Consider the following 144,179-nt stretch of genomic DNA (forward strand, 5'->3'; position numbering starts at 1 on the left):
ACCTAAAAAAAAAAAAAAAAAAAAAAAAAAAACCTATAGGAAACAATTTCCATGCAGAAATTACTAGTAAATTTAACAGATCATATTTTCAAGTTCACTCTTAAACTAACTTATTCAGTGTAAAAAGTACTTAATTTTTTTTATTATTTACATTTTTCTTTTTTCTTTTTTTGCTGTATTTACAGTACCACAAAATATTTTTTTCAGTGCAGATCAAGTGTATATGTTAGACAAGCTCAGACAGTCCTCTAGGAACACATGAACATATAAATATGATTTTGAAATGCCGTTGTCGACCTTCTAACATTCTAAATCAAATTAAAAGCATGAATACAATCTGAGGTTATACCAGCTACTGTTGGTATGAAAAATAGATCAGCAGGTTCTAGGGTAAAATATTCTTCAGACACTGCAGGAGAGACAGAGCAAACAAAAACTATTTTTCATTGATTTTCATTGCAAACAGGACACAAATGTCCTCTTGGTTTCAGATTGTGAGTTCCTACTCATATCTGCAGCTTGAGAACAAATACTTGTACTTTACTGTTTCACTCTTTGAATCATTCTTTAGTTTCTGATTAGTTTATATTGCCTTTCTGCTTAATACACAACTTAAAAGTTAATAAAAAAAACTATACACACTATTCTGGAATGACAGGTTTGGCCTAATTTTTCTGACACTAATTGAAAAAGGGAGGAAAGCTGGCACAAAATTGAACACTCATGCACACACACCTGTATACACTTCGTGTGTGTCATAAGCCAAGTAGCCTTATTGCACTCCCTCCATTGAAATCTTAAGGGTGAGGAGATTGCAGGAGTGCATATGAACACACAGAATGACATTCCTTTGCCGTTTCCTCACTAGGGTGGAAAACTGAATCCTAGCTCTGCTAGTGGTTGCAGCAGGGTCTGACACACTCATACACACACCCTCCCTCTCCCATCCACAATGTGCAGAAACCGCCTTCAAGATCCAACTACATAAGAAGACAGAGTTGGGCTCAAAGTTACCATCCTCTTCCTTGTATTTATTTCATCTCTGCATCTGCCATCCTCCCAAGGTCCCAAGACAATGCCGTCAAAGTCCATAGTCTTTCGGAGTCTAAGTGGTATGAGAGCCTCTCCACAAAAAGCCCACAGTGTGTATGGTGGTGGTTTTGGAGGAAGCACTCGCATCTCTTCCTCCTCTATGCATTCCAGAATTGGAGGAGGTGGGGGATACGGTGGTTATGGTGGAGGATATGGTGGAGGATTCGGTGCAGGCATTATGCCAGGAGGCTGCTATGGAGGGGATGGTGACTACATCCAGCTGAATGAGAAGGCCACCATGCAGAACCTGAATGACCGTCTGGCTGCTTTCCTACAGAAAGTGCGCTCTCTGGAGGCTGCCAATGCCAATCTAGAAAAGCTGATTCGCGAGTACTATGAGAAGAAGGGGCCGGCTGCACCGAGGGACTATAGTGCCTACTGGAACAACATCAAGGACTTGAAGGAAAAGGTAAATTATGATTCAAAAATACTGTCTGATGTCTGAGATTCTAATGAATATGACACATAAAGGAAAGACCAAATGTAGTGCAAGTTGAAATTATTTTAGGTACTCTAAGTAGATTGTAGACATTCACTTCAAGGAATATTCCGTGTTCAATATAAGGTAGGCTCAATCAACAGCATTTATGGAATAATGTTGATTAGCACAAAAAAATAGCTTCTACTAATCGAGGTCAAAGTGAGGCACTTACAATGAAAGTGAATGGGGCCAATCCTTAAAATACTCACCATTTCAAAATTATAGCTAAAAGACCAAAACAATATGCATGTTAACATGATTTTAGTGTGATAAAATAACTTACTAACCTTTTCTGTGTAAAGTAATATCAAATTCTACAACTTTGTTGCCATTATGACGTAATGCCATAAACCTAAAACCCCAAAATGACTGCAAAAATGACGATTTAAACAACTACAGCTCAAATAATACACACGTTTTAACAGAAGAATTTAAGTAACTGCTTCACATTTCTGCATTTAAACTCTCAAAAAATTGTATTTGTGTTACTCTCATTTACTCTGTAACCTCGAATGGACAAGTTGAAATACATTTTGTGGCAATCAACATTATGCCAAAAATGCTGTCGATTCAGCTTAACTTGTATTAATAAGAAAATATCTCTTTAAGTACTCTCAATGATGACCAAATAAAGAGGAAGGACAATAAAAAGTATAGTTGAGAATACTTGCAATAAATTTCAAACTGTTCCCATATTAAAGATAACTTAAGAAATCAGAAACATTTTGAAAGGGTTTGCAACACTGTGGCAAACTTATATTCTCAGACAGAATTTTGTTTTGATAATGGTGGATTCCCAAAAGGTCAGTTTTTCTCAGAATCTGACGATCTATGTATTACTGGAATCTTTATACTGTATATGTCCTGATTTATTACATTTATTAATTAATGTTCTACTTTACAGATTAAAACTGCTACCATCAACAATGCCAACATCCTCCTGCAGATCGACAACTCTAGGTTGGCCGCTGATGACTTCAGGATAAAGTGAGTTCTCTCAAACAATGTAGAGAACATTCCACTGCATTTAGATACAACCACAGTTTGAAGGATACAGTGCAATAGCTTTAGCTTGGTTTTACATAGATGATGGTTCATGTTTAAAATAATGATAGATGATTTCATTCCCATCCTACCTCTCCATCAATCAGATATGAGCATGAGTTAGCTATGCGGCAGTGTGTGGAGGCTGACATTGCTAACATGCATCGCTTGCTGGACCAGACGAAAATGACAAAGAGTGACCTAGAGATGCAGATCAAAGGCCTGAAGGATGAACTGGAATTTATGAAAAAGAACCACAAGGAGGTTTGTAGTAGTTTTCCAGTAGCAAAATCAGCTGTGTGATTGATCTTAAAGGATACTGCTATAAAGTGCAAAGGCTCATTATGAGGAGAATCTCATTACACATGATAGACAAGATCTAGTGAAGACCTGACTATGGAACTGAGTTAATATTGAAAAATGCTTTGTAAACAAATCCAAGTAAGGAAAGCCAAATCATTGTCATGCAACAGCTTAAAAACTCTCGTAATTCAGTTGCAGACTTTCATGGTGTAATATACATAAATTATTTTAACAAAAATTCATTGGTTACAGGAGTTGGCAGCACTGAGGTCTCAGCTGACAGGCACAGTGAATGTGGAGGTGGACGCTGCTCCTCAGCAAGACCTCAACAAGGTTTTGGAGGAAATACGTGCTCATTATGAGGCCATCATAGAGAAACACCGCAAAGAACAGGGAGCCTGGTTTAATGAAAAGGTCAGACTTGCTCTGTCTCTGTCTCTTTCTATTTGATTAATGACATAAAGTTCTGTAAATAACATTTTGTTAGTTTCTTTCTCTCTCTCTTATAGACAGCACAATTAAGCAAAGAGGTGGCCATCAGGACAGAGACCATACAAACCTCCAAGTCACAGATTACAGATCTGCGAAAGACTTTGCAAAGGCTGGAGATTGAGCTACAGTCTCAATTTAGCATGGTGAGATGACATAAGTCATATATGGGTCAATTTTTAAACAGTAAAATTATTTGACAAGATTTGATTTAAAAATGGATGAACAGATTTTACAATGTCTATGAATAAATGCGTTCTCATCACCCATACAGAAAGCGTCACTGGAGAGCTCACTGGCAGACACAAAGGCTAGACACAGTGCTATGCTAGCAGGCTTCCAGAAGCACATCAACATGCTGGAAGCAGAGCTGCGTCAGTTGCGGGCTAGCATTGAACAACAGGGTCTAGACTATGCAGCACTGCTGGACATCAAGAGCCGTCTGGAGCAGGAGATCGCCACCTACAGAAGCCTCCTGGAAAATCAGGACATTAAGTCAGTTTACCTTTTTATTCATAAGAGTTGTTGAGTGTCACAAGACATGGATCATGGGTCTTATGTTACATAATCATCTGAAATGACTTCACTAATGTATATTTTCTTCTTTGTCTTCTAGGACTCAAGTGCAAGGTAATTTTAATCTCTCTTTGGGGGAATGGTCAGTTTCAGGTACTCAATCTATGTTGTACATTATGCATTAACTCTTTCTCTTTTCTCTTTCACTCTTCAGGTGGATCTCAAAATGTCCCCTCAGGTGGATCTTCAAGTGTCTCCTCAGGTGGATCTAAAAATGTCCCTGCTGGTGGACCAGCAATCCCGATAAAGCAGACCACCAACACCATCACCACACATCGTACCTACTATTAACTAAAGCCAGAGCAGCCTGCTTTTCTGAGACAACATCCAAACACACACACATTTTATCACGTTTTAAGTGACACGTATTAACACGTCACTTGTGGTATTGCGAACAAGGAAACCATTTTTTCAAAAAGAAAACTTGATTAAACTTTGTGTTTTGAGAAAAGCCTGCCTCTGAAAATAAAACTGTAAAAAAAAAAAAGTACAACTCTTGTGTTTCTTTTTTGTCTGAACACTATGATCTTTGTCGTGGGAGCAGAATATATTATCTTTAGAATAACCATCTTCTAATCATATAAAAACACTTTAATTAAATGAATGAATTAAAATGAATTCTCAGTCTAAACCATCAACAGTCAATCAACCTTATGGTAGAAGTCCATATTTAATTTCTGCGATTGAAAACAAGGCTTGGACAAATAAGGATGTCAGAGATTTTGAAAATGAGAAATCTTTTACAAATCTACAGGTAGTTTAAAACACATGTGTAAAGTTTGTAGAAATGTAATATTTCTATGTTGGTTTCATAAATTTGTAAAAACATTCATAACATTTTCTACAAAGAAATTTATTTAATATCTTTAATGACTTTAAATCTCAACTGGTGTAATTATCAAGTAAAAGGTATTAAAATACTTTCCTTGCACATTGAATACACACGAGTGTACAGAACTTCATGATTAGTTTCAGAAAAGTTTTCAAACATATTTTTCAAGGTAAAGATTTTTTTTTTTCTTTCTACAAATATACATTTTTGAGTCACAGATATCAAAATGGTTTCTTAGGGTTACTCCATTTTACGTTTTTGTCATAAAAAAATTCAAAATATCAGATATTAAAAAACAGTCACATGAGTCTAAGGGGGTCTTCTCTGTTTTATGGTTTATTTCTCACATGACAACAATGTAGCTACACTCTAAAAAATGTTGGGTTATTTTTTGGACCCAAACTCTGGGTTGGGCCTGTTGGGTCATTTTATTGGGTTATTTTCTCAATGACTGGTAGTTTTTGTGTAACCCAGCCGCTGGGTAAGTGGCTGGGTCATTTTCACTACTGGGTCATTCACCCCTCTCCCCACCCCCATGACAAAACCCAGCTGACAAATTGGGAATTTATTCCGTTTGTGTCCGTGTTTTGACCAATTATATCATTAATGTACACCAGAAAATGCAAAGATACAGTTCCATAATCAGAACTGGACAGCTCATATGACATCAACTGTTATTAGATGTCACACTAGTTTGAGTAACTTCATGAGTTTTGGCTTTGCTAGACTGCAATGCCCACTGGACACTGAATAGGTTTATTTACTTTTTCTGATTTTTTAAAAAAATTTTAGCAATGCAAACGTCTCCTTTCAGCGAAATTTGCCATTCTGAATCCAAAATAAATCACCAACATGATTAATTTGTTCATACCTTTTATCACCCTGTCTGCACCGTTACTTTAAACCCATCACCAGTGATTCAAACACTTGTGTGAAAAATCACAAACTGGTGCAAACTTCGATCTGTCATGGCACAGACACGTTTACATTTATTAATCATGCTCCCAGTATTCTGATGACTGTTAGATTGTTAGCATTATGGGTTGATATCTTTCTTTAACCTTTTTGATTTTCTTTCTTAATGTCTTTTTGTAGGTTGGAACAAATATGGTGGAGTACTTCCGGCTGGCTGAGATGTCAAGAGCTTATTCCCCCACATCCTACACTCAGCAAAACAGGCCTGCACATAAATCATTTTGAATTATTGCTTTAATTTAATTAATTTATGGATTTTATTAATTACTTGCATAAATAGTTCTCTAGTAATAGACACTAGAATTTTAAGTAACATTTAAAAGGATAGTACATCCAAAAATACAAATTCTCTCATCATTTACTCACTCTCATGGCATCCCAGATGTGTACAACTTACTTTCTTCTGCAGAACACAAATGAAGATTTTTAGAAGAATATTTCAGCTCTGTAAGTCCATAAAATGCAGCATAAAAGTAATCCATATGGTTCCAGTGGTTAAATGACTGTGAAAGTGAGAAAAAGTCAGAAACACATCAGTAATTAAGTTCTTTTTTTTTCAATACATCTTCACTCTTTACATCTAAAAGTGCTTGTGTATTTAACATTAATTATAAATGTTACTTTATTGTTCTACATGCTGTTTATTAAAACGTTTGTAAAATAGTTAAAATGTACTTATTGCATGTATTTATATTCATCAAAAAAATGTAAGGAGCTACCATGTTTACACATTTGTTTATGGTGTGGTTTATTTTAAAATATTTTTTAAGGAGAAAACAATCTGAAAATATTAACCCACTTATGAGATCTTAACCCAGCATTCCTGTGAAAATGAATCAGCATTTGGGTTGAATAAATAACCCATTTGCTGGGTTAAAATGAACAACCCAACTTGCTGGGTTAGTTTAGCCCAACGGGTGTTCTGTCCCATATTTAAACAGCGGCTGGGCTAAAAACAACGCAGTTTGGGTTATTTTTAACCCAGTATTATTTAGAGTGTACCTGCATGTTGGTTACACCATCTGACTTGAAAAGTTTTAATGAATAATTCAACAAAAAAAAAAAAAAAAAAGAAGAAGAAGAATTTAATACTCTACAACAAAATTGTTTTACTGTTTAATTTTTAAGAAATAATACCACAAGATTATTACAAACCACTTATACAATTTTAAGAATTAAAATGTAATTAGAATATAGGATCAAAAACATGTGCTGTATAATTTAAAGATTTAGCCTACAGAATTAGCAAGATACAACAAGTCAAGTAAAGTCAATATTTTACCATTATAGTAAGATAATTTCTCACAGAATATATGAGGCCTAAACTCAAAAGTCTGAGTCTCGTTGTATTGCTCAGGCTGCACTGCAGTGTCTATTCACAGGTGCAATCCCACTACTGATCGACACGGGGGCTTTAACCTGCTCCGTTTCCGACCTGGGCCGGTTCACCCCTCCTTAGACGACCTGGCGATCCCGGGCTCCCACAGGATCACCATATCGATACCGAACTTAGTGCGGACACCCGATTGGCATAGTCCACTGCAGCCCAGAACCCCTGAACTCAAGCGATCCGTCAGACTCAGCCTCCCAGGAACTTGGATTACAGATGCACGCCACTGCGCCCGGCGAAAACACCGACGATCTGCACCGGTATTAAATAGTGCATTCAGCACGCCCTCTAGTGGTAAAAGTACATACCACCCTCCAATGTATGAAATCAGAATATTACATTATGTCATTGACAGGGTGTGCTGCTTGCTTAAAATACATGTCTCCTGATCATTCACCTGTAATGATAGTCCTATACAGTTCGCTTTATATATTTCCGATTCATTTCTTTATGAATTAGATAAGCACCAATTCCTGGCCTTAAATATTTCATACCTGTGATGAAACTGTATTTTGCATTATTTTGTATTAAATATTATAATAATATATTATTATGTAGATCATATAAAATATTTTATTACTAGATAATATAATAAATAACATATATTACATAAAATGTAAAGTGATTTCCTAAGAGAAAAGCTCATTGTTGGCACAGAAACCTGCATGTGCATGAACAGAGAATAATTCATATCAGTCTCATCTTATATATCTTACATGTGATCTATGTGCACATCAAACACTCAACACATCACTGAGACAGAGTGATGGAAAGAGATTTGTTTGTGGGACTATAGGACAGGAGACTATTGAACGGTGCTCTGAGTCTGAAGTAGTTCAAAATGTGTTTACTGTAATTAAAACAATTACAGATGCTGGAAAAACAAGCAAACACAGTTCAAAATTAGTCAATGAAGGACTATACTAAATGTAAAACAACAACAATAAAATCAACTTCTGATGCATTTGAAGTGTAACAATTTCAGATTCAGGATATAGGATTCAGTTTGGTGTCTTCCAGAGGCTTAAGTTAATTTGTTTAGAAGAAAATTGTAAACAGGTTGTGCATCACAGTTACTTAAATGATAATATGTATTTAACATGTGAATTTTTTTTATTTCATTTTTTTTATTATTTATTTTTTTTTTTTTGCTTTTAATACTTAAATTTGTTTAAATGTGGAAACTTTTTTTTCTTTTTCTGTTATTAGTATTTATTTATTTAACTATTTTCTTCTAATTTTTTGCACAATGAGTAACCTACAACTTTAATCAGTATAATTTTGCTGTGCTTTTTAAAACCCTGCATATACAGTATACATGTAATTTTAAAACAGTTTAATAATATAATTGTTTTTTATTAATAATAACAAATTATATCAAATAAAATAAAACCCACTACTGTTGAGTGATCTTCGCAAGTTGATGCGTGTGACCTGATAAAGGGTGGTGAAACTGTCAGAGATCATCTCACATCACTCCCAGGGAGTTACCTGTCAGACAAATCCTCTATAATCATCCACTAGCACCAAATGACATAAAATACATGCTAACACACATACATAAAGTTTCCCAAAGATCATCACCTGTACTGCCTTAAAACACTGAAAGGGATATGATTTTTAAGCCCTATCAAATTGCAAAACCTAAACACATTCAGAAAATGTAATATTGCACACTAATCTTCACTCAAATAAAAGGATGTCTCAGACACCGATTCCAAAAGGAACGCATTCTATAGAAATTTGAAATACCATTGCTGAGATTAGAACGTTTTAAAGCAAATCAAGTGCTGGAAAACAACCCAAGGTTGTGCGTGGGTCCCCCGGACATTTAGGGGGCCCCTAGTCGGATGGCAAAACATTCAAGGGGAATCTCAAGTCCAGATAAGAATGCTCCCCATTTACAGTATACATGTTATGATTTATTAAGTTAATATTTCAATGTTCTACAATATAGATTAAAACTGCCAACGTCATCCTGCAGATCGACAATTCTAGGTTGGCTGCTGGTGACTTCAGGACAACCAATTTGATGGATACAGAGCAATATCTTTAGTTTGTTTATACAAAGATCATTGGTCATGTTTAAACAATAATTGATTAATTAATTGCACATCCTATCTCCCCACCAATCAGATATGAGCATGAGTTGCTGATGCGGCAGGGTGTGGAGGCTGACATAGCTAACCTATGTCGCTTGCTGGACCAGACAAAACTGACAAAGGCCAACCTGGAGATCCAGATCAAAAGTCTGCAGGAAGAACTGGAATTCATAAAAAAGAACCACATGTAAATTTATAGTAGTTATCTAATAGCAGAATCAGCTTTCTTTGATTGATCCTGAAAGTTTGGGCCATAATTATATGTAAATAATACATGATAAACAGGATAAGTATCCTAATAATCATATTATAATAATTTTTATTTATCTACCACCTAAAACATAAAATCAAAAACACACACAGTAAAACACAACATATTCAAATAGTTATAAAAGCAAGTCTATACAAATCAGTTTTTAAACAAGACTTAAAAACAGACACAGAATCATGTGATCCAGGGCAGGCTTTTCCATAATCGTGGGGCCTTCACTACAAACACTCTATCACCTTTAGTTTTGCATTTGGATCTTGGAACAGCCAACATTTCACAACAAGAAGATCTAAGAGGTCCAACTATTTCATAAGGTCTTAAAAGTTCTGCAAAATATTCTGGTGCTGACGCATGTAATGCCTTATGTGTAATTAATAAAATCTTAAAATCAACCCTGAAATGAATTGGTACCCTATGCAAAGAGGCTAAAACTGGAATAATATGATATAAAGACCTAGTTTGAGTCAAAAGTCCAGCTGCAGCATTTTGCACTGATTGTAGCCGTGCTAAAGTGAAATCAAGGTGGGACAAAATGAAAGCACGAATAAGCTTCTATGTATCCCTAAAACTCAAAACATGTCTAACCTTGGGGAGTCACGTGAAGCCATGCAAGGTTCGGACGTGTGAATGGCAAGCTCTGTGCACTTGGCTAGTTTTAATACTTTTTATGTCATAAACCGGTGAGATTCGATACACCCTGTTCCAAAACTGTTCTAGGAAGACAATATGTCAAAGAATTCAAAATCCTCAGGCTCTGGAGACATTAAAAGACACTTACGTGCTCAACCTGATGCCCCTGAGGCCCCGAGCCAGGGAGCCGATTTGTCTGGAGAAGTGAGGGAATTTTGGCGAGAATTGTTGAACATGTCGGCAATGCTGACGAAAGTCATTGCTGACTTGGAGAATCTTGCTGTAATACGTTGATCAATCACTGCCATGGAGATGAAATTCACTGAGGTGGTCACAAGAGTGGGGGATGTCAAGAAACGGATCGGTTACCTGGAGTCATCGGAGAGGGAACTAGCTGCTAATCTGCTAGCAACCAAGGTGGATTTGGAGTGCATCTGGGAGAAATTGGAGGACATGGAGAACCGCAACCAGCGGAATAACGTCCGATTCGTCAAAATTCCTGAAGACGAAGAGGGTCAGGATATGGTGAAATTCATGGATGGGCTTTTTCCGAATCTGCTTGGCATAACAGGCCATAAGCTGGAAATCGAGCGAGCTCACAGGGTTCCGGCTTGGCGATCCGCTGAGTTAGACAGGTCCTGATCAATTCTGGCCAAATTTCTGAGATCATCCGTTAAAGATCTCATATTGCGTGAGCAAAGGAAAGCTTTTTTGGAAGAACCACAGCATTTTCTCGTTCCCAGACTTTGCAAATTCGACAAGAAAGAAACGTGATCGATTCAAGGAATGCTAGAAACTCTTACATCAACGGAAGGTCACTTTTGCACTGATGTTCTCGGCCAAATTGAGAATAGATGCTAAGGATGGCCGCAAAACATTTACATGCCCACAGCAAGCGATGTCCTTCATAAAGTCAATGGAGTGAGTAAGTTATTTTGTGGTACTCACGTTGTAGCCGAATGGACGACTCACTGAACTTTCACTTTACTGTTCGAGGAACTGAGTGCCCTTTTTTTTTCTTTTTGTGCTGGTTCCGCCTAGTGGCTGGAGTTTGTTTTGTTGAGTAACATCCTTCGGGACTGTTGAGTGGATGAATCTGCATGTTCTTTGTGCTTATGCCTCCTATTGGCTGGAGATTGTTTTGTGGAGTATTTCTTGCAAGACAATGGAGTGATTAGGTCATTTGTTGCACTCATGTAGCAGCCGAATGGGCCAGCTCACTGAACATTTGTTTGACTGTCCGAGGAAACTGACAGTGTAGTTTTCCACTACAGTTACAGTTTAAATAATTGGTAATTAGAATACAGTTACATTCAAAAAGTATTTTGATTACTGAAGAGATTACTTTGCATTTTATTGTCATTTGTTTCATTTAATATTTAGTCCTTTCAGATGGAAAACATTTATACATATAAATGATGCAATCCAAAGTGCATTTGAACAGCAGTGAAACACTTTCTTATGATGTGTTACATTCATACGAGCAGACAGAGAAGTACGTTTGAAGTAAGTTTGGAGCAGAAGAAATAGAAATAAACCTTGTATAAATTGTCAGCTTTATGCTAAACTAAAATGCTATTTCTAGCCATTTTACTTGCACATATTACCAGGCACAATCATATTTTTTTTATCAAGAAAGTTCACGTTGGAACATAATTTCTTTTTTTCTAGTAAGACCTTTGATATTAGGGCAAAAATCGTATTCTTAATAATAAATTTTGTATTGTTTTCCTGTAAAAATATAGAAAAATCCTTAAAACAAGATCAATTTGATTTATCTTGTTTTAGAAATAACACTGCATAATAATGCAAGATATTTAGGTTTTTCAGAGAATGTATTTTTAACATGTGTATTTTGTTTTACTGTACTTGCAGATTTGTTGTAGTCAAAACAAGTGAAAAAATCTACCAGTGCTGAAGAAGTAATCCAAAGTATTTAGAATACATTACTGACCTTGAGTAATCTAATGGAATACATTACAAATGACATTTTACAGCATGTATTCTGTAATCTGTAGTGGAATACATTTCAAAAGTAACCCTCCCAACCCTGGGAATAGCACACCTTCGGGACAGTTATGTGGCTGAATCTACATGATCTTTGTGTTTATTCTACCTATTGACTGGAATTTGTATTAAATATTATCTGTTGTTGTGTAACTCTCTCTCACAAAATTTGTATTGAAACACCGAACTTGAGCAATCCGACGGCAAAGTTGATGCAGGGGCTCTTGTAGGCGTACATGGACTGTTTGAGTTTAGAGGGATGGATGCCAGTTGGCACTGTCGTGCGTGGGGTTAATGCGCATTTCTTTTTTCTGTTTGTTTGATTCTGGGGGAAGTTCAGGGTTTGATTGTTGCACTAATGTTGGAATGTGGTCTTTATAATTTTGTTTTTGACATACAATCTATTTTTTCTCATATGTCAAAATGTCAAATGTTAATATGAGCGGATTGTCTCTCTCCACGTGGAATGTGAATGGGTTGGGGCTTCCCATGTAAAGAAGGAAGGTTATTTCTCTTCTTAAGCGTAAGAAATATGATCTATTGTTTCTTCAGGCAACGCATCTTTCCCCGCAGGAAGCTGGAAAATTTGGGAAGATATGGTGTGGACATGTTTTCTTTAGTGCTGGCTCAAGTTAGAGCAGGGGAGTCAATACACTGATAAGTAAGCATCTACAATTCAAATGTCTCAAACAGATCAAAGATAAATTAAGAGTCATTATTGTTTTAGCAGAAATTCAGGGGCAAAGTCTTATTATGGCTAATATTTACGCACCTAACGCTGATGATCAGGACATTTTTATAGATCTGGAAGGGATGTTGCAAACCGCTGGCACCCCTCATGATATATAATATTAGGAGGAGACTTTAATCTTTTGATGGACTCAGTCCTTGATCATAGTGAAGCAAAAGTGTGCAAGCCCCCTAGAGCAAAACTGACGCTTCACAGAATGTGTAAAAATCTTGGTCTTACAGATATTTGGAGACTTTTGAACCCATCTGGTAGGGACTATACATTTTTTTCATCAGTCCATAAGATTTATTCTAGAATAGATTTAATATATAAGTCTAAGTCCCTCATTTTGTCTGTTGTTGATTGCTCAACTGTAAAAATTTGAGTCTCAGATCATGCCCTGGTGAGTTTAGAGGTGCTGACACATATGGGGAAAAAAAAGGAAATCATATAGTTGGCACTTTAATGTATCCCTTTTGCAAAATCTTGAATTCCAACAAATGTTAAAGGCTGAAATCAATGTTTATATGGAGACCAACTGGTCATCAGTATCCTCTGTGGGCGTGGCTTGGGAGGCACTTAAGGCAGATCTTAGGGGCCAGATCATACAGTATGCCTCATTCACCAAAAAATCCAAAGCACGAGAACTTGTGGAGTTTAAAGGGAATATTAAAAGTGCTGAGGCAGAGCTGAAGCACCGAATGTCGTCTGATGGCCTCAGAGAATTGACCCGATTGAAATACAGATATAACACTATTTTGTCATAGAGGGTGGAGTTTTGGCTATTCAGGGCAAGACAGTCATACTTTGAATCAGGGGATAAGGCAGGAAAACTTCTGGCTAGATATATAAAACAGAGAGAGTCTTTTCTACCATTCCCTCAGTGAAATCTGCTGGTGGTGAATTTTTTTTTACCTCAGTAGGAATATTTACCTCAGTCATTGATATTAATAATGCTTTTAAAGAATTCTATCTTGATCTCTATAGTTCCACGTCTTTGTCTACTGATGAGGATATTAGAATCTTTGTGGAACCATTAGAACTTTCTAAACTGACGGCTGAGCAAAAAAAATTCTCTTGATTCTTAGATAAACTTGGAGGAGCTTGACGAGGTAATTAAGGCCTTGCCTACAGGCAAGGCTCCAGGACCAGTTGACTTTGCCGCTGAGTTTTTTAGATCTTATGCTACAGAATTGGCTCCACTTTTGCTAGAAGTTTATACGGAATCATTAAAGAATGGAAAGCTTCCACCAACCATGACACAAGCCTGGATCAGTCTGATTCTTAAAAAGGACAAAGATCCAAGCAAGTTTAAGAGTTACCATCCAATTTCCCTGATCCAGCTAGATGTTAAAATATTGTCAAATGTTTTGGCTAGCCGATTAAGTAAGGTTATGACATCTCTTATACACGTAGATCAGGTGGGGGATATTCTGGCCCTAGCTCTTCTGATAACATTAGGTGTTTCAACATTATCATATGGTTAGTGGCGAATGATCAGACTCTGGTCGCTGCCATCTCACTTGATGCCGAAAAGGCATTTGATAAAGTAGAATGGGATTATCTTTTTAAGATTTTGGAAATGTACGGGTTTGGGAATATTTTATTGGTTGGATTAAGTTACTTTATAGACACCCGGTAGCGGGGGTACAAACGAATGGATTAATTTCAGAATACTTTACTCTGGATAGGGGCAACTGGCAGGGTTGCCCTCTTTCCCCATTATTGTTTTGTCTTGCCCTGGAACCATTAGCAGCTTCGATAAGTAAGGAGGATGATTTTCCAGGGGTGGTGGCAGGAGGTGTGGCGCATAAGCTTTTGCTTTACGCAGATGATATTTTATTATTCGTCTCCGACCCTACTAGATCTATGCCTTGCCTCCATAGAATTATTAACTCTTTTTCCAAATTCTCAGGATACAGAGTTAATTGGTCTAAATCCAAATCTTTGGCTCTAACAGCGTACTTTTCAGCCGCGCCACCAGCTCTGTATTGTTTTTGGGAGTAGCACACACCCCCTTAAAGCGGCAGATACTTTGGGAGAGGTGATTACTGCTTTTGGAAAAGGTCATGAGGCATCAGTGTATTTCTCCCTGCTAATTCAGAGTCTGGGGGACAGAGCTTTAACTTCTATCAAGAGATTATGGGAGAAAAATTTTAACTTGATATTGGAGGAAAGAGTGTGGACTAGGATTAAAAAAAATGTCAAGTGTGCATCTTCAAATCCGAAGTTGGAGACAAAACTCATGTCTTTTGGGGGTGTGTTAAGATTCAAGATTTTTGGTTGAAGGTTCAGAGTTATTTGTGTGACGTTTTGGGCACTCAAATTTGACTTTGCCCCAGACTTTGTATTTTGGGCTATGGGGCGGCCATAAATTTAGGGGACAAATATATACAAATTTGGGTTCTGACTAGTGTTATGATTGGCAGACATGTTATTTTAAGGGGTTGGAAGTCGGATGGAGCGCCATCATAGTAAGGTGGTTAAGTATTGATTCTGTTTGTACAGTATATGTTTTGCTTTTATTTGTTTAATATATGAATCAATAAATAATATTAATAGAAATAAATAAATCTTGTTATCATTCACAACCTTCAATAGTTGATAAATGAATCCAGCTGTGTGGTTGTTGTTGTCGTCATCAATGGCGGCAATGCAGCACAGATGCACATTCCATTTCTCTATAAATAGCCTTATATAATTGAAGCCTCATATTTTTATTTAACAAAAGTTAACTTGTAAAGCCATGAGTGACTATTTTAACCTGACTCATAAGTGTTGTTACAGGAGCTGGCAGCACTGAGGTCATATAAAACACATTAATATCAAACACTTTGATTAATTCATTGAAATAAATCCTCAGTCTGAAAAATTATGGTTGTTGTTACATATAAAACCAAATCATCCACATCTCAATGAATGTTTTTAATATGGATTTCAATGGAATTGAATTGTCAGCATTAATTGTCCATGCTGATAATGCAGTTACTAAAGAAGAAAACAATAGCTACCAGCATACAGTGCTTAAGCAGCAGATGGGAATTTAAACTTATTGTGTGATTGGCTAAACGGATGAGTCCTCCATCCAGACTGAGTCCCTGGAGTCATTACATCCTGTCTACTGAGATACCTACATCTGATCAATTTTTAAAGGCAGCATAGATGTATCCTTAGCTGCTTATCAAATCCCACAATCCTTCGGGTGCAGATCCACAGCGGTTAAGCTGAAAAAAGAAAATGGTGGCAGAAGAGACAGCTGATAGCCAGTAAGTGTATAAATGTACGTTTTTTTCCAACTTTTCATTTCATTTCTAGCGAGAAAGAAGCATTGTAATTATTAAATAAATCCGTGGTTATCACCAAAACTCTCTTTATTTTGTTCTAGATTAATAGTCCCTTGTGGTTCGGTTAGACAGAATGAATGCTAGAATCCTAGCAACGATGTGACGAAGTGCTACCTCTGAAGCCTTCCTTGTTGGAAGTTTCCGGAAGTACCTTCGTACGCAAATACTGTCTGTTAAATCATTAAATGATAGGTCAGCGAAGCAACAAGGTCCTTTGGATTCGACGCAGCCTTAGATACGAAGAGACCGCCTGACTGACACGTAAAGTCATCAGTCACAGCTCGTACTGTTCAGGGCAATTGGGAAAGCCTAAATAAGATTACACCACAATAATAGACTGGCACGAAAATATTTGACAGATAATTTTTTTAATTATCTGACAGTGTTGACACATTTTAAGGTATAGGCTAGGCAAAAACCATTTTGTGAGAAAATGGAAGAAAATGGGAGATTTCACCCAAACATAGGTTGAAGAGATTCATCCAAAACAATTCCTAATACATATTCTTAATATACTGGATTGTATAAGGTAAAAGGGAGGTGGAAAAATCAGAGATTAACCTGTCAGCCAAATCCTCTACAAGTATCCACTAGCACCAAGAGACACAAAACACATGCTAGCACACATCCACACTAAAAGTTTCCCAAAGATCACCACCTGTACCACAATGAAAGAGAAAAACTGACAAAAGTGATGTGTTAAAAAGTCTTAATTGTAAACTTTAAAAACATGCACACATGCAAAATTATTTATGCAACTTGTAATACTGCACACTAATCTTCATTCATTTAAAAGGCAATTAAAACATGGAAGCTGTACAAACACTTGAAATGTAACATCATACAAATATCAAAGTGTGGTTACTTAAAAACTCAACAGTGTGGTTAGGCTATATCTTCCCTCTTCAACAGACATTCTCAGTGCCTGAATTACTATTTTAAGTGTAGTAAGTATTGTGTTTGGAGGTCTCAGAAAGTAATTCTATAGGAACACACAGACACACGGAGCCGTGGGAGGCTCGAAGGGCAGAGCTGTGGAAGGCGGAACCGTGGGAGGCTCAAGGGGCAGAGCCGTAGAGGGCAGAACCGTGGGAGGGTCGAGGGGCGGAGCTGTAGAAGGCAGAGCCGTGGGAGGCTTGAGGGGCGAAGCCGTAGAAGTCCTGGATGACTGGGAAACGACCTCCGTGGTTTGCGAACATGGAAAGACACTTGGGAATGACCTCTGTGGTTGTGAACACTGACAGAGACTCAGGAACGACCTCTGTGGTCGTGGGCATGGGCAGAGATTCGGGAATGACCTCTGTGGTTGTGAACACTGGCAGAGACACGGGAACGACCTCTGTGGTCGTGGGCATGGGCAGAGACTCGGGAATGACCGCTGTGGTCATGAGCATGGGCAGAAACTTGATAGCAGAAGCCCTACTTTTCCTCCTGAACACTGACTCCGAGACAGGCGAGGCTGGCAACACTGGCTCAGGGACGGACGAGGCTGGCAACTCTGGCTCTGGGACGGACGAGGCTTCAAGCTCGTTGGCTGTGGCAGGCATGGGCATTGGCTCGTTGACCATGGCAGGCATGGGTGTTGGCTCGTTGGCCATGGCAGGCATGGGCTTTGGCTCGTTGGCCATGGCAGGCATTGGTTCTGGAACGGTCTAGGCTACAGGCATAGGCTCTGGGACGGTCAAGGCTGGCAATGCTGGCTCTGGGATGGATGAGGCTGGCAACACTGTCTCTGGGACGGATGAGGCTGGCAACGCTGGCTCTGGGACAGACGAGGCTTCAAGCTCGTTGGTCGTGGCAGGCGTGGGCATTGGCTCGATGGCCGTGGGAGGCTTGGAGCAAGGAACCGCTGAAGGCTTGTCTATGACATGATGTGGAGCAGACTCAGGCATGGTTGTGACCTGGCATGAAGCAGACTCAGGCATGGCTGTGACCTGGTGTGGAGCAGACTCAGGTATGGCTGCGACCTGGCATGGAGCAGACTCAGGTGTGGCTGTGACATGGCGTGGAGCAGACTCAGACTTGGCTGTGACATGGCGTGGAGCAGACTCAGGCGTGGCTGTGACATGGCGTGAAGCAGACTCAGACTTGGCTGTGACATGGCGTGGAGCAGACTCAGACTTGGCTGTGACATGGCGTGGAGAAGACTTTCATGTATTCCTCCCACATATAGTCTCCCGTCTCCAGCAATTCCCTCCACCGGTGAGCTGTTAGTCCGATCCGATAAATTGACTTAAGGTGGGAATCAGCAAATCCAGTGAAGCTGGCAATGGTGCTGAAATGACACAACAGTGAATCATGACAGGAACGCTCTCGGGCAGCTATTTTTCTGTGTAAACAAGCGCCATACGAGAGTAGCTCGTATCTACTTAAAGTAGTTTAAGTAATTTAACGTGCTAAATAGTTTCTGGTATTATCTAAGGTTCTACAAATTATTGTTAGTATAACACAATAGATCAGCAGGTTCTAGAGTCTAATGTTCTCCAAAATTGGGGGAGAGGCAGGACAACTAAAACATACATTGCATAGATTTTCTGTGCAAAAAGGACACAACACAAGCATCCTTTTGGTTTCAGATTGTGATTTTCCTTCTCACAACTGCAACCTGAAAACAAACATTTGTAGTTTTCTCTAGCATTGAATCTCTGATGTTTAGTTTCTGGTACATTTCTGGTAGTATATTCACTTACTGCTTCATCCAAAATAACTGATATATTAAAAAAAAAATCATTCTATCTGGCATGACCGGCTCAGCCTCCCTTTCTCACCTTTAACTGAAAAAGGGAGGACAGCTGGCACATCACACCTGCATACACACAAAATAAACTTCTGTACTTGTACACTCAGTGTGTTTCAAAAGACTTGTCTCTTTGCACTCCCTCCATTGAAATCTCGAGGATGATGAAATTCCTTTGCAGTTTCCTCACTTGGGTGGAAAAAGAATGCTGGTCCTCGAGTCTCAACACTACTGGTGGTTGCTGGCACAGGGGTTTGGCACACACACACACACACACCCTCTCTCTCCCATCCCCAAAGGGCAAGACTCACCCTTGAGATTACTGTATAAGACGACAGTGTTGGGCTTAAAGGCACGATCATCTTCAGGACAACTCTTGGTTTCCTGCAGTGTCCTCTCTGGGTTCATCTCATCTCTGCATCTATCCACCATATTTCGTCCTCTGAAGCTCCCGGGATCATGCCTGAAAAGTCTCCACAAAAAGCCTACAGCATGTATGGCAGTGGTTTTGGAGGAAGCACTCGCATATCTTCCACTTCTGTTCGGCAGAGTGGCTGCTACCCAGATATGCAATCCAGAATTGGAGGGGGATATGGTTATGGTGGAATGAACAGTGGAGGATACGGTGGAGGATTTGGTGCTGGAATCATGGCTGGAGGCAGCTATGGAGGGGATGTTGACTACGTCCAGCTGAACGAGAAGGCCACCATGCAGAACCTGAATGACCGTCTGGCTGCTTACCTGCAGAAGGTGCACTCTCTGGAGGCTGCTAATGCCAATCTGGAGAAGCAGATCCGCGACTTCTATGAGAAGAAGGGGCCGGCTGCACCGAGGGACTACAGTGCCTACTGGAACACCATCAAGGAATTGAAGGAAAAGGTACAGTAAAATGTAATGCTGAGATTATGATGAATATGACATAAATGCAAAGAGTCCTTTGAATATAGCAGTTGAAAGAGTTTGCAGGGGTGCTGAAAATGATGTAGGTACCATCCATTAGCAAATACTGTACATAGAGGAAGGAGAAAGATAAGCTTGATCGAGAATCTTTGCAAAAGGAAAATAAGTTGAGAAATCAGAAACATTTGGAAAAGGCTTGCAAAATTTTGGAACAATCTGGAATCCCCTCATCACATTATCCCAATCTGTTTTGAAAAATAGAGGATTTCCTAGTTTGCTTTTTTTTAGAGTCTGATGGTATCTGGAGATTCAAGTCCATATTGAAATGCTCCATTTTTAAATATGTTTTGATATTAAATGTATATATCAATGTTGTACATTATAGATTAAAACTGTTACTGTCAACAACGGCAGCATTCTACTGCAGATCGACAACTCTAAGCTAGCTGGTGATGACTTCAAGTCAAAGTGAGTAGTCGTGTAAACCGTAAAGTTAGTTTAACAATGTTGATAGCGTTTATCTGAACTTGGATGCAACCAGTTTGATGGATACAGTGTAATAGCTTTAGTTTGTTTATTATATTGATAATGTTTAAACAAAACTGTTGAATTCATATCCCATTCTACCTCCCCGTCAATCAGATATGAGCATGAGTTAGCTATGAGGCAGTGTGTGGAGGCTGACATTGCTAATCTGCGTCAATTGTTGGATCAGATGAAACTGACAAAGGTCGACCTGGAGAGTCAGATCAAAAGTCTGCAGGAAGAACTGGACTTCATGAAAAAGAACCACGAAGAGGTTTGTAGTAGTTTGTCTTTAGCCGAATAAGCTATGGGTGATTGATCCTATAAGTTTGGAACATAATTAAAAGTGCAAAGGCTTATAATCAGGAGTATCTCATAATGCGTTCTGGTGAAGTATATTATCTAGCTTTATGTAAAAAAATTTAACTAAAATGAAGCCTTGAGTAACTGTCAATCAGAAACCTGACACATGAGCATTGTGTGGTTACAGGACATGGTAGCACTGAGGTCTCAGCTGACAGGCTCGGTGAATGTGGAGGTTGATGTTGCACCTCAGCAAGACCTCAACAAGGTTTTGGAGGAAATACGTTCTCATTACGAGGCCATCATAGAGAAACACCACAAGGAACAGGAAGTCTGGTTTAATGAAAAGGTCAAACTTGTTCTGTCTCTGTCTCTTTTATTTTGAATCATGATTAACATTTAATTAAATAGTTGTCTGTTGTTTCTCTGTAAGACGGCACAATTGGGCAAAGAAGTGGCCATCAGCACAGAGACCATACAAACCACTAAGTCAGAGATCTCAAATCTGCAAAAGACCTTGCAAAGCCTGGAGATCGAGCTACAGTCTCAACTCAGCATGGTGAGACACAGGTGGAATGGGAGGGGCAAGGGGTGTGGTCTGGGCTTAAGGGCAAAGCAGACAATGAAATTGCTGCCTTGATTTTATTTGAGTGATGCATGAATACATTTTTAAACAGTAAAATGAAATTTTACACGGCCCGTAAATGAATGTAATGATTAAATGTTTATGTCCGCCCGTTCTCATCATCCGTACAGAAAGCATCAATGGAGAGCTCGCTGGCAGACACAAAGGCTAGATACAGTGCTATGCTAGCAGGCTTCCAGAAACACATTAACATGTTGGAAAGTGAGCTGCATCAGTTGCGGGCAAGCATTGAGCAACAGGGTCTAGACTATGCAGCACTGCTGGACATCAAGAGCCGCCTGGAGCAGGAGATCGCCACCTACAGAAGCCTCCTGGAAAATCTAGACTTTAAGTCAGTTTATTTTTTTATTCATAAGAGTTGTTGACTGTCACAAGACATGGTTCATGGGTCTTATGTTACATAATCATCTGAAATGACTATTTTCTTCTTTGTCTTCTAGGACTCAAGTGCAAGGTAAGTCAAATTTCTCTTTGGGGGAATGGTCAGTTTCAGGTACTCAATCTATGTTGTACATTTATGCATTAACTCTTTTTCCTCACTCTTCAGGTGGACCTCCGAATGTCTCCTCAGGCAGACCTGCAAATGTCTCCTCAGGCGGACCTCCAAATGTCTCCTCAGGTGGATCTCGAAATGTCCCCTCAGGTGGACCTCAAAATGTCCCCTCAGGTGGATCTTCAAGTGTCTCCTCAGGTGGATCTCAAAATGTCCCCGCTGGTGGATCAGCAGTCCCGATAAAGCAGACCACCACCACCACCACCACAAATCGTACTTACTAAAAATTGAAGACAAAGCAGACTGCTTTGTGAGACAATATCCAAACAGACACACACATAGTTTTTAACGTGTGTCCAACATGTCAGTCATTATAGAGCTGTTCAGCCGTGACTTCAATTTGTAGGTGAACCCGGAAGTCTAATTTGCCATGGGTTCCCTCTGGATTTTCCTATGGGTTTCTATAATGGGTTTTTGGACTTATGAGTAAAGTAAGGTCTGTGGTAAACATAACTTGATGAAATGGATGTTTTGTTCAACAACACAAATTACACACTGTCATACCTCAAATGTGAATTTTGAAAAAGTATATAATTTAATACAGCTTCAAAATTCATGTTTGAGGTATGACTGTGTGTCATTTATGTTGTAGAACAAAACATCTACGTTTCATCAAGTAACGTTTACCACAGACCTTAATTTTCTCATAAGTTCAAAAACCCCATTCTAAAAACCCATTGGAAAATCCCTTACGGTTTTTGGACTACAAGCTGAACAGCTCTATTAAAAGAAATCTAGTTGACACTCACTTTTTTGTGAAGAAACCCCTTTCTCTGAAAATAAAATTGCTACAAAAAATACCTCTTATATTACCTGTGTTTGTTTGCTTTTTCTCTCAGAACACGATCACATTCCTAAGACCAGAAAATATAACCTTTATACTGTTTCATACAATGTGGTACCACAGAATTAAAAGTAATTACACTGTCTGCTGTAGTTGCGGTTCTAGACCATTTTAAATGGGGACCAGACTGGGGCAATTGTGTATATACTTAATAATGTTCTGTGTTAAGGTATAAATGTGTAATGCCACACACAATGTATAGAAGTACAGGTAAAGAACACAAAGGAGTACAGTATTCCAGATAAATTATATTAAATCTGGCTAAAGTTTAATAGCATATATGGGAATGTATACTCAAATATAGATGTGTGTGTGTGTGTGATTTCTAGAAATAAACAATTAAATGTAAATACGTTAATTCATTTACAGTGATAGTAAAATACAGTTGTGCTCAAAAGTTTGCATACCCTGGCAGAAATTGTGAAATTTTGGCATTGATATTACTGATCATGCAAAAAAATCTTTTATTTAAGGATAGTGATCATATGAAGCCATTTATTATCACATAGTTGTTTGGCTCCTTTTTAAATCATCATGAGAAATCACCCAAATGGCCCTGATCAAAAGTTTACATACCCTTGAATGTTTGGCCTTGTTACAGACACACAAGGTGACACACACAGGTTTAAATGGCAATTAATGGTTAATTTCCCACACCTGTGGCTTTTTAAATTGCAATTAGTGTCTGTGTATAAATAGTCAATGAGTTTGTTAGCTCTCACATGGATGCACTAAGCAGGCTAGATACTGAGCCATGGGGAGCAGAAAAGAACTGTCAAAAGACCTGTGTAACAAGGTAATGGAACTTTATAAAGATGGAAAAGGATATAAAAAGATATCCAAAGCGTTGAAAATGCCAGTCAGTACTGTTCAATCACTTATTAAGAAGTGGAAAATTCGGGGATCTCTTGATACCAAGCTAAGGTCAGGTAGACCAAGAAAGATTTCAGCCACAACTGCCAGAAAAATTGTTCGGGATACAAAGAAAAACTCGCAGGTAACCTCAGGAGAAATACAGGCTGCTCTGGAAAAAGACGGTGTGGTTGTTTCAAAGAGAACAAGACGACGATATTTGAACAAAAATGAGCTGCACGGTCGAGTTGCCAGAAAGAACCCTTTACTGCACCAATGCCACAAAAAAGCCCGGTTACAATATGCCCGACAACACCTTGACATGCCTCACGGCTTCTGGCACACTGTAATTTGGAGTGACGAGACCAAAATAGAGCTTTATGGTCACAACCATAAGCGCTATGTTTGGAGAGGGGTCAACAAGGCCTATAGTGAAAAGAATACCATCCCCACTGTGAAGCATGGTGGTGGCTCACTGATGTTTTGGGGGTGTGTGAGCTCAAAAGGCACAGGGGATCTTGATGGCAAGATGAATGTAGCATGTTATCAGAAAATACTGGCAGACAATTTGCATTCTTCTGCATGAAAGCTGCGCATGGAACGCTCTTGGACTTTCCAGCACAACAATGACCCTAAGCACAAGGCCAAGCTGACCCTCCAGTAGTTACAGCAGAAAAAGGTGAAGGTTCAGGAGTGGCCATCACAGTCTCCTGACCATAATATCATCGAGCCACTCTGGGGAGACCTCAAACGTGCGGTTCATGCAAGACGACCAAAGATTTTGCCAAGACGAATGGGCAGCTATACCACCTGCAAGAATTTGGGGCCTCATAGACAACTATTACAAAAGACTGCACACTGTCATTGATACTAAAGGGGGCAATACACGGTATTAAGAACTAAGGGTATGCAAACTTTTGAACAGGGGTCATTTAATTTTTTTCTTTGTTGCCATGTTTTGTTTAATGATTGTGCCATTCTGTTATAACCTACAGTTGAATATGAATCCCATAAGAAATAAAAGAAATGTGTTTTGCCTGCTCACTCATGTTTTCTTTAAAAATGGTACATATATTACCAATTCTCCAAGGGTATGCAAACTTTTGCGCACAACTGTACATTATAACTGTTAAACATATATGAAAATAATTTATTTATGACACTAGTCTATGAGCAATTACAGAAATGCTGGTCTGAAAAGAAGAAGAATAGCAGATTTACATAAAAATATACTTTTGCATGTATGTGTTTTTTATTTATGAATCAACATACAGTACATATACACTGATGAGCCAAAACATTATGACCACTCACAGGTGAAGCAAATAACATTGATCATCTCCTAACATGGCCACATGTCAAGGTCTGGTTTATTAGATGGTAAGCGAACATTCAGTTCTCATAGTCAATGTGTTGAATGCAGGAGAAATGGGCAGGAGAAAAGACCTGAGTGACTTTGACAAGGGCCAAAATGTTATGGCCAGATGACTGGGTCAGAGCATCTCTGAAACGGCAAGGCTTGTGAGGTGCACCCGGTCAGCAGTGGTGAGTACCTACTGACAGTGGTCTGAAGAGGGACAAACCACAAACTGGCGACAGGGTGTTGGGCTCCCAAGGCTCATCGATGTGCGAAGGCAACGAAGGATATCCCGTCTGGTCCGTACTGACAGAAAGTCTACTATGGCATAAGTCTCAGAAAATTTTCATGATAGTTACGGGAGGAATGTGTCGCAATCGCACCCTGCTGCGTATGGGGCTACGTAGCCGCAGACCGATCAGAGTGCCCATGATGACCCCTGTCCACCGTCGAAAGCACCTACAATGGACACTCAAGCGTCGAATCTGGACCTTGGAGCAGTGGAAGAAGGTCGCCTGGTCCAATGAGTCCCGTTTTCTTTTACATCACGTGGACGGCCGTGTATGTGTGCGCAGTTTACCTAGGGACGTGGTGGCACCAGGATGCACTGTGAGAAAACGGCAAGCCAGTGGAGGGAGTGTGATACTCTGGGCAATGTTCTGCTGGGAAACCCTGGGTCCGGCCATTCATGTGGACATCAATTTGACATGTACCACCTACCTAAACAACGTTTCAGAGCAGGTACACCCCTTCATGGCAATGGTATTCCCTGATGGCAGTGGCCTCTTTCAGCAGTATAGTGCGCCCTGCCACAAGGTGTTGTCCTGGCCTCCAAATTCCCCAGGACTTGAAGAATCTGTTGCTAATGTCTTGGTGCCATATACCACAGGACAACTTCAGGGGTCTTGTAGAGTCCATGTCTCGGTGGGTCGCTGCTGTTTTGGTGGCATGTGGAGGGCCTTCAGCATTTTAAGCATAATGTTTTGGCTCGTTAGTGTATATTAACATTTAAACATACATAAATACATACAGTGTCATTGCAACACATTTTCATATGGAAATGTCACTCTAGTGACTTTTATCCTGCATCACTCTGTTGCTTTATTCAACTCATTTTGGAAGATACTATTACTTTATCATGGTTAAAAGTTAAAATGTTAAAATTGTCTGTGGGGTTGTATGTGTGGAATGTCCAAGCTGCAACTCAAAAAAATGACAAAAGGACAATAAAATTATGGAATCTTCCAAACTGATGTGAGAACGTCAAAAGACTGACGTTTTCGTGGTTCAGAATCAAAGTGAGTATCGTTCCCCTTATGAGCAGTGTTGGGTAAGTTACTAAAAAAAAGGAATCCACTAAAAATTACTAACTACATCATTAAAACTATAATCAGATTGCCTTACTGATTACATCATTGAAAAAGTAATCACATTACTAATTACTTTACTTTGAAGTTACTTTCTAAAACACTTTTTTGTTTGTTTTTCCACTCTACAAATTCAAAATAATGTCTGTTTTCTCCTTGTTCATTGTCGCACACACTTAAGCTGTCACAGAAACACAAACAGACGTACATGTGAACATATGAATTCACAATTTAATTGCATTACACATAAATAATATTTTTTTAGGAATATTTGTAACCCAAGTAATATACTTAAAAGTAATTACTTTCATTGAAATTCAGTAACTAGATTACAGTACCTTGTCACGTGTGAAAATTCTTCTATTTTACAGTTTTCTAAATTTATATACTTTTTCCTAACACATTATTTCAGCATGTACAGTATGACTGTTATCAGCATAGAAATTTAAGTGAAAAGTTGAATTGAAAACTTTACTTACTTTACAGAATTTCTTAGTTCCTGTTGTCCCTATTTTTCTTCAATGACAGCGTGCACTCGAGCTGGCATGCAATCTAAAGTTTGTGAAAACATGATTCATGTTATCCTAACATGATTTGAGAAAGTTCCAAAGATCTTTTGTGTTTTATATGGAAGCAAGGAAATCTATTTCGTACACATGAGTTAACAATGTCATATACGTCATGTGTCATATCAACATTGATCTATACTTTTATATAGGCTACATGTAATTGTTTTTTTGTTTTTTTATATCACTGCAATCATTCATTAATAATGTTTTTCTCTGCACTACAATACACAATGCTGCTGATATGATCAAACCAACTTTTATAATTTATATTTAAAGCCTTCAAATGTAAAATATTATTCACTGAAAATCTTCTCCTTTGCTACTGCTCTCAAATCCCATTCTTTATTACGCATATAATTAATCCGTCATGTGACAAACGAGAACCAGTGGTGTTTGGTGTTATGACATCAAACCTGCTGTGTAAACATGCTATTGTTGTATCGGAACTCAAATGAGAATAAGATGTCAAATCTTCAGCAGAGGGGAAGATTATAAGCAATTGACTTAGTGCAGGTCATATTGGCAACAACCTTTTTTCTTTTTCTTTTTTCTTTTTTTCGGTGCTTGACATTCATGGTCACTATAAACTGTTCCAGTATGGAAAAGAGCTGAGTAAAGATTCTTCAAAGTTTCTCTTCAATGTTCACAGAAAAATAACAGCATAGGTTTGGAATGCATAAGGGTGAGTAAATAAAAGGAATTTTCTCTCAGTTTCAGTTTTTGGCTTGTTCAGCTCTCCATGGTTTACCTGCCTGTTTCGGGCTCCCCCTCTTGGTCATGAGATGCTGTTATGGGTCTTGGGAAGAAATTTCACGTTTTCCAGGGGGAGGTTGTATAAGTGTTGCATTTTGTCATGTTGAAACTCTGGGACTTTAGAGGTGGGGGTCATATTAACATATAAGATACATTGCAAAATGCACAATAAAAACTGTCCTAGTAATTGCTTTAATTTGTGAACAGACTGAGGGTTTCTCCTATTTAATGTTGAATATTCCCCACATCATTCATGGTTCATTACAAGCAAACATTTGCTCATTTAACATGTCCATACGTTTTTTTGTTTTTTGTAGTTGTATGTTCAGTATAATTTTTCACATTAAAAACACATAAGTCTGAGTCTCGTTGTATTGCTCAGGCTGCACTGCAGTGTCTATTCACTGGCACTATCCCACTACTGATCAACACGGGGGATTTGACCTGCTCCGTTTCCGACCTGGGCCGGTTCACCCCTCCTTAGACGCCCTGGTGGTCCTGGGCTCCCCCAGAGTCACCATATTGATACCGAACTTAGTGCGGACACCCGATTGGCATAGTCCACTGCAGTCCAGAACCCCTGAGCTCAAACGACCCGCCAGACACCCAGGAACTTGGATTACAGATGCACGCCACTGCGCCCGGTGAAAACACCGACGATCTGCACCGGTATTAAATAATGCATTCAGCACGCCCTCTAGTGGTAAAAGTACATACCACCCTCCAATGTATGAAATCAGAATATTACATTATGTCATTGACAGGGTGTGCTGCTTGCTTAAAATACATGTCTCCTGATCATTCACCTGTAATGATAGTCCTATACAGTTCGCTTTATATATTTCTGATTTATTGTGATGATGACATTTCTTTATGAATTAGATAAGCACCAATTCCTGGCCTTAAATATTTCATACCTGTGATTAAACTGTATTTTGCATTATTTTGTTTTAAATATTATAATAATATATTATTATGTAGATCATATAAAATATTTTATTACTAGATAATATAATAAATAACATATATTACATAAAATGTAAAGTGATTTCCTAAGAGAAAAGCTCATTGTTGGCACAGAAACCTGCATGTGCATGAACAGAGAATAATTCATATCAGTCTCATCTTATATATCTTACATGTGATCTATGTGCACATCAAACACTCAACAGATCACTGAGACAGAGTGATGGAAAGAGATTTGTTTGTGGGACTATAGGACAGGAGACTATTGAACGGTGCTCTGAGTCTGAAGTAGTTCAAAATGTGTTCACTGTAATTAAAACAATTACAGATGCTGGAAAAACATTCAAACGCACTTAAAAATTAGTAGATGAAGGACTATACCTAAAATGAACAACAACAACAATAAAATCAACTTCTGATGCATTTGAAGTGTAACAATTTCAGATTCAGGATATAGGATTCAGTTTGGTGTCTTCCAGAGGCTTAAGTTAATTTGTTTAGAAGAAAATTGTAAACAGGTTGTGCATCACAGTTACTTAAATGATAATATGTATTTAACATGCAAATAGTTGTATTTCATTTTTTCTTTTTTTATTATTTTGTCTTTTTTTTTTTTTTTTTGCTTTTAATTCTTACATTTGATTAAATGTGGAAACTTATTTTCTTTTTCTGTTATTAGTATTTATTTATTTAATTATTTTCTTCTTCTTTTTTGCACAGTGAGTAACCTACAACTTTAATCAGTATAATTTTGCTGTGTTTTTTAACCCCCAGCACATACAGTATACATGTAATTTAAAAACAGTTTAATAATATAATTTTTTTATTAATAATAATATATTTTATCAAATAAAATAAAACCCACTACTGTTGAGTGATCTTTGCAAGTTGATGCGTGTGACCTGATAAAGGGTGGTGAAACTGTCAGAGATCATCTCACATCACTCCCAGGGAGTTACCTGTCAGACAAATCCTCTATAATCATCCACTAGCACCAAATGACATAAAATACATGATACATAAAGTTTCCCAAAGATCATCACCTGTACTGCTATAAAACACTGAAAGTGATATAATTTTTAAGCCCTATCAAATTGCATGTAATATTAATATGTAATGTAATATTGCACACTAATCTTCACTCAAATAAAAGGATGTCTCAGACACCGATTCCAAAAGGAACGCATTCTATAGAAATGTTAAATACCATTGCTGAGTTTAGAACGTTTTAAAGCAAATCAAGTGCTGGAAAACAACCCAAGGTTGTGCGTGGGTCCCCCGGACATTTAGGGGGCCCCTAGTCGGATGGCAAAACATTCAAGGGGAATCTCAAGTCCAGATAAGAATGCTCCCCATTTACAGTATACATGTTATGATTTATTAAGTTAATATTTCAATGTTCTACAATATAGATTAAAACTGCCAACATCCTCCTGCAGATCGACAATTCTAGGTTGGCTGCTGGTGACTTCAGGACAACCAATTTGATGGATACAGAGCAATATCTTTAGTTTGTTTATACAAAGATCATTGGTCATGTTTAAACAATGATTGATTAATTAATTGCACATCCTATCTCTCCACCAATCAGATATGAGCATGAGTTGCTGATGCGGCAGGGTGTGGAGGCTGACATAGCTAACCTACGTCGCTTGCTGGACCAGACGAAACTGACAAAGGCCAACCTGGAGATCCAGATCAAAAGTCTGCAGGAAGAACTGGAATTCATAAAAAAGAACCACATGTAAATTTATAGTAGTTATCTAATAGCAGAATCAGCTTTCTGTGATTGATCCTGAAAGTTTGGGCCATAATTATATGTAAATAATACATGATAAACAAGATATGGTGAAGTATCCTAATAATCATATTACAATCATTTTATTTATCTACCACCTAAAACATAAAATCAAAAACACACACAGTAAAACACAACATATTCAAATAGTTATAAAAGCAAGTCTATACAAATCAGTTTTTAAACAAGACTTAAAAACAGACACAGAATCATGTGATCCAGGGCAGGCTTTTCCATAATCGTGGGGCCTTCACTACAAACACTCTATCACCTTTAGTTTTGCATTTGGATCTTGGAACAGCCAACATTTCACAACAAGAAGATCTAAGAGGTCCAACTATTTCATAAGGTCTTAAAAGTTCTGCAAAATATTCTGGTGCTGACGCATGTAATGCCTTATGTGTAATTAATAAAATCTTAAAATCAACCCTGAAATGAATTGGTAGCCTATGCAAAGAGGCTAAAACTGGAATAATATTAAAGACCTAGTTTGAGTCAAAAGTCCAGCTGAAGCATTTTTCACTGATTGTAGCCGTGTTAAAGTGAAATCAAGGTGAGACAAAATAAAAGCATGAATAAGCTTCTATGTCTCCCTAAAACTCAAAACATGTCTAACCTTGGGGAGTCACGTGACGCCACGTGAGGTTCGGACGTGTGAATGGCAAGCTCTGTGCACTTGGCTAGTTTTAATACTTTTTATGTCATAAACCGGTGAGATTCGATACACCCTGTTCCAAAACTGTTCTAGGAAGACAATATGTCAAAGAATTCAAAATCCTCAGGCTCTGGAGACATTAAAAGACACTTACGTGCTCAACCTGATGCCCCTGAGGCCCCGAGCCAGGGAGCCGATTTGTCCGGAGAAATGAGGGAATTTCGGCGAGAATTGTTGAACATGTCGACAATGCTGAAAAAAGTAATTGCTGACTTGGAGGATCTTGCTGTAATACGTTGATCAATCACTGCCATGGAGATGAAATTCACTGAGGTGGTCAAAAGAGTGGGGGATGTCGAGAAACGGATCGATTACCTGGAGTCATCGGAGAGGGAACTAGCTGCTAATCTGCTAGCAACCAAGGTGGATTTGGAGCGTGTCTGGGAGAAATTGGAGGACATGAAGAACTGCAACCAGCGGAATAACATCCGAATCGTCAAAATTCCTGTAGCCGAAGAGGGTCAGGATATGTTGAAATTCCTGGACGGGCTTTTTCCGAATCTGCTTGACATAACAGGCCATAAGCTGGAAATCGAGCAAGCTCAGAGGGTTCTGGCTTGGCAATCCGCTGAGGTAGACAGGTCCCGATCAATTCTGGACAAATTTCTGAGATCATCCGATAAAGATCTTGTGTTGCGTGAGCAAGGAGTAAAAGAAGGCTTTTTTGGAAGAACCACAGCATTTTCTTGTTCCCAGACTTTGCAAATTAGACAAGAAAGGAACGTGATCGATTCAAGAAATGGAAGAAACACTTACATCAACGGAAGGTCGCTTTTGCACTGATGTTCCTGGCCAAATTGAGAATAGATGCTAAGGATGGCCGCAAAACATTTACATGCCCACAGCAAGCGATGTCCTTCATAAAGTCAATGGAGTGAGTAAGTTATTTTGTGGTACTCACGTTGTAGCCGAATGGATAACTCACTGAACTTTCACTTTACTGTTCGAGGAACTGAGTGCCCTTTTTTTTTCTTTTTATGCTGGTTCCACCTAGTGGCTGGAGTTTGTTTTGTGGAGTAACATCCTTTGGGACTGCTGAGTGGATGAATCTGCATGTTCTTTGTGCTTATGCCTCCTATCTAAGTCCCTCATTTCATCTGTTGTTGATTGCTCAACTGTAAAAATTTGAGTCTCAGATCATGCCCTGGTGAGTTTAGAGGTGCTGCCACATATGGAAAAAAAAGGAAACCATATAGTTGGCACTTTAATGTATCCCTTTTGCAAAATCCTGAATTCCAACAAATGTTAAAGGCTGAAATCAATGTTTATATGGAGACCAACTGGTCATCAGTATCCTCTGTGGGCATGGCTTGGGAGGCACTTAAGGCAGTTCTTAGGGGCCGGATCATAAAGTATGCCTCATTCACCAGTTTAAAGGGAATATTAAAAGTGCCGAGGCAGAGCAGAAGCACCGAATGTTATCTGATGGCCTCAGAGAATTGTCCCAATTGAAATACAGATATAATACTATTTTGTCATAGAGGGTGGAGTTTTGGCTATTCAGGGCAAGACAGTCATACTTTGAGTCGGGGATAAGGCAGGAAAACTTCTGGCTAGATATATAAAACAGAGAGAGTCTTTTTCTACCATTCCCTCAGTGAAATCTGCTGGTGGTGAATATTTTACCTCAGTAGGAATATTTACCTCAGTCATTGATATTTATAATGCTTTTAAAGAATTCTATCTTGATCTCTATAGTTCCATGTCTTCGTCTACTGATGAGGATATTAGAAACTTTGTAGAACCATTAGAACTTTCTAAACTGACGGCTGAGCAAAAAATTCTCTTGATTCTGAGATAACCTTGGAGGAGCTTGGTGAGTTAATTAAGGCCTTGCCTACAGGCAAGGCTCCAGGGCCAGATGGCTTTGCCGCTGAGTTTTTTAGATCTTATGCTACAGAATTGGCTCCACTTTTGCTAGAAGTTTATACGGAATCATTAAAGAATGGAAAGCTTCCGCCAACCATGACACAAGCCTGGATCAGTCTGATTCTTAAAAAGGACAAAGATCCAAGTGAGTGTAAGAGTTACCATCCAATTTCCCTGATCCAGTTAGACGTTAAAATATTGTCAAAAGTTTTGGCTAGCCGATTAAGTAAGGTTATGACATCTTTATACACATAGATCAGGAGGGGGTTATTCAGGGCCCTAGCTCTTCTGATAACATTAGGTGATTCAACATTATCATGTGGTCAGTGGCGAATGATCAGACTCTCGTTGCCATCTCACTTGATGCCGAAAAGGTGTTTGATATGGTAGAATGGGATTATCTTTTTAAGATTTTAGAAATGTACAGGTTTGGGAATATTTTATTGGTTGGATTAAGTTACTTTATAGACACCCGGTAGCGGGGGTACAAACGAATGGATTAATTTCAGAATATTTTACTCTGGATAGGGGTATCTGGCAGGGTTGCCCTCTTTCCCTGTTATTGTTTTGACTTGCCCTGGAACCATTAGAAGCTTCGATAAGTAAGGAGGATGATTTTCCAGGGGTGGTGGCAGGAGGTGTGGCGCATAAGCTTTTGCTTTACGCAGATGATATTTTATTATTCATCTCTGACCCTACTAGATCTATGCCTTGCCTCCATAGAATTATTAACTCCTTTTCCAAATTCTCAGGATACAGAGTTAATTGGTATAAATCTGAATCTTTGGCTCTAACAGCGTACTGCCCGTTAACGGCTTTTCAGCTGGGCACCTTCCAATGGCCCAAACAGGGCATTAAGTATTTGGGTATTTTATTCCCATCAAATTTGTGTGATTTAGTTAGAGTTAATTTTGGCCCTTTAATAAAAAAGGTTTTCGAGTGATGTGAGTAGGTGGGCTTCATTACATGTATCTGTGATTGGGAAGGTTAATGTTATTAAAATGAATTGTATTCCAAAATTCAACTACATGCTACAATCTCTCCCTGTAGATGTCCCTCTCTCTTATTTCAAGCAATCTGATAGCATAGCGAAGTCCTTTATTTGGAATGGTAAACGTCCCAGATTACATTTCAACAAGTTACATAGGCCGATTGACAAAGTTGGGCTAGGCCTACCCAAGATTTTGTTTTATTATTATGCATTCGGTCTCAGACATTTGGCTCATTGGTCGCTTCCACCTGAGAGAGCCCCTCCCTGATTTCGTATTGAACAGGAAGTCCTTGCCTTTATTTTGCCATTGCAAAGCCTTTGTATCAAACTAACCGGAGAAGTTAAGTCACACCCGTTATCTCACATTTGCACGTGGTTTGGACAAAAGTGTCCAGAGTGTTTAATTTGGACATTTATTTAAATGTTGCCTCAAGCATATGGCTTAACCCTAAATTACATATTAATAAGTCCCCTTTCTGTTGGTCAGAGTGGATTGGGGGGGCGGGTTACTACACTCAGTGACCTATATGAGAGTGGAGTGTTGAGATCTTTTGAGAATTTGGTTAATCATTTTGGGATTCCCAGATCTTAGTTTTATAGGTATTTACAGCTGTGCCACCTGCTCTGTATTGTTTTTGGGAGTAGCACACACCCCCCCCTAAAGCGGCAGATACTTTGGGAGAGGTGATTACTGCTTTTGGATAAGGTCATGAGGCATCAGTGTATTTCTCCCTGCTAATTCAGAGTCTGGGTGACAGAGCTTTAACTTCTATCAAGAGATTATGGGAGAAAGATTTTAACTTGATATTGGAGGAAAGAGTGTGGACTAGGATTCTAAAAAATGTCAAGTCTGCATCTAGAGATGCAAGGGTTCACCTTATGCAATTTAAGATTTTACATAGATATTATTGGACCCCTCGATTATATTGGCTTGATCTTAAAGACACACCCACCTGCTGGCGATGCCAGTCTGAAGTTGGAGACACAACTCATGTCTTTGGGGGGTGTGTTAAGATTCAAGATTTTTGGTTGAAGGTTCAGAGTTATTTGTGTGACGTTTTGGGCACTCAAATTTTACTTTGCCCCAAACTTTGTATTTTGGGCTATGGGGCAGTCATAAATTTAGGGGACAAATATATAAAAAATTGGGTTCTGACTAGTGTTATGATTGGCAGACAAGTTATTTTAAGGGGTTGGAAGTCAGACAGAGTGCCATCATAGTAATAGAGGGGGTTAAGTATTGATTCTGTTTGTATATGTTTTGCTTTTATTTGTTTAATACATGAATCAATAAAAAAATATTAATAGAAATAAATAAATCTTGTTATCATTCACTACCTTCAATAGTTGATAAATGAATCCAGCTGTGTGGTTGTAGCTGTCATCATCAATGGCGGCAATACAGCACAGATGCACATTCCATTTCTCTATAAATAGCCTTATATAACTGTAGCCTTATATTTTTATTTAACAAAAGTTAACTTGTAAAGCCATGAGTGACTATTTTAATCAGAGACCTGACTCATAAGTATTGTTACAGGAGCTGGCAGCACTGAGGTCATATAAAACACACTAATATCAAACACTTTGATTAATTCATTGAAATAAATTCTCAGTCTGAAAAATTATGGTTGTTGTTACATATAAAACCAAATCATCCACATCTCAGTGAATGGTTTTAATGTGGATTTCAATGGAATTGAATTGTCAGCATTAATTGTCCATGCTGACAATACAGTTACTAAAGAAGAATACAATAGCTACCAGCATACAGTGCTTAAGCAGCAGATGGGAATTTAAACTTACTGTGTGATTGGCTAAACGGATGAGTCTTCCATCTAGACTGAGTCCCTGGAGTCCCGAAAAATGCTAAAGTATTTTAAAATTTATACAAAACCTAGGAAACCAATGTAGTGATGGTTATTTACATGTTAGTTGCTGCATTTTGTAAAAGGATGCATACATTTTGTTTAAGTTTTATATTGCATTCCCTATTGTCTGTGAGCAAGTAGTCTTGTGTAGCCAGACATTTCACAGAGGCAAAAGGTCTGGTCCTTATTGCTGCTTATTCTGGCCAAGAATTGCCCACTTAGGCTGCATCCGAAACATGTAAAATGCTGCCTCCAGAGGCTGTATATGGAGGTAGGAATGGACCAAAGCATGTCCAAATCCAATGTTTGCATCACATCCTGTCTACTGAGATACCTACTTTTGATCAATTTTTAAAGGCAGCATAGATGTATCCTTAGCTGCTTATCAAATCCCACAATCCTTTGGGTGCGGATCCACAGCGGTTAAGCTGAAAAAAGAAAATGGCGGCAGAAAAGACAGTTGATAGCCAGTAAGTGTATAAATGTACGTTTTTTTCCAACTTTTCATTTCATTTCTAGCGAGAAAGAAGCATTGTAATTATTAAATATATCCGTGGTTATCGCCAAAACTCTCTTTATTTTGTTCTAGATTAATAGTCCCTTGTGGTTCGGTTGGACGGAAAGAATGCTAGTAACCTAGCAACGATGTGATGAAGTGCCACCTCGGAAGCCTGTCCGAAAACAGTTTCCGGAAGTACCTTCGTACGCAAATACTGTCTGTTAAATCATTAACTGATAGGTCAACAAAGCAACAAGGTCCTTTGGATTCGACGTAGCTTTAGATAGGAAGAGACTGCCTGACTGACATGTAAAGTCATCAGTCACAGCTCGTACTGTTCAGGGCAATTGGGAAAGCCTAAATAAGATTACACCGCAATAATAGACTGGCATGAAAATATTTGACAGATAATTGTTTTTATTATCTGACAGTGTTGACACATTTTAAGTTATAGGCAAGGCAAAAACCATTTTGTGAGAAAATGGAAGAAAATGGGAGATTTCACCCAAACATAGGTTGAAGAGATTCATCCAAAACAATTCCTAATACATATTCCTAATATACTGGATTGTATAAAAGGGAGGTGAAAAAATCAGAGATTAACCTGTCAGCCAAATCCTCTACAAGTATCCACTAGCACAAGAGACACAAAACACATGCTAGCACACATGCACACTAAAAGTTTCCCGAAGGTCACCACCTGTACCACAATGAAAGAGAAAAACTGACAAAAGTGATGTGTTAAAAAGTCTTAATTGTAAACTTTAAAAACATGCACACATGCAAAATTATTTAAGCAACTTGTAATATTGCACACTAATCTTCATTCAATTAAATGGCAATTAAAATATGGAAGCTGTACAAACACTTGAAATATAACATCATACATACAAATATCTAAGTGTGGTTACTTAAAAACTCAACAGTGTGGTTAGGCTATATCTTCCCTCTTCAACAGACAGTCTCAGTGCCTGAATTACTATTTTAAGTGTAGTAAGCATTGTGTTTGGAGGTCTCAGAAAGTAATTCTATAGGAACACAGCTGGCACATCACACCTGCACACACACAAAATAAACTTCTCTGCTTGTACCCTCAGTGTGTTTCAAAAGGAGGCTCGAGGGGCAGAGCCATGGGAAGCTTGAGAGGTGGAGCCGTAGAAGTCCTGGATGACTGGGAAACAACCTCTGTGGTCGCGAACATGGAAAGAGACTCGGGAACGACCTCTGTGGTTGTGAACACTGGCAGAGACTCGGGAACGACCTCTATGGTCGTGGGCATGGGCAGAGACACGGGAATGACCTCTGTGGTTGTGAACACTGGAAGAGACTCGGGGACGAACCTCTGTGGTCATGAGCATGGGCAGAGACTTGATAGCATAAGCCCTTCTTTTCCTCCTGAACACTGACTCCGGGATGGACGAGGCTGGCAATGCTGGCTCTGGGACGGACGAGGCTGGCAACTCGGGCTCTGGGACAGATGAGGCTTCAAGCTCGTTGGCTGTGACAAGTGTGGGCATTGGCTCGTTGGCCATGGCAGGCGTGGGCGTTGGCTCGTTGGCTGTGGCAGGCGTGGCCATTGGCTCATTGGCCGTGGCAGGCGTGGGCTTTGGCTCGTTGGCAGGCATTGGTTCTGGAACAGTCTTGGCTACAGGCATAGGCTCTGGGACGGTCGAGGCTGGCAACGCTGGCTCTGGGACGGACAAGGCTGGCAACGCTAGCTCTGGGACGGACGAGGCTTTAAGCTCGTTGGTCGTGGCAGGCGTGGGCGTTGGCTCGATGGCCGTGGCAGGCATGGACATTGGCTCGTTGGCCGTGGGAGGCTTGGAGCAAGGAGTCGTGGGAGGCTTGGAGCAATGAGCCGCGGAAGGCTTGGAGCAACGAGCCGCGGAAGGCTTGGAGCAACAAGCCGCGGAAGGCTTGGCTATGACACGGCGTGGAGCAGACTCAGGCGTGGCTGTGACATGGCGTGGAGCAGACTCAGGCGTGGCTGTGACATGGCGTGGCGCAGACTCAGAGCTGGCTGTGACATGGCGCGGAGCAGACTCAGAGCTGGCTGTGACCTGGCGTGGAGCAGACTCAGAGCTGGCTGTGACCTGGCGTGGAGCAGACTCAGGCGTGGCTGTGACATGGTGTGGAGCAGACTCAGGCGTGGCAGTGACATGGCGTGGAGCAGACTCAGGCGTGACTGTGACATGGCATGGAGCAGACTCAGAGCTGGGTGTTACATGGTGTGAAGCAGACTCAGACTTGGCTGTGACATGGCATGGAGCAGACTCAGACTTGGCTGTGACATGGCGTGGAGCAGACTCAGACTTGGCTGTGACATGGCGTGGAGCAGACTTTCACGTATTCCTACCACGTATAGTCTCCCGTCTCCAGCAATTCCCTCCAACGGTGAGCTGTTAGTCCGATCCGGTAAATTGACTTAAGGCGGGAATCAGCAAATCCAGTGAAGCTGGCAATGGCGCTGAAACGATGGGAGTTTTCCCTTATGGGTAAATCCTCCTGGCTCAACTGGACAAACATAGCTGCTAGATCCATTTTGTTTGGTCAGTTGTTCTGTAACATTTGAAGGAAGTCACGAGAGCAGGATCTAGATGCAGCTTGAATTTAATGAAAAAATAGACAAAGTACAAAAACAGGGTAAACACTGGAACACGGAAAGACTAGGAACTGGGAATTAAAACAAAGGTACATAACACAGGAGCAAAATAACAACTGACCAAGACTGAACAGAAATCAGGGCATTATATACACAAGGACTAACGAGGGAATGGAAGACAGGTGAGAACAATTGGGAACAGCTGACAGCTGGCCAGTGCATTTTGGGAAGTGTAGTCCAGGGAAAACAGAAGACAGAGGATAAACACAACGCAACACAACAGTGAATCATGACAGGAACGCTCTCGGGCAGCTATTTTTCTATGTAAACAAGCGCCATACTAGAGTAGCTTGTATCTTCTTAAAGTAGTTTAAATAATTTAATGTGCTAAATAGTTTCTGGTATTATCTAAGGTTCTACCAGTTATTGTTAGTATAACACAATAGATCAGCAGGTTCTAGAGTCTAATGTTCTCCAAAATTGGGGGAGAGGCAGGACAACTAAAACATACATTGCATAGATTTTCTGTGCAAACAGGACACAATACAAGCGTCCTTTTGGTTTCAGATTGTGATTTTCCTTCTCACAACTGCAACCTGAAAACAAACATTTGTAGATTTCTCTAGCATTGAATCTTTGATGTTTAGTTTCTGGTACATTTCTGGTAGTATATTCACTTACTGCTTCATCCAAAATAATTGATATATTAAAAAAAAAAACTTTCTATCTGGCATGACCGGCTCAGCCTCCCTTTTTCACCTGTAACTGAAAAAGGGAGGACAGCTGTCACATCACACCTGCACACACACAAAATAAACTTCTGTACTTGTACACTCAGTGTGTTTCAAAAGTCTTGCTGTCTCTTTGCACTCCCTCCATTGAAATCTCGAGGATGATGAAATTCTTTTGCAGTTTCCTCACTTGGGTAGAAAAAGAATGCTAGATCTCGAGTCTCAAACTGCTGGTGGTTGCTGGCACAGGGGTTTGACACACACACACACACACACACACACACACCCTCCCTCTCCCATCCCCAAAGGGCAAGACTCACCCTCAAGATTACTGTATAAGAGGACAGTCCTGGGCTTAAAGGCATGATCATCTTCAGGACAACTCTTGGTTTCCTGCAGTGTCCTCTCTGGGTTCATCTCATCTCTGCATCAATCCACCATATTTCGTCCTCTGAAGCTCCCGGGATCATGCCTGAAAAGTCTCCACAAAAAGCCTACAGCATGTATGGCAGTGGTTTTGGAGAAAGCACTCGCATATCTTCCACTTCTGTTCGGCAGAGTGGCTGCTACCCAGATATGCAGTCCAGAATTGGAGGGGGATATGGTTATGGTGGAATGAATAGTGGAGGATACGGTGGAGGATTTGGTGCTGGGATCATGGCTGGAGGCAGCTATGGAGGGGATGTTGACTACGTCCAGCTGAACGAGAAGGCCACCATGCAGAACCTGAATGACCGTCTGGCTGCTTACCTGCAGAAGGTGCGCTCTCTGGAGGCTGCTAATGCCAATCTGGAGAAGCAGATCCGCGACTTCTATGAGAAGAAGGGGCCCGCTGCACTGAGGGACTACAGTGCCTACTGGAGCACCATCAAGGACTTGAAGGAAAAGGTACAGTAAAATGTAATGCTGAGATTATGATGAATATGACACATAAATGCAAAGAGTCCTTTGAATATAGCTGTTGAAAGAGTTTGCAGGGGTGCTGAAAATGATGTAGATACCATCCATTAGCAAATACTGTACATAGAGGAAGGAGAAAGATAAGCTTGATCGAGAATCCTTGCAACAGGAAGACAAGTTGAGAAATCAGAAACATTTGGAAAGGGCTTGCAAAATTGTGTAAAAATCTGGAATCCTCTAATCACATTATCCCATTCTGTTTTGAAAAATAGTGGATTTCCTAGTTTGCTTTTTTTAGAGTCTGATGGTCTGTGGAGATTCAAGTCCATATTGAAATGTTCCATTTTTAAATATGTTTTGATATGAAATGTATATATCAATGTTGTACATTATAGATTAAAACTGTTACTGTCAACAACGGCAGCATTCTACTGCAGATCGACAACTCTAAGCTAGCTGGTGATGACCTCAAGTCAAAGTGAGTAGTCGTGTAAACCGTAAAGTTAGTTAAACAATGTTGAAAGCGTTTATCTGAACTTGGATGCAACCAGATTGATGGATACAATGTAATAGCTTTAGTTTGTTTATTATATTGATAATGTTTAAACAAAACTGATGAATTCATATCCCATTCTACCTCCCCATCAATCAGATATGAGCATGAGTTAGCTATGAGGCAGTGTGTGCAGGCTGACATTGTTAATCTGCGTCAATTGTTGGATCAGATGAAACTGACAAAGGTCGACCTGGAGAGCCAGATCAAAAGTCTGCAGGAAGAACTGGACTTCATGAAAAAGAACCACGAAGAGGTTTGTAGTAGTTTGTCTTTAGCTGAATTATCTATGGGTGATTGATCCTGAAAGTTTAGAACATAATTAAATGTGCAAAGGCTTATAATCAGGAGTATCTCATAACGCGTTCTGGTGAAGTATATTATCTAGCTTTATGTAAAAAAAAAAATAACTAAAATGAAGCCTTGAGTAACTATCAATCAGAGACCTGACACATGTGCATTGGGTGGTTACAGGACATGGTAGCACTGAGGTCTCAGCTGACAGGCTCAGTGAATGTGGAGGTTGATGTTGCACCTCAGCAAGACCTCAACAAGGTTTTGGAGGAAATACGTTCTCATTACGAGGCCATCATAGAGAAACACCGCAAGGAACAGGAAGTCTGGTTTAATGAAAAGGTCAAACTTGTTCTGTCTCTGTCTCTTTTATTTTGAATCATGATTAACATTTAATTAAATAGTTGTCTGTTATTTCTCTGTAAGACGGCACAATTGGGCAAAGTAGTGGCCATCAGCACAGAGACCATACAAACCTCTAAGTCAGAGATCTCAAATCTGCAAAAGACCTTGCAAAGCCTGGAGATCGAGCTACAGTCTCAACTCAGCATGGTGAGACACAGGTGGAATGGGAGGGGCGAGGGGTGGGGTCTGGAATTAAGGGCAAAGCAGACAATGAAATTGCTGCCTTGATTTTATATGAGTGATGCATGAATACATTTTTAAACAGTAAAATGAAATTTTACACGGGCCATAAATGAATGTAATGATTAAATGTTTATGTCCGCCCGTTCTCATCACCCATACAGAAAGTGTCAATGGAGAGCTCGCTGGCAGACACAAAGGCTAGATACAGTGCTATGCTAGCAGGCTTCCAGAAACACATCAATATGTTGGAAAGAGAGCTGCATCAGTTACGGGCAAGCATTGAGCAACATGGTCTAGACTATGCAGCACTGCTGGACATCAAGAGCCGCCTGGAGCAGGAGATCGCCACCTACAGAAGCCTCCTGGAAAATCTAGACTTTAAGTCAGTTTATCTTTTTATTCATAAGAGTTGTTGAGTGTCACAAGACATGGATCATGGGTCTTATGTTACATAATCATCTGAAATGACTATTTTCTCCTTTGTCTTCTAGGACTCAAGTGCAAGGTAAGTCAAATTTCTCTTTGGGGGAATGGTCAGTTTCAGGTACTCAATCTATGTTGTACATTATGCATTAACTCTTTTTCCTCACTCTTCAGGTGGACCTCCGAATGTCTCCTCAGGCAGACCTGCAAATGTCTCCTCAGGCGGACCTCTAAATGTCTCCTCAGGTGGATCTTCAAGTGTCTCCTCAGGTGGATCTCAAAATGTCCCCACTGGTGGACCAGCGATCCCGATAAAGCAGACCACCACCACCACAAATCGTACTTACTAAAAATTGAAGACAAAGCTGACTGCTTTGTGAGACAATATCCAAACAGACACACACATAGTTTTAAATGTGTGTCCAATATGTCAGCCATTATAGAGCTGTTCAACTGTGACGTCAATTTGTAGGCGAACCCGGAAGTCTAATTTGCCATGGGTTCCCTATGGATTTTCCTATGGGTCTCTATAATGGGTTTTTGGACTTATGAGTAAAGTAAGGTCTGTGGTAAACATAACTTGATGATATGGACGTTTTGTTCAGCAACATAAATTACACACTGTCATACCTCAAATGTGAATTTTGAAAAAGTATATAATTCAATACAGCTTCAAAATTCATGTTTGAGGTATGACTGTGTGTAAATTATGTTGTAGAACAAAACGTCCACGTTTCATCAATTAAATGTTTACCACAGACCTTAATTTTCTCATATGTTCAAAACCCCATTATAAAACCCATTGGAAAATCCCTTACGGTTTTTGGACTACAAGCTGAACAGCTCTATTAAAAGAAAACTAGTTGACACTCACTTTTTTTGTGAAGAAACCCCTTTCTCTGAAAATAAAATAGCTACAAAAAATACCTCTTATATTACTTGTGTTTGTTTGCTTTTTCCCTCAGAACACAATCACATTCCTAAGACCAGAAAATATAACCTTTATACTGTTTGATACAATGTGGTACCACAGAGTTAAAAGTAATTACAATGTCTGCTGTAGTTGCTGTTCTAGACCATTTTAACTGGGGACTAGACTGGGGCAATTATGTATATACTTAATAATGTCCTATGTTAACGTATACATTTAATGCCACACACAAGGTATAGAAGTACAGGTAAAGAAAGCAAAGGAGTACAATATTCCAGATAAATGATATTAAATCTGGCTAAAGTTTAATAGCATACATGGGAATGTATACTCAAATATAGATGTGTGTGTGTGTGTGTGATTTCTAGAAATAAACAATTAAATGTAAATATGTTAATTAATTTACAGTGATAGTAAAATACAGTTGTGCTCAAAAGTTTGCATACCCTGGCAGAAATTGTGAAATTTTGCCATTAATTTTGAAAATATGACTGATCATGCAAAAAAACTGTCTTTTATTTAAGGATAGTGATCATATGAAGCCATTTATTATCACATAGTTGTTTGGCTCCTTTTTAAATCATCATGATAACAGAAATCACCCAAATGGCCCTGATCAAAAGTTTACATACCCTTGAATGTTTGGCCTTGTTACAGACACACAAGATGACACACACAGGTTTAAATGGCAATTAATGGTTAATTTCCCACACCTGTGGCTTTTTACATTGCAATTAGTGTCTGTGTATAAATAATCAATGAGTTTGTTAGCTCTCATGTGGATGCACTGAGCAGGCTAGATACTGAGCCATGGGGAGCAGAAAAGAACTGTCAAAAGACCTGCGTAACAAGGTAATGGAACTTTATAAAGATGGAAAAGGATATAAAAAGATACCCAAAGCCTTGAAAATGCCAGTCAGTACTGTTCAATCACATATTAAGAAGTGGAAAATTCGGGGATCTCTTGATACCAAGCCAAGGTCAGGTAGACCAAGAAAGATTTCAGCCACAATTGCCAGAAGCATTGTTCGGGATACAAAGAAAAACCCACAGGTAACCTCAGGAGAAATACAGGCTGCTCTGGAAAAAGAGGGTGTGGTTGTTTCAAGGAGCACAAGACGACGATACTTGAACAAAAATGAGCTGCATGGTCGAGTTGCCAGAAAGAAGCCTTTACTGCGCCATTGCCACAAAAAAGCCAGTTACAACATGCCCGACAACACCTTGACACGCCTCACAGCCTCTGGCACATTGTAATTTGGAGTGACAAGACCAAAATAGAGCTTTATGGTCACAACCATAAGCGCTATGTTTGGAGAGGGGTCAACAAGGCCTATATTGAAAAGAATTCCATCCCCACTGTGAAGCATGGTGGTGGCTCACTGATGTTTTGGGGGTGTGTGAGCTCTAAAGGCACGGGGAATCTTGTGAAAATTGATGGCAAGATGAATGCAGCATGTTATCAGAAAATACTGGCAGACAATTTGCATTCTTCTGCATGAAAGCTGCGCATGGGACACTCTTGGACTTTCCAGCACAACAATGACCCTAAGCACAAGGCCAAGTTGACCCTCCAGTGGTTACAGCAGAAAAAGGTGAAGGTTCAGGAGTGGCCATCACAGTCTCCTGACCTTAATATCATCGAGCCACTCTGGGGAGATCTCAAACGTGCAGTTCATGCAAGACGACCAAAGACTTTGCATGACCTGGAGGCATTTTGCCAAGACGAATGGGCAGCTATACCACCTGCAAGAATTTGGGGCCTCATAGACAACTATTACAAAAGACTGCACACTGTCATTAATGCTAAAGGGGGAATACACGGTATTAAGGACTAAGGGTATGCAGACTTTTGAACAGGGATCATTTCAATTTTTGTCTTTGTTGCCATGTTTTGTTTAATGATTGTGCCATTCTGTTATAACCTACAGTTGAATATGAATCCAATAAGAAATAAAATAAATGTGTTTTGCCTGCTCACTCATGTTTTCTTTAAAAATGGTACATATATTACCAATTCTCCAAGGGTATGCAAACTTTTGCGCACAACTGTACATTATAACTGTTAAACATATATGTAAAGAATTTATTTATGACACTAGTCTATGAGCAATTACACAAATGTTGGTCTGAAAAGAAGAAGAATAGCAGATTTACATAAAAATATACTTTTGTATGTATGTGTTTTTTATTTATGAATCAACATACAGTACATATACACCGATGAGCCAAAATATTATGACCACTCACAGGTGAAGCAAATAACATTGATCATCTCCTAACAAGGCCACATGTCAAGGTCTGGTTTATTAGATGGTAAGCAAACAATCAGTTCTCGTAGTCAATGTGTTGAATGCAGGAGAAATGGGCAGGAGTAAAGACCTGAGTGACTTTGACAAGGGCCAAAATGTTATGGCCAGATGACTGGGTCAGAGCATCTCTGAAACGGCAAGGCTTGTGAGGTGCACCCGGTCAGCAGTGGTGAGTACCTGCTGACAGTGGTCCGAGGAGGGATAAACCACAAACTGGCGAAAGGGTGTTGGGCTCCCAAGGCTCATCGATGTGCGAAGGCACCGAAGGCTATCCCGTCTGGTCCGTACTGACAGAAGGTCTACTATGGTATAAGTCTCAGAAAATTTTCATGATAGTTACGGGAGGAATGTGTCACAATTGCACTCTGCTGCGTATGGGGCTACGTAGCCGCAGACCGATCAGAGTGCCCATGATGACCCCTGTCCACCATCGAAAGCACTTACAATGGACACTCAATGTCGAAACTGGACCTTGGAGCAGTGGAAGAAGGTCGCCTTGTCCGATGAGTCCCGTTTTCTTTTACATCACGGGGACGGCCGTGTACGTGTGCGCAGTTTACCTAGGGACGTGGTGGCACCAGGATGCACTGTGAGAAAACGGCAAGCCAGTGGAGGGAGTGTGATGCTCTGGGCAATGTTCTGCTGGGAAACCCTGGGTCCAGCCATTCATGTGGACATCAATTTGACACGTACCACCTACCTAAACAACGTTGCAGACCAGGTACACCCCTTCATGGCAATGGTATTCCCTGATGGCAGTGGCCTCTTTCAGCAGGATAGTGCACCCTGCCACAAGGTGTTGCCCTGGCCTCCAAATTCCCCAGGACTTGAAGAATCTCTTGCTAATGTCTTGGTGCCATATACCACAGGACAACTTCAGGGGTCTTGTAGAGTCCATGTCTCGGTAGGTCGCTGCTGTTTTGGTGGCACGTGGAGGGCCTACAGCATTTTAGGTAGGTGGTCATAATGTTTTGGCTCATTTGTGTATATTAACATTTAAACATACATAAATACAAACAGTGTCATTGCAACACATTTTCATATGGAAATGTCACTTTAGTGACTTTTATCCTGCATCACTGCTTTATTCAACTCATTTTGGAAGATACTATTACTTTATCATGGTTAAAAGTTAAAATGTTAAAATTTTCTGTGGGGTTGAATGTATGGAATGTCCAAGCTGCAAATCAAAAAACCAACAAAAGCACAATAAAATGATGGAATCTTCCAAACTGGTGGTTCATAATAAAAGTGAGTGATGTTCCCCTTATGAGCAGTGTTGGGTAAGTTACTAAAAAAAAGGAATCCACTAAAAATTACTAACTACATCATTAAAACTATAATCAGATTGCCTTACTGATTACATCATTGAAAAAGTAATCACATTACTAATTACTTTACTTTGAAGTTACTTTCTAAAACACTTTTTTGTTTGTTTTTCCACTCTACAAATTCAAAATAATGTCTGTTTTCTCCTTGTTCATTGTCGCACACACTTAAGCTGTCACAGAAACACAAACAGACGTACATGTGAACATATGAATTCACAATTTAATTGCATTACACATAAATAATATTTTTTTAGGAATATTTGTAACCCAAGTAATATACTTAAAAGTAATTACTTTCATTGAAATTCAGTAACTAGATTACAGTACCTTGTCACGTGTGAAAATTCTTCTATTTTACAGTTTTCTAAATTTATATACTTTTTCCTAACACATTATTTCAGCATGTACAGTATGACTGTTATCAGCATAGAAATTTAAGTGAAAAGTTGAATTGAAAACTTTACTTACTTTACAGAATTTCTTAGTTCCTGTTGTCCCTATTTTTCTTTAATGTCAGTGTGCACTCGAGCTGGCATGCAATCTAAAGTTTGTGAAAACATGATTCATGTTATCCTAACATGATTTGAGAAAGTTCCAAAGATCTTTTGTGTTTTATATGGAAGCAAGGAAATCTATTTCGTACACATGATTTAACAATGTCATATACGTCATGTGTCATATCAACATTGATCTATACTTTTATATAGGCTACATGGAAATGCTTTTTTTTATTTATTTTTTTTTATATCACTGCAATCATTCATTAATAATGTTTTTCTCTGCACTACAATACACAATGCTGCTGATATGATCAAACCAACTTTTATAATTTATATTTAAAGCCTTCAAATGTAAAATATTATTCACTGAAAATCTTCTCCTTTGCTACTGCTCTCAAATCCCATTCTTCATTACGCATATAATTAATCCGTCATGTGACAAACGAGAACCAGTGGTGTTTGGTGTTATGACATCAAACCTGCTGTGTAAACATGCTATTGTTGTATCGGAACTCAAATGAGAATAAGATGTCAAATCTTCAGCAGAGGGGAAGATTATAAGCAATTGACTTAGTGCAGGTCATATTGGCAACAACCTTTTTTCTTTTTCTTTTTTCTTTTTTTCGGTGCTTGACATTCATGGTCACTATAAACTGTTCCAGTATGGAAAAGAGCTGAGTAAAGATTCTTCAAAGTTTCTCTTCAATGTTCACAGAAAAATAACAGCATAGGTTTGGAATGCATAAGGGTGAGTAAATAAAAGGAATTTTCTCTCAGTTTCAGTTTTTGGCTTGTTCATCTCTCCATGGTTTACCTGCCTGTTTCGGGCTCCCCCTCTTGGTCATGAGATGCTGTTATGGGTCTTGGGAAGAAATTTCACGTTTTCCAGGGGGAGGTTGTATAAGTGTTGCATTTTGTCATGTTGAAACTCTGGGACTTTAGAGGTGAGGGTCATATTAACATATAAGATACATTGCAAAATGCACAATAAAAACTGTCCTAGTAATTGATTTAATTTGTGAACAGACTGAGGGTTTCTCCTAATTAATGTTGAATATTCCCCACATCATTCATAGTTCATTACAAGCAAACATTTGCTCATTTAACATGTCCATACGTTTTTTGTAGTTGTTTGTTCAGTATAATTTTTCACATTAAAAACCCAAAGCTCTGAGTCTCATTGTATTACACAGGCTGCACTGCAGTGTCTATTCACTGGCACTATCCCACTACCAGTGGCGTATCCAGGACATTTTTACTGGGGTGGCCAAGATGGGGCACAGACCTAGTGTGGGGTGGCGATACCGGGAGAAACTTTATGAATGGCACATGATCAAAATGTGTAAATATTGCATCGCTTTGCTTCAACATCTACACATGTAGAATAAATGAATTCTTAAACTCATGTTAGCATTCACTGAATTGTTTGTATTCAATATCAGACTGTTGTTTTGACATTTGACAGTTTTCTATTCCTGTTCTATTTCAACCTATTACAGTTTCTGGGAATCTGGTTATTTTAACAAAACATCCATTTTTAAATCAGTAATTGTTTAGGAAAAGTCAGTTACACATTTTTAAGAGCTATTCTCATTGTAGAGAATTAATCTGCGTATAACATCAGGTATAGTGTATAATCATAAAAAGATACAAGTACAGGTTGTACTCAACTGATTGAGCTGTAATTCAATCAATCATTCAATCAATTATTCATTCATTTATTAGCTATAACTGCACTGTCCAGCAGAAATATTGTTAAATTGGGTACAAATCAGTGTGTGAAATTGGCTACGAGGGCTTATAGGTGTCTGTCTGGAAACCCCAAAATTGCAGATTGAGCTCTGAATACAGTAAAAAACAAACCTCTATTTACAGTGTCTACTCAGGTTTATTTTCCACATGTTCTGATAGCTTCAATAAAATAGTTAGTCAAATCATTTGCATCATTTAAGTGCAATTTGCCCTGCCACTGCATATTTAAAATGTCAAATAAGGTATAAAAACTTTGAAGATTTTATTGGTCTGACTGACCAATAATACACATAAAGAGTCACAGCACAAACACACAGGTTAGCCATATATATAACTTTAGCTATTGAACATATACATCTGTAAAACGCTTTACACACCTCCGTCATTAAATCAGAAAACATGGCATTTCATATTTCTTGTCAATATCAAGATAACATGCTGAATGTGGTGTAGGGTCTAGCTTACTCTTTAGCTACTGTAACAATGAAAAAATGTTTTCACATTCACATGGAAATTCGGGATAAATTAAACGATAGATTAGATGTACATACCTCTCAAATAACAGCTTTCTTTTTGACCACAAATCGACGTCGTCAACTCATTGGAAGTTGGAGGTAGACGCTAGCTTGTGTCAGCTTCGTGCTTCTGACTGACCATTATACTCCAGACCTGGCGCCCGCTGCCTGTGACCTGCGGCACCTGCCTGGCCGCCCGTGGCCTGCCCCTCCCCCCACTGATCAAAGATCAGCTCACACAGCTTCAGTCCCACCACTACTATAATGGTCAGAAATATAAAACTGACCCTGGGTCAGTGTGGCTCTAAATCAACAAATGACCTGAGATGTCATCTTTGATTGACAGGTGTTTCTATTGGTTCTTCGTTCTTGTGTTGATGAAATACCAATCAGTTCTGGGGTGGCCACAGGGTGGCCCAGGCCACCACAGGCCACCCCCTAAAATCGCCACTGCCCACTACTGATTGACACGGGGGCTTTGACCTGCTCCGTTTCCGACTTGGGCCGGTTCACCCCTCCTTAGACGACCTGGTGGTCCCGGGCTCCCCCAGGAGCACCATATCGATACCGAAATTAGTGCGGACACCCGATCGGCATAGAACCCCTGAGCTCAAGCGATCCACCAGACTCAGCCTCCCAGGAACTTGGATTACAGATGCACGCCACTGCGCCCGGCGAAAACACCGACGATTTGCACTCAGCGCGCCCTCTAGTGTATGAAATCAGAATATTATCTCCCTTTTTGTCTCTCACTCTTGACAGATTTAGAATAAAGAAACTCGATTGGCACACAAGCACAGTTTAATATTTCATTTAGACTTTCAGAGTAGACTACTCACATGCTACTCAACATATATATTTCTTTTCCAGATAAAATGTAATTGACCACAATTATGGTCTGTCGTCATTGTAAAGACGTCTCATCGGCAGTCGTGTGTTTAAATTATAGCCTAACCATTTCTGAATAAGGCGAACACAGTCAACAACTATAGACTACAAACAACTTAAATGTAAAAGAACAAAAGCTGCTGATGGCGAATGAAAATGTGGTTTCAGGATCAGATTTACATCTGGTGTGTCTGAGATCTTTAAAAAGGACAAATTGCATTTAATTAGATTTTATTCTTGAATAACTTGAAATATAAATCGAAAATTGTGATTAAACAAGTTACTTTACAAAGTTTGTGCATCAAAGTTACTTTAATGAGAACCTGTCTTTGGTCTCTTCTTTTCTATTCTAAACCTTTTTATTTTCTGTTATGTTTCTGGGTGGATCATTTTCATTTTTAATTGAGAAAAAGTTTGACACATTACCCATACTTTAGCTTCAGTATAATTTATCCTTACTGTATCCTAACACCTCTGTTGCACCTAAATACATGCATGTAATAAAAAATAAAAATAAAAAATAAAGTAAAATTATTCAATAAAACTTAATCATTGTTGGTGAGTCAACCAGGTTGATGCATGTGACCTGGTGAAAGGGTGGTGAAATAGCAGGAGATTATCTCATATGACACATATACATAATTAAAGTTACCAAAAGTACCACCCAGAAAGGGAAATACTGACTAAAATGTACTGAACAACAGACCTGAATGTCAAGAGCATATAGGGATGTTTTAAAATGCTAAATTACAAATGTTTAAAAAAAAAACATGGAAAGTTGGAACACTGGACACAGAACATTAGAAGTTGCACAACAACATGAAATGTAATAACTATCACCATAGGTGGCTGTATCTTCCTTCTTCAACTGACATTTGCAATGCCCACACTGAAAAACATTTGAGTGAGATCTACCTAAAAAAAAAAAAAAAAAAAAAAAAAAACCTATAGGAAACAATTTCCATGCAGAAATTGCTAGTAAATTTAACAGATCATATTTTCAAGTTCACTCTTAAACTAACTTATTCAGTGTAAAAAGTACTTAATTTTTTTTATTATTTACATTTTTCTTTTTTCTTTTTTTGCTGTATTTACAGTACCACAAAATATTTTTTTCAGTGCAGATCAAGTGTATATGTTAGACAAGCTCAGACAGTCCTCTAGGAACACATGAACATATAAATATGATTTTGAAATGCCGTTGTCGACCTTCTAACATTCTAAATCAAATTAAAAGCATGAATACAATCTGAGGTTATACCAGCTACTGTTGGTATGAAAAATAGATCAGCAGGTTCTAGGGTAAAATATTCTTCAGACACTGCAGGAGAGACAGAGCAAACAAAAACTATTTTTCATTGATTTTCATTGCAAACAGGACACAAATGTCCTCTTGGTTTCAGATTGTGAGTTCCTACTCATATCTGCAGCTTGAGAACAAATACTTGTACTTTACTGTTTCACTCTTTGAATCACTCTTTAGTTTCTGATTAGTTTATATTGCCTTTCTGCTTAATACACAACTTAAATGTTAATTTAAAAAACACACTATTCTGGAATGACAGGTTCGGCCTCATTTTTCTGACACTAATTGAAAAAGGGAGGAAAGCTGGCACAAAATTGAACACTCATGCACACACACCTGTATACACTTCATGTGTGTCATAAGCCAAGTAGTCTTATTGCACTCCCTCCATTGAAATCTTAAGGGTGAGGAGATTGCAGGAGTGCATATGAACACACAGAATGACATTCCTTTGCCGTTTCCTCACTAGGGTGGAAAACTGAATCCTAGCTCTGCTAGTGGTTGCAGCAGGGTCTGACACACTCATACACACACCCTCCCTCTCCCATCCACAATATGCAGAACCCACCTTCAAGATCCAACTACATAAGAAGACAGAGTTGGGTTCAAAGTTACCATCCTCTTCCCTGTATTTATTTCATCTCTGCATCTGCCATCCTCCCAAGGTCCCAAGACAATGCCGTCAAAGTCCATAGTCTTTCGGAGTCTAAGTGGTATGAGAGCCTCTCCACAAAAAGCCCACAGTGTGTATGGTGGTGGTTTTGGAGGAAGCACTCGCATCTCTTCCTCCTCTATGCATTCCAGAATTGGAGGAGGTGGAGGATATGGTGGAGGATTCGGTGCAGGCATTATGCCGGGAGGCTGCTATGGAGGGGATGGTGACTACATCCAGATGAACGAGAAGGCCACCATGCAGAACCTGAATGACCGTATGTCTGCTTACCTACAGAAAGTGCGCTCTCTGGAGGCTGCCAATGCCAATCTAGAAAAGCTGATTCGCGAGTACTATGAGAAGAAGGGGCCGGCTGCACCGAGGGACTATAGTGCCTACTGGAACAACATCAAGGACTTGAAGGAAAAGGTAAATTATGATTCAAAAATAATGTCTGATGTCTGAGATTCTAATGAATATGACACATAAAGGAAAGACCAAATGTAGTGCAAGTTGAAATTATTTTAGGTACTCTAAATAGATAGCTGAATGGGGCCAATCCTTAAACGTTAAAATACTCACCGTTACAAAAGTATAGCTACAAGACATAAACAATATGCATGTTAACATGATTTTAGTGTGATAAAATAACTTACTAACCTTTTCTATGTAAAGTGATTTCAAATTCTACAACTTTGTTGCCATGATGACGTAATGCCGTAAACCCTAAAACCCAAAAATGACTGTAAAAATGACGATTTAAACAACTACAGCTCAAATAATACACAAGTTTTAACAGAACAATTTAAGTAACTGCTTCACATTTCTGCATTTAACCCTCAAAAAAATGGCCCCATTTACTAGTGGTGTAGTGGACTAAAGCCCTAAACTGCTAGGCAAAAGGTTGTTGGTTCAACTCCCACAGCCACCACCATTGTGTCTTTGAGCAAGGCACTTAACTCCAGGTTGCTCCAGGGGGATGGACACTGTAAGTTGCTTTGGATAAAAGTGTCTGCTAAATGTAGAAGTTGAAATACATTTTGTGGCAATCAACATTATGCCAAAAATGCTGTCGATTCAGCTTAACTTGTATTAAAAAGAAAATATCTCTTTAAGTACTCTCAATGATGACCAAATAAAAAGGAAGGAGAATGAAAAGCATAGCTGAGAGAATACTTATAAGTTCTCAATAAAATGCGAACTGTTCCCATATTAAAGACAAGTTAAGAAATCAGAAACATTTGAGGGTTTGCAACACTGTGGCAAACTTATATTCTCAGACAGAATTTTGTTTTGATAATGGTGGATTCCCAAAAGGTCAGTTTTTCTCAGAATCTGACAATCTATGTATTATTGGAATCTTTATACTGTATATGTCTTGATTTATTACATTTATTAATTAATGTTGTACGTTACAGATTAAAACTGCTACCATCAACAATGCCAACATCCTCCTGCAGATCGACAACTCTAGGTTGGCCGCTGATGACTTCAGGATAAAGTGAGTTCTCTCAAACAATGTAGAGAACATTCCACTGCATTTAGATACAACCACAGTTTGAAGGATACAGTGCAATAGCTTTAGCTTGGTTTTACATAGATGATGGTTCATGTTTAGATCATGACTAAAATAATGATAGATGATTTCATTCCCATCCTACCTCTCCATCAATCAGATATGAGCATGAGTTAGCTATGCGGCAGTGTGTGGAGGCTGACATTGCTAACCTGCATCGCTTGCTGGACCAGACAAAACTGAAAAAGAGCGACCTGGAGATGCAGATCAAAGGCCTGAAGGATGAACTGGAATTTATGAAAAAGAACCACAAGGAGGTTTGTAGTAGTTTTCCAGTAGCAAAATCAGTTGTGTGATTGATCTGAAAGGATACTGCTATAAAGTGCAAAGGCTCATTATGAGGAGAATCTCATTACACATGATAGACAAGATCTAGTGAAGACCTGACTATGGAACTGAGTTAATATTGAAAAATGCTTTGTAAACAAATCCAAGTAAGGAAAGCCAAATCATTGTCATGCAACAGCTTAAAAACTCTTGTAATTCAGTTGTAGACTTTCATGGCTTAATATACATAAATTATTTTAACAAAAATTCATTGGTTACAGGAGTTGGCAGCACTGAGGTCTCAGCTGACAGGCACAGTGAATGTGGAGGTGGACGCTGCTCCTCAGCAAGACCTCAACAAGGTTTTGGAGGAAATACGTGCTCATTATGAGGTCATCATAGAGAAACACCGCAAAGAACAGGGAGCCTGGTTTAATGAAAAGGTCAGACTTGCTCTGTCTCTGTCTCTTTCTATTTGATTAATGACATAAAGTTCTGTAAATAACATTTTGTTAGTTTCTTTCTCTCTCTCTTATAGACAGCACAATTAAGCAAAGAGGTGGTCATCAGGACAGAGACCATACAAACCTCAAAGTCACAGATTACAGATCTGCGAAAGACTTTGCAAAGGCTGGAGATTGAGCTACAGTCTCAACTCAGCATGGTGAGATGACATAAGTCATAAGGTCAATTTTTAAACAGTAAAATTATTTGACAAGGTTTGATTTAAAAATGGATGAACAGATTTTACAATGTCTATGAATAAATGCGTTCTCATCACCCATACAGAAAGCGTCACTGGAGAGCTCACTGGCAGACACAAAGGCTAGACACAGTGCTATGCTAGCAGGCTTCCAGAAGCACATCAACATGCTGGAAGCAGAGCTGCGTCAGTTGCGGGCTAGCATTGAACAACAGGGTCTAGACTATGCAGCACTGCTGGACATCAAGAGCCGTCTGGAGCAGGAGATCGCCACCTACAGAAGCCTCCTGGAAAATCAGGACATTAAGTCAGTTTACCTTTTTATTCATAAGAGTTGTTGAGTGTCACAAGACATGGATCATGGGTCTTATGTTACATAATCATCTGAAATGACTTCACTAATGCGTATTTTCTTCTTTGTCTTCTAGGACTCAAGTGCAAGGTAATTTAAATCTCTCTTTGGGGGAATGGTCAGTTTCAGGTACTCAATCTATGTTGTACATTATGCATTAACTCTTTCTCTTTTCTCTTTCACTCTTCAGGTGGATCTCAAAATGTCCCCTCAGGTGGATCTTCAAGTGTCTCCTCAGGTGGATCTAAAAATGTCCCTGCTGGTGGACCAGCAATCCCGATAAAGCAGACCACCAACACCACCACCACACATCGTACCTACTATTAACTAAAGCCAGAGCAGCCTGCTTTTCTGAGACAATATCCAAAAACAAACACACATTTTATCACGTTTTAAGTGACACATATTAACACGTCACTTGTGGTATTGCGAACAAGGAAACCATTTTTTCGAAAAGAAAACTTGATTAAACTTTGTGTTTTGAGAAAAGCCTGCCTCTGAAAATAAAACTGTAAAAAAAAAAAAAAAAAAAAGTACAACTCTTGTGTTTCTTTTTTGTCTGAACACTATGATCTTTGTCGTGGGAGCAGAATATATTATCTTTAGAATAACCATCTTCTAATCATATAAAAACACAAATTAACTTTAATTAAATGAATGAATTAAAATGAATTCTCAGTCTAAACCATCAACAGTCAATCAACCTTATGGTAGAAGTCCATATTTAATTTCTGCGATTGAAAACAAGGCTTGGACAAATAAGGATGTCAGAGATTTTGAAAATGAGAAATCTTTTACAAATCTACAGGTAGTTTAAAACACATGTGTAAAGTTTGTAGAAATGTAATATTTCTGTGTTGGTTTCATAAATTTGTAAAAACATTCATAACATTTTCTACAAAGAAATTTATTTAATATCTTTAATGACTTTAAATCTCAACTGGTGTAATCATCAAGTAAAAGGTATTAAAATACTTTCCTTGCACATTGAATACACACGAATGTACAGAACTTCATGATTAGTTTCAGAAAAGTTTTCAAATATAGTTTTCAAGGTAAAGATTTTTTTTATTTTTTTTTTACAAATATAATTTTTTGGTCACAGATACCAAAACGGTTTCTTAGGGTTACTCCATTCTACTTGATTTTTTGTCATAAAAAAAGTCAAAATATCAGATGTTAAAAAACATTCACATGAGTCTAAGGGAGTCTTATCTGTTTGATGGTTTTTTCTCACATGACAACAATATGTTGGTTACACCATCTGACTTGAAAAGTTTTTAATGAATAATTCAAAAATTTGTAATACAACAAAATTGTTTCATTGTTTATTTTTTAGAAATAAAACCACAAGATTATTACAAACTACTTATAACATTTTAAAAATTAAAATGTATTTAGATTATAGGATCAAAAACATGTGCTGTATAATTTAAGGATTTAGCCTACAGAATTAGCAAGATACAACAAGTCAAGTCAATATTTTACCATTATAGTAAGATAATTTCTCACAGAATATATGAGGCCTAAACTCTAAAGTCTGAGTCTCGTTGTATTGCTCAGGCTGCACTGCAGTGTCTATTCACAGGTGCAATCCCACTACTGATCGACGCGGGGGATTTGACCTGCTCCGTTTCCGACCTTGGCTGGTTCACCCCTCCTTAGAGCGGCCTGATGGTGCCGGGCTCCCCCAAGAACACCATATCGATACCGAATTTAGTGCGGACACCCGATCGGCATAGTCCACTGCAGCCCATAACCCCTGAGCTCAAACGATCCATCAGACTCAGCCTCCCAGTAACTTGGATTACAGATGCACGCCACTGCGCCCGGCGAAAACACCGACGATCTGCACCGGTATTAAATAATGCATTCTAGTGGTAAAAGTACATACCACCCTCCAATGTATGAAATCAGAATATTACATTGCCATTGACAGGGTGTGCTGCTTGCTTAAAATACATGTCTCCTGATCATTCACCTGTAATGATAGTCCCATACAGTTCGCTTTATATAATTGTGATGATGACATTTTTTATGAATTAGATAAGCACCAATTCCTGGCCTTAAATATTTCATACCTGTGATTAAACTGTATTTTGCATTATTTTGTTTTAAATATTATAATAATATATTATTATGTAGATCATATAAAATATTTTATTACTAGATAATATAATAAATAACATATATTACATAAAATGTAAAGTGATTTCCTAAGAGAAAAGCTCATTGTTGGCACAGAAACCTGCATGTGCATGAACAGAGAATAATTCATATCAGTCTCATCTTATATATCTTACATGTGATCTATGTGCACATCAAACACTCAACACATCACTGAGACAGAGTGATGGAAAGAGATTTGTTTGTGGGACTATAGGACAGGAGACTATTGAACGGTGCTCTGAGTCTGAAGTAGTTCAAAATGTGTTTACTGTAATTAAAACAATTACAGATGCTGGAAAAACATGCAAAAAAATTAGTCGATGAAGGACTATACTAAAATGCACAACAACAATAAAATCAACTGCTGATGCATTTAAAGTGTAACAATTTCAGATTCAGGATATAGGATTCAGTTTGGTGTCTTCCAGAGGCTTAAGTTAATTTGTTTAGAAGAAAATTGTAAACAGGTTGTGCATCAAAGTTACTTAAATGATAATATGTATTTAACATGTGAATTTCTTTCTATGTTATTAGTATTTATTTATTTAATTATTTTTTTCTTCTTTTTTGCACAGTGAGTAACCTACAACTTTAATCAGTATAATTTTGCTGTGCTTTTTAACCCCCTGCACATACAGTATGCATGTAATTTAAAAACAGTTTAATAATATAATTTTTTTATTAATAATAATATATTTTATCAAATAAAATAAAACCCACTACTGTTGAGTGATCTTCGCAAGTTGATGCGTGTGACCTGATAAAGGGTGGTGAAACTGTCAGAGATCTTCTCACATCACTCCCAGGGAGTTACCTGTCAGACAAATCCTCTACAATCATCCACTAGCACCAAATGACATAAAATACCTGCTAACACACATACATAAAGTTTCCCAAAGATCATCACTTGTACTGCCCTAAAACACTGAAAGGGATATGATTTTTAGCCCTATCAAATTGCAAAACTTAAACACATAATATTGCACACTAATCTTCACTCAAATAAAAAGGGGCCCCTAGTCGGATGGCGAAACATTCAAGGGCAATTTCAAGTCCAAATAAGAATGCTCCCCATTTACAGTATACAGTACATGTTATGATTTATTAAGTTAATATATCAATGTTTTACAATATAGATGAAAACTGCCAACGTCCTCCTGAAGAATTAGCGGAAGATATATTTCGCATGGGGTTAGCCTTACAGGGAACCGCCACATGTGGAGCACCTACCCCAGAACAGGACTCTTAGTTCGCACATGTACTGGACCGGCAGCGAGTCTCTCTGAAAACTCGACTGCCACAGGGCTCTGAGGAAGTCAACCAGGGAACAAAGTTTATGAACACTACTGGGAATTAATGGCGCACGTCTTCAGCTCCAAGGGAGGTGGAAGGCGCTATGTGCAAGCGATACACCCGGCCAGCTATCCTGGGCTTATCCGCTTGTGTTGCGTGCCACTACCTGGGACAAAACCGGTTCCACCCGGAGGCTGTAGAACATTGCACAGGTGTTGGGTGTTGCCCAGCCCGCTGCTCTGCAAATGTCTGTTAGAGAGGCACCCCTGGCCAGGGCCCAGGGAGCCGCTATACCCCTGGTAGAGTGGGCTTGTAGCCCTACCGGGGGTGGCATGTCCTGGGCGACATATGCCATAGTTATGGCATCAATGAGCCAGTGGGCAATCCTCTGCTTGGAGACAGTGCTTCTTTTCTGCTGTGCACCAAAGCAGACAAAAAGCTGCTCAGAGATTCTAAAGCTCTGCGTGCGATCCAAATAAATGCATAAAGCGCGCACCGGACACAGCAACGACAGGGCTGGGTCTGCCTCCTCCTGGGGCAGCGCTTGCAGGTTCACCACCTGGTCCCTAAAAGGGGTGGTGGGAACCTTGGGCACATAGCCCGGTCGGGGTCTCAGGATCACGTGAGAGTATCCCGGACCGAACTCTAGACACGTTTCAATGACAGAGAACGCTTGTAGGTCACCTACCCTCTTGATGGAAGTGAGCGCAGTCAAGAGGGCAGTCTTCAAGGAGAGTGCCTTAAGCTCGGCTGACTGCAAAGGCTCAAAGGGGGCTCTCTGTAGACCCTGAAGAACTACAGAGAGGTCCCATGAGGGAACGAGGCGCGGTCTGGAGGGATTCAGCCCCCTGGTGCCTCTTAGGAACCTGATGATCAGGTCGTGCTTCCCTAAGGACTTACCGTCGACTGCGTCGTGGTGTGCTGCTAAGGCGGCAACGTACACCTTCAAGGTGGAAGGGGACAACCTCCCTTCCAACCTCTCCTGCAGGAAGGAAAGCACTGATCTGACTGCGCATCTCTGGGGGTCTTCCCGACAGGAAGAACACCACTTAGCGAACAGACGCCACTTAAAGGCATACAGGCGCCTCGTAGAGCCTACAGGCGGCCCTAGACTGAGTAATCATGTCTACCACCACAGACCACTTTGGTCCTCCGTGTCCCGTCCAAGTGCCAGACATGGAGATTCCAGAGGTCTGGGTCTGGGCACGGGTGCCAGATGGTGCCCCGTCCATGAGAAAGAAGATCCTTCCTCAGGGGAATTCGCCGGTGGGGGGGGGCTGTTGTGAGGAGCGTGAGGTCCGAGAACCACGTCTGGGCGGGCCAGTAGGGTGCTACCAGGATGACCTGCTCCTCGTCCTCCCTGACCTTGCACAGGGTCTGTGCAAGTAGGCTCACTGGGGGAAAATGCATATTTGCGAATGCCAGGGGGCCAGCTGTGTGCCAGTGCATTTATGCCGAGGGGGTCTCGGTCAGAGCATACCAGAGCGGGCAGAGGGGAGGACTCTTGGGAGGCGAACAGATGCACCTGTGCCTGTCGAATCGACTCCAAGTCAGCTGGACCACCTGAGGGTGGAGTCTCCACTCTCCCCTGAGGGTAACCTGTCGTGACAGCGACACCACAGTTCCAAGCTTGATGGTGCCTTCTGTGTGTGCTGTGCCCTGTTTCTTAATGCCAAAGAGAGAAAGCAGATGGGAGTGTTAGTCAGTGCTCCATTCACAAAATGGCACTAGAAAAGCATGGTAATAGGCAGAACAAAAGCATATCACTTAGCTGCAGTCAAAAATGCGGAGTTGTTTCTCCAGTCAGTTGAAAAACCTCAGACCCAAATCTCGGTCCTTATGGACAGTAAGAAGGAAGTCAGTATCAAAGAAAACAGGCACATACTCAAGTCTGTAGCAGAGAGTGTACTATACTGTGGTCGCCAGTGCATTGCACTTAGAGGTACATCTGAGAAGCAGCATTCTACTGGCAATCCTGGAAACTTCTTGGCCCTGATGAAACTACTTGCAAACCATGACGAGAAGCTGAAGCAGCACATGGAACGGCCAAAGCTCAGAAATGCCACCTACCTCTCGACCCAAACCCAAAATCAGATGATTGACGTGATAGGAAAGCGAATGATTCAGGCCCAGATTGTGGACGAGGTCAAAAATGCACAGATCTATACAGTCATGGCTGATGAGGTGACATCCCATAATGTAGAGCTGATGCCATTGTGTGTAAGGTTTGTGGACAAAGACCTAAATATCATGGAGGAATTGCTGGAGATTTGCTCTCTGCCACGAATCACAGGCAGCAAAAATGTCGGTGTCCAGGCTCTGATCAAGAAGGACGCACCTAAGGCAGTGTACAATGGGCATTGCCTGAACCTTGTCATTGCATGCTCCTGTGCTCTTCTGGTTGTGCACAACATGATTGACAAGATGATGTCTACCATCATATTCTTCACCTACAGCCCGAAGAGGGAACACCTACTTGTGGAGGTTGTAAATAAGGATGCACACTCTACCGGACAGAGGAAACCCCTGACTGACATATGTCGCACAAGATGGGCAGAAAGGCATGACGCCTACAGCCACTTTTATTGTGGCTTTGTCTTTATTGTTAAGGCTCTAGAAGTCATTGCAATTGGTCTCCATACAGAAGATTACAGCCAAGGTGTCACCACTGGATGGCGGGGACAGTACAAAGCAGAGGCCTATAGTCTCTTGTCTGGGCTCCAAAACTTCAGTTTCATCCTGATCTTCCTCACCATCTTTCAAGTTTTGTCCCACCTTACAGGCATCACAGTGAAGCTGCAAAGAACCTCAGTTGACATCATCGAGACATTTAGCATGGTAGATGAGGTCAAGAATATCTACAAGGAGCAACGTGAGACAATTGAGGATGACTTCAACCAGATCTACGAGCAAGCAATCAGGATGGCTGCTCAGGTCAATGTGCAGCCTACCAGTCAACCACGGGCTGCTGGAAGGCAGACACACAGAGAAAATGTACCTGCTGAAACTGTGAAGGACTACTATCATCGTAACATGGCTATACCTTTCCTAGACCATGTCATCTTGGAGTTTGAATCCAGATTTAGTCCACTATCTGTAACCGCATCAAGGCTCCTGGGTCTAATTCCGTCTATACAGTGCAACTCAGATGTGACAGTGGACATCTCTGAAGCAGTCCTACTTTACCAAGATGACTTACCTTCACCAGAGCTGATTGACCAGGAACTGAAATGCTGGAAACTGAAGTGGCAAAACAAGTCATCAGAACAAAGGCCAACTTCATGTGCTGAGGCAATCAATAAATGTGATGTGCTGATCTACCCAAACGTCTTCAAGCTTCTCAAAATAGCTTGTACTCTGCCAGTCACCTCATGTGAATGTGAACGGTCAGCCAGCACTCTCCGGAGACTGAACACATTCATGCGTAGCAGCATGGGAGAGGACCGCTTGTCATCCTTGACCCTCATCCATACACACTATGACATGGAAGTCAACCTGGATGAAGCTGTGAACATATTCTCCAAATTGTACCCAAGCAGATTGGAACTGACCAGTGTTCTCATTTCATAAGTGTCAAGACAAATACAGCAACAAGCAAAGAGGCATTGACAGAGAGACAAGAGGGTATGATGATGAGAGGAGTTGAACTTATAGTTTAATAATAAAAGGTATTCTGTTGTTAGTGTGGTCTTTAAACTTGTGAAATGTGTGTGTGTGTGTTTGGACTGAAAAAGGTGGTACATGATCTTGGTAAGTAATTTGACAACATTGTAGTAAATATTTTCGGTGCATCAAAAAGTGTGCTCGTTAAGATACCAGCAGACAAGCTAATCCAGCAGAAATAAGTGCATAAAAAGTCACCAAAATGAAGTATTTGAACCTCATAATTAAATACAAAATAAGGGGATAAACTGCAAAAAGGTCCACTTTTTGAAAAAAAGAACCCCCACTTCCACTAGGCTGGCTACGGGCCTGAAATATGATATAGTGTTTCTTCAGAAAACGTATCTTTCCCCACAGGAAGCTTGAAAATTTGGGAAGATATGAGGTGGACATGTTTTCTTTAGTGCTGGCTCAAGTAAGAGCAGGGGAGTCATTACACTGATAAGTAAGCATCTACAATTCAAATGTCTCAAACAGATTAAAGATAAATTAGGAAGAGTCATTATTGTTTTAGCTGAAATTCAGGGGCAAAATCTTATTATGTCTAATACTTACGCACATAACGTTGATGATCAGGGCTTTTTTATAGATCTGAAAGGGATGTTGCAAACCGCTGGCACCCCTCATGATATAATATTGGGAGGAGACTTTAATCTTTTGATGGACTCAGTGCTTGATCATAGTGAAGCAAAAGTGTGCAAGCCCCCTAGAGCAACATTAACGCTTCACAGGATGTGTAAAAATCTTGGTCTTATAGATATTTGGAGACTTTTGAACCCATCTGGTAGGGACTACACATTTTTTTCATCAGTCCATAAGATTTATTCTAGAATAGATTTTTTGTTTTTTAATATATATCTAAGTCCCTCATTTCATCTGTTGTTGACTGCTCAATTGGAAACATTTTAGTCTCAGATCACGCCCTGGTAAGTATAGAGGTGCTGCCACATATGGAGAAAAGGAAATCATATAGTTGGTGCTTTAATGTATCCTTTTTGCAAAATACTGAATTCCAACAAATGTTTAAGGCTGAAATCAATGTTTATATGGAGACCAACTGGTCCTCAGTATCCTCAGTAGGTTTGGCTTGGGAGGCACTTAAGGCGGTTCTTAGGGGCCAGATCATACAGTATGCCTCATTCACCAAAAAATCCAAAGCACAAGAACACAGGGAGTTGGAAGGGAATATTAAAAGTGCAGAGGCAGAGCTGAAGTGCCGAATGTCATCTGATGGCCTCAGAGAATTGACCCATTTAAAATACAGATATAACACTATTTTGTCGCAGAAGGTGGAGTTTTGGCTATTCAGGGCAAGACAGTCATACTTTGAGTCGGGGGATAAGGCAGGAAAACCACTGGCAAGTTATATACACTTCCGTTCAAAAGTTTAGGGTCACTTACTCACTCTTTATTTATTTATTTATGTAATCTTTATTTTTTTCACATTTTAGAATAATAGTAAAGTCATCACAACTATGGAATAATAGAAATGGAAATATGGGAATTATGTTGTGACTAAAAAAATCCAAAATTAATCAAAACTATTTTATATTTTAGCATCTTCAAAGTGGCCACACTTTGCCTAGATTTTGCAGAAATGTACTTGTAATGTTTAATGTGTGTGTTCATGTATATCATGTCTTTTATTTTGTATTCTAGTTCCTGTTTCATGTTATGTGTTCCCTAGTCATGTGATGTCCTGTTTTCCCTCCACGTTCATGTGTCTTGTTTTCATTGGTTCATTGTCTTGTTATCTTGTTATCAGTTCTGTCTGTTCATTGGTCATTTTTGTCATGTGTTCTCTCATGTCTAGTATTTAAGCCCTCATGTTTTCCATTGTCCCTTGTCTGGTATTGTTGATGTAATGTGTGTTTCATAGTCTAGCCATGCCATGCCATGCCATGCCTGCCATGCCATGTTAAGTCAAGTCAAGTCAAGTCAAGTTTAGTCTAGCTCATGTTTTGTTTTTGTTCACGTTTGGAGTAATGGTTATTGGATTTCACGTTTATAAATAAATTGCACTTGGGTTCTTCATTACATCGTCTTCGTCATTGCCAGTGCCAGCAGCAATGTTATAGTACTCTTGGCATTTTCTCAACCAACTTCTTGAGGTATCACCCTGGGATGCTTTTTAAACAGTATTGAAGGAGTTCCCATCTATATGCTGGGCACTTAATGGCTGCTTTTCTTAATTATTCGGTCTAAGTCATCCATTTCAAAAACGTTTTTTTTTTTTTTTTTATAAAATTTTAGTTTTGTAATTAAATAAATTAATATGTTGGCACAATTTTTTTTTTTTTTTTTTTTGTCTACAAAACTAATTTCAAACATTTAAGCATACACCTTCAGATCAAAAGGTTTTTAAGATCATGAGAAACATTTCAGGCAAGTGACCCCAAACATTTGAACGGTAGTGTAAAACAGAGAGAGTCTTTTTCTACTGTTCCCTCAGTGAAATCTGCTGGTGGTGAAATATTTACCTCGGCCATTGATATTAATAATGCTTTTAAAGAATTCTATCTTGATCTCTATAGTTCCACGTCTTCGTCTACTGATGAGGATATTAGAAACATTGTGGAACCATTAGAAATTTCTAAACTGACGGCTGAGCAAAAAAATTCTCTTGATTCTGAGATAACCTTGGAGGAGATTGGCGAGGTAATTAAGATCTTGCCTACAGGCAAGGCTCCGGGACCAGATCTTATGCTACAGAACTGGCTCCACTTTTGCTAGAAATTTATATGGAATTATTAAAGAATGGAAAGCTTTTTATTGGTTGGATTAAGTTACTTTATAGACACCCGGTAGCGGCGGTACAAATGAATGGATTAATTTCAGATTATTTTACTCTGGATAGGAGCACCCGGCAGGATTGCACTCTTTCCCCATTATTGTTTTGTCTTGCCCTGGAACCATTAGCAGCTGCGATAAAAAGGAGGATGATTTTCCAGGGGTGGTGGCAGGAGGTGTGGCGCATAAGCTTTTGCTTTACACAGATGATATTTTATTTTTCGTCTCTGATACAGGATACAGAGTTAATTGGTATAAATCCGAACCGTTGGCTCTAACAGCGTACTGCCCGGTAATGGCTTTTCAGCCAGGTGTCTTCCAGTGGCCCAAACAGGGCATTAAGTATTTGGGTATTTTACTCCCAGCAAATTTGTGTGATTTAGATAATAAATAATAAAAAGTTTTTCGAGCGATGTGGGCAGGTCTTCTGGTCTTCATTACATTTATTTATGATTGGGAAGGTTAATGTTATTCAAATGAACTGTATTCCAAAATTCAACTACCTGCTACAGTCTCTCCCTATAGATGTCCCCCCTTCTTATTTCAAGCAATTTGATAGCATAGTGAAGTCCTTCATTTGGAATGGTAAACGTCCCAGATTACATTTCAGTAAGTTGCATAGGCTGATTGACAAAGGTGGGCTAGGCCTACCCAAGATTTTGTTTTATTATTATGCATTCGGTCTCAGACATTTGGCTCATTGGTCACTTCCACCTGAGAGAACCTCTCCCTTGTTTTGTATTGAACACAAAGTTCTTGCCCCTATTTTGCCATTGCAAAGCCTATTACACTAACCAGAGAAGTTAAGTTACACCCCGTTATCTCGCATTTGCACTCGGTATGGACAAAAGTGTCCAGAGTGTTTAATTCGCACATTTATTTGAATGTTGCCTCGAGCATATGGCTGAACCCAAAATTATGTATTAATAAGTCCCCTTTCTGCTGGTCAGAGTGGATTGTGAGGGAGGTTAATACACTCAGTGATCTATATGAGAGTGGAGTGTTGAGATCTTTTGAAAATTTGATTCAACATTTTGGGATTCCCAGAACTCAGTTTTTTAGGTATTTAGAGCTACGCCACCTGCACTGTACTATTTTTGGGAGTAGCATACACCCCCCTAAAGCGGCAGATTCTCTGGGAATGGTGATTACTGCTTTTGGAAAAGGTCATGAGGCATCAGTGAATTACTCCCAGCTAATTCAGAGTCTGGGGGACGGAGCTTTAACTTCTATCAAGAGATTATGGGAGAAAGATTTAAACTTGGTATTGGAGGGTGGAGTGTGGGCCAGGATTCTAAAAAATGTCAAGTCTGCATCTAGAGATGCAAGAGTGCACCTTATGCAATTCAAGATTTTACATCGATTTTATCGGACCCCCTCTAGATTGTATAGACTTGGTCTTAAAGACACACCCACCTGCTGGTGATGCCAATCAGAAGATGGAGACACAACCCATGTTTTTTGGTGGTGTGTTAAGATCCAAGAATTTTGGTTGAAGGTTCAGAGTTGTATGTGTGACGTATTGGGCACTCGATTTCGTTTTGCCCTAGACTCTGTGTTTTGGGTGATGGGGCGGTCATCAAAGTGGGGTATAAACACATAATAAATTGGGTTCTGACCAGTGTAATGATCGCCGGACAAATTATTTTAAGGGGATGGAGGTCAGCTGGAGCGCCCCCATTTCAGGAGTGGTGCACGGAGATGGGGAGGGTGGCACTTGAGGAAGTGTCATTTAGAAAACTGGGTAACTTGGATTTGTTTGTTGGGAAATGGGGCAACTATTTGGAGTTTTGGAGTGCTCTCGGGGAGGGGCAGTGGAGAGAGAGGTATAGGTATAAATGTGTGTGATTATTTTATATATATATATATATATATATATATATATATATATATATATACTCATGTGTGACCACAGGAATGTTTGCTGAGGGTCAAGGTGGGGTTGGGGAGGGGTAATAGTGGGGGTTAAATGTTGATTTATGTATAAATGTTTTGCTTTTCTTTATTTACTGTATGAATCAATAAAAATTTTAATCATGAAAAAAAAAAAACATGTCTAACCTTGAAAATGTTCCTTAACTGATAAAAACAAGATTGAACTAACTTCCAGATGAACTGAGAACTAACTCCAGAGAAATTCCAGAAATTATTCAAAATTTTAATCAGTATCAAAATAGACTCCCAAATTTTTCACCACCTGCTGATTATTTGGGACTACCTGTCTAAGTGCTGACACAATCTGACTTTTTAGGAAACCAATATAGTGGTGGTTATTTACATGTAAGTTGCATACATTTTGTATAAGTTTTATATTGCATTCCCTGTTGTCTGTGAGCAAGTAGTCTTGTGTAGTTAGACCTTTCACAGCAGCAAAAGGTCTGGTCCTTATTGCTGCTTATTCTGGCCAAGAACTTCCCACTTAGGCTGCATCCGAAACCAGTAAAATGCTGCCTCCGGAGACTGTATATGGAGGTAGGAATGGACCAAAGCATGTCCGAATAAAATGTTTGTATCACATCCTGTCTACTGAGATACCTACATCTGATCAGTTTTTAAAGGCAGCATAGATGTATCCTTAGCTGCTTATCAAATCCCACAATCCTTTGGGTGCGGATCCACAGCGGTTAAACTGATAAAAGAAAATGGTAGCAGAAGAGACAGTTGATGTAAGCCAGTAAGTGTATAAATGTACGTTTTTTTCCAACTTTTCATTTCATTTCTAGCGAGAAAGAAGCATTGTAGTTATTAAATATATCCATGGTTATTGCCAAAACTCTCTTTATTTTGTTCTAGATTAATAATCCCTTGTGGTTCGGTTGGACGAAATTAATGCCTAGCAACGATGTGACGAAGTGCTGCCTCGGAAGCCTGTCCGAAAACAGTTTCCGGAAGTACCTTCGTACGCAAATACTTCCTGTTAAATCATTAAATGATAGTCAGCTAAGCAACAAGGTCCTTTGGATTCGACGCAGCCTTAGATAGGAAGAGACTGCCTGACTGACATGTAAAGTCATCAATCACAGCTCGTACTGTTCAGGGCAACTGGGAAAGCCTAAATAAGATTACACCACAATAATAAACTGGCATGAAAATATTTGACAGATAATTTTTTTTATTATCTGACAGTGTTGAGACATTTTATGTTATAGGCAAGGCAAAAACCATTTAGTAGAAAATGGAAGAAAATGGGAGGTTTCACCCAAACATAGGTTGAAGAGATTCATCCAAAACAATTCCTAATACATATTCTTAATATACTGGATTGTATAAGGTAAAAGGGTGGTGAAAAAAATCAGAGATTAACCTGTCAGCCCAATCCTCTGCAAGTATCCACTAGCACCAAGAGACACAAAACACATGCTAGCACACATCCACACTAAAGGTTTCCCGAAGGTTACCACATGTACCACAATGAAAGAGAAAAACTGACAAAAGTGATATTGAAAAAAAGTGTCTTAATTGTAAACTTTAAAAACATGCACACATGCAAAATTAAGTATGCAATTTGTAATATTGCACACTAATCTTCATTCGTTTAAATGGCAATTAAAACACAGAAGCTGTACAAACACTTGAAATGAAAAATCATACAAATATCAAAGTGTGGTTATTTAAAAACTCAACAGTGTGGTTATATCTTCCCTCTTCAATAGACATTCTCAATGCCTGGATTACTAATTTAAGTGTAGTAAGTAATGTGTTTGGAGGTCTCAGAAAGTCATTCTATAGGAACACACACTCATTTGGATTTTAAAATGCCATTGCTGATCTCGGAAAATTCAAAATCATATCTAGAGCATTAGTATTATCTAAGTCTTTCTAGCAAGTCAGTCCACTGGCAGCCATCTTTGGAACATTCTCAGGCAGCTATTTTTCTGTGTAAACAAGCGCCATACTATAGTAGCTCCTATCTACTTAAACAGGGAAAGACAGAAATCTCCAAAACGGTTGGTCAAAATTACGATCAAAGGACATATTTCAAATCAGCAGTAAAATCTGACAACACTGGTATCAAAAATTGTGCTTCTTTATCTCAGATTACACTAAAAAATAATAATAATAATAATAATAATTTTCCAGCTTGTATAGCTAATGTGCAATGTGCAGTTGATTGAAAGGCAATGTCTGCATCTAAGGTGATGGGCTCTTTTACCTTTAAGGCAGGACTTCTTTTTTACATCCATTGACTGTTGGGTGTTCCAATTTCTCCCATTCATTTTAATAGAAGTGGCCGGCTGCGCTAAATAGTTTCTGGTATTATCTAAGGTTCTACCAATTATTGTTAGTATAAAACAATAGATCAGCAGGTTCTAGAGTCTAATGTTCTCCAGAACTGGGGGAGAGGCAGGACAACTAAAACACACATTGCATAGATTTTCTGTGCAAACAGGACACAACACAAGCATCCTTTTGGTTTCAGATTGTGATTTTCCTTCTTACAGCTGCAACCTGAAAACAAACATTTGTAGTTTTCTCTAGCATTGAACCTCTGATGTTTAGTTTCTGGTAGTATATATTCACTTACTGCTTCATCGAAAATAATTGATATATAAAAAAATAAAAAAGACTTTCTATCTGGGATGACCGGCTCAGCCTCCCTTTCTCACCTGTAACTGAAAAAGGGAGGACAGCTGGCACATCACACTGTACGCACAAAACATAAACTTCTGTACCTGAACACTAAGTGTGTTTCAAAAGTCTAGTTATCTCTTTGCACTCCCTCCATTGAAATCTCGAGGATGATGAAATTCCTTTGCAGTTTCCTCACTTGGGTGGAAACAGAATGCTGGTCCTTGTGTCTCAACACTGCTAGTGGTTGCTGGCACAGGGGTTTGGCGCACACACACACACACACACACACCCACCCTCCCTCTCCCATCCCCAAAGGGCAAGACTCACCCTCGAGATTACTGTATAAGAGAACAGTGCTGGGCTTAAAGGCACGATCATCCTCAGGACAACTCTTGGTTTCCTGCAGTGTCCTCTCTGGGTTCATCTCATCTCTGCATCCATCCACCATATTTCGTCCTCTGAAGCTCCCGGGATAATGCCTGAAAAGTCTCCACAAAAATCCTAGAGCATGTATGGCAGTAGTTTTGGAGGAAGCACTCGCATATCTTCCTCTTCTGTTCGGCAGAGTGGCTGCTGCCCAGAACTCAGAATTGGAGGGGGATATGGTTATGGTGGAATGAACAGTGGAGGATACGGTTTAGGATTTTGTACTGGGATCATGGCTGGAGGAAGCTATGGAGGGGATGGTGACTACGTCCAGCTGAACGAGAAGGTCACCATGCAGAACCTGAATGACCGTCTGGCTGCTTACCTGCAGAAGGTGCGCTCTCCGGAGGCTGCTAATGCCAATTTGGAGAAGCAGATCCGCGACTTCTATGAGAAGGGGCTGGCTGCACCGAGGGACTACAGTGCCTACTGGAGCACCATCAAGGACTTGAAGGAAAAGGTACAGTAAAATGTAATGCCGAGATTATGATGAATATGACACATAAATGCAAAGAGTCCTTCGAATATAAGTTGAAAGAGTTTGCACGGGTGCTGAAAATGATGCAGATACCATCCATTAGCAAATACTGTACATAGAGGAAGGAGAAAGATAAGCTTGATCGAGAATCCTTGCAACAGGAGGATAAGCTGAGAAATCAGAAACATTTGGAAAGGGCTTGCAAAATTGTGTAAAAATCTGGAATCCTCTCATCACATTATCCCATTCTGTTCTGAAAAATTGTGGATTTCCTAGTTTGCTTTTTTTAGAGTCTGATGGTCTGTGGAGATTCAAGTCCATATTGAAATGTTCCATTTTTAAATATGTTTTGATATGAAATGTATATATCAATGTTGTACATTATAGATTAAAACTGTTACTGTCAACAACGGCAGCATTCTACTGCAGATCGACAACTCTAAGCTAGCTGGTGATGACCTCAAGTCAAAGTGAGTAGTCGTGTAAACCGTAAAGTTAGTTAAACAATGTTGATAGCGTTTATCTGAACTTGGATGCAACCAGATTGATGGATACAGTGTAATAGCTTTAGTTTGTTTATTATATTGATAATGTTTAAACAAAACTGATGAATTCATATCCCATTCTACCTCCCCATCAATCAGATATGAGCATGAGTTAGCTATGCGGCAGTGTGTGGAGGCTGACATCGCTAACCTGCGTCAGCTGTTGGATGAAACTGACAAAGGCTGACCTGGAGAGCCAGATCAAAAGTCTGCAGGAAGAACTGGACTCCATGAAAAAGAACCACGAAGATGTTTGTAGTAGTTTGTCTGTAGCCAAATTAGCTATAGGTGATTGAACCTGAAAGTTTAGAACATAATTAAATGTGCAAAGGCTTATAATCAGGAGTATCACATAACGCGTTCTGGTGAAGTATATTACCTAGCTTTATGTAAAAAGAAATGTTTTTAAAAGTGAAGCCTTGAGTAACTGTCAATCAGAGACCTGACACATGAGTGTTGTGTGGTTACAGGACATGGCAGCACTGAGGTCTCAGCTGACAGGCACAGTGAATGTGGAGGTTGATGTTGCACCTCAGCAAGACCTCAACCAGCTTTTGGAGAAAATACGTTCTCATTACGAGGCCATCATAGAGAAACACCGCAAGGAACAGGAAGCCTGGTTTAATTAAAAGGTCAGATTTGTTCTGTCTCTGTCTCTTTTATTATGAATCATGATTAACATTTAATTAAATAGTTGTCTGTTGTTTCTCTGTAAGACGGCACAATTGGGCAAAGAAGTGGCCATTAACACAAAGACCATACAAACCTCGAAGTCAGAGATTTCAAATGTGCAAAAGACCTTGCAAAGCCTGGAGATTGAGCTACAGTCTCAACTCAGCATGGTGAGACACAGGTGGAATGGGAGGGGCGAGGGGTGGGGTCTGGGCTTAAGGGCAAAGCAGACAGTGAAATTTCAGCACTGATTTTAAATGAGTAATGAATGAATACATTTTTAAACAGCAAAATGAAATTTTACACGGCCTATAAATGAATGTAATGATTACATTTTTATGTCCACCCGTTCTCATCACCCATACAGAAAGCGTCAATGGAGAGCTTGCTGGCAGACACAAAAGCTAGATACAGTGCTATGTTAGCAGGCTTCCAGAAACACATCAACATGTTGGAAAGAGAGCTGTGTCAGTTGCGGGCTAGCACTGAGCAACAGGGTCTAGACTATGCAGCACTGCTGGACATCAAGAGCCGCCTGGAGCAGGAGATCGCCACCTACAGAAGCCTCCTGGAAAATCTAGACTTTAAGTCAGTTTATCTTTTTATTCATAAGAGTTGTTGAGTGTCACAAGACATGGATCATGGGTCTTATGTTACATAATCATCTGAAATGACTTCACTAATGCGTATTGTCTTCTTTGTCTTCTAGGACTCAAGTGCAAGGTAAGTCAAATTTCTCTTTGGGGGAATGGTCAGTTTCAGGTACTCAATCTATGTTGTACATTATGCATTAACTCTTTTTCCTCACTCTTCAGGTGGACCTCCGAATGTCTCCTCAGGCGGACCTCCAAATGTCCCCGCTGGTGGGGACCCCGATAAAGCAGACCTCCACCACCACCACCACAAATCGTATCTACTAAACATTTAAGACAAATTAAACTGCTTTGTGAGGCAATATCCAAATAGACACACACACAGTTTTAAGTGTGTGTCCAACATGTCAGTCATTATAGAGATGTTTAGCAATGACGTCAATTTGTAGGCGAACCTGGAAGTCTAATTTGCCATGGGTTCCCTCTGGATTTTCCTATGGGATTTTATAATGGGGTTTTTGAACTTATGAGAAAATTAAGGTCTGTGGTAAACATTACTTGATGAAACGTGGATGTTTTGTTCTGCAGCATAAATTACACACTGTCATACCTCAAATGTGAATTTAAAAGAAGTACATAATTCAATATGGCTTCAAAATTCACATTTGAGGTATGACTGTGTAATTTATGCTGCAGAACAAAACATCCACGTTTCATCAATTAAAGTTTACCACTGACCTTAATTTTCTCATAAGTTCAAAAACCCCATTATAAAACCCATTGGAAAATCCCTTACGGTTTTTGGACTACAAGCTGAACAGCTCTATTAAAAGAAAACTAGTTGACTCACTTTTTTGTGAAGAAACCCCTTTCTCTGAAAATAAAATTGCTATCAAAAATACCTCTTATATTACTTGTGTTTGTTTGCTTTTTTCTCTCAGAACATGATCACATTCCTAAGACCAGAAAATATAACTGTAAAAGATGAGGCGAGGAGCAGTTTTTCCTTCTTCAGGTGAGGCTTTATTTTCCCCTCTTGGCGACACCAATTTACAGTTTACCTTCACACACTAAACTGACACTAACACACGCAGCTTTCATAAATAAACTTTCACTATTAGAAAAATCCTTGCTCTAGCTCAGCTCTGTCATATCCAGTCTCTCTCTCGACTGAGCGTTGTGTCGCTCTATTTATGCCGCTCTCCCCGTGCTCACTGAAATTAGAGACAGGTGTTAGACATAATTTAGCTCAGGTGTAAGCGCCTTTACCGCTTTCTCTCTCCGGAGAGATGCTTGACCACGCCCCCGCTGCCACAATAACCTTTATACTATTTGATACAATGTGGCACCACAGAGTTAAAAGTCAATGTCTGCTGTAGTTGCTGTTCTAGACCATTTTAACTGGGGACCAGACTGGGGCAATTATGTATATACTTAATAATGTCCTAGATTAAAATATAAATGTGTAATGCCACACACAAGGTATAGAAGTACAAGTAAAAAACGCAAAGGAGTGCATTATTCCAGATAAATTATATTAAATCTGGCTAAAGTTTAATAGCATACATGGGAATGTATACTCAAATACAGATGTGTGTGATTTCTAGAAATAAACAATTAAATACGTTAATTAATGATAGTAAAAACAGTGATAGTAAAATACATTATAACTGTTAAACATAAATGTAAAGAATTTATTTATTATACTAGTCTATGAGCAATTACAGAAATGCTGGTCTGAAAAGAAGAATAGTAGATTTACATAAAAATATACTTTTGTATGTGTGTGTTTTTCATTTATGAATCAACATACAGTACATATACACCGATGAGCCAAACATTATGACCACTCACAGGTGAAGCAAATAACATTGATCATCTCCTAACAAGGCCACATGTCAATGTCTGGGTACATTAGATGGTAAGCGAACAATCAGTTCTCGTAGTCAATGTGTTGAATGCAGGAGAAATGGGCAGGAGTAAAGACCTGAGTGACTTTGACAAGTGCCAAAATGATATGGCCAGATGACTGGGTCAGAGCATCTCTGAAACGGCAAGGCTTGTGGGGTGCACCCGGTCAGCAGTGGTGAGTACCAACTGACAGTGGTCTGAGGAGGGACAAACCACAAACCGGCGACAGGGTGTTGGGCTTCCAGCGCTCATCAATGCGCGAAGGCAACGAAGGCTATCCCATCTGGTCCGAACCGACAGAAGGTCTACTATGGCACAAGTCTCAGAAGATTTTAATGATAGTTATGGGGGGAATGTGTCACAATCGCACCTTGCTGTGTATGGGGCTACGTAGCTGCAGACCAATGATGGCCCATGATGACCCCTGTCCACAGTCAAAAGCACCTACAATAGGCACTCAAGTTTTGAAACTGGACCTTGGAGCAGTGGAAGAAGGTTGCCTGGTCCAATGTGTCCCGTTTTCTTTTACATCACGTGGACAGCCGTGTACGTGTGCGCAGTTTACCTAGGGACATGGTGGCACCAGGATGCACTGTGGAAAAACGACAAGCCGGTGGAGGGAGTGTGATGCTCTGGGCAATGTTCTGCTGGGAAACTATGGGTCTGGCCATTCATGTGGATGTCAATTTGATATGTGCCACCTACCTAAACAACGTTGTGTGGCCTCTTTCAGCAGGATAATGCGCCCTGCCACACTCCACACATTGTTCAGGAATGGTTTGAGGAACATGATGAAGAGTTCAAGGTGTTGCCCTGTCCTCCAAATTCCCAAGGACTTGAAGGATCTGTTGCTAATGTCTTGGTGCCAGACACCCCAGGACATCTTCAGGGGTCTTGTAGAGTCCATGTCTCAGTGAGTCACTGCTGTTTTGGTGGCACGTGGAGGGCCTACAGCATTTTAGGCAGGTGGTCATAATTTTTTGCCTCATTTGTGTATATAAACATTTAAACATACATAAATACATACAGTGCCATTGCAGCACATTTTCATATGGAAATGTCACTCTGTTACTTTATTCAACTCATTTTGGAAGATACTATTACTTTATCATGGTTAAAAGTTAAAATGTTAACATTTTCTGTGTGGTTGTATGTGTGGAATGTCTAAGCTGCAACTAAAAAAAAACGACAAAAGCACAATAAAATGATGGAATCTTCCAAACTGATGTGAGAACGTCAAAAGACTGATGTTTTGTGGTTCAGAATAAAAGTGAGAGACGTTTCCCTTATGAGCAGTGTTGGGTAAGTTACTAAAAAAAAGGGAATCCACTAAAAATTACTAACTACTTCTTTAAAATTATAATCAGATTGCCTTACTGATTACATCATTGAAAAAGTAATCACATTACTAATTACTTTACTTCTAAGTTACTTTCTAAAACACTTGACAAATTTTTAGTTTTTCCACTCAACAAATTCAAAATAATGTCTATTTTCTCCTTGTTCATTGTCGCACACCCTTAAGCTGTCACAGAAACACAAACAGACATACATATGAACATGTGAATTCACAATTTAATTGCATTACACATAAATGATATTTTTTTAGGAATATTTGTAACCCAAGTAATATACTTAAAAGTAATTACTTTCATTGAAATTCAGTAACTAGATTACAGTAGCTTGTCACTTATGAAAATGCTTCTATTTTACAGTTTTCTAAATTTATATACTTTTTCCTAACACATTATTTCAGCATATACAGTATGACTGTTATCAGCATAGAAATTTAAGTGAAAAGTTGAATTGAAAACTTTACTTACTTTACAGAATTTCTTAGTTCCTGTTGTCCCTATTTTTCTTCAATGACAGCGCGCACTCGAGCTGGCATGCAATCTAAAGTTTGTGAAAACATGATTCATGTTATCCTAACATGATTTGAGAAAGTTCCAAAGTTCTTTTGTGTTTTAATCTATTTCGTACACATGAATTAACATTGTCATACAAATCATATGTCGTATCAACATTGATCTATACTTTTATAAAGGCTACATGTAATTTTATTTTTTTCAAAAAATCGCTGCAATTATTCATTAATAATGTTTTTCTCTGCACTGCAATACACAATGCTGCTGATATGATCAAACCAACTTTTCTACTTTATATTTAAAGCCTTCAAATGTAAAATATTATTCACTGAAAATCTTCTCCTTTGCTACAGCTCTCAAATCCCATTCTTTATTACGCATATAATTAATCGGTCATGTGACAAACGAGAACCAGTGGTGTTTGGTGTTATGACATCAAACCTGCTGTGTAAACATGCTATTGTTGTATCGGAACTCAAATGAGAATAAGATGTCAAATCTTCAGCAGAGGGGAAGATTCTAAGCAATTGATATATACAGGTGCATCTCAATAAATTAGAATGTCGTGGAAAAGTTCATTTATTTCAGTAATTCAACTCAAATTGTGAAACTCGTGTATTAAATAAATTCAATGCACACAGACTGAAGTAGTTTAAGTCTTTGGTTCTTTTAATTGTGATGATTTTGGCTCACATTTAACAAAAACCCACCAATTCACTATCTCAAAAAATTAGAATACATCATAAGACCAATAAAAAAAACATTTTTAGTGAATTGTTGGCCTTCTGGAAAGTATGTTCATTTACTGTATATGTACTCAATACTTGGTAGGGGCTCCTTTTGCTTTAATTACTGCCTCAATTCGGCGTGGCATGGAGGTGATCAGTTTGTGGCACTGCTGAGGTGGTATGGAAGTCCAGGTTTCTTTGACAGTGGCCTTCAGCTCATCTGCATTTTTTGGTCTCTTGTTTCTCATTTTCCTCTTGACAACACCCCATAGATTCTCTATGGGGTTCAGGTCTGGTGAGTTTGCTGGCCAGTCAAGTACACCAACACCATGGTCATTTAACCAACTTTTGGTGCTTTTGGCAGTGTGGGCAGGTGCCAAATCCTGCTGGAAAATGAAATCAGCATCTTTAAAAAGCTGGTCAGCAGAAGGAAGCATGAAGTGCTCCAAAATTTCTTGGTAAATGGGTACAGTGACTTTGGTTTTCAAAAAACACAATGGGCCAACACCAGCAGATGACATCGCACCCCAAATCATCACAGACTGTGGAAACTTAACACTGGACTTCAAGCAACTTGGGCTATGAGCTTCTCCACCCTTCCTCCAGACTCTAGGACCTTGGTTTCCAAATGAAATACAAAACTTGCTCTCATCTGAAAAGAGGACTTTGGAACACTGGGCAACAGTCCAGTTCGTCTTCTCCTTAGCCCAGGTAAGACGCCTCTGACGTTGTCTGTGGTTCAAGAGGAATACGACAACTGTAGCCAAATTCCTTGACATGTCTGTGTGTGGTGGCTCTTGATGCCTTGACCTCAGCCTCAGTCCATTCCTTGTGAAGTTCACCCAAATTCTTGAATCGATTTTGCTGGACAATCGTAAGGCTGCGGTTCTCTCGGTTGGTTGTGCATCTTTTTCTTCAACACTTTTTCCTTCCACTCAACTTTCTGTTAACATGCTTGGATACAGCACTCTGTGAACAGCCAGCTTCTTTGGCAATGAATGTTTGTGGCTTACCCTCCTTGTGAAGGGTGTCAATGATTGTCTTCTGGACAACTGTCAGATCAGCAGTCTTCCCCATGATTGTGTAGCCTAGTGAACCAAACTGAGAGACCATTTTGAAGGCTCAGGAAACCTTTGCAGGTGTTTTGAGTTGATTAGCTGATTGGCATGTCAAAATATTCTAATTTTTTGAGATAGTGAATTGGTGGGTTTTTGTTAAATGTGAGCCAAAATCATCACAATTAAAAGAACCAAAGACTTAAACTACTTCAGTCTGTGTGCATTGAATTTATTTAATACACGAGTTTCACAATTTGATTTGAATTACTGAAATAAATGAACTTTTCCACGACATTCTAATTTATTGAGATGCACCTGTACAACCTTTTTTTTTTTTTTTTTTCAGAGCTTGAGATTCTTGGTCACTATGAACTGTTCCGGTATGGAAAAGAGCTGAGTAAAGATTCTTCAAAGTCTCTCTTCAATGTAAAAAAATAACAGCATAGGTTTGGAATGCATAAGGGTGAGTAAATAAAAGGAATTTTCTCTCAGTTTCAGTTTTTGGCTTGTTCAGCTCTCCATGGTTTACCTGCCTGTCTTGGGCTCCCCCTCTTGGTCATGAGATGCTGTTATGGGTCTTGGGAAGAAATTTCACGTTTTCCAGGGGGAGGTTCTATAAGTGTTGCATTTTGTCATGTTGAAACTCTGGGACTTTAGAGGTGAGGGTCATATTAACATATAAGATGCATTGCAAAATGCACAATAAAAACTGTCCTAGTAATTGATTTAATTCGTGAACAGACTGAGGGTTTCTCCTAATAAATGTTGAATGTTAACTGAATACAGTTATGGTCTGTCGTCATTGTAAAGACGTCTCATCGGCAGTCGTGTGTTTAAATTATAGCCTAACCATTGCTGAATAAGGTGAACACAGTCAACAACTATAGACTACAAACAACTTAAATGTAAAAGAACAAAAGCTGCTGATGGCGAATGAAAATGTGGTTTCAGGATCGGATTTACATCTGGTGTGTCTGAGATCTTTAAAAAGGACAAATTGCATTTAATTAGATTTTATTCTTGAATAACTTGAAATATAAATCGAAAATTGTGATTAAACAAGTTACTTTACAAAGTTTGTGCATCAAAGTTACTTTAATGAGAACCTGTCTTTGGTCTCTTCTTTTCTATTCTAAACCTTTTTATTTTTCTGTTATGTTTCTGGGTGGATCATTTTCATTTTTAATTGAGAAAAAGTTTGACACATTACCCATACTTTAGCTTAAGTATAATTTATCCTTACTGTATCCTAACACCTCTGCTGCACACATATACATACATGTAAAAAAAAAATAATAATAATAATAATAATTATAATAATAATAATAATAAAGTAAAATTATTCAATAAAACTTAATCATTGTTGGTGAGTGTGGTACCCAGGTTGATGCATGTGACCTGGTGAAAGGGTGGTGAAATAGCCAGAGATTATCTCATATGACACATATACATAATTAAAGTTACCAAAAGTACCACCCAGAAAGGAAAATACTGACTAAAATGTACTGAACAACAGACCTGAAGGTCAAGAGCATATAGGGATGTTTATAAATGCTAAATTACAAATGTGTGATGAGGAGGAGGGCGTGGCCGAGCCGTGACGTAGCACTGCCGGCGCTGAATCAGCTGATCAGTGGGAGAGCGAGATAAAGGGCAGCTGGAGACACCAGTTCGAGAGAGAGAGATGCACACGGCCGCGTTGCATGTGTCTGTATGTTTTATGTTGTTTTAATTTAATTTATATCATTAAAGTTTATGTTTACTGTTCAGCCGTTTCCCGCCTCCTCCTTGCCCACTGTTACAAAATATTTTTTAAAAATGTTTGTCGACACGGTTTGGAAGGATGTATTGGGCGTGATTTCCACAGACTGTTACTCGCTGGGCAGAGGTGTGCCGCTACCACCTCATCCACAGGGGGTAGTTGGGCATAACCGTTTTCTTCCCCGTGATCCACATTAGAGAGTATGCGTCACCGTGCAAGTGCCGAGAAGGGCGCACGCCAGGACTTAGACAGTTCGTTATGAACTTCAGGGAAGAATGGGGCAGATTTGCAGGATGCTGCCGTTTGACAGCGTCTGGACTGCAGGAACTATTCATCGAGGTGAGACTGTTCAGGTTTCTCTGGGGGAGACCACTCAAGGTGAAGCTCTTCCACCGCCTTTGTAAGGATGCGGAGCATCTCCCTGTCAGTGGCGCATGCACTTTCCTTGCCCTCGCTGGGGGTAGGGGCGGCAGTATCATCCACTGACCAATCGCCTGATGCAGCGAGAGACATAATGACATCGTCATTATTATCCCCAGGGTCAGAACCACTGAACGAGACTAGGCCGCCCTCTCTTTCAGAAGGCCGGAGCTCATCTTGTACATAGCGTATCGGAAAACATGCACTTCGTAGAGATTGAGTGGCTCGCGGGGCGTGTGCCGCCACGAGGACCACATCAAATTCATCCTGCTCGACCTTGCGGCCTCGCCGTACATCCTTTTGTGAATCCTCTGGTATCACAGAAGAGGCGGGTGGGAGGGTGCGCGAGGCTGAATTGTCCCTCAGAACGAGGGTGATTCGCGAGCGAAGCATCTTGAGACTCATGCCATCACAGTGAGTACAGTCTGTCTCCATGAGAGCTGTCTCTGTGTGGGCGTGGCTGATCTGACAACGGGATGTGCCTCTCACACAAGGAACACTTACGGAACGACATCTTTAGAAAGACGCAAACACGTAAGTGACTCTTTTAGATAAATAAATAAATAAATATTTATATCACACAATATACATACAATTGCTTTGTAAGGACACACAAACCCTGCTGAAGCATTGCGGGGAATCAGGATGCCGAGGCCCGTTCACCAGCGAAGCGTGAAGCGGCGAGATGGTGTGATGTTCGCCGGAGCACTGCAGGGGAATGGAAAGTCCGCCCACTGACTCATGTATATCGACGGCGAAGGTAGAGGACTTCTAGACAAGTGATGATCGCTGTTTTGAAGGAAGAAATTCTGAAGAAATGGTGTTTGTGCAACTGTTTTTATAGCGGACAGTTTCGCGCCAAAACAGGCGGAGCTCAAACACCATTGAAACATATTGTAAAGAGGTTTCAACCAGGTCCTGTAAGAAGGCACTCCCCATATGCGTTAATAAACGCATTGTCAAGTGTACTGAGTCGTAAGGGAACATATCAAATTTTTGTACACAATTACACTGACTGCATAAACCTTTTATATATATATATATATATATATATATATATATATATATATATATATATATATATATATATTTGCAGGGCGGAGAGATTTTGACTGCATTAAATGTTAACCTCTTGACTAATAAATATATATTTTCCCTTATCATTACAGACAGAGCAATTTTAGCTTTTAAACGCATACATTCCACGATAAATTGAACTGCATTAACAAAACCTTCGTCTTGGAGCTTCATACATTCCGTTCAAGCCTAGACCAATACAAAGTGTCAGCAGGGAGGCATTGAGCCAATGAGAGGATCACGATTTCAATGGTTTTAGGAAGTGGGCAATGCGTCCATGTAACGGGACTCCTCACATCTCCGTGTAACGGGAAGGGACGTTTACTACCAGCAGCTACAAACCCCATACTCACGGAATCGAGTATAATACATACTTTAAGGTAAAACAACATTTATCTCTTGTATTGACGGACTTTGTTGTGTTATTTGGTGGCTGATTCAAATACTCTTATGTGTATAGTATGTTTTAACATTACACGATATTTCGGTGAATATTTACATGGCCGCAGCCGGTTTGCTAACACGATCCTTCCTCTCTTGTTGCGATAGACGCGACCAACAACCAAAAGTAATGCACTCTTACATTTATGTTTGGACATGTTAGATATAAATGTAAATATACACAACGTTTCCACGTTGCTTGGCGAAAAATGGCTGGAAATGCTGTTTGGCTTGTCTTGACTAGGCTTATATGATGCACAAAACGGTGTCTGTTATGTTGCCATCTCACAAGGCTTTGATACACAAGTTTCTTCCCTCGTTTCTCTTTCTTTTTAGATGCAGTTCATGCTGCTCTTTAGCAGGCAGGGAAAGCTACGGCTTCAGAAATGGTACGTGCCACTGTCTGACACACAGAAGAAGAAAATCTCTCGTGAGGTGATACAGATGGTGCTGGCACGTAAACCCAAGATGTGCAGTTTTCTGGAATGGAGGGATCTGAAAATAGTCTATAAAAGGTAAGATAATGACACGAAATGATGTTTAAAATGGAATGCATGAAATTAGTAGACCCATTATGGTCAAGTTGATGATAGACAGAAAGAGGAACAGAGAAAATAATGTCACTTTGTGAGTACTGTTAGTAAAAAATTGTACTGTTACTTTTTATGATGTGTAAGAGGTGAACTTATTTGTGCATTACAGATATGCCAGTCTGTACTTTTGTTGTGCAGTGGAGGACCAGGAAAATGAGCTGATAACCCTGGAGATCATCCACAGATATGTGGAGCTGCTGGATAAATATTTTGGCAGTGTGAGTTTTATGTCATCATCTTTTCAAGTTGCATTTTTTTTTTTTTTTTTTTTTCAGTCTAAATGGTGGAAAGGTTTGTTGTCTTAGCACTAATGACAACACATATTGTCCCCTTCAGACTTTCTGATTCTTTTAATGTTTGTCTAGTGTAGGATTAAATTGATTGTAATTGTTCATTATGTAACAATGTGCTTGAACACCAGGTATGTGAACTGGACATTATCTTCAACTTTGAGAAGGCTTATTACATCCTGGATGAGTTTATATTGGGTGGAGAAGCCCAGGAGACATCTAAGAAGAATGTTTTGAAGGCAATAGAGCAGGCTGACATGTTACAGGAGGTGAGGAAAAGACACACTGTGTGAATTGTCTGGTTTTGGCCACTGTCAGTATACTGATTCCTTCTGATTTTTACTTCTTGCAGGAAGCCGAGACGCCACGTAGTGTTCTGGAGGAGATTGGACTGACATAAAACTTGAGAACTCATCCTGCCCAAATACTAACACACATCTTCCTTACTTTTTCTGTGGGCATGTTCTCTATATCTGTATTTTAGGTTAGCTTGCAGGCAAAAGCAGCATTATAAAATCAGCACTTCCTTCAGAAACAAATAGGTATCAAAGCCTGTATTTTTACTGCCAGACATCTGAGGGAATTGAGCACATTGAAATATATATCTAGGCTTCTATCCCAGTTCTGATACCGTAGATATGCAAATTTCTCATGTAGTGTTCGGCTGTTTGGATTCAGGTTTAGGTCAGAACATGTGTAGCACAGATTTGTGTCAGTGTCACCATACCTTTCTCGCCACGTCCTCTCTGGTAAAGCATTACCTCTCACCTTCAGCTGCCTTAAAACACTTTCTTACATCTGATAAAATTTGCCAGTATTTTATGCAACTCTCTGTAGGTCCAGGTCAATGCAATGTGGATCTGTCACTGTTTAAATTAAGGAACTGCTAAAGTGTTAGGGACCAAACTTATGTTTAAAAAAGGGAAATAAAAAAGTTAAGACGGATTTTGCGGACATTGTGTAGAACTGTAAATTGTACACTGAGAACTTTTTGGCAACAGTGTTTTACAGATAAAAAGGCACAAGAAGTAAACAAGTATTAGTGAATTTGTGACCAACAGCACTGTAAAAACCTCCTGCGAACACATCATTGGCTCAGGCAGATCAGGAGATTTGCCATTCAACAGCTAACTGATACAATTTTATTTCCAATGCCAAAGAATGTTCTCCACTATTCTCATGCCTTTTTTTTTTTTTCAAAAAATCATGTATCTTTGTATACTATCTAATTAGACCATGATTCTCTGCCTTTCTCCTGGAAGTACATGTCCTATGAAGTGTCATCAAAACAAAATAAATAATAAAAGTGAGAGAATGCAGTGTGCTGTCTAAATCTTTGTAGATCTCTTACTAATATAGATGCTATAATTTGATTGTGTAATTAGTTACTGCCGATTTGAACAAATCCCAATGCATTGAACTCGTCCCACACCATTTGTGCTCCAAACATGAATGACTCAAATCCTTCAGCTGGGCAAAAACACTCATAGACTTACACTGTAAGAGGGATCCAAGCCATATCAAGGGGCTAGAATATTAAAGCTGAGTATGTAACTTTTTCTGTGCTAAAATACTTTCTCCTATTCTAGCTTAATATGCAGAGACAACTATTAGTAAGCCATTCATAGGTTAATTTTCTCAAAAACTGTAAACACTGTGTTTCTGTAGTGCTATGAAAATTGCTGTTTGTTTTGAGAGACCCGCCCCAACAACGTTTCTCAACCAGTGGTGTGAGTTGGGGGACTATCGCTTTGTTTGACCAAAGACAGGCGGGGGTGTACTCAGAAAGCTGTTTTGAAAACGGTTTATTTTTACAATTCCATTTGGTGGTGCTGCAATTACATACTTCAGCTTTATAGACTTGGGGAAAGGCTCTTTTCACGTGTGAGTAACCCACCTAGAACACCCTAGTAACCACACAGTAATGCGCCCACAACACCCTAGCATCATGGTGGAAACGTTTGCATGGGCAAGTAGAATCCCTTAGAATCGCCTGCACACAAAATGGCTTTTTAGAACTACAATAATAGCGCACAAAATGTCATTCCTACAGCCATTACCCATTAACACTTTTTACAAGTCTTCATTTAATTACAAATATACAGACAACACATTCAAAAGCAGTTATTACAGCACTATCAGGAAAACTCAGCTAAACTAAAATAAAACAATAGCTGCTTTAAGAAAAAAATATATACAGTTAATGTATTTTTTATTATATAATTATCCAGATTGTCAGGTGGTCTCAGAGTTGGTAACATCTGTAAGTACGAAATGGGTTTCCTCTTGTGGGTGAAAACATTCTATAGCTTGGGTGTCTACTTTATCTTCCGGTGAACATGCACTAGACTCCACAGCTAGACAATCTCCAGCAGGAGCCTCAGTGCTCATATTCTCCGATTTGCATGGAGCCACATCACCCTTCTCGTTCCCAGAATCTTCATCAGACCCCAAAGAACTCGGGCTGTGTGATTTACTCTTCTTTCTTTTGTGTTTCTTTTTGCCCTTTTTCTTCTTCTTGGTCTTTTTAGAGTACTTGTGGTGATGTTGAGCTATAGATTTGTCCATTGTGTCAGAGTTCTCTGGGCTTTGGCTTTCACTCCTTTGACTTCTCAGTTTCACAGACCCGTTTTTGGATGTATGATCCGGACTGTGTGATTTCGACTTCTTTTTTCTGGAGTCTGCTAATGTAAATTCACTGTGATCCAGCCGATCTCTGCTTTGCGATCGGCTCCTGCTCCTTCTGGACTGCTCTCTCTGAGATCGTGATTTTTTTTTCAATGACTGTTGTGTCTTCCTACTCTCTCTGCTTCTGCTACGACTCCACCTCTCCCTGTTTCGACTGCGTCTCCCTCTGCTACAACTCCGCCTCTCTCTGCTGCGGCTCCGCCTTTCCCTGCTGCGGCTCCGCCTCGCTCTATGACAATACCTCTCACGGCTGTGACTCCTGCGATCCGTCCTCCTGCGCTGAGATCGCTCAGGGCTATTGAAACGCTGGGACCATATTCCATCTCTGCTTCCAAAGTGCCGGCCGGAAAAACCTCCACCACGGTCAGGGGACATATGAAGATCACGATCTGCCTCCCAGAATTCATTGCCTGGGTTTCGGAATACATGGAGGAAGTTGCAGTGTTTCCCTTTAGGACATTTTTGTCTGTCAAACAGACCTGATATTGAGGGTATAAGAAAAATACGAAGTGCAATTATACAAAATGAAATGTAAAATACAGGTTAGGTTACCTGGTTGAGAAAGGCTTAAAAATAAAGCCCAGATTAAGAATCTGGTGCATTTGACCCATTTTGTCCTCACCACATATGGCTGTTTTCCATCTAGTTACTGGGGAGAATTCACACTGCAGCTGCTTTCCTGCATACCAGCGGCCATTAAACATCATGAAAGCTTCTTTACACTGCTCCTCCCTGCAGGCATAAAAACACACTTATATTAAATTGTGAAATAACATTTATAACAAATATAATTTTGGCTTTGATTTTGCAAAGAGGCCATAGGTAATACTGGACTTACGTGTCATACTGAACATAAACGTTTCCTCTCAAGTGAGGCTCAAAGTTGCAGCTCACCTATTAAAGCATGTGCCAGAATTAATTTCATGTTTCGATTACTGTGATGATTTAATTTCATTTACGTTACCTTGAACTGCACTACCCTCCCTGCGTTCTTGAACTCTGGCAGAACGTCTTCATAGAAGTCCAGAAACTGATGCTGCACCTCCTCCTCACTGTATTCCAGGCTGGCGTCAGTGTCATAGTCATCACGTCTGCTCTGCTCCATCCCAAACGTCACAAACATCCCCCTCACCATCAGAGTGGTGCTGGATGTTAAGTGATCATGCTTTCGGGAGCACCTATCCATTAAACACATAGGAAATTCAGAAGACACCAGGGCAATGTCTAATAAAATACTGACCCAAATATCTTAATAAACTTACCGGTCTCCAAACCTACAAGCACCCGTTTTAAGGAAGAAGGGGCAGTTTGCTTTGTCCTTTTCAGTTCCATAATCCTTTGGGGCATCAGGGTTTTTCCAGGGACCACTATTTTCCAGCTTAATGCAACAAAATAGGAGTTAGAACATTTTTCATTTCAATACTTTCCGAAAACGCAAACTGCAGTTTCCAACATATCTTTGACTTGAAAAGCTAATTTTTGTTGTTTACCTGGCTCTCTGCTTGATCCAGTATTTTCTGCACAGCTTCCTATAAGTAGTGCAAACATACAGAGTATGCTAGGTGAAATTCTGTGGTGTGCAAGCACATGTCTGCTAAAATTTGTTAAGACATTTTGGCAGATAATTGGTATATTATGGACTCATGTAATCATTATTTTGCGGTTCAAAGCAAATTTGACTGTTCACAACACAGACATTCTGTATTTTGTATTGTTTATATTTCACATCATGTATTGCTTCATTGCAACAACAAGCATCATAATCAAAAGATACATTTTCTTCAGTGGAAGTGGACACTTGCTGGATTATCAAATGTTTGCGTGTATCTCAGTTAAGGAAATTAAGGAGTATTTCATTTTGAATGTTTCTAAATAAATCACAATATGTACACATAAAACAGAGAGACAAATGCATGTGGAGTGCATGTAAACCCATGATTGAAAGATTGGCCTTTAAAAGCGAATTCATTAATGTTGCTTTGACATCTGGCATTGATATGAGTGGTAAGAGCAAGAGAGGATATATGTAGACATCAGAATCTTTATCCTCCGAGTGCACGGATCACCTCTCTCTTTTTCTTCTCCTGTTCCTTCTGCTCTCTCTCTTCTTTTTCTTTCTTCTGCTGCTCTTCCCACAGTTCTCTGATCCTCCTCTATTGTTTTTTGCAAAGGAGGAAACAGTGTAGAGGGTTTTGAGCCATTACATGTATGTTGAAACAGATGTTTTCACTTGTCTATGTCAACACAGAATGTCACTTAGATGTCATTCGTTTAAAATTGGACACTTGCACTTCATTTCTCAATACATCAAATCATTTAACTAAAACAAGTCCACATGTAGACATTATTTTAACTGTCTGCTCACCTCTTCCTCCTCCTTCCTCTTTTGCGCTGCCTCTTCTCGCTCTCTTTTCAGCTTGAATTCTTCCTGTGCAGTTTTCTCTCTTTCCATCCATTCCTGATGTAAACGCTCCCTAGATTGCATCACAGTGTGACATCTATTTTACCTGTATTTAGTCAACTGATCATACAGAACTTTAGAAGACAAACCTCTGCTCCTCAGTATTCTCTTCTTCATCATCTTCAATCTGGTCTTCATTTTGTGACTGATCTAGGGATGTAAAAGATCACGTGTTTACGGACAGCTGTCATTTTACTAAGGTCTATGTTAGGGTAATGTTTACATGGAAGTGGGTAAGAAGTGAAACTTTCTGACAGAAATAAGTCCGCCTAATACCTGCTTCTCTGATTTTAGCAAGAGCTTGGCGCTTTCTTTTCCTTCTCTCTCGTTTAAGAACAGCCCGTCGTTGTTTTTGACTAAAAAGTGAGATTTTGTGCGTTAAATGAACTGTATTTAAAACCTGTAATCTTATTATATTTTATGTGATTATTTAAGAATCACTGGTGTTAAAAACATAAAACTACAACATGAAAAGCCTCATACAACACCTGAGCACAAAAGGAGCAGTTTCACACTCATCCAAGCGACTTTCTGTGGTCAGATTTGAGTCCTGCGTCTCAGAATGATCTGTCTGCAACGAGCAAGAATCATTATCCATCATTTTAGACCATTGTTTACACTTCACGTTGTTAGGCAAAAACAAACGCTTTTAGTAAATGAAGCATATTTTACACCAATCAATCAGAGCGCATGCAGATGACGTCACATTTATTTGTCGTCGTCTGATAGCGTGCTGAACGCGCATGTTCAGATTGGCATTGGGAAGTACGATTCGGATAACGAATCGGTTCGTTAGAGTTGTTCTGGTTGTAGACTAAAAACCCGGAAGAGAATTAATTTATGAGTAAAATAAGGTCTGTGGTAAACATTATTTTAAAATACTAGGACGTTTTGTTCTACAATAATTACGCACAGTCATACCACAAACATGAATTTGAAGTCGCCATGTTTTTTGTTTAGTTTTTTTGTACACTGGAGGCCAATAGTTTGGAATAATGTACAGATTTCGCTGTTTTGGAAGGAAATTGGTACTTTAATTCACCAAAGTGGCATTCAACTGATCACAAAGTATAGTCAGGACATTACTGATGTAAAAAACAGCACCATTACTATTTGAATTTTTTTTTATTTTTTTTTATTTTATTTTTTTTATTATTATTATTATTTTTTTTTTGATCAAATCTAGATAGACCCCATTTCCAGCAGCCATCACTCCAACACCTTGTCCTTCAGTAATCATGCAAAATTGCTAGTTTGGTACTAGAAAATCACTTGCCAGTATATCAAACACTACTGAAAGCTATTTGGTTTGTTAAATGAAGCTTAACATTGTCTTTGTGTTTGTTTTTGAGTTACCAACCACAGTATGCAATAGACTGGCATGTCTTAAGGTCAATATTAGGTCAAAAATGGCAAAAAAGAAACAGATTTCTCTAGAAACTCGTCAGTCAATCATTGTTTTGAGGAATGGAGGCTATACAATGCTTGAAATTGCCAAAAAAATGAAGATTTCATACAAAGGTGTACACTACAGTCTTCAAAGACAAAGGACAACTGACTCTAACAAGGACAGAAAGAGATGTGGAAGGCCAGATGTGCAACTAAACAAGAGGATAAGTACATCAGAGTCTCTAGTTTGAGAAATAGATGCCTCACATGTCCTCAGCTGACAGCTTCATTGAATTCTACCCGCTCAACACCAGTTTCATGTACAACAGTAAAGAGAAGACTCAGGGGTGCAGGCCTTATGGGAAGAATTGCAAAGAAAAAGCCTGTAAGGTGCAGGAGAAGTGCCCGACAAGACAGCCACATCTATGGCAAGTGCTACAGGAGGTGTGGGGTGAAATGTCACCTGAGTATCTGGACAAACTGACAGCTAGAATGCCAAGGATTTGCAAAGCTGTCATTGCTGCATGTGAAGGATTTTTTGAGAACTCTTAGAAGTAGTTTAAGAAGTTCTGTCATTTTTCATGTTATTAATGTCCTGCCTATACATTGTGATCAGTTGAATGCCACTTTGAATCAGAATCAGAATCAGCTTTATTGCCAGGTATGCTTACACATACAAGGAATTTGCCTTGGTGACAGGAACTTCCAGTGCACAACAATACAATAGAGCAACAAGACAGAGATAATAATAAGAAATAATAATAATAAAAAATAATAAATAGAAATAGAATAAAAATTGGATAGAAAATAAAGTATATATAGAATACATAATAAGATATATATATATATATATATATATATATATATATATATATATATATATATATATATATATATATATATACAGTTGTGCTCAAAAGTTTGCATACCCTGGCAGAAATTGTGAAATTTTGCCATTGATTTTGAAAATATAACTAATCATGCAAAAAAAATGTCTTTTATTTAAGCCATTTATTATCACATAGTTGTTTGGCTCCTTTTTAAATCATAATGATAACAGAAATCACCCAAATGGCCCTGATCAAAAGTTTACATACCCTTGAATGTTTGGCCTTGTTACAGACACACAAGGTGACACACACTGGTTTAAATGGCAATTAAAGTTTAATTTCCCACACATGTGGCTTTTAAAATTGCAATTAGTGTCTGTGTATAAATAGTCAATGAGTTTGTTAGTTCTCACGTGGATGCACTGAGCAGGCTAGATACTGAGCCATGGGGAGCAGAAAAGAACTGGCAAAAGACCTGCGTAACAAGGTAATGGAACTTTATGAAGATGGAAAAGGATATAAAAAGATATCCAAAGCCTTGAAAATGCCACTCAGTATTGTTCAATCACTTAATAAGAAGTGGAAAATTTGGGGATCTCTTGATACCAAGCCAAGGTCAGGTAGACCAAGAAAGATTTCAGCTACAATTGCCAGAAGCATTGTTCGGGATACAAAGAAAAACCCACAGGTAACCTCAGGAGAAATACAGGCTGCTCTGGAAAAAGACGGTGTGGTTGTTTCAAGGAGCACAATACGACGATACTTGAACAAAAATGAGCAGCATGGTCGAGTTGCCAGAAAGAAGCTTTACTGCGCCAATGCTACAAAAAAGCCCGGTTACAATATGCCCGACAACACCTTGGCATGCCTCACAGCTTCTGGCACACTGTAATTTGGAATGACGAGACCAAAATAGAGCTTTATGGTCACAACCATAATCGTTATGTTTGGAGAGGGGTCAACAAGGCCTATAGTGAAAAGAATACCATCCCACCTGTGAAGCATGGTGGTGGCTCACTGATGTTTTGGGGGTGTGTCAGCTCTAAAGGCACGGGGAATCTTGTGAAAATTAATGGCAAGATGAATGCAGCATTTTATCAGAAAATACTGGCAGACAATTTGCATTCTTCTGCATGAAATCTGCGCATGGGACGCTCTTGGACTTTCCAGCATGACAATGACCCTAAGCACAAGGCCAATTTGACCCTCCAGTGGTTACAGCAGAAAAAGGTGAAAGTTCTGGAGTGGCCATCACAGTCTCCTGACCTTAATATCATCGAGCCACTCTGGGGAGATCTCAAACGTGCAGTTCATGCAAGAGGACCAAAGACTTTGCATGACCTGGAGGCATTTTGCCAAGACGAATGGGCAGCTATACCACCTGCAAGAATTTGTGGCCTCATAGACAACTATTACAAAAGACTGCACCCTGTAATTGATGCTAAAGGTGGCAATACACAGTATTAAGAACTAAGGGTATGCAGACTTTTGAACAGGGGTCATTTCATTTTTTTCTTTGTTGCCATGTTTTGTTTTATGATTGTGCCATTCTGTTATAACCTACAGTTGAATATGAATCCCGTAAGAAATAAAAGAAATGTGTTTTGCCTGCTCACTCATGTTTTCTTTAAAAATGGTACATATATTACCAATTCTCCAAGGGTATGCAAACTTTTGAGCACAACTGTGTATATATATATATATATATACAGGTGCATCTCAATAAATTAGAATGTCGTGGAAAAGTTCATTTATTTCAGTAATTCAACTCAAATTGTGAAACTCGTGTATTAAATAAATTCAATGCACACAGACTGAAGTAGTTTAAGTCTTTGGTTCTTTTAATTGTGATGATTTTGGCTCACATTTAACAAAAACCCACCAATTCACTATCTCAAAAAATTAGAATATGGTGACATGCCAATCAGCTAATCAACTCAAAACACCTGCAAAGGTTTCCTGAGCCTTCAAAATGGTCTCTCAGTTTGGTTCACTAGGCTACACAATCATGGGGAAGACTGCTGATCTGACAGTTGTCCAGAAGACAATCATTGACACCCTTCACAAGGAGGGTAAGCCACAAACATTCATCACCAAAGAAGCTGGCTGTTCACAGAGTGCTGTATCCAAGCATGTTAACAGAAAGTTGAGTGGAAGGAAAAAGTGTGGAAGAAAAAGATGCACAACCACATGAGGATTGTCAAGCAAAATCGATTCAAGAATTTGGGTGAACTTCACAAGGAATGGACTGAGGCTGGGGTCAAGGCATCAAGAGCCACCACACACAGACATGTCAAGGAATTTGGCTACAGTTGTCGTATTCCTCTTGTTAAGCCACTCCTGAACCACAGACAACGTCAGAGGCGTCTTACCTGGGCTAAGGAGAAGAAGAACTGGACTGTTGCCCAGTGGTCCAAAGTCCTCTTTCAGATGAGAGCAAGTTTTGTATTTCATTTGAAAACCAAGGTCCTAGAGTCTGGAGGAAGGGTGGAGAAGCTCATAGCCCAAGTTGCTTGAAGTCCAGTGTTAAGTTTCCACAGTCTGTGATGATCTGGGGTGCAATGTCATCTGCTGGTGTTGGTCCATTGTGTTTTTTGAAAACCAAAGTCACTGCACCCGTTTACCAAGAACTTTTGGAGCACTTCATGCTTCCTTCTGCTGACCAGCTTTTTAAAGATGCTGATTTCATTTTCCAGCAGGATTTGGCACCTGCCCACACTGCCAAAAGCACCAAAAGTTGGTTAAATGACCATGGTGTTGGTGTGCTTGACTGGCCAGCAAACTCACCAGACCTGAACCCCATAGAGAATCTATGGGGTATTGTCAAGAGGAAAATGAGAAACAAGAGACCAAAAAATGCAGATGAGCTGAAGGCCACTGTCAAAGAAACCTGGGCTTCCATACCACCTCAGCAGTGCGACAAACTGATCACCTCCATGCCATGCCGAATTGAGGCAGTAATTAAAGCAAAAGGAGCCCCTACCAAGTATTGAGTGCATATACAGTAAATGAACATACTTTCCAGAAGGCCAACAATTCACTAAAAATGTTTTTTTTTTTATTGGTCTTATGATGTATTCTAATTTTTTGAGATAGTGAATTGGTGGGTTTTTGTTATTTGTGAGCCAAAATCATCACAATTAAAAGAACCAAAGACTTAAACTACTTCAGTCTGTGTGCACTGAATTTATTTAATACACGAGTTTCACAATTTGAGTTGAATGACTGAAATAAATGAACTTTTCCACGACATTCTAATTTATTGAGATGCACCTGTATATATATATATATATATTTATACCTGTATATACATAGTGCAAATACAAATCTGGTATATACAGTGCAAGGGAATGTAATGGCAGAAGAGGTAGGATGTGTTGGATAAATATAAAAAGACTAAACTGTGAATTGCACATAATTATTGCAGGGCAGTTTTATCTGTTCATGAGATGGATAGCCTGAGGGGAAAAAACTGTTCCTGTGCCTGACGGATCTGGTGCTCAGAGCTCTGTAACGTAGGCCTGAAGGCAACAGTTCAAAAAGGTAGTGGGCAGGGTGAGTGGGGTCCAGATTGATTTTTCCAACCTTTTTCCTCACTCTGGAGTGTACAGTTCTTGAAGGGAGGGCAGGGGGCAACCAATAATCCTCTCATCAGTCCGAACTGTCCTCTGTAGTCTTCTGATTTCTGATTTTGTAGCTGCACCAAACCAGACAGTTACTGAAGTGCAGAGGACAGACTCAATGACTGCTGAGTAGAACTGTATCAGCAGGTTGAACTTCCTCAACTGGCGAAGCAAGTACAACCTCTGCTGGGCCTTTTTCACAATGGAGTCAATGTAGGTCTCCCACTTCAGGTCCTGTGAGATGGTAGAGCCCAGGAACCTGAATGACTCCACTGCTGCCACAGTGCTGTTTAGAATGGTGAGGGGGGTCAGTGTTGGGGTGTTCCTCCTAAAGTCCACAATCATCTCCACCGTTTTGAGCATATTCAGCTCCAGGTTGTTTTGACTGCACCAGACAGCCAGCTGTTCAACCTGTATTCTGTATACAGACTTATCGTCATCTTGGATGAGGCCGATGACAGTGGTGTCATCTGCAAACTTCAGAGACAGAGGGGTCCTTGGCTGTGCAGTCGTTTGTATACAGGGAGAAGATTAGTGGGGAGAGCACACATCCCTGGGTGACACCTGTGCTGATTGTACAGGTGCTGGAAGTGAATTTTCCTTGTCTCATTATCTGCTGCCTGTCCGTCAGAAAGCTGGTAACTGCAACAATATGAAGAGCAAAGCCATGCATTCAGTGTGTTATGAATGCTTTATCTATCTATTTCATCATTCTAGTGCGGCCACATATAATGTTGGGAAATATAGTTTTGTTGAAAACACTTGTCGCTGCATTAACCAGCTAAATGAAGCTTATTTTCTGGCAAGTTTCATCATTATTCTTCATTAACAGAACAAAAAATGCATACAAACTGAACTGCGCTGTAAAAAGTAAAACTAAATTATTACCAATAAAAATGTTATTCTTAAACTGACACCCATCTCGGAAAGTACGTCTTTGTGGTGGCATTCATGTGCGTTCCGACATGACTTGAATGCACCATTAGCCTACATGGGTTCGCCTACAAATTGATGTCACAGCTGAACAGCTCTATTCATTCAAAAGTGATCCTATAAGTTCCCGTGGGTCGCAAACAGAAGAACTGTTTATTTCTTTTAGTAAAATTGCTGTTTGTCGCTATGTTTACATTAGGCTGTATCAAATGTTATTATTCTAACATTATGGTTAGCACCAATATTGTTGACAACATAATCAATATTTTTTAATTATTTTTAATTATAGTAATACTCTCTAAATATTAATTAATCCCAATTAATGATACTGTTCCCATTTTACAGTTTTACTACTAAATCCCTGTCAGTCGAGTGATTAACAAATGCTTTGCAAAGTGGTTCAACAGAATCATCCAAAAGAATCGGTCACAAGAACGACTCCCTCGTGAATCGGACATCACCAACTCTCAGATCTTTTAGCGCTTGTGGGTTGCAAGCGGGCTTTGCAAGCAGTGGCGGAATCTGAAGAGTGAAACACTGAAGCCTGGGTTTTTTTGCTTTTTGGAATTAAATCCCACTGTTTCTTCAGTGGTTACCTTGCATAAAAACACACAGAAATGGCAGACAAAGAAGGTAAACTTTTAGCATTGTTAATTGCATGTAGTATTTTTCTTTTGCTTGAGTTGGTTAGCTTTAGCCTGATGCGCTAATGGTTGTGACCCACATTCTGACGGGCGAATAAATGAGTGCCACAGTCCGAGCCAGTTTTTATCTCATATACATGGTTCACTTAAATTAGAGCTATAGAAATGATAAAAATCAGTCTATTGACTTTAAGCAGCTATTAGATGCTCAGTGTAAATTGAGCTGCTCTTGTTCTCTGAGGTCCCACCATCGAATGCTACAGTACATTGTACACTACTTTATAAGGGACATGTATAGTCATGTTATGCTTCACATTTATATGAGAATACAGCCATTTTTACTGCCCGGTGTGCACACATTTTACAGTTATTTTGAAAATGTGCATTTGCAGCTTTTAACCCGAATTTACCTTGCTCTATCTGTTTTCTCTAGTGTACGATGATGCTGTGGAAGAGCGAGTAATAAACGAGGAATACAAGATTTGGAAGAAAAACACACCATTCCTATACGACTTAGTTATGACACATGCACTTGAGTGGCCGAGTTTAACGGTGCAGTGGCTTCCTGATGTGAACAGGTAATCCAATTACTAGCTCGTCCACCTGCTGCTGTTGAAACATAATGTTGACATTAACAGACAGGTAGTTTTATACATAGCATTGTCTATCTTCAGCAATTGATTGATATAACTTTTTGCAGGCCTGAAGGAAAGGACTATGCAGTTCACCGGCTTGTGTTGGGCACACACACCTCGGATGAGCAGAACCACTTGGTCATCGCCAGTGTTCAGGTCCCTAATGATGACGCTCAGTTTGATGCGTCCCACTACGACAGCGAGAAAGGAGGTAAGCGCTGATCTGACTCTGAATGTACACAAAATTTGTATTCATGTAAGCTTTGAAGTCATGATACTGAGATGATTTTAATTGTGTGTGTTTGTGTTTTTTTCAGCAGGTATGATTGGTCTCACTGGACATTTAGGGTAAAACTAGTTTCAGTTGATCAATAAGTATGAAGCATTCTTAAAACACAAGCACACAGGGCAATAAAGCAGGCCATTACTGCAGGTGGCTCACCGTTATTTAACACAACTGTAATTTTTCACTGCTTCAGTGTTTTTTTAAATTTATTTATTTTTTATCATAATTTCATACTTATTTGCAAAGTGATTTGTTCGCCGATTAAGATGATATTACAAGGATTATAAGGAGTTAGACATCAGTAGCTGAACATTTGACAGTTGTCAGTGAATGTATGTTGGCGTTTGTTTTTAGAGTTTGGAGGGTTTGGGTCAGTGAGTGGAAAGATTGAGATTGAGATTAAGATCAATCATGAAGGAGAGGTGAACAGAGCCAGATACATGCCACAAAACCCCTGCATCATCGCCACCAAGACCCCCACCTCTGACGTTCTGGTGTTTGACTACACCAAACACCCGTCCAAACCAGGTCAGTCTCCTTCAACCAGCATTAATCCTGTCATGGAATTACTGACAACAAATTATTTGACAAAGGGTTTTTTGATTTGTTCAACGATAACAAATATGAGGCAAAAAGATGAACCATGATGATAATAAAAGGATTTTAATTAAAACATACTGTTGACGAAAATATGACAAGAAAAAAGTATTGCAAGATATTACAAACAGAAGAAGAAACATCTAGAAAGAATTAATCTAATCCATTAATCCAGTATCCCAACTAACAATTTTTGGTTTCCAGAACGTTCTGGGAAAATAAGGTTTTGGTTCCCAAAAAAATAACCTAACAGGAACCATATGCTAAGATGATAAAGCAGATGAACTTGTTATGTGCAAGTTCGAATGCGTAACTTGCGTTGTGAATGCACTGTTTCCATAAAACCATGCTACACGCGCAATGCAGTATCCCAAAGTGCCTAAAACACGACAAAAGCATGAAGAATTCAGAATACAGTAACTTCTAAAAAAGTAGCTAATACTTCACTTTATTCATTATATGGTAGTATTTCAGGAGCTCAGGTTTTCATAATAAGGACAGTTGTATTTTGTTTGTATCTTTTATTTGTTTTATATATATTATCCCTTGGATGGACTCGCAGGTCAATTTGACCCATTTGAATTTTTAACACCGATTTACAAACTTGAAGTTTTCAGCCTGAAACTTCATGACATCCTCCACATAGGTGATCTGATCCTGGCAATGTAATTTTATGTATTTATAACCAAAGCTATAATAAAAAAAAGTTACTTCTTTTATACCTCATTACGAGAAAGCTGTAAAATGGTAGAAAAGTAATTTTTTTTTAATTTATAAGTACACTCATAGTCATAATTGCATGCACACACACACACGTACATAAATGCATGCATACATGCATTCATCCATACATACACAAGCACACACATTTGTTCAAATGTTATTTTACTGGTAATTCAGTGTTCATTATAATGTTTGACATGTTCAAATTAGGTATAATAAACAAATAAACTCCTTTAAAAAGTAGAATAAATGCAAATCAAAGTTATACGATTATTTTGTTCTAATAATGAGTCACAAAACATGTTGGGGCGCAACCTGCTTTTCAGATCTGTTTATTGTAATATACAACAGTTAGTTCCGGTCCTTGACTCTGATTGGACAAGAGCTGTTCTATGAGTACTGATGGTCTCACACCATCAGCACTCGGACTCGGACGCTTCACTGTGTGTATCACTCCGCTTGTGCTCGTGCCGTTCTAAACTAAAGTGTAAGAGCAGTGCAGATGTGTTAAGAGCTATCAGTCTCTATACATTTAATTTTGTGACATTACATATTTTTGCCAGCAGGTGAAGGCAAAAAATCCTTTTTGTGTGTAATATGAGCCAGTTGGTGACGTGAGTCAGCGTCACTCAGTGTTTATATTCAATAACACTCCGTGATCGCTCATATTGCTACTACACTACTAAAGCTAGGAAATCACTTTAAACGGCTTTAAACTAACAACTTCAGCATTAAGGCTCATCACTGCTGAGAGACACAACAGACTGATTAATTACACAAACTTAAGGCGCTTACCAATTACCAGACATTCCACATTGGAGAGGACAAAATGGTGGAGGAGATTGCGGTTTCTATAGTAGTGAATGACTCTTGCGCACCGGCTACTGCTAAATAGGGAGGAATACCCCCGCTTGGACTGCTATTTTTCCACTGAGAAAATAGGATGAATTTGACCAAAATGACATTATTTTCAGAAAGCTGACTAACAGACTACAGCATCATCAACAGGTGATCGCATACGCTCCATCTCTCACTCACTCACACACACACACACACACACACACACACACACACACACACACATCCTTGTTTCTCCAATAACATGTTAGAATATGTTGTGATACTAGTACTTCTGAAGTGAATTTTTTGGGAGGCTTGGACACATCATTTGGTTTGAACCAGCAACGGCAGATTCTGATCCGTTGCGTAAGAAAGTAGTTCCATGCACAAATGCGTTTTTTATGACCGTACTCAGTTTTTCCTAATTTTTTTAAATTTACTTGTTCATTGAACTGTTGTATATAAGCAATATCACACTTGCAATAGTGCTATATGGCCCTAAATCAGCACTGCTGTGATTACCTACGGCACTTGGCATGCGGCCGAATCACAGCAGTGCTGATATAGGGCCATATTGCACTCTTGCGAATGTAATGTTGCTTAAATAGAAGGTGATAGAGAAAAAAATAAAAAAATCCTAGTGTTTGCTGCCATCTAGTGAAATGATCTAAGACTAAAAGTAGGAAGGTAGAGCAAACAGAGCCTTTATTACAAGATTTTGAAGGTTTTTTTATCACAAGCCTTTTAGATCTGTATTGGAATAGAAGGTTTTTCTAGTGTGTCCAGCTGTCTAGTGGAATGATTTAAAACTAAAAGTAGAGAGAGAGAGCAAACAGAGACAATAAAGATAAAAAAAAAAACGGGTCAGTCTGACCCAGCAGGTTTAAAGTATGGGCTTGATCGTTAAGTTCATCCAAGAGTAAAATTAATAAATATTTATACATGTTTGGAAATGTCTGAATATTTTATTAAAATTTGGTCTGTTACAGTTTGACATGTTTTTGTCATTTTGCACATTATCATCAACTAAAAGATATTATTTTTGTTGACTAAAATTATATGCTATTTTAGTCCAAGTGAAATTGACTGATAAATATGACATGATGAAATATTTATTAAATTTAAAGAACATTTCTGTCAAAAGATTACAACTATGATTAAAAGAAAAGTGGGTAAAAATGAACACATTTATGCGTCTTTGATCAAGTATATTATTACTAAATCGTTAAATTGTTAACCATCTTATAATTTATTCAATCTAATTTGAAGACTTTCACTGTTAATAAAGACTCTGAACTATCCATTTGCAGACCCCAGTGGAGAGTGCAGTCCAGACCTGAGACTGCGGGGTCATCAGAAGGAGGGATACGGTTTGTCCTGGAACCCCAACCTTAGTGGAAACTTGCTCAGTGCGTCAGATGACCATGTAAGCTCATGACCTCAGATTCAAAGAGGCCTCAACTACTGCACTCAGATTCACACAGAATTTCTACCTCAGATTATTAATTGTCCTTCACCTTTAGACAATCTGTCTATGGGACATCAGTGCTTTTCCGAAAGAGGGGAAGATAGTGGATGCCAAGACCATCTTCACAGGTCACACGGCTGTGGTGGAGGATGTTTCCTGGCACCTTCTGCATGAGTCACTGTTTGGCTCTGTGGCTGATGACCAGAAACTCATGATGTAAGCAAAACATTACATTGTGGGAATAATATTAAACTTTTTGTCAGAATAGGATATGAAAACCAAACCATTTCTGAATTTTACTCCGTTGTCCCTCTCTTACAGCTGGGACACACGGTCTAATAACACATCAAAGCCCAGTCACTCTGTGGATGCCCACACAGCCGAAGTCAACTGCCTGTCCTTCAACCCCTACAGCGAGTTCATCCTTGCTACTGGCTCTGCAGACAAGGTCTGTACAAGTTATAAACAATACAATCACACATGCATACACACCTGTGGGAAAGGTTTTGTTTTTTGAGATTCTACCCTCAACTATAGTCACGTTTGTTTCTTGCTGTAGACTGTTGCATTGTGGGATCTTCGTAACCTGAAGCTGAAACTTCACTCATTTGAGTCGCACAAGGATGAAATCTTCCAGGTAATACTCAAAGATACTGTAAAAGTACCTTATGAATTTATTATTCAAGATTTCATTCTAATGTAATAATAACTAAGTCATAAAGCATGTTTACAGAATGAACATGATGTTACTGTGTTTCACATTTGTGGATGGTAACTGCTCTTGACAGGTCCAGTGGTCTCCCCATAATGAAACCATCTTAGCCTCCAGTGGCACAGACAGACGTCTCAATGTTTGGGACCTGAGGTATGGCATTATCCTTTTGTCCTTTCTGTCTATACTAAATTGTGCTGAGGGTATTTCCTGGCAGTATACTTTTTCATGAACTACAGTACTGTTCAAAAGTCTGATTGGACATTAGATGGTCCACAAAAACCTTTTCTTAAAATGGTTATTTTACACTCAGCACTTTATTAGGAACACCTGTACACCTACGTATGTATGCAATTATCTAATATAATGCAGATATTGGTCAGGAGCTTCAGTTAATTTTCACATCAACCATCAGAATGGGGAAAAAATGTGATCTCAGTGATTACAACTGTGGAATGATTGTTGGTGCCAGATGGGCTGGTTTGAGTATCTCTGTAACTGCTGATCTCCTGGGATTTTCACACACAACAGTCTCTTGAGTTTACTCACAGTTGTTGTTAAAAACAAAAACATCCAGTGAGCGGCAGTTCTGCGGATGGAAACGCCTTGTTGATGAGAGAGGTCACCGGGGAATGGCCAGACTGGTTTGAGCTGACAGAAAGACTACAGTAACTCAGATAACCGCTCTGTACAATTGTAGTGAGCAGAATAGCATCTCAGAATGTACAACACATCGAATCTTGAGGCGGGTGGGCTACAACAGCAGAAGACCGCGTCAGGCACTTTATTAGGACCATAGTGTTCCTAATAAAGTGCATAGTGAGTATCTTCTGCTGTAGTATCAATAGAAAATATCAATTTTAGATTTCTAAACTTTCCTTTTGCAAATAGAATAGAATGTAAGTAGAATGAGTCCTGTAACAAATGGAAAGGCCCCCACAGAGCCCTGATCTCAACAAAATTGAGATTACATAAAGAAGCGGTTGAGACTAAACGTAGAACTTTGGCAAGATACCTGCAACAACATATCTGCCAACAACCTTAAAAAAACTGCACAAGTGTACCTAGGAGAATTGGTGATTCTCGGGTGGTCATATATTTAAGTTTTTTTTTTTTTTTAGGTTTTCTGCACTTTCTGCACTGAAGTTAATTGATAAAAATTATTCATGACATTTTTTGAAAACATCCTCACTATGCAACATTTTTCATAACTGCCTAAAACTTTTACACAGTACTGTACATCTCAGTAATCACTTTACAATTTTACATTTCAGACATTACTATGTGAACACTTTAGTTTGGTTTATTGTCTTTCCATATACAAGTATACAGTGGAACAAAATGTTGTTCAAACAAGTCTACAGTATAAATTACAGAGGGGACAAAGAGTACTTTGTAAATGTTTTCCATAACCTCACAATTTTGCCTGTACCATATATTGATTGTATCATTGTTTTTGCCTCCTAAATGTAATCGTAGTAAAATCGGAGAAGAGCAATCTGCGGAGGATGCTGAAGATGGGCCTCCTGAGCTGTTGGTGAGTCAAAGTATTTGCTGAAATGGTTTAAAATACCAGGTTTATCCTACTAAAAATATTTACGCATTTAAAGAGATGGTTCACCCAAAAATGAAAATTCTCATCATTTACTTACCCTCATACCATCCTAGATGTGGATGACTTTCTTCTGCTGAATGCAAAGATTTTTAGAAGAATATTTCAGCTCTGTAGGTCCATTAAATGCAAGTGAAGGGGTACCAACATTTTTAAACAAAACAAAAGAATATGAAAGTGAAACTGGAGATTTATAGTAAAAAAGGACTTCTATATATCTGTTTCTCACCCACACTAATAATTTTACTTCAGAATATGTGGATATAACCACTGGAATCATATGGATTACTTTTTTGGTACCCATTCACTTGCATTGTATGGACAAACAGAGCCGAGAAATTCTTCTAAAAAATATTTGTGTTTCAGAAGATAGTCATACGCGTCTGGGATGGCATGAGGGTGATTAAAAGATAGAATTTTCATTTTTGGGTGCATAATTGGAATGATGTCTTTAATTTTACGTTTAACCTCAATTATTGTTGTATTCAGTTTATTCATGGAGGGCATACAGCGAAGATCTCAGACTTCTCCTGGAACCCAAACGAACCCTGGGTAATCTGTTCTGTTTCAGAGGACAACATTATGCAAGTGTGGCAGATGGTAAGTATGGCAAAACTTTGCACAGAAACCAGTGGTTGGTAAAAATGGAAATCCTGAGATTGATATAGCATCATTTTAATGACTTTATTTAGGTGTGCCTTGATAAGTAGTTTTTGCTTGTACTAGTTACTATGACTTTGTCATGATCTCAGATTAAAATTAACTTCTATTCTACAGGCTGAGAACATCTACAATGATGAAGAGCCAGACACCCCTGCATCAGAGCTGGAAGGGCAGGCATCATAACTGAATCAGCAGCAGGGTCCACATCTCATTAAAAACCTGCAACTCTTTTCATGGCTTCTTTTACTCTTACTCTTTACATATACAAGATCCATTAGTATTTACTGGCTCCATCTGTAGATCTTTTTCTAAAAGTTCACCTACATTCATTGCTGCAAAGTATGGTTTAAGAACAGAGTAATCTGGATGCTTCTAGTTCGGAGAAAGATTAACTGACTGCATCGTATGGTCAATCACTTCTGAGAAGTTATGGCCTGGTGTGGCTTTTTCACAAACACAATTTTTAGTTTTTGTGCATAAACCTGGTGTCAATTTGCAATAAGTCTTTTGTAACTTTTAAAACGATTTTGTATTCCTTAATTGTTTATCTGTACTTGCAATTCCATGATGAAAAATAAATTACAGATAAATGGTCGTGTATTTTTTTCCTCTCGACCTGTGAAAGTATCAATTTCATGCAAGAAACTGCCTGTGGGCGTATACATCTAAAAGTAATTTGTGGACCATTAAGTTTCTACATTATTTTATAAAATTCCCTATGTCTCATCAAGAAATCCAACAAGTCAAGACACAAAGAAAATTCTACAAAATGTTTTATTGAAAAGCAAGACAGAACTACAAGAGCATTGTACAATCTCAGAAGGGTCACAGGCTGAGTTTGGGCAAAGGAAAGCTCTCGCGTCTTTCACAGTATTTCTTACCTGCAGAGGTAGATTTCTTGCATAACCTGAGAATCAAACCGGGGCATTGCCAAAAAAAAAAAAAAAAAAAAAAAAAGCAGAAGCGATACAAAGTACCAACACTAACATTTAGAACACAACCCCAATTACAGATGTATGCAGTATCTAAATAAATGTTCTAAAAGTTTAACATTCTGCAGAACAAAGAACATAAAATGTTTGAAAGTGAGGTGAAACTGTTACACAGAGAATCCCAAGCCACACATATCAAGGGCTAAGACGTTATAATAATCACAAACTTTGAAATTATCATCTAAAATTTGAGGAAAAGGATTGAAGTTTTCAGGAGAAAAACGTGAATGATTTTGTTGCAAAGACATTTGTGGTTAATGTGATTAGTTACACAAAGCATTCTTTAAAAGTTTTACTTTCTATTTCGTCATACTGAGTGAGTGTTCAAGCACAAAACAAAACGTGTTTTGTTGGAAGTCACTGCTAAGGAATGTACTGGCCCTTGTCATGGATAACGGCATGCACAAGGCCAGATGTTGTTCTAATGTACCTGAGGCGGCAAGTGTTTATAGACCCTGTTTGTCCAAACCATGATAATGAACAGATCTTGAAGGGCTGTGTGTCTGAGTGGCCAATAGTTAGTTTATAAATGGAATTGGCAACTTGCATAAGAAAGATGCATTTCTACATTCATCAATTCAGTTGTCTACATGTAGTTTCACATTGTTAGCTTTTCAGAACAATTTAGCATTGAATGCAAGTCTAAAATAGCATTTTATTCTTATACAAAGTCCAAAAAAAGATAAATCACATTCAGTACATCCAGTATCAAATACGTCAAGGCCCCTTTCAAAATGAGACATAGGTGAATATCATTCAGTTTTGCGTCCAGTTAAAGAGTTGAAATAATGTGAACTGTCAATTTTAGACAGGCAAAAACCTGCTCAAAGTTATTATTTCACCCAAAAATGAAGATTCTCTCAACATTTATTCATCATCATGCGATCCCAGATGTATGACTTTCTTCTGCTGAACAAAGATTTTTAGAAAAATATCTCAGCTCTGTATGTCCACACAATGCAAGTGAATGGTGGCCAGAAATTTGAAGGTCCAAAAAGCACATAAAGGCAGCATAAAAGTAATCCACACGACTCCAGTGGTTAAATCCATATCTTCAGAAGTGATATAATAGGTGTGGGTGAGAAAAAGATCAATATTTAAGTCCTTTTTTACTGTCAATCTCCACTTTCACTTTCAAATTCTTCTTTTGTTTTTGGCAATTCACATTATTTGTGCATATAGCCACTTACTGGGCAGCGAGGATAATTTATAGTAAAAAAGGATTTAAATATTGATCCATTTCTCACCCACACATATCATATCACTTCTAAAGATACGGATTTAAACACAGGAGTTGTATGGATTACTTTTATGCTGCCTATATTTGCTTTTTGGACCTTCAAAGTTTTGGTCACCATTCACTTGCAATGTATGGACTTACAGAACCGAGATATTTTTCTAAAAATCAGCAGAAGAAAGAAAGTCATACACATCTGGGATGGCATGAAAGTGAGTAAATGATGAGAGATTTTTCATTTTTGGGTGAACATCCTCAAAGCCTTTTGGAAAATGAAAATATTACAAGCAAATTTCTCCTTATTTCTTTAAACTGACTGAAGATGTCAAATTAATTTTTTAGTTTCATAAGGTCCAATTATATAGTCTGACTTTCATTTGGCTTGTGGTGGGTTGGATATTCCGATCCAAAAGAAAAAACAAACCCTGTTATTTCTTACAAATATACACCGATCAGCCACAACATAAAAACCACCTGCATAATATTGTGTAGGTCCCCCTTGTGCCGCTAAAACAGCGCCAACCCACATCTCAGAATAGCATTCTGAGATGCTATTATTCTCACCACAATTGTACAGAGCGGTTATCTGAGTTACCATAGACTTTGTCAGTTTGAACCAGTCTGGCCATTCTCTGTTGACCTCTCTCATCAGCAAGGCGTTTCCATCCACAGAACTGCCCCTCACTGGATGTTTTTGGCACACTTGGAAGTAAATTCTAGAGTTGTGTATGAAAATCCCAGGAGATCAGCAGTTACAGAAATACTCAAACCAGCCCATCTGGCACCAACAATCATCCATGCAATTATCTGATCAGCCAATTGTGTGGCAGCAGTGAAGTGCATAAAATCATGCAGATACTGGTCAGGATCTTCAGTTAATATTCACATCAACCATCAGAATGGGGAAAAAATGTGATCTCAGTGATTTGGACCGTGGCATGATTGTTGGTGCCAGATGGGCTGGTTTGAGTATTTCTGTAACTGCTGATCTCCTGGGATTTTCACACACAATAGTCTCTAGAATTTACTCCGAATGGTGCCAATAACAAAAAACATCTAGTGAGTGGCAGTTCTGTGGATGGAAATGCATTGTTGATGAAAGAGGTCAACAGAGAATGGCCAGACTGGTTCTAACTGACAAAGACTACAGTAACTCGGATAACCGCTCTGTACAATTGTGGTGAGAACAATATCATCTCAGAATGCTATTCTAAGATTTGGGTTGGCGCTGTTTTGGTAGCACAAGGGGGACCTACACAATATTAGGCAAGTGGTTTTAATGTTGTGGCTAATCTGTGTAAATGGGGTTGTAAAGATTAAATACATTTTAATGAAACATCAATACACAGCATTTTTTTTCCACACATAAGATTTTCAGCTGGAAAAGATGCCGTTCCTTTTGTCTGTCATGCAACAAAAAAGGAAGTCCCTCCCCTCTTAAACTGCAGCCCTGTTCCTTGTATTTCACAAAAGTCTTAGAGATGTAGCAGCCTTTTTCAAAGTCAAACTAGCCCTTAATCAGATTCCCACATGAAAAAAAGCTACAGGCAAGGTGGAGATAAAGAATCTCTCATTTTTGACCCCTCTCTTCAACTATAAGACATGTATCTTACTTTAAAGTCCATTTCAAGTCAATTTTAATCAATCAAAGCAATAGAAGCTTGTCCTGTTAAGGACTCTTCTTGGCTCAGACTCAAAATGCCAAGGAGTCTGACATTAATGCCCTATTTCTCAAGTCTCAAGGTCATCAGGACATTTAGAGCTGGACTGGCTTGTTTACTACATACTGTTATTTAAAAATAGGAATATTCAACATTATATGCATCAAAAAAGATTTATTCTGATCCTAGAGGTCAGACCAAGAGCTACATTCTATTAGATAGAAAATAAAAATGTGCGACCACAGCGCAGCTGAGCAGGGAAGGGCTGAGAACAGAATGGAAAAAAAGAGACATATGAAACAAAGCTGCATGGTGGCCGTATTAGACCACATGACCATTTCCTATGAAAATACAATGTGATAGAAAACAGGGAGTAAAAAGTGCTCGCCACAAAGCTGATTACCAACACACAGAGCAGTTAGCATCTTCACTAATGTCCTGCTTTTTCCTCACAAATTTTGTTATGATAATAATTGTTAGACAAAAATATATACCTCTACAAAAAAAGGCCATCTGAAGGCCAGGCTCAGTCGTCAATGAGTTGTGTGGATGATGTGGTGCCCTCCTCCTCCTCCTCCTCAGACTGAAGCCTGAGTTTCTCTGTTTCTGGCACCAAACCTTCCATCTCTCCCTCCATCTCTGGGTTCATTGGCTGGCTGGGATGCTCTTCTGGCTGGGGGTCAGGAGGGCCCGTACCCTCTTCCTCAGGATCTTTTGCTTGGACCTGGACAGCCCTAAGTTTCTGATTTAGGTCGTTGCGTTCTCTCTGCAAGGCCCTGCAAAGCTTCTCCAGACGCTCCAATTTGCCTTGGAGGGCCTTGTAATTCTTGTCTCGAACCGTTTTCTACAAGATAAATGCCAGAGCATATGAGTTATAAAACATTCCTATTTGTAAAAAAAATTTGGGTTATGGTTTCAAAGTTCAGCAGAAGGTTAAACACAAATTTCTGCATGGCATTATTAAAAATCTGTAGGAGTGTGCATTAATTCATCGTTTTGTTACTTTGTCAGTAGAGCTCGACCGATATGGGTTTTTTAATGGCTGATGCCGATATCCAGAGAGCAGGGTGGCCGAAAGGCCAATATATCACACAATTTAATATAACAGGAAATGAAATCAATATAAATTGGCTAAAAAATTAATTAACTTTTATTTAGCATTATATTTACTCAAACTTTCACACTAAAGTAACTTTGTAAAACACAACAAAAAATCCTTGAAAACTAGATTTTGTGTCTTTTAGATGGTTGCTAGCAGTTTCTCCTGATTTCTGTTTAGGCTTCCCATTTTAGTAATTGTTTGCACATAAAGAAACTGTAATATATTAGGTAGAAGGAAATAAGTGCACACAGTAGTCCAGCAACCACGGACAGTATGTGCGCATAAGCAATCACATTTTCTCACAAAAAGACAATCAAATTAATTGTACATACATTACGCACTGAATATGACATTTACTTTGAAGTTGCTCTATCGCTCTCATGTGGATCTAGCGAGACCAACAATCTACGGACCACTTCCTGTTAACTCGGCCCGGATCGTCTGCTTAGCGTCACGGACTGATCGTCATGCAACATTCGTGAGTCAGAGGGACACAGTTTTGATCTTGGCTATTATAAGACATGCTTAAGAGGAATATATACGAGCGCTCCATATGAAGAAAATGGATTTGCGCAAGTATATATATATATATATACACACAGGTGCATCTCAATAAATTAGAATGTCGTGGAAAAGTTCATTTATTTCAGTAATTCAACTCAAATTGTGAAACTCGTGTATTAAATAAATTCAATGCACACAGACTGAAGTAGTTTAAGTCTTTGGTTCTTTTAATTGTGATGATTTTGGCTCACATTTAACAAAAACCCACCAATTCACTATCTCAAAAAATTAGAATACATCATAAGACCAATAAAAAAAACATTTTTAGTGAATTGTTGACCTTCTGGAAAGTATGTTCATTTACTGTATATGTACTCAATACTTGGTAGGGGCTCCTTTTGCTTTAATTACTGCCTCAATTCGGCATGGCATGGAGGTGATCAGTTTGTGGCACTGCTGAGGTGGTATGGAAGCCCAGGTTTCTTTGACAGTGGCCTTAAGCTCATCTGCATTTTTTGGTCTCTTGTTTCTCATTTTCCTCTTGACAATACCCCATAGATTCTCTATGGGGTTCAGGTCTGGTGAGTTTGCTGGCCAGTCAAGCACACCAACACCATGGTCATTTAACCAACTTTTGGTGCTTTTGGCAGTGTGGGCAGGTGCCAAATCCTGCTGGAAAATGAAATCAGCATCTTTAAAAAGCTGGTCAGCAGAAGGAAGCATGAAGTGCTCCAAAATTTCTTGGTAAACGGGTGCAGTGACTTTTGTTTTCAAAAAACACAATGGGCCAACACCAGCAGATGACATTGCACCCCAAATCATCACAGACTGTGGAAACTTAACACCGGACTTCAAGCAACTTGGGCTATGAGCTTCTCCACCCTTCCTCCAGACTCTAGGACCTTGGTTTCCAAATGAAATACAAAACTTGCTCTCATCTGAAAAGAGGACTTTGGAACACTGGGCAACAGTCCAGTTCTTCTTCTTCTTAGCCCAGGTAAGACGCCTCTGATGTTGTCTGTGGTTCAGGAGTGGCTTAACAAGATGAATACGACAACTGTAGCCAAATTCCTTGACATGTCTGTGTGTGGTGGCTCTTGATGCCTTGACCCCAGCCTCAGTCCATTCCTTGTGAAGTTCACCCAAATTCTTGAATCGATTTTGCTTGACAATCATAAGGCTGCGGTTCTCTCGGTTGGTTGTGCATCTTTTTCTTCCACACTTTTTCCTTCCACTCAACTTTGTTAACATGCTTGGATACAGCACTCTGTGAACAGCCAGCTTCTTTGGCAATGAATGTTTGTGGCTTACCCTCCTTGTGAAGGGTGTCAATGATTGTCTTCTGGACAACTGTCAGATCAGCAGTCTTCCCCATGATTGTGTAGCCTAGTGAACCAAACTGAGAGACCACTTTGAAGGCTCAGGAAACCTTTGCAGGTGTTTTGAGTTGATTAGCTGATTGGCATGTCACCATATTCTAATTTTTTGAGATAGTGAATTGGTGGGTTTTTGTTAAATGTGAGCCAAAATCATCACAATTAAAAGAACCAAAGACTTAAACTACTTCAGTCTGTGTGCATTGAATTTATTTAATACACGAGTTTCACAATTTGAGTTGAATTACTGAAATAAATGAACTTTTCCACGACATTCTAATTTATTGAGATGCACCTGTATGTGTATATATATATATATATATCTGCAGATGGTGTGTGATAGAAGTTTTATTGATATTTGCCTTTGAACTATTAGACAAGAGAATCTGTTGAGAAGAGAGAGAGAGAGAGAGAAAATGAAACAACCAAGCACTTTAAACATCATGAGCTCTAATAAAAGAGACCGTTTTAATGAGTGTTAAATGACCGTTTTGGTCTATTGTTGTTGGTCACACGATGGCACTAACAACAAAACAAAATGTGATTGGTCATTTTCATGTCTCAGACGGCTACTTGACGTGCAAGCAGGCGATTCTCCTCGCCGTCGTGGCTTGAGAAACTAATCAGCCGAATGGGAAAATTTGTCAGCCAATGGCAAAAATGAATACTTTCTGAATATCGGCAAATTTATCATCTTCGGTGATATATCGGTTGACTACTCTTTGTGAGCTGTATAAGATAACCAGACTTTAGTATAAACTTTTAACTTTAAACTATGACAGCCCTGAAACATTTCAGGAATGTTTTTTTTAGCCAATCAGAAAACTAGACAAGCAGAAATACTATGCCTGTTATTCATTTAGCAAATTCAGGTTAGCTGATATTGGGTTTGCTTATATGACTTTGGAGGGTGAGTTTTTGAAGAGAGGGTTGAAGGGATTAATACAATGGCTAAATCTGGTGAAAATTAGCACTAAACTGAAATTTACTTATAATTTTAACCTTTAAGCAATATGTGCCAATTATTCCCCTCACCTCTTCTGCCATCTGCAGTAGAGTCTGGTTGTTGGTCTCCCATTTGGTCCTCCATAGAGTTGTCTCCTTTTCAAGCTTCTTGATCTTCTTTGTCATCTGATCAATTACAAAACAAAAAGGGGTCATGCAGAATATGCCTTTACATACAGAGAATTCAAATATCATAAGCGTCTTGCATTTTTTTACAGGGTGTCTCTTCAGTGAATGTTAAGTAGAATCAGGTGAATTAGCTGAAAATTAAGGTGCAAGATTCTGCCCACTCACTTTCTCCATCTCTTGTCGGAAAGTGGTGAAGACCTCATTGCTTTTGGCGAGGGTGGACTGGAACTCCTCAAACTTGTCCATGTACAGAGTGAGCTGCTGTTTTAACTGATGCTCCTGTTCCTTCATCAGCTCACACTTATGTCTCGACTCAGTTGCGTCTTTCAGGAGCTTAACAGTGAAAATATTATGTACATGTAAAACCAATATAATAAGATAATAAATCAGAATCTCTATTTTTACAGTCTTGCATAATGGGTAATCCAACTTTCCTTTGTTGTAAGTACCAATCCTTCAGGATTAGGCCTGGCTCAGGAATGTATTAGGATTGTGAAAGAACGAACTGATCTTGGACTAAAATTAATGAATAAATAAATTTTACACTAATATAGTGCTTTTCCGACACTACACTTAAAGTGCTTTACATAGGAAACGGGACTCTCCTCAACCACATGGATGATGCGACGGCGGCCATAGTGTGCCAGTCACCACACACCAGCTATTGGTGGAGAGGAGAGAGTAGAGTGATAAAGCCAATTCATGGATGGGAATTATTAGGAGGCCATGATTGATAAGGGCAAATGGATGAATTTGGCCAGGACATCAGGGTTAATCTCCGACTCTTAACGAGAAGTGCCCTGGGATTTTTAATGACCACAGGGAGTCAAGAACGCGGTTAAACGTCTCATCCGAAGGATGGTGAATTTTTACAGTATAGCGTCCCCGTCACTATACTGGGGCATTAGGACCCACACAGACCGCAGGGCGAGCACCCCCTTCTACCCTCACTAATACCTCTTCCAACAGCAACATTAGTTTACCCCAGGGGGTCTCCCAGACACTGACCAGGCTCAACCCTGCTTAGCTCCAGTCTAGAGCTACAAGGTGATATGGCTGCTGGACTGCAGATACTCACAAACTCTCTTTCTCTCTGCTGTTTCTCTTCCACCTCTCGCATTAGCTCGGCCGTCCGCTGGAGTTTGGCATCCACCAACTGCTGTTGCAGTTCCTTGTGTTTGAACACCTTGTCGATGTGCTGAGTAAAGATGAATATCATGTCTGTTTACACTTCAAAAGAACACATCGCTTAATTAGACAATTAAAGACAATAAAAGAAAAAGGCTAAATGTCTGATGTCAAATACATCTCTTACAATAAAAACTAACCACCCTATATTTACAACCAAAAAAAGATCTAGTACATGAAAAATTAACTGCTACTCAAATCATGACCATATCAGCAATTACAAAATATTCTAAGGGAGTAAGGTCAACAGTCATCATCTCAAATTGCTTTTCTAATAACACCACAAACTGAGACGTGGCTTACCCTTGGGCAGGGGCCTACAACCTTTTCGTCTTGAAGTGACATTTTTAATTTTCCTTGTTAAGGCGCCCTCGGTAATATTCTTGTTTATGTTGCGATGACAACTAGTGGCGTAGATGGAGCATCACGCAAAAACAGAAGTTCTCAGTTACCGATGCAATTGTAAAAATGCGTTATTTGCAATCAGCCATGATTTGGTTATTTCGCAAGTGAAAATGTTGCACTATCAGCGTCTTGTGAATGGTTGGTCAGTGAGTTTTAACTGTCGCACTCTAAGAGTGTTTGGCTTTCCATTTAGCTCCCAACTCAAAAATTAGCCTCATGACTGAGGAAGACTTACTGGAAGACATAAATTGGCATGCATGCGCAAGGTACTTTGTCTAAATTAAATGAATACTATCTCTTGCTATTGCTCTCATGCCAGTGATTACACATGTCATAGGATGCCAACCTGTGCCTGTGGAACTTTCATACTAAAGCCTGATAAAGCAACCATTAGCACTGTCACGATTATGAAATTTGGCTGACGATTAATTGTCAAACAAATAATTGCGATTTTGACAATTAATTGTCTGTTTTAGGGCGTTGACAATGACGATTAATTGTCAAATTTCTTAAGGTATATGGGTATACTTCATACACCTTAGGAAGTCATTAAACACATTTAACTTGGAATCTTGAAGTAAAATACAGATGTATCATTTTTTTAAGGCTTTAAAACATAAAAATATATTTTAAATATGAAAATATTTCCAAATACTTTAAATATGTCTCTCCTTTTGGACAACTTTAGTGTTGATCCATTTTACATTACTCTGTTGCTTTTGGAACCCAGCCAACCAGAATAGCTATTATATAATCTTATGTAATGTCCTAGATTCCTCCCTTTCACACATTATTTTAAGGCTATTTAAGGTTATTTATTAATCATGACTGGCCTAGCAACCATGTACACATAATCCTAAATACATGGTCAGTAATCTGAGTTATGAACCAGTTAGATCATTGTTTCATTTAGGGGTTGGCATTTCGAGTAATTTTGCAGTCGAGTCCTCTAACACATTAGAAAACGAGTAATCGATTACTTGAAATTTAGAATTTAAGTTCAACTTTTCAACATGTTTTTCTCATTTACAAATGAGCATTATGCATACACAACAACAACTAGATTCAAAAATTGAAAAAAAAAAACAAAACAAGAACATTTACACTCACACATACAAATATACATCCCACAACTTCTGAAGCGACAGAATCACTTTTAATTAAAAAAAAAAAAAAACTATTTTTAGGTGAACTACTTGAACAGCATCATGCATCCACAGCACCAACCAATGCATTGAGTTGTAATGGCAAGATTTAGGTGAGAGAAGAGTTTCATTGCTGCCCACGGAAGGCAGTGGCACAGAAAAAAAATCTAATTGCAATATTCGAGTAGTGTTTATACTAGTCAAATATTTAAAGCTGAAAGAGTACTTGATTAATCAATTTCTCACGCACTTCCCTAATTTTTTAGATTGTGCTCAAAACATGCAAAGCAATGCATAAGTGAGGAACATATGCAAATAAATGTAAGTGAAATATTACATTCTTAGCCGTCACATGACCACAATTCCACCAAGCCATGACTTTCCAAATCTCTATCTCAGCAGTTATGTTGAATGATTTAATAAAAATAAAACACCTCATCATTTGAGTAAGGACAATTAATGGAACATGCAGCTGGTGTAAAATGCACCCTTAATTCTCTAAGGGGTTGCAGATGTTGTGGGCACTAAACTAGAGGATCACAGGTAGTTTGCATATTTGACAGACGTTGCCTTACCTCCTCCCGGAGCTCGTATTGCTCGATGAGCTTTTTGAGTTTCTCAGCCAGCTCCATGTTCTCCTGCCGCAGTTTGCTGTTGTGCAAGTTGTGCTGCTCCATCTGTGCCTCAATTTCATTGAGTGTCATCTGGAAATGCAGCGTTGCCTCCTTACGCCGCTCCTCGTATTCCCTGAACCTCTGAGAATTCTCCTCCTGCCATCACAATGGCAAAAACGTGTTGACCATGCACTTCATAGCATGCCGATATACGCAACTGGCAGCAAATCTGGTTTCTGAATTATCTTAAAGAATCATTGATTCTTCTACATGATCTTAGAATAGGCTAACTAGCGATATTCAATCAGACCTGAACATCAGCTTACTATAAACAGCTGCGTTTCCCAATAACGATCGATCTTAGCGGTTAAGAGCATTTTCTAAGAGCAATTTTACAAACGTTCTTTATTTTTACGTGCGTTTCTCAAAACTTCACTTAACATGAACGTGCAATGACACGCTTTAAGTGCTACACAACAGAGTCGCTGTCCGTGTGACAGTGCTGATATGTAACCATATAGTGTTGTTCGTCATTGTAACTTATGCACAAATATAATTAACTTTACAATCTTTTGTAATTTACCTTGCTTAACATTTTTTTTAAATATTTTCTTAAATATTCGACTTAACTACAAATTTACATATTGTTTTTACAATAATTTTGTGCAGAACAATCTTTTATACAATCTGCTTACATAATCAGGTGTGCATTTGTAATATTTTGTTTTCACAAATTCCTCTCAATATAAAAGCTTCCAGGTTTAGTGAAGACAGTGAGGGACTGTGTATGATCCAGCTAATTACAAGCATTCATTGAATATTACAAGGTACAACATGTTACTGCGGAGCGCAAAATAAGGAGACGTTTGGAAGATGCGCTTTAGGGAGGTTCACCAATAAAGCGGAGGTCTGCTCTTTACTCCCAAAAGTGATAACGGTGACAGCAATACCAAATTAATAAATGTAAATTTAGGATGATGAGCCAATATGTATGGACGATTTTCATGCACGGCAGCAAATTAATGACCTCTCTTCTCTCTCTAATATTAATTTATATTGTTGTCTGCATCAATCATGCCACCACTATGTTGTTACCAGCTAGTCCACACAAATAACTTTATTTGTTTACTAATTAATCTATTCATCCGTTTAGACTATTTTATGCATTTCATTTTATTATTATTATTAGACTTACCTGTTAAAATAAAAATAAATAAAACACATACAGTTGTGCTCAAAAGTTTGCATACCCTTGGAGAAATAGTAATATATGTACCATTTTTAAAGCAAACATGAGTGAGCAGGCAAAACACATTTATTTTATTTCCTATGGGATTCATATTCAACTGTAGGTTATAACAGAATGGCACAATTATAAAACAAAACATGGCAACAAAGAAAAAAAATGAAATGACCCCTGTTCAAAAGTCTGCATACCCTTAGTTCTTACTACTGTGTATTGCCACCGTTAGCATCAGTGACAGTGTGCAGTCTTTAGTAATAGTTGTCTATGAGTCCCCAAATTCTTGCAGGTGGTATTGCTGCCCATTCGTCTTGGCAAAATGCCTCCAGGTCATGCAAAGTCTTTGGTCGTCTTGCATGAACCGCACGTTTGAGATCTCCCCAGAGTGGCTCGATGATATTAAGGTCAGGAGACTGTGATGGCCACTCCAGAACCGTCACTTTTTTCTGCTGTAACCACTGGAGGGTCAACTTGGCCTTGTGCTTAGGGTCATTGTCGTGCTGGAAAGTCCAAGAGCGTCCCATGCGCAGCTTTTGTGCAGAAGAATGCAAATTGTCTGCCAGTATTTTCTGATAACATGCTGCATTCATCTTGCCATCAATTTTCACAAGATTCCCCGTGCCTTTAGAGCTCACACACCCCCAAAACATCAGTGAGCCACCGCCATGCTTCACAGTGGGGATGGTATTCTTTTCACTATAGGCCTTGTTGACCCCTCTCCAAACATAGTGCTTATGGTTGTGACCATAAAGCTCTATTTTGGTCTTGTCACTCCAAATTACAGTGTGCCAGAAGCCGTGAGGCGTGTCAAGGTGTTGTCGGGCATATTGTAACCGGGCTTTTTTGTGGCATTGGTGCAGTAAAGGCTTCTTTCTGGCAACTCGACCATGCACCTCATTTTTGTTCAAGTATCATCGTATTGTGCTCCTTGAAACAACCACACCATCTTTTTCCAGAGCAGCCTGTATTTCTCCTGAGGTTACCTGTGGGTTTTTCTTTGTATCCCGAACAATTCTTCTGGCAGTTGTGGCTGAAATCTTTCTTGGTCTACCTGACCTTGGCTTGGTATCAAGAGATCCCTGAATTTTCCACTTCTTAATAAGTGAATGAACAGTACTGACTGGCATTTTCAAGGCTTTGGATATCTTTTTATATCCTTTTCCATCTTTATAAATTTCCATTACCTTATTATGCAGGTCTTTTGACAGTTCTTTTCTGCTCCCTATGGCTCAGTATCTAGCCTGCTCAGTGCATCCACGTGAGAGCTAACAAACTCATTGACTATTTATACACAGACACTAATTGCAATTTTAAAAGCCACAGGTGTGGGAAATTAACCTTTAATTGCCATTTAAACCTGTGTGTGTCACCTTGTGTGTAACAAGGCCAAACATTCAAGGGTATGTAAACTTTTGATCAGGGCCATTTGGGTGATTTCTGTTACCATTATTATTTAAAAAGGAGCCAAACAACTATGTTATAATAAATGGCTTCATATGATCACTATCCTTAAATAAAAGACAGTTTTTTTTGTTGCATGATCAGTCATATTTTCAAAATCAATGCCAAAATTTCACAATTTCTGCCAGGGTATGCAAACCTTTGAGCAAAACTGTATATCCTGATATTAAACTCTCAGCATAACGTGTAGCTTTTGCTTTTTAAATTGTATGAAGTGTAATTTTGTGATTGTCCTGTAGGTGTCTGCATAAGTCTATGTGCTTACGACACTCTTAGCGCTGTACGATTACTCCAGAGCACTCATAAATCTATGAGCATTTTCAAGTACTACTTAAGTTACGATGCTTTAGGGAAACGGTCCATAAAACTAAGATGAATTGTAAGTTGGAATCCACGATCTAGTTAGGCTTACGATGCTTTTGGGAAACGAGGCCCACTTTAGTTGTGATTAAATGAGCTCTGGGCAGTGGCTGCTTTACCTTCAGGGTCTTGTTGTGACGCTGCAGTTCTCTGCACAGACTCTCTAGCTTGCTGCGTGCCAGGACCGCCTTGCTGTGCTCACTCTGCAGGTGAATCTTCTCTTTCAACACCTGATTCTGTTTCTTCTGCAACACCTTCACCTGCTTCTGCATGCTCCGACTCTCCTCCAGCTATCCCGGAAGAAAACATGAAAATCACATGGTATTTCATTGAAAAAAAAAAAAAAAAAAAGGTAAAATGTACTACTTTTTTGGTCCTTTTTGGAGCTTGAAAGCCTTCAATTTTGTTGTATGGAAAATTCTTCTAATTATCTCCTTTGCTGTTGCACAAAAGAAAATAAATCATAACAGTTTGCAATGACCGAGGGGAACTGTCATTTTTAAGGACATTAAGCACAAAACATATCTACTGTTGTACAATATCCTTTCTCTAGGCTCAAATACATACCAGGTCAGCATATTTCTTACAAAGGGCAGCAAGTTTCTCTTCTGGGGTTGTTAAGGTATGAAGGGCCTGCATCAGCAACAGAACCTCTTTGCCTATGACAGCAGAAGGGAAGAATAATAATGCACACAATAAATTGTTGTTGACGGACATCATTTTGTCATCCGACCACTTTGATTTCCCTTTGAAGCAGATGTCTTCCAAAATAATGAATGCACCTGTTATCTCATAACCAAGTCATAGATCTACCTCTTGTTTCAGGTTTCAGGTTCAATACAAGTATCTACAATAATTGCTCAATCTACAGCATTTGTGGCATAATGACGATTACAACAGAAAATAATTTCGACTTGCGCCTCAGTTTTTTGGGTAAAAAATAAAAAGGCATCAAAATTTCAAGATTAAAGACACTTGAAATATGAGTATGAGTTGTCGAAGTCGTCATTTTTGAAGTGCGAAGGCAGAAACTCTAAGATATCAGTCACCAACATTATTCCTGCCACATGAATTTTCTCTATGTTAAAAGTCCTTCCCTTTTATCAATCCTTGTCTCATGTTAATGCACATAACGTGAAATCAAGCAGCTATACTTTTGAAACAGTGTGCCTTTTAAAGTGTATTGCATTTCCATGTTTACTTCCCTTTTAAGTGCCTTAACATAACCGTAAATATTGCTTTTTTTCTTCTTTTTTAACTAAAGGACGAAACAAAATTATCTTGCATGGTAATCGATATTACACCACAGATGCTGTCAACCAAGCTTACCTTGCATTGAACCCCAAACATTCCTTTAATTCTTTAATGGAAAACACTTTGATAGCGTCACCAACCGAATGCTATTTGGTCCTTGGTTTTCTCAGCATTAGGGTCCAGCTCCCCATCCTGGGGGCCAGGGTTGCTTTCCTCCCTTCCCGGTGTCTCCCCTCTCTCCTCCTCCCTGCTCAGCAGTCCCACAAAATCCTCCACATTTTCCTGGGATGGGGTCTCCACATCGGGAGAGCTGCTCCCTTCAACAAGTCCACGGGCCTCTATACTGCAGACCCCGATAACACCAGCCTCCATGATTTCAGTCACCTGGTATGAACAGAAATAAAAAACCTTAAGATGAGGACTTTAGCAAGCTGAGGCTGTGCAGTGTTCACACTGATTGAATACATGGAGTGTATGTGACATACATTAATTCAACACAAAGATACCAGTACTAGCCCAATTTCAGGGGACAAGATATTTACTGCAGGCCAATTAACAGAGCAAAGTGCAAACACACTCAAAGATATACAAGCTGAGAGAGAGAGAAATGACCACGTGCTGCAGAGAAAGCAGTCACACGCGAGGAAGAGGCTGTGACTCAAAACCTAGTGAGCTCCCTACCTAGACAACATGGGCATCAGGGGCGCGTTCTAACCTCTGGACGTCTCTAGAGGGCAGTTCACTATGTTTTGAGGCACTGCCGGGAGTTACATTGTAGCCAGCACCAGCAAAATAAATGAGGGAACGGGTAAAGATATAAATAACAAATTAGACCACATTTATTAAAAACACGTGCCGACTTATAAACAATTTCAGTATGAGAAACTTCTAAATATTAAATACACATTTCACACAAACTTATCGACAGATTTTCAAATATATTTAACTTAACTAGCCCCTATTTTACATCCCAGTTAGGCCTTTGTAAATAGTTAATGTAGAAATTATACAGATTATTTTATGATTTTTAATCAAATGGCAAACCATACCCCTGAGAGGGGGAAACTGAGTTCTTTAATCATTTATAATGGCCTCCCGAGCTAAAAAGTTTCAAACGACGAGTTTATTACGCATATTATAGTTCAGATGAAATATTAAGCTCTAAAACAATCTCGTTGTGAAATCAGTAAAGCGATAATGCTTTAAATATTAGGCTAACTTCATAACTCCACATTAACCACCCTGTTTAACACATTTACATGCGCATGCATTCAACACTTTCATTATCTTCATGCCATATATATATAAAAAAAAATTTTTTTTAAATCTTTTTACCGTCACTATTGTAACAGCACTATAAATAAAATACGTCGCTTTTGTAAATCCAAATGTTTAGCCCTGATATTTTGATAATGGGAGTTGAAAGTGCTCATGCAAGTTGGCTTATCTGCTTGTTAGCGAGCTAAAGCTACTTCCTTTGTAAATAACACACATTTATGAGGACGAGTCCACTTAATGTGCATAGAGTAGGCATTTATTAGGAATAGACATGTTAATGATATTATATATGAAATAAATATGTACCAGGAGTAGTTTGAGATACAGTACCTGTGTGTTTTCAGGATTTAATTCGAGCCTGGCGTCTGAGCGCGTCGCCATGTTGTGACGAAATAACACTGAAAAGTGAAAATAGAGGCATGACTGCAATGGACACAAATAAAAATCATGCCAAATCACAACATTGTTTATTATTTCACAAATCCAATGGATCGTTGCTTTTTTGCTTAATCCATTAATAATCTCTTTTAATTTGGTCAGACATTAGGGTTAGAAAGTGTAAGGCACACCTGGGCACCCACGGTTTTTTGGCTACTCAAGTGCACTTACACTTGGGTTTATATTTTCTTTATGTCTGTAAATAAGTAAGTACGTTAATAAATACATTAATAAATGTACATCTTAGAAATTATTCCTTATTAATTTTCCATTTGCAAAATTACAGAATCGTTTCTCATCCACAAACTGCACATTATGTCTTGTGTTTACATCCCATATTAATTTTAAGCAGGTTTTAGAAGCTGATAACCACCTAATTTCCATGAAGCTCCCACGGGGAAACTACACACTTCTAAGTATGACCTCTAACCTCTTGAACTCTGGGGCATTTTTGGGCTTCCATCATCAACTTTTCACACTCAAATTTAAAAGCTCACCATTCACACATACAGCACCCCCAGATCATCACCAATCCCCCACCAAATTTGTCGCACAGTGGGTGCGAGACACTGTGGCTTGAAGGCCTCTCCAGGTCTCCATCTAACCATTAGACGACCAGGTGGAGGATCAGTGATGATCTGGGGGTGCTTCAGCAAGGCTGAAATCAGGTCAGATTCATCTTTGTGAAGGATGCATAAATCAAGCCATGTACCTGGAATCCTGGAAGAAAACTTGCTTCCTTCTGCTCTGACAATGTTCCCCAACTCTGATTATTGTTTTTTTTTTTTTTTTTTTTCTTTTCTTCAGCAGGACAATGCTCCATGCCACTCAGCCAGGTCAATCAAGATGTGGATGGAAGACCACCGGATCAAGACCCTGTCATTGCCAGCCCAATCTCCAGATATGAACCACACTGAAAACCTCTGGAATGTGATCAAGAGGATGATGGATGGCCACAAGCCATCAAACAAATCTGAGCTGCTTGAATTAATTTTTCCCAGAGCTGTATTTTATTCCACTAGATGGCAGCAAGTACTAGAAAAAAATTCCTTCCATTAGAGGTCTGCATTCCCGATTAGATTTCTTGTGGCTCGGGATTACATTTTCGAGTTGAAGGCGGGAGCGGATGGTATTTACATGAAATATGGACGGGAGCGGGCGGTCAGAGAATAGCCTGAAACATCCGATGTGGATCTCTTTTTTATTTTATTAATTAATGAATGCAAAAAAAAAAAAAAAAAAAAAAACGATAATCGTTTTTTTATAAAGTAAAATAAATGTGCACACATCTTGTGTATTAATTATCCAATTATCCATTTAGAGTAGGCAGTCAGGTAGTCAACAGGGCTTAAATAGAATGGCAGTGCAAGGCGCACACTGTGTCTGTGTCTAGTTTGGAAGGATGCGTCCTCCGGAGGTCGCATTTGTCGGCAGCATACGTCATCGAGGAAGTCTCGTTTCAGAAACGCAAGTAGGGCACTTCGAATGCGACCTTCTTTCACGAGAATTCGGAGGATGCATGAGGTGTATCCTTCGTGGGCACTCACAACCCACAATTCTTTGCTTCAATGGAAATGTCTAAAAAAAATGACGCCAATTTGCCCGTAAATATGATGTTCAAACGCAAGTAATGTTAATTCCCAAGTTGAAGTACCTCAGTAGATGTATGCAGAGTATATAATATGCATAATTATATTAATATATAATTAAAATAAAGTATTAGACTAAAAGTACACCTGTAAAATCTATTTTCTTTTCTCTTTACATCATTATAACTCTCCTAAAATGTACCTCATACATTCCCTTCTAAAGGGACTTTGTTGCGCTCGTGCTTGTTAAAGAGTGGCGTGCTTTCATAGCAACCATGTTATGTTCCGTTTCCGTTTGTCCTATGAAGGCCGTCTCATTTAAACGATACTTGTTTAAAGGAGGATGCTTGGTATACTGCAGCCTTCAAAGGACTCGTCCTACCTAGCATGCAGCCTTCCAAACGAGACGCAGCCAGTGTCATTAAAGCATTTGAAACTCGAACTAGAAAATGGTCAATTTAGTGTTAAGAAACCAACTTCAGGCGAGTTAAATTGTCATCATTTTCACACATCATCTGATAATAGCAATAACAGAAAAACATAAAATGCTCTTTGTATACACTTGTTGTCTATTTGTATGGCTTTTACTATATGTTGAATCAAATGCGGGGTTGCAGGAATGGGAGCGGTCGGGAAGAAAATCACTGCAGGCAGAGAGCAGATGAACATGGAGTTAAATTCAGCAGGAGCATTCGGGTGCGGGATAGAAACTTGCGGGAGCGGGTGGGAACGGAATGGAAAAAACTGTCCCACGCAGACCTCTACCTTCCGTCACAATATGCCGATCTGAAATTTAAATGGTGTTCTAACGCATTTCAGCCCTTACAAATGTGCTCATCCATAGACATTCAGTCTAATTTTCAGTTCAAGCACCACTCTTGTTGTTTCATTGAATATCTTAAACTCTCAGTGGACTAGAAGCTAAATCTAGGTGCCATAAGAAAGCTGATATCCTCCCCATTGTGATGATATATAACATTTTATATATTAACATCAGCAGTCGATAACATATGTGTCTAATGATTTGTTTAGCATGCTTGTCCTGCTGGACCGCATATTTTGTTCTGGACATCTAAGATATAACATTGGATTATTCACACAAGGAAGCTCACAGATAAGTAAAAAATAGCTAATTTAGTAGAAAACTGCCTAAGGTAAAAGCAGATATCACGTTTTTGGCAATTTGGGGCTTACAGCTGCATTGATTGACGCGTAAAAGATACGTTTGTATTTTAAGTTTTACAGAAATCATATTTCACTTTGTGATTCTTTCGAAAATATTTCGAACTGTGTTATAGAGCTGTTCAGCCTTGACGTCAATTTGTAGTTGAACCCGGAATTCTAATTCGCCATGGGATCCCTCTGGACTTTCCTATGGTTTTTTTTTATAATGGTGGTTTTCAACTTATGAGTGAAATAAGGTCTGTGGTAAACATTACGGTACGTGGCTGTTTTGTTCTACAACATAAAACAATCACTTTCGTTCCTCAAATGTGAATTTTGAAGCCCATAACATCACATTTTCACTGCATGTTAACATGATTTTTAGTGTGATAAAATCACTTACAACTCTTTTATGTGTAAAGCTATATCCAATTTTACAACTTTGTTGTGATGACAATGTAATGCTCTAAAAACCCTAAACCTTAAAATGACCATAAAAACGCTGATTTAAACAACTTTACAGCTCAAATAATTCACAAGTTTTAACAGATGTATCAATGTAAGTGCTTTTATAAAACTATAAGCATCACATTTCTGCCTTTAACCCCGCCAAAAATTGGCCCCATTCACTTGAAGTGTACATGTATCCGAATTGAGCACTGTCTAGTAGGCTGTCATATTAAGGCTATTAATGAAACAACAATAACAAGGAAACGAGAAAATTACTCACTACTTTTGGCTGAATAACTTGAGTAGCTTTAAAAGTATTAATGTAATAGAATAAAACAGTGACATTTTTAATAATAATATTTTTTTTTATAATATTGTTAGTTTTTTTTATAATACCGACCCCGGTGTAGAGAGTGTGTTAATTTGTATAATAAATTACCAGGAAAGTAGAGATGATAAAATAATTTATAATTATGCTTAGCCTTTATCAAGTTTTTTCTAATGCCTGATAGAAAAGTATCAACCTTTGTAGAGCAATAGTTCAGGCAGAATATTCCACCAGTCACAAACTTCAGAAAATTGTGCATCATGCATTAGAATGAGAACACAACTATTGCTGTGCTTAAAAGATACAAGAACTAAATCAGTGTGGAACATTGTATCTCAAAAGGAGGACAATGTGTCCCCCCAAAATTCTCTTATCATTTACTCACCCTCAAGTCATCCCAGAAGTATATGACTTTCTTCTGCTGAACACAGATTAAGATTTTTAGAAGAATATTTCAGCTCTGTAGGTCCATACAATACAAGTGAATGGATGCCAAAATTTTGATGCTCCAAAAATCACTTGTGAAGTGCTTCTGAAGTGATATGATAGGTGTGGATGAGAAACAGATCAATATTTAAGTTCATTTTTGCTAGAAATTCTTCTCCCTGCCCAGTAGATGGCGATATGCATGAAGAATGTGAATCACCAAAAACAAAAGAAGAAGAAAGTGAAAGTTAAAGTGGAGATTGACTGAGCAGGGAGGAGAATTTATAGTAAAAATTTACTTAAATATTGATCTGTTTCTCACCCAACCTATCATATCTCTTCTGAAGACAAGGATTTAACCACTGGAGTCACATAGATTAAGCTACTTTTATGCTGACTTATGTGATTTTTGGAGCTTCAAAATTTTGGCACCCATTCACTTGCATTGTATGGACCAAAAGAGCTGAAATATTCTTCTAAAAATCTTAATTTGTTTTCTGCTGAAGAAAGAAAGTCATACACATCTGGGATGGCATAAGGGTGACTAAACTATTAGAGAATTTTCATTTTGTGTGAATTATTCCTTTAAAGCCCGATGTGGCCCCTGTACCAAACAATTGCTCTACCGCCTCTATTGTGCGGGACATGACGCGCCAAGTGACCCTGCTTTTTTTAGTGTTTTTTTTTTTTTTTTTTTTTTTTTTTTTTTTTGCAGTCCTTGCATTGTTTTGAACATGTTTTATGCGCAACAATAACTCTCTTAGTCGGCATAAAGGGAAATTTAGACCCTACACATAAACTGATTTTAATGTAATTGTTTCATACATTATGATATTGATAATAACTTTTTCATCTTTACATTTCTGTAATCATGTCGCCCTTTTATTTATTTTTTAAATCAGTGTTTACAGTATCATAGATAAGTGATGTATTTTAAAAGCTGTCAATCACAAACACCTATAAAATACCTATATTTTTATTCTTTCTGGCAAACAGCCATAAAAGGGAATGTAAATTACGGTATGTGTGCCTCATTTTTAAATTGCAGCATAGAGTTTTTATTATAAAGGGGCATAGCTTTCGCTACTTAGTACTCAATACTCACTACTCATGAGTACTTTTAAATGAGCTACTCTTTTACTCTTACTTGAGTAGTTTTTAGGACAGGTACTTTTACTCTACTCAAACTACATTTTTTATGAAGTAACAGTACTTTTACTTGAGTCTTATTTTTCAGTACTCTTTCCACCCCTGGTCATGTGTTTCCCTTGTCAGTGTATTTAAGCCCTTATGTTTACTATAGTCCTTTGTCGAGTATTGTTGGTTGTAACACTGTTTCCATTTCAAGTCAAGTCTATTCCTAGTTAAGTCAAAGTTTATAGTCTAGTCAAGTAAATTTCTTGTTCATGTTTATGTTCGGTTTCACCTTTTGGATATACTGTTTCATGTTTGGATGCCAGCACTGTAAATAAAAACTGCACCTGGGTTCTGACATCATCATCGTCCTCGTCCATCTTCAGCCTGTCCTGCCTGCTCTGTAACGTTACACGCATACATTTCTCCCTGCTCAAAATTTCTTCAATTTTTGTCTACTATTTCCTTCAATAATAGTTGGATATTTTAAGAGTTTCAAGAGTTGCTGATGCAGTCTGTGTGGTAACACGCAGCTGTTTGCAGGAGAGTGAAAAGTCTGAAGACTGGTTCCAGTGACTCCATCAGGCTTGGTATTGTGGTGATTGATATATTTGTCACTAAGTAAAGTGTGACACATGGACATAAACACGTATCCCTGTTAAAATAAATTTTTCCTCCCAGATTTTCTCTTCTGGATATCTATTATTTTCTTCCATCAGAGAAACCCTTTTTTTTTTTTTTTTTTTTTACATTTGTGCTCTTTGACTCATTGTGCTTGTGAAAGGACAGTAAGCACTACCAGAATATTTTTTTTCACAGTTCACATTTAGAGACTGCAATTTATGAAGGTAGAATGGTGCCTAAATGATTTGCATGCGCAGAGTAAGATTTGTGAAAGCGTAAATCAAATTGCAAGAGTAAAAATAAATTGCATGCGCACAGAACATTTTGTAAAGGTGTAAATCAAGTTGCAAGCGTAAGAAAAAAATATTAGTAATATTATAATGCTTTGCATAAGTGTAATTCATGTGTTATGAATCTGTAATTTCATATTAACACAAAGTAAATTTGGTGTGTATTCTTCTGACTTCCTTTTTTTCATGCTTACACTTGGCACTGTTTTTACGCCTAAGCATGGCAAAACATTGCAAACATGCAATCAGTGATATGCAAGCAAAGATAGATTTTAATGAACAGCAAAACAGAGTGACTGTGTAGAATCAGTCTGTATGTGTAAAATAAACTACTGCAAACGTGTAAATGACTTGTGTTTGTGGCATAAATATTTTCCAGAAATAATCCAGTATACGCTGTTCTATCTTCCCTTTTGTTGTGCTCACACTTTTAGCACGAATCACTCACTGAAAATAGTTTTGCAAGCATGACGGGGAAGGCGGGTCTGCCTGCTTCTAGAAACCAATCAAATTAGGTTTTCCTTGACTAGTTTACTCTGACTTGATTGGTTTAATAACATGACAGACAGCTTGTTCTTCATATGGCTCAGCGTTGTTCCTCTGGGTATCTCTCCTCACTTAAATATTAAACTGAAATATTAATACATATACGATTTAATTATATTTACTATTATTTATCTTTGGCAAGGCATTTTAGTGAATAGAAGGAATTAGCTGGTATCACAGAACTTATGCTAGGAAACAAATGAATAAAGTAACCATATAAAACAAAACTCTGTAAACAGATTGATAGTTTAAATATATAATTTTGTTTTTTAGACTGAGTTCAGTGATACCAGCAAGTTCCATCCATCCATCCATCCATCCACCATGGAAATGATAATTGAAAGTAATTAAAATATAATTAAAATAATGAACAGCAACAAGAAGAAACATTTGAACACCAGACTATTCATATTTATCTCAATAAATGGTGTCAACTCAACTTTAATCTCACAATAAAATAACTTGTATGTATTACTATTTCAGTTTGATATTTACGAGAAGAGAGATACCCAGAGGAACGATGCTGAGCCATATGAAGAACAAGCTGTCTGTCACGTTATTAAACTAATCAGGTCAGAGTAAACTGGTCAAGGAAAACCTCATTTGATTGGTTACCAGAAGCAGGTAGACCCGCCTTTCTCCTCAAACTTGCAAAACTGTTTTCATTGAGAAATTCGTGCCAAAAGTGTGAGTACAACAAAGGGAAGATAGAACAATGTATATCAGATTATTTCTGGAAAATAGTTTTTTAGCTAATTTAGCCCATTTTTGAGTGCGGATTCATCATTCCTTCACTTTGCATATTTTTGGATCTATGCACCTAGATAATTGGATTATATGTTTGTATACTCTTGGACTGGTGTTTGGCGCAACGTTGTTTTAATTTGCCACATTGGAAAATAGTTTATCCACAAACACAAGTCATTTTTATGTTTGCAGTAGTTTATTTTACACATACAGACTGATTCTACGTGGTCAATCCGTTTTGCTGTTCATGACACCCTTTCTATGCTTGCATATCGCTGATTGCAGGTTTGCAATGTCTTTGCCATATTTAGATGCAAAAACAATGTCAAAAGTGTCAGAAGAATACACATAAAATTTACATTGTGTTAATACAAAATTACAGATTCACAATACATGAATTATTCTTATGCAAAGCATTAACCTATTGCTAATATTTTTTTCTTACACTTGCAACTTGATTTACACCTTTACAAAACGTTCTGTGTGCATGCAAACCATTTAGGCACTATTTTACCTTCATACAATTACTCCTGTAAGATTCTTAAAGAATTGTATTTCTTTAGGGTTTTGAGCATGTTGTGTTGTGAAAGGTCAAACACTGAGACTGTGGTATACTGATGTTTCAAGTGTTATTCATATACAATGTCAATTTATTTCTTTATTTTGTTCTGAATTGTTTGTTTTTTTCTTTCTCTTATCAAATTCAAACAAATTTGATTGCATTCAGACATATGCTCCAGTTCATTGATAACAAATTGTTATCAGACTTTGGAATAAAAAAAAAAAAAATAAAAAAAATCTGCTTACTCTGAAATATTGAACTGTCTTGAGAATTTATTTTCAGAGCAGGGTTACACTTACATAACAAAAAGTAGCCTGCCGCTCACCTCAACATTAAATACAGTAAGATGAGGTCTATAATATTTTATTAAACAGTATGCATACAGCATGTACAATTTTAGTTATGTTACTGAAATAGTAGACTACATCAAGGGTGATATTCATTTGGAGTTAAGCTGTGTCAATGTAGACAGAATATTTTTTTAATTTTTTTTTATTTTTTTTTATCATAGATCATGTTATTATTACGGTTAAATTTTATGATTAATGATTGACCTCTTTGGAGTCCATCAACTATATGCATGAGGTCATCAAGGAGGCAGCCTGCACTGTTTGTCAGGCAAAGTTAAGAGTTGGCATAGTGGGACATTACAGTTCATGTCAGATATGGCTGAGTTTGTGCAGGGAAGCAGGGTCTTCCAGTTTTTGTAAGGGGAAGTCCATTTAGGAAACAAACACTAAGATTTGGTACTACCCTCTGTAATGTGTCTGACATAAGCCAGTGCAGTTATCCAATATTTAAACAAGGTAACACATCAAACTTGATGCTGCTGGCAAAGAAATTCTGTTTTGCTCTATGACAGCACATCCAAATTTCTGGGTACATGTGTCCGGTTCAAGGAGATTTTAGGCTTTTTGCATGTGGTGATTTAAAAATTTAAATAATTAGGCTTACCGTATTAACCTCAAAGTACAAATTCAACATAGCCTTTGATGCTCAGTAACACTTACACACAAGAAGGAAGTAACACATCTTTGTCCACAAACTAAAATTAAAAAGGTAAAGAGGTGCAGCCCATGGTGGGAAACTTTTGAGTTTACCACAGAACACACACAATGTTGTAATAATGCCGGGGTGTGAACAGTCAGACCATCTATTTGTGCTCTCTCCATCACACCCAAATTCTTTCATAATATTTTAAATTCAAAATAGGCATATTGTATTATTTTTAGCCTTTACATTAAAGTAAATAAAAATGTAAAGTAAATTTGAAGAGACAGTATCAAAAAATATAGAAAAAATGCATTTATTGCAAGCATCATAAAACACCTTAAAATATACATCGAGAATATACAGTAAATGTTTTATCTGGATATAAAATATAAATATTCCCATTCATCTGTGATTCAGTCTGAAGTTGGTGTATTTCTGACATCTTCCAGCAGAGGCTAATGGGGTGATCAGCCATTTTGTGACCCTTCCCCAACACTTCACAATTTAGATGTCTCCATAATTTACTATTATACCTCATATAATATTTATAGAACACACACACACACACACACACACACACACACACACAAATGCTCATATAATGTTATGTTTGACCTGGGAAAAAAAAAAAAAAAAAAGAAATATATATATATATATATATATATATATATATATATATATATATATATATATATATATATATCATTTCATGTATATATGTATATATTTCATGTAATATATATATATATATATATATATATATATATATATTTTTTTTTTTTTTTTTTTTTAAAGGTGCCATATGTAAAATTTTTCATGTAATATTCGGCTTTTTTTTTTGCCAATGTGTGAACGGCTTGTAACGCAACTTAAAAAATGAGCCCTTCCCGGACTTCCTAGGTTGCCTATTAAAGCCTGTAGACTGATTTTCATGCGAAGGGAGCGGGTCGCTTTTGCCGGGAAAATCCAAAGGATGTGACATTTATGCACGCTCCCGAGAGCCTTGCCTCAGTGCTTCTCTTCTGCTATTCAACAGCATCAACAGACAGTCTGCAACACTAGGTAAAGTTATCTTAGAGATGGAATCCAGCAAACGTCCAGCTCCCAGCACAACACCGACTCCTACACAAACTCAGAGTAAGCCAAAAAAATAATAATAAAAAAACAGTTTATCAACTGAATCCCAACTGGCTAAGCGGGAACGTGATCGTGGTCGAGCGAAAACTAAAGCGAACATCTTCGGCAGGGTATCTGATTCCTGGAGGGACCTTCATTCGGTTTTGGGGATCAAAACCGACCCTGAATTGGCTTTCTTCTTATTAAACAGGTAAGCTTACATAACTGCAAAGCATGTGAAATATAGTGCCATAAGGATTGATCTGTGTAATTTTAGCTAACTTGATCTTGCCTTGACTTGATCTTACTAATTAGTTACTGTAATCAAATTACTTTTTGATTCAAAAGTAGTGTAACACATTACATTTCAATTTTTTTAAACCAGCTGTAGTGTAGTAGAAATTCAAGCGATCATGGAGTGAGAGACAATGCCGATGACTTCAAAGAATCCGCTCGCTGACTGACAGCGCCGACTCAAATGAACATCAACTGAACTGGCTCAGAACAGTGGCACATTTTGCTCATGAGAGGGCGCACTTCTGACAAAAATAATTTTGCGGCACCACCCTGTCATTTTGTGCCCTAGGCAACCGCCTAAGTCACCTATACCATGGGCTGGCCCTGATTCCAGTCCTCGAATCTGATTGGACGAGAGACGTTCCAAGAGTGCTGATGTCTCACATCATCTGCACTGGGACGGTTTACTGTTTGTATCACTTCACTTGTGTTCGTGGTGTTCTATACTAAATTTTCAAAGCAGTGCAGATGTGTAAAAGAGCTGCCAAATGTGGGGATTTTCATTCATACCCTTGACATTAAAGATTTTAGCCAGCAGGTGGCGACAAAAAACATTTTTAACTAACATTCTTAACTGCTTATAAATGGTTACATAGGGTGACCATACGCCCTTTTTTCCTCTTTTTCGGACCTGAAAAAAGTGTCTTAAAATGTCCAGAATTAGGCTTGGTCTTCATATTAAGGTGCTCTCTACAGTTAGAGCTATCATACATTTAGTGTATTTGTTACTGTGTGTCAGTTTTTAAGTGTATACGTCCTTATGTGATTATTTTGGCTGAGAACGACTGTGGCAGAGCGCGCACTTTATTATTTATTTATTTACGATCTCTATCTCTTGCTCTCGCGGCTGCCTGCTCTCTGCGCACCCTCTGTATGTCTGTGCACGCGAAAAAGATTGCTGGATTGCTCTCCAGCTAGAAAAATCAAATAACTTAAGTATTTGTGAATAGAACACGTGTTTCACGATCACACTCGCGCTTGCCATGCATTGTCATTTTCAACTGAAAAGTTGACTATATCGAGAAAACATCAAATATATACTGTACATATCAGAGAAATTTAAATTAATATGCCTATGACTGATAGAAAATAGACCATGATGGAAATTTTACAACTCAGTCTGTCAAAAAAATTGCAACCTCTGTATGTGACATGTAAAGCTGGCACTTGCTTGTCTCTGGAAAAAATAATGAGAAAATACAATAGCAAATAAAAAAGAGCAATAGTCATTCAAATCTGATCTTCATGGCACTATGGCACTGTCAGCTGCAAATTGTCATCCTATATCACATATGGCTGTATGTTCTCCACAGCAACCATATTGAGCCTTTGGAGCGTTAGTTCTACTCTTTCAAACAGCGCATGCACAAAGAAGTGCAAGAATTTTAACATTCTCCTCATTTCATTCTCTTGGACTTTAGGAACAGTCTTGGCATGCCCTTCGCTGTTTTCCAGAGAGATACAAAACAGAGAGTGTATTGATGACTATGACTTTGATAAATCAAAAACAACTACAGATGGCATTGGAAGGCTGAAGGCTGTTGTTGTCATTCGGTTTCTCTTTGGGCTTGTCATTCCAGCTTTTGTAATATTTCTGTGCACCTGTCTGACATCTCAGTCAGCTTATAATGGCTGTAAATGGTGCAAGAAGCAGGCGAAGATCATCAGTGCAGTAAAGATCGCCTACTTTGTGTGCTGGGGCCCTCAAATTTTCTTAACCCTACTTCAAGCCACTGCAAGCAGCAACCTGGGCACAAATATATACACTTATGGACTTCCGGCAGCTACTGTTCTGGCTACAACTCACTGCTTTACCCATCCACTCATCTACCTTTTGGTGGGGCGCAGCATTAAAATGCTTTGGATGGTTCCACACAACCCATGTCACAATGATGAAGCAGCAGACCCCAGAGAATCCTTGCCTCTACAAAAGGGAAGCACATAAACACATTTACATAATCAGGATGCCTCTACAAAAGTGAAGCACTTACAGTACACACATTGCGAGTGAGTCATGTCTTAAAAATCAACAGTATCTATATTGAACTCATCTACAAATCTAGCAGTACATTGAAACTGAAAATGGGACTTGAGAATTTCTGTTGATTCTTGATAGGTTGGGTTTTTTAAATGAGAAAAGTTCTACAATAGGTTTTACATTTGCAAACAGAACCTTATTCAGATAACTGACCAGGTACTGTATAGTGGATTTAATTTGCAGTGCTGGGTTACTTCAAGAATATAATCCACTACAAATGACTAATTACCTCCCTAAAATTGTAATCAGAATACTTTACTGATTATTTCACAGAAAAGCAATAACATTTCTAATTACATTACTATCAAGTTACTTTTTTGTTTTTGTTTTTACTTAATTAATGTTCTCGTTGTGGAGTGCACGGCCTACAGCTGTCACAGAAATACAAACAGATGTACATGTAAGTGATATTATTAACAGTTAATTCCAGTCAGGGCCACCCCAGACTCTGTTGGTGCCCAAGGTGAAATTTTAGATTGGTGTCCCCCAGAACCACTGCTCCCTCCCACCCCCTAATTGAACTTCAGTTAAACTCGAATTTACAGCAAAGTTTTTTAATCAATATTACATAACATACAAATATGAAGTAAATAATTTGGAAAGACAATTAACAAATTAGACAAACTACCTGTTTCAATTACCTTCTGATTGTTTAAAAACAATTTTCACACTAAATATAATATGATTGCCCATTGCAATGTTGCGGTTGTGGCTTGCTTTCGTAAGAAAGGACCGAGCGGCTCCCCGCTGTTTATGAGGCCAGCGCGGCTAGCACTGGGGCCGATTTGGGGACCCCAATGGGATCGTCTCCGCTGGGTATCCCCCCGCGGACCTCCCATTCCCCAGCACGCTCGTCTGCCCCAATCGGGCTTCCGGATGAGTTCGCCGGCTCATCTCACAGCGAGTCTGGCTTCTTGTTCGGAGCCCGCGAAGATGATGAGCTCTTGAACGCAGCATCGGACAGCAGGCTTGTCCAGTCGGACACAGAAGCCTCAGCTGGGCTTCCCCCTTCGGGGATGATTGCCCAGTCACAGGCCGATGCCGAAATGACGGACATGCTTTCCTGGGCGGCCGCGAGCGTTGGGTTAGAGTGGAACCCTCTGCTCTCCCCTGAACCCTCGTGGCTTGATGATTGGTTCCTGGGCTCGCGGCGCCGCTCAAAGCAGCCACACCCCACTCCAGTGCCATTCTTCCCGGAAGTGCACGAGGAGCTGTCGAAATCGCGGGAGGCACCTTTTACTGCCCGGCCCCAATTCCGCAGTTCCCCCACTCTCACTACCCTCGATGGTGGGGCGGCCAGGGGCTATACAGCGATTCCCCCGGTGGATAAGGCGCTCGTGGTGCACCTATGCCCACAGAGCGCTGCCACCTGGCGCGGACGCCCTAAGATCCCGTCCAAGCCCTGTAGGCTAATGTCATCCCTGATGGCTAAATCCTACAGCGCTGCTGGACAAGCCACCTCTGCCCTGCACACCATGGCTCTCCTGCAGGTCCACCAAGCCAAGGCATTGAAAGAACTGCACGAGGGTAGTTCCACCCCAGATATGATGCAGGAACTGTGCTCGGCGACCAACCTCGCTCTCTGAGTGACAAAGGTCATGGCGAGGTCTCTCGGGCGGACGATGGCCACACTAGTGGTCCAGGAGCACCACATTTGGCTCAACCTGGTCGAGATGGGCGAGGCCGACAAGACACGGTTCCTTGCTGCCCCCATTTCCCAGGCTGGCCTATTCGGCAACACTGTCGAGGACTTTGCCCAGCAGTTCTCGGAGGCAGTCCGGCACAGCAGACGGAGGCAATCCGGCACATCCTGCCCCGGCGTGGCTCAAGATCCCGCAACCCATCTGCTTGTCGCCAAGGGCATCCCCCTGCGGTGACTGCACCTGGAGTGGAGCCTACCGCAGGAAGCAGATGCCACCCATCAATTAGCCGGCGCCTAAGAACCCACAGAGGTCGTCAAAATGCCCCTGAGACGGGCGACCCAGAGATGAGGGAACCCACTCACCTGGAGCTGGTAAAAAGACCACTCCATCCCCGGTGGAGGGCCGGGCGAAAAATCTTTTCTTGCCTTTTTGTTTGATTTCGCCGCATGCCCAAGTGGCTGCGGTACCCAACAGTTCAGCAAAAGAGCGGCTTTCTTCCTCCCTGGGTCACATACCCACTGTGCACGGTCATCACCACGACTAACGTCCACGGGTTTTTTCTTGCAGGATTGGTGCTCCAGCGGTGGCCTTTCCGCCCCGAGCGCCCAGCTGTGGCACACAGCCGCCCTTGATGTGGCAGTCTCCATGGGTAACGAGGACAGGCCTCTTCCTCCCCCATCCCAGGCTGTTCTGGGGGTGGTCACAAGGAGCCAGGTAAGTGCTTCGATGTCCCTAGACTCAGCACGGCCACGACGTTGTGTGGCACCTCGAGCTCTGCCCCGCCGCGAGGCCCCACCTGCCGGTACGTCTGACGATGTTGTCCCCTTGGTCCCCCTTGCGTGGAACTTGGATGCATGCCTCGCGTTTTCCAATCCGTTGCGATGGCTGATCCGGACCGTCCAACTCGGCTACGCGATTCAGTTCACCAGGCACCCGCCCAGGTTCAGCGGTATTCACTTCAACTTGGTCAAGAGCGAAAACGCTCCTACCTTGCGTGCGGAGATTGCTACCCTCCTACGGAAGGGTGCGATAGAACCTGTCCATCCAGCCGAGATGAAGAAGGGGTTTTACAGCCCCTACTTCATCGTACCAAAAAAAGGCGGTGGGTTGCGGCCAATCTTGGACCTGTGAGTACTGAACCGGGCCTTACACAGACTCCCGTTGAAGATGCTGACGCAAAAATGCATTCTGGCGAGCGTCCGGCATCAAGATTGGTTCGCGGCGGTAGACCTGAAGGATACGTACTTCCACGTCTCGATACTTCCTCGACACAGACCCTTCCTGCGGTTTGCATTCGAGGGTCAGGCGTATCAGTACAAAGTCCTCCCTTTCGGCCTGTCCCTGTCTCCTCGCGTCTTTACGAAGGTCGCAGAGGCTGCCCTTGCCCCGTTAAGGGAGGTGGGCATTCGCATTCTCAACCATCTCGACGACTGGCTAATCCTAGCTCACTCTCGAGACATGTTGTGCACACACAGGGACCTGGTGCTCTCACACTTCAGCCGACTAGGGCTTCGGGTCAACTGGGAAAAGAGCAAGCTCCTCCCGGTTCAGAGCATCTCTTTTCTCGGTTTGGAGTTGGACTCAGTCTCCTTGACGGCGCGCCTTACGAACGAGCGTGCCCAGTCGGTGCTGGCCTGTTTGAAGGCATTCAAACAGAAAACAGCGGTTCTACTGAAACTTTTTCAGAGGCTCCTTGGGCAAATGGCATCCTCGGCGATGGCCACCCCACTCGGGTTGATGCATATGAGGCCGCTTCAGCACTGGCTCCAGACTCGAGTCCCAAGATGGGCATGGCGCCATGGGACACATCGCGTGGTCATAACACTGGTCTGTCACCATCTTTTCAGCCCTTGGGAGACCTCTCGTTTCTATAGGCAGGTGTTCCTCTAGAACTGGTCTCCAGGTGTGTCGTGGTCATGACAGACACCTCCAAAACAGGCTGGGGTGCAATTTGCAATGGGCACGCAGCCGCCGGCCTCAGGACTGGTCTGCGACTGCATTGGCACATCAACTGCCTCGAGTTGTTGGCAATTCTGCTCGCCCTGCGGAGGTTCCGGCCGTTGATCCAGGGCAAGCATGTGTTAGTTTGGACAGACAACACGGCAATGGTAGCATATGTCAACCACCAAGGCGGTCTGCGCTCTCGTTGTATGTCACAACTCGCCCACCGTCTCCTCCTCTGGAGTCAGCAGCACTTCAAGTCGCTGCGAGCCACTCACATCCCGGGCAACCTCAACACTACAGCGGACATGCTGTCACGGCAGGCCTCCCAAGAATCCTCCCACTGCCCGTTCTGGTACGCACTCACCGAGGCTCCCCTCAGCATAGACGCGCTGGCACACAGCTGGCCCCCTGGCCTATGCAAATATGCATTTCCCCCAGTGGGCCTACTTGCACAGACCCTGTGCAAGGTCAGGGAGGATGAGGAGCAGCTCGTCCTGGTAGTACCCTACTGGCCCACCCAGACATGGTTCTCGGACCTCATGCTCCTCATGACAGCTCCCCCCTGGCGAATTCCCCTGAGGAAGGACCTTCTTTCTCAGGGATGGGGCACCCTCTGGCACCCGCGACCAGACCTCTGGAATCTCCAAGTCTGGCCCCTGGACAGGACGCAGAAGACCTAAGCGGTCTACCTGCGGTGGTAGACACGATCACTCAGGCTAGGGCCCCCTCTACGAGGTGCCTGTATGCCTTTAAGTGGCGTCTGTTCGCTAAGTGGTGTTCTTCCCGACGGGAAGACCCCCAGAGATGCACAGTCGGATCAGTGCTTTCCTTCCTGCAGGAGAGGTTGAAAGGGAGGCTGTCCCCTTCCACCTTGAAGGTGTACGTTGCCGCCATAGCAGCACACCACGACGCAGTCAACGGTAAGTCCTTAGCTGAATCCCTCCAGACCGCGCCTTATTCCCTCATGGGACCTCTCTGTTGTTCTTCAGGGTCTACAGAGAGCCTCCTTTGAGCCTTTGCAGTCAGCCGAGCTTAAGGCACTCTCCTTGAAGACTGCCCTCCTGACTGCACTCACTTCCATCAAGAGGGTAGGAGACCTGCAAGCATTCTCTGTCAGCGAATCGTGCCTGGAGTTCGGTCCGGGTTACTCTCAGGTGATCCTGAGACCCCGACCGGGCTACGTGCCCAAGGTTCCCACCACCCCTTTTAGGGACCAGGTGGCGAACCTGCAAGTGCTGCCCCAGGAGGAGGCAGACCCAGCCCTGTCGTTGCTGTGTCCGGTGCACGCTTCACGCATCTATTTGGATCGCACGCAGAGCTTTAGAATCTCTGAGCAGCTCTTTGTCTGCTTTGGTACACAGCAGAAAGGAAGCGCTGTCTCCAAGCAGAGGATCGCACCACTGGTTCATTGACACCATAACTATGGCATATCATGCCCAGGACATGCCACCCCCGGTAGGGCTACGAGCCCATTCTACCAGGGGTGTAGCGGCTTCCAGGGCCCTGGCCAGGGGTGCCTCTCTAACAGACATTTGCAGAGCAGCGGGCTGGGCAACACCCAACACATTTGCAAGGTTCTACAACCTCCGGGTGGAACCGGTTTCATCCCAGGTAGTGGCACGCAACACAAGCGGATAAGCCCAGGATAGCCAGCCGGGTTTATCGCTTGCACATAGTGCCTTCCACCTCCTTTTGAGCTGAAGACGTGTGCCATTAATTCCCAGTAGTGTTCACAAGTTTGTTCCCTGGTTGACTTCCTCCGAGCCCTGTGCAGTTGAGTTTTTGGAGAGATTCGCTGCCGACCCAGTACACGTACTAACTAAGAGTCCTGTTCTTGGGTAGGTGCTCCGCATTTGATGGTTCCCTCTAAGGCTAACCCCATGCGATATATATCTTCCGCTAATTCGTTTCCCTGTTGGCAAACTGCGTCTACCTTGGGCAGAGCCCCTCTGCCCCAGTCTCCATGTTTGTAATAACTCCTCCCCCATTGGGCAGGATCTACCTTGAAGACTCTCCACATGGTTGGAAAGACCATGTGACGTATCCTTCCACTTAAATATCCCCCCCTCTCTTTGGGCGAGGTGTGGTCTCCGCTGTGTCTTCCCCTTGGGAGGGACACCCCCCGACTAGACCTGGCGGCCCAGTCAGATAATCCCCCTTCTTTTTTAGGGAGTGGAAAAAAGAGAAGGGGAAAAGAGGCCACGACTGGGTTAAGCCTGTCTCTATCTCTTGGGTAGTCGACTTGTCCTCAAAAAGGGCCGTCCAACACTCATAACTATGTTGGGGGAGGTTACGTGTCGACCTGGTGTGCTGGCTATGAGGCACACAGTAGTCTGCCCACCACACACCGCCAGTTCACGTAACACAGTTCAGCCAATTGTGGCATTTCGTATAGGGATCCCTAGTGTCACTACATCGACACAACGTCGAGTGAGTGACAGATAGGGAATGTCATGGTTACTTGTGTAACCTCCGTTCCCTGATGGAGGGAACGAGACGTTGTGTCCCTCCTGCCACAACGCTGAACTACCCGCTGAAATGTCCGGACCTTATATCGGCTCCTCAGCATAAAACCTGAATGAGTGGTTGCATACCAGCTCCTTTTATACCCGTATGTCCAGGGGAATGGCATGCAAATACCACTCGCCAATTTTCATTGGCCTTTTATCAAAGACCAGAGGTGTCTCGGGCTCCCAAGAGTGACCCCTAGTGTCACTACATCGACACAACATCTCGTTCCCTCCATCAGGGAATGGAGGTTACACAAGTAACCATGACGTTTAATAGCGATCACACATCTAATAACATTAGCTTTTAAAACGTCTCATAACACACTCATTTTGATGCTGTGAACTGTTTATTCACTATCGCTTTGACTTTCACTTGAATCAGTAAACAAATGAATGAACGTTCAGTTATTAGCTTTAATTTACCTTGGAGCAAATGTAGGTGTCGTTGCAGATGTTATATGTTCATTTTAGAATGGGTGCTGACAGTTTAATCCATAACATGCTCTTCTTCAGGTTTGTTTAAAGATATTTTTACAAATCGAAAGAAAAACACTGCAGGTGTCCTCTCTGGGTAACTCGTGTCACTATTACAAATGACCCGGCAAAAACGCGTTTTACATTTTTTTTTTATTATTTTGAAAAAATCCTGCTTAAAAATACTTGAGCACAAATTGCTTCCATAGGCTATCATTGGAAAATAGCAAATGTGTGTCAGTGGCTGGCTTGTTTGGAAGGCTGCGTCCTCCGGAGGTCGCATTTGTCGGCCGCATACGTCATCGAGGCTGTTTCGTTTCATTTTTTTTAATTTATTTTTTTTATTGGGAATGCAAAAAAGGTTAACAATTGCATAAATGTAAGTGTATATACATAAAAGGCATTGACAATAGATACAAAATAAGAGAAAGACAAAAAAAAACGAGACACAGCCAGTGTAATGGCGGCAGGGCAACATTTGCTAAGACAGGATTGGTCAGAAGTTCTTTTAAGGCGGGGCTTAGCGAAGGGTCAATAGAGCGCAACAGTCTGGCTCCAGAAGTAAAAATCCCATTACATTTTTCCATAGACTAATTGATTTTCAACGATAACTTATTAACATTTCAAGATGGACCCTTTTGAGCTCCGAGGTTGTTCATCGATTGTATATGCTTCTGTTGAAGCCATCCTTCCTGTGTTATTTCAACTTCCTTGTTTAAATAGCGTGTTTGATAGCGGAATTCATGGTAAACGACTACATTACCCATTGTACAGCAGAGAACGGTTCAACAATCAGAGAACTGTGGCCAAGAAACCCTGCAAAATTTGCCTAGGAGCAACCACCCACTCTCCCACTACCCACCGTGAGTGATGTAATCGAGTCGGTCTCCCTTTACCCTTAAACAACTTACCTAATTGTACATATCAGAATATTTTGCAATAAACACAAAATATATTGTTCCTATACTTATAATCAACAACCTAAAATCAATAGTTTGATATATTCCCATAGTTTTTTATTCAATTACATCATTCGCAATGCTTCATGGGATTGTAGTTTGTACCCTCGTGAAAGACAGTAAGTACACAGCCTTGTACTTTTGTCTTTTTGTTCGATTTTCAAATACTTTATTGCCTAAAAAGAAAGTTTGTAATGTGTGATTCACCTCAGAGCTGGTTGGTTTGGTTCATGGCTTAGAAGTCTTTTATGGAGGATTTTATGAAAAGCCTATACAAAAAATGAATGGGAAAAATACTTTTGGAACACAGATGCTGAATAAGTGTTAAGTGGCACTGTTATGCTCTGTTGGCTCTCCTTACCAGTTTCATAAACCTGGCTCTTTTACTCTGTCTGTGGATGTCTCTGCTTTGGAGTTTCAAACAAAACAAAAAAAGCTTGGAGTTATATTTGATGCTAGTTTGACATTTGATCCTCACATGCAGAATACTGTTAAAACATCCTTTTTTCATCCCAGAAATAATGTAAGATTATGCCCTATGTTATCATTCTCTGTGGCTGAAAAACTGTTATGTCCCACGTTATGCACCAAATCTTCTATTTTTTCAGGTTATTATTGGGATTTTGGTTGCACAACAAACAAGCATCTGGTATTTTACACATTTGGACTCTTGTAGCCTCTATTTCTGTGCCTGTCACTGTAAGGAAAGACTAAAAATTATTTTACATTCAATAAATTGATTTTAAAATAGTATCGGCCAGTGAATCGGTTATCAGACTTTTTTTTACCACCTTAGTTATCCACTATCGGTGGACTTCTAGTCTGATGCTTGATATTTCACCTCTGTTCATGGTGGCTCATGAAAATTAATGATGAAGAAACAAAACCCTACACTCGAAAAAAGAATCTTTAGAACAAAAGAAAAAAAAGAATAGTAATTTTGCATTTGTAATATCGTGCCGCTCACTTATGAAGTAGACAGAAAATACACTGCAAATGAGTAACACAACAAAACTAGAAGGTTCCCATTGTAATCAAGGCATAGACATGGTATAAATCATTGATTTATTGTGACATATAGGCAGCTTCATTTATAAAGAAAGCATTCAATAGAGTGCAGAACTCTGTGTGGAGCATCAGTAAACTCGCGCTGACGTGCAGGGCTCAAACAGTGTAAACCCACAATGAGTAATCGCTTCAGTCATTATACTGGGAGAGTTCTAATATGGTAGTGTTGCTCAATTCCTGTGTACAGTTTATTTAAATTTAATAACAGATTATTTTTAATAACAAAGTTGGCCAATGTGTGAAGTTGATTTAGTGATGTATAAAACAGCATTGATGTATTTGACTTTCTTTCTTTAGCAGAAGATTTTTAGAAGAATATCTCAGCTCTTTAGGTCAATACAATGGAAGTGAATGGTGATCAGAAATTTGTAGTTCCAAAAATCACATAAAGGAAACATAAAAGTAATCCATAAGACTCCAGTGGTTAAATCCATGTCTTCAGAAGCAATATGATAGGTTTGGGTGAGAAACAGAACAATATTTAAGTCCTTTTTTACTCTAAATCTCCACTTTCAGATGTGAAAGTGAAACTAAACAGGCACCATATGTGACTTTCAGATGTAAAAGTTAAAGTGGCGATTTAGAGTAAAAAAAGAACTTCAATTTTTATCTGTTTCTCATCCACACCTATTATATTGACTCTGAAGATATAGATTTAACCACTGGAGTCATTTGGATTACTCCTATGTTTCCTTTATGTGATTTTTGAAACTACAAAGGTCTGATCATCATTCACTTGCATTGTGAGGACCTACAGAGCTGAAATATTCTTGTAAAAATCTTAATTTGTGTTCTGCTGAAGAAACAGAGTAAAACACATCGTGGGTGGCATGAGGTTGAGTAAATGATGAGAGAATGTTCATTTTTGGGTGAACCATCCCTTTAACAATTCTCAGCTTGCCTTGGATGTGTAGCCTACATAAAGAATGTGGCATGAAATTGAACAAATAAGTATTTCTATTAAGAATCTTAATAGATTACAATATCAAGGACAAAAATCAACAATTATGATTTCTGTCATAATCATGCAGCCCAGCTTATAAGCACATAAGATTCTGCTAAATGTTTTTTACTTTTGTGTTCCACTCAAAATGCATTTTAATTTATTGGTGAACTGTTCCATTAAATAAGAGACTTTAACTTTTTGATTTCTCTTTCCAAATGACACTACTTAAAGCCCATGTGCATTGTTACACAAAGCAAAAACTGCATAACCTAACATTTTGATTGAAGAGCAGTTCTTCAGAATCTCCCTAACAAACATAAAAATAAATACAAAAAAGTTCAAAACATGACAATATCCACAAAACAACACAGTATGCATTTAAATCTAATGTCACAAAATGTTCTGCATACATACTGATTATTGCACACTCACTCTTAAAGCCAAGTAACATCTGAAACTTATGCAGAAAAAGTTAGTGAATTTTCTTAAATAAATCCCCTCGTTTGGTTCAAATGCTTTCCCTTCAGCATAACTTTCGGCAAAATTGTCTTACCTTTTGCTGCAAAAGAACACAATGAAGAAAAACAGAAGACCTTAAAACATATGTCCAGACGAAAGAGCCTAGCACTGAACATGAAAGTTAAAAACAGTGCACTGGATGTTAAATTTTAACTGGAGCTGCAACACATTCCATTCCTTGTTTTGGACAAAGTTAAAATGGTTCCTTTCCTTTTGGTGTGCTTTCAAATTAACAATGAGGAAAGTTGTTGCACAACCACAGCAAGTTTTTTTCTACATAGAAACACACACGCATAAGCGATGCTAGGATTAAGTAGACATATTACTTTTAACTTTGAAGTTATAAGGTAATCTTGAAATATCTCTTATCTTGCAGCTGTAAACAACAATCAGACTACTTTTTGAACAAAATAAATTATCTGTGGTGTTCATTCCTTTTGCCTTTCTAATAGCTCACATTTGGCTAAATTCCCAGAGTACTTCCACATTCCATTTTCCATAGATCAAAGCTGTGAACAAAGTTTTTAAACTAAATTCTAAATTCTTTTCATTTTGGTAAATATGCAGGGTATGCTGTAGATACCTCTGAATAACCTTAAAGTGTAGTGTAACTACCCCTCGCATCTTCATTGGTGTAAAGAAGGGGATGAGGCAGAGGGGTTTGGATCCATATGCAGAATTTTTAATAAACATCCATAAACAGAGGGTGAGAGAGCATAAATTTATAGAGAGGCAAAGGGTCAATAATCCAAAGACATGCAAATGTAAAGGCAAACAAGTCCAAATTGACAGGCAGAGGCAGTAATCCAGAGTAAGGCAATAAATCCAATAACGAATAGACAAGCAGAAATAAACTCAGCAAAAAAAGAAACGTCTCTTTTTCAGGACACTGTATTTAAAGATAATTTTGTAAAAATCCAAATAACTTTACAGATCTTTATTGTAAAGGGTTTAAACAATGTTTTCCATGCTTGTTCAATGAACCATAAACAATTAATGAACATGCACCTGCGGAATGGTCATTAAGACACTAACAGCTTACAGACGGTTGGCAATTAAGGTCACAGTTATAAAAACTTAGGACACTAAAGAGACCTTTCTATTGACTCTGAAAAACACCAAAAGAAAGATGCCCAGGGTCCCTGCTCATCTGTGTGAATGTGCCTTAGGCATGCTGTATGGAGGCATGAGGACTGCAGATGTGGCCACGGCAATAAACTGCAATGTCCGTACTGTGAGACGCCTAAGACAGCGCTACAGGAAGACAGGAAGGACAGCTGATCATCCTCGCAGTGGCAGACCATGTGTAACAACACCTGCACACATCCGAATATCACACCTGTGGGACAGGTACAGGATGACAAGAACAAATGCCCGAGTTACACCAGGAACGCACAACTCCATCAGTGC

General features: G+C 39.4%; 7 protein-coding genes and 1 pseudogene across 12 annotated transcripts; 6 read left to right on the top strand and 2 right to left on the bottom strand.

Moving 5' to 3' along the window:
* The first annotated feature begins 965 nt into the window (after nucleotides 1–965).
* Nucleotides 966–56,085, top strand: LOC127425826 (keratin, type I cytoskeletal 19-like). Of its 3 annotated transcripts, none has more exons than XM_051672112.1 (8): nucleotides 966–1,501; nucleotides 54,078–54,160; nucleotides 54,336–54,492; nucleotides 54,784–54,945; nucleotides 55,041–55,166; nucleotides 55,292–55,512; nucleotides 55,634–55,647; nucleotides 55,748–56,085. In XM_051672112.1, the coding sequence occupies exons 1-8, from the start codon at nucleotides 1,076–1,078 to the stop codon at nucleotides 55,882–55,884; spliced, it is 1,326 nt and encodes a 441-aa protein (XP_051528072.1). In that variant the 5' UTR covers nucleotides 966–1,075; the 3' UTR covers nucleotides 55,885–56,085. The 3 variants fall into 3 exon arrangements, with proteins under 3 accessions (XP_051528072.1, XP_051528071.1, XP_051528073.1); XM_051672111.1 differs by lacking the exons at nucleotides 54,078–54,160; nucleotides 54,336–54,492; nucleotides 54,784–54,945; ... (2 more) ...; nucleotides 55,634–55,647; nucleotides 55,748–56,085 and adding exons at nucleotides 2,478–2,560; nucleotides 2,725–2,881; nucleotides 3,173–3,334; ... (2 more) ...; nucleotides 4,026–4,039; nucleotides 4,140–4,468 and having other exon boundaries at nucleotides 986–1,501; XM_051672113.1 differs by lacking the exon at nucleotides 966–1,501 and adding an exon at nucleotides 52,606–53,088.
* Nucleotides 19,342–43,403, top strand: LOC127425822 (keratin, type I cytoskeletal 19-like). 3 transcript variants are annotated; one of them, XM_051672107.1, is made up of 9 exons: nucleotides 19,342–19,882; nucleotides 20,289–20,371; nucleotides 20,546–20,702; nucleotides 20,919–21,080; nucleotides 21,165–21,290; nucleotides 21,488–21,708; nucleotides 21,818–21,831; nucleotides 21,925–21,996; nucleotides 42,719–43,403. In XM_051672107.1, exons 1-9 carry the CDS (start codon nucleotides 19,463–19,465, stop codon nucleotides 42,820–42,822), a joined length of 1,359 nt encoding a protein of 452 aa, XP_051528067.1. In that variant the 5' UTR covers nucleotides 19,342–19,462; the 3' UTR covers nucleotides 42,823–43,403. The 3 variants fall into 3 exon arrangements, with proteins under 3 accessions (XP_051528067.1, XP_051528066.1, XP_051528065.1); XM_051672106.1 differs by lacking the exon at nucleotides 42,719–43,403 and having other exon boundaries at nucleotides 19,343–19,882; nucleotides 21,925–22,737; XM_051672105.1 differs by lacking the exons at nucleotides 19,342–19,882; nucleotides 20,289–20,371; nucleotides 20,546–20,702; ... (3 more) ...; nucleotides 21,818–21,831; nucleotides 21,925–21,996 and adding exons at nucleotides 39,946–40,602; nucleotides 41,010–41,092; nucleotides 41,267–41,423; ... (2 more) ...; nucleotides 42,211–42,431; nucleotides 42,541–42,554 and having other exon boundaries at nucleotides 42,647–43,403.
* A 4,671-nt stretch (nucleotides 56,086–60,756) lies between the features above and the next one.
* LOC127425863 (52 kDa repressor of the inhibitor of the protein kinase-like) lies at nucleotides 60,757–62,589 on the top strand. The gene has a single exon (XM_051672153.1). The coding sequence runs from the start codon at nucleotides 60,757–60,759 to the stop codon at nucleotides 62,587–62,589; it is 1,833 nt and encodes a 610-aa protein (XP_051528113.1).
* A 7,948-nt stretch (nucleotides 62,590–70,537) lies between these two features.
* On the top strand, nucleotides 70,538–73,093 carry LOC127425864 (keratin, type I cytoskeletal 14-like; annotated as a pseudogene).
* Nucleotides 73,094–81,842: 8,749 nt separating this feature from the next.
* On the top strand, nucleotides 81,843–83,458 carry LOC127425820 (AP-1 complex subunit sigma-2-like). Its single transcript, XM_051672103.1, has 5 exons — nucleotides 81,843–81,962; nucleotides 82,360–82,538; nucleotides 82,726–82,834; nucleotides 83,038–83,175; nucleotides 83,259–83,458. The coding sequence occupies exons 2-5, from the start codon at nucleotides 82,360–82,362 to the stop codon at nucleotides 83,304–83,306; spliced, it is 474 nt and encodes a 157-aa protein (XP_051528063.1). The 5' UTR covers nucleotides 81,843–81,962; the 3' UTR covers nucleotides 83,307–83,458.
* Nucleotides 83,459–84,694: 1,236 nt separating this feature from the next.
* LOC127425821 (U2 small nuclear ribonucleoprotein auxiliary factor 35 kDa subunit-related protein 2-like) lies at nucleotides 84,695–88,772 on the bottom strand. The gene is made up of 11 exons (XM_051672104.1): nucleotides 88,544–88,772; nucleotides 88,332–88,411; nucleotides 88,145–88,205; nucleotides 87,960–88,068; nucleotides 87,661–87,747; nucleotides 87,085–87,123; nucleotides 86,857–86,972; nucleotides 86,559–86,772; nucleotides 86,433–86,488; nucleotides 86,217–86,326; nucleotides 84,695–86,073 (listed from the first exon to the last, which is right to left on the bottom strand). Exons 1-11 carry the CDS (start codon nucleotides 88,651–88,653, stop codon nucleotides 85,142–85,144), a joined length of 1,914 nt encoding a protein of 637 aa, XP_051528064.1. The 5' UTR covers nucleotides 88,654–88,772; the 3' UTR covers nucleotides 84,695–85,141.
* Nucleotides 88,773–95,315: 6,543 nt separating this feature from the next.
* LOC127425819 (histone-binding protein RBBP7) lies at nucleotides 95,316–103,604 on the top strand. Its single transcript, XM_051672102.1, has 12 exons — nucleotides 95,316–95,463; nucleotides 95,908–96,052; nucleotides 96,175–96,320; nucleotides 96,750–96,923; nucleotides 99,866–99,981; nucleotides 100,079–100,239; nucleotides 100,345–100,471; nucleotides 100,583–100,660; nucleotides 100,812–100,888; nucleotides 102,215–102,272; nucleotides 102,837–102,947; nucleotides 103,125–103,604. Exons 1-12 carry the CDS (start codon nucleotides 95,448–95,450, stop codon nucleotides 103,191–103,193), a joined length of 1,278 nt encoding a protein of 425 aa, XP_051528062.1. The 5' UTR covers nucleotides 95,316–95,447; the 3' UTR covers nucleotides 103,194–103,604.
* Nucleotides 103,605–106,449: 2,845 nt separating this feature from the next.
* LOC127425817 (gamma-taxilin-like) lies at nucleotides 106,450–142,900 on the bottom strand. Of its 2 annotated transcripts, XM_051672099.1 has the most exons (11): nucleotides 142,804–142,900; nucleotides 120,295–120,362; nucleotides 118,827–119,070; nucleotides 118,000–118,091; nucleotides 117,552–117,722; nucleotides 114,330–114,524; nucleotides 112,095–112,214; nucleotides 111,182–111,349; nucleotides 110,918–111,013; nucleotides 107,395–107,744; nucleotides 106,450–107,165 (listed from the first exon to the last, which is right to left on the bottom strand). In XM_051672099.1, exons 1-10 carry the CDS (start codon nucleotides 142,883–142,885, stop codon nucleotides 107,427–107,429), a joined length of 1,554 nt encoding a protein of 517 aa, XP_051528059.1. In that variant the 5' UTR covers nucleotides 142,886–142,900; the 3' UTR covers nucleotides 106,450–107,165; nucleotides 107,395–107,426. The 2 variants fall into 2 exon arrangements, with proteins under 2 accessions (XP_051528059.1, XP_051528060.1); XM_051672100.1 differs by lacking the exon at nucleotides 142,804–142,900 and adding an exon at nucleotides 119,368–119,443 and having other exon boundaries at nucleotides 106,450–107,744; nucleotides 120,295–120,359.
* Nucleotides 142,901–144,179: the final 1,279 nt, after the last annotated feature.

The sequence above is a fragment of the Myxocyprinus asiaticus genome, chromosome 35 (genome assembly GCF_019703515.2).
Source record: "Myxocyprinus asiaticus isolate MX2 ecotype Aquarium Trade chromosome 35, UBuf_Myxa_2, whole genome shotgun sequence".
In the NCBI taxonomy this organism is placed as follows: Eukaryota; Metazoa; Chordata; class Actinopteri; order Cypriniformes; family Catostomidae; genus Myxocyprinus; species Myxocyprinus asiaticus.

Coding starts and splice junctions, on each gene's coding strand:
- LOC127425820 (XM_051672103.1), top strand. CDS start 82,360: ATGCAGTTCATGCTGCTCTTTAGCAGGCAGGGAAAGCTACGGCTTCAG. Junction 82,539..82,725: donor CTGAAAATAGTCTATAAAAG/GTAAGATAATGA, acceptor TGTGCATTACAG/ATATGCCAGTCTGTACTTTT. Junction 82,835..83,037: donor TGGATAAATATTTTGGCAGT/GTGAGTTTTATG, acceptor CTTGAACACCAG/GTATGTGAACTGGACATTAT.
- LOC127425826 (XM_051672112.1), top strand. CDS start 1,076: ATGCCGTCAAAGTCCATAGTCTTTCGGAGTCTAAGTGGTATGAGAGCC. Junction 54,493..54,783: donor TGAAAAAGAACCACAAGGAG/GTTTGTAGTAGT, acceptor CATTGGTTACAG/GAGTTGGCAGCACTGAGGTC. Junction 54,946..55,040: donor GAGCCTGGTTTAATGAAAAG/GTCAGACTTGCT, acceptor TCTCTCTTATAG/ACAGCACAATTAAGCAAAGA.
- LOC127425822 (XM_051672105.1), top strand. CDS start 40,078: ATGATCATCTTCAGGACAACTCTTGGTTTCCTGCAGTGTCCTCTCTGG. Junction 40,603..41,009: donor TCAAGGACTTGAAGGAAAAG/GTACAGTAAAAT, acceptor TGTACATTATAG/ATTAAAACTGTTACTGTCAA. Junction 41,093..41,266: donor GGTGATGACCTCAAGTCAAA/GTGAGTAGTCGT, acceptor CCCATCAATCAG/ATATGAGCATGAGTTAGCTA.
- LOC127425819 (XM_051672102.1), top strand. Junction 100,889..102,214: donor CTCAATGTTTGGGACCTGAG/GTATGGCATTAT, acceptor ATGTAATCGTAG/TAAAATCGGAGAAGAGCAAT. Junction 102,273..102,836: donor ATGGGCCTCCTGAGCTGTTG/GTGAGTCAAAGT, acceptor TGTTGTATTCAG/TTTATTCATGGAGGGCATAC.
- LOC127425863 (XM_051672153.1), top strand. CDS start 60,757: ATGGTAATAGGCAGAACAAAAGCATATCACTTAGCTGCAGTCAAAAAT.
- LOC127425817 (XM_051672099.1), bottom strand. CDS start 142,885: ATGTTCAGTGCTAGGCTCTTTCGTCTGGACATATGTTTTAAGGTCTTC. Junction 114,525..117,551: donor GTCACAACAAGACCCTGAAG/GTAAAGCAGCCA, acceptor TTGTGATGGCAG/GAGGAGAATTCTCAGAGGTT. Junction 107,745..110,917: donor TACTGCAGATGGCAGAAGAG/GTGAGGGGAATA, acceptor TTTATCTTGTAG/AAAACGGTTCGAGACAAGAA.
- LOC127425821 (XM_051672104.1), bottom strand. CDS start 88,653: ATGGATAATGATTCTTGCTCGTTGCAGACAGATCATTCTGAGACGCAG. Junction 86,973..87,084: donor TGGATCAAGCAGAGAGCCAG/GTAAACAACAAA, acceptor TGTTGCATTAAG/CTGGAAAATAGTGGTCCCTG. Junction 86,074..86,216: donor ATGGAAAACAGCCATATGTG/GTGAGGACAAAA, acceptor CCTCAATATCAG/GTCTGTTTGACAGACAAAAA.